Below are 127,422 nucleotides of genomic sequence, written 5' to 3' on the forward strand. Positions count from 1 at the left end.
TCCTCTTTCACTTTCATCAAGAAGCTCTTTAGTTCTTTGCTTTCTGCAATAAGGGTGGTCATCTGTGTATCTGAGGTTATTGATATTTCTCCTGGCAATCTTGATTCCAGCTTGTGCTTCATCCAGCCCGGCATTTCGCATGCTGTACTCTGCATATAAGTTAAATAAGCATGGTGACAGTACACAGCCTTGACGTACTCCTTTCCCGATTTGGAACCAATCTGTTTGTTGTTCCATGTCCAGTTCAAACTGTTGCTTCCTGACCTGCATACAGATTTCTCAGGAGGCAGGTCAGGTGGTCTGGTATTCCCATCTCTTTAATGATTTTTCACAGTCTGTTGTGATCCACACAGTCAAAGGTTTTGGCATAGTCAATAAAGAAAAAATAGATTTTTCTGGAACTCTCTTGCTTTTTTGATGATCCAGCAGATGTTGGCAATTTGATCTCTGGTTCCTCTGCCTTTTCTTTCTGGAAGTTCACAGTTCACATACTGTTGAAGCCTGACTTGGAGAATTTTGAGTATTACTTTGCTAGCATGTAAGATAAGTGCAATTGTGCAGTAGTTTGAACATTCTTTGGCATTGCCTTTCTTTGGGATTGGAATGAAAACTGACCTTTTCCAGTCCTATGGCCACTGCTGAGTTTTCCAAATTTGCTGACATATTGAGTGCAGCACTTTCACAGCATCATCTTTCAGGATTTGAAATAGGTCAACTGGAATTCCATCACCTCCACTAGCTTTGTTCATAGTGATGCTTCCTAAGGCCCACTTGACTTCGCATCCCAGGATGTCTGGCTCTAGGTGAGTGATCACACCATCATGATTATCTGGGTCATGGAGATCTTTTTTGTACAGTTCTTCTTGCCACCTCTTCTTAATATCTTCTGCTTCTGTTAGGTTCATACCATTTCTGTCCTTTATTGTCTTTGCATGAAATGTGCCCTTGGTATCTCTTGGTATCTCTAATTTGGTCGCTTAGGGGTAAAGAATCCTCCTGCCAATGCAGGAGATCCAGGTGCAATTCCTGGGCTGGGAAGATGCCTTGGAGAAGGAAATGGCAACCTGCTCCAGTATTCTAGCCTGGGAAATCCCATGGACAGAGGAGTCTGAAAGGCTAAAGTCCGGGGGGTCTCAAAGAGTCAGACATGACTTAGTGACTGAAAACCAACAAGGATCTTCTGAGTAGGGAACCTAGCTGATGGCTTGGGTTGCATGTCTGTGAAGCTGATGGTGAAGGGAGAAAGCTGGTGCTGGGCAGTGATCTGAGGTCACTGCAGGGGATACTGACTCAGGGACTAGAGAAGGGGAACAAGGGTGAGTGGCCCATTAGATGTGTAGATATGCTTTCTAGTGTGACCTTTGATGTGAACACATTTTGATGAGAACCCTACATTTTCTTATTCTATTTCAGTAGACGTGCCATCAAATATTGCAAAAATCATCATCGGTCCCCTCATCTTTGTCTTTCTCTTCAGTGTTGTGATTGGAAGCATTTGTCTATTCCTGAGAAAGAGGTGAGTGCGATGATGTGCTGGTAAGTGGTTAACAACCAGCTGTCTTGGGGAAAAGCATGCCTACATGTGTGTTAGTCACTCCGTCGTGTCCAACTCTTTGCAACCCCATGGACTGTAGCCTGGCAGACAGCATTGTCCATGGAATCCTCCAGGCAAGAATACTAGAGTGGGTAGCTATTCCCTTCTCCAGGGGAACCTTCCTGACCCAGGGATCAAACCCAGGTCTCTTGCATTGTAGGCAGATTTTTTACCATCTGAGCCAACAGGGAAAGCCATATGCATTATGATAGGATTTAATAGGATTTAACTTATCCATTGTTTTTAAAACATGGAGTTGATTTCTTAGTTTTCAGTTCGCAGCAAAACCGAGGCAAAAGTATAAGAATTTCCCATACACCCCTTGACCCATGCATGAGCCCCTATTATCAACATCCCCCATCAGTGTTATAACTGATAAACCTACATCCATACATTGTTATCACCCAAAGTCCATAGTTTATATTATGCTCCACTCTCGGTGTTGTGCATTGTATGGATTTGGACAAATAATACAATGACTTGTTTCTACTGGGGCTCCCCCAGTGGCTCAGTGGTAAGGAATCCACCTGCCAATGCCGGAGATGCAGGTTCGATCCCTGGATCGGGAAGATCCTCTGCACAAGGAAATGGCAGCCCACTCCAGTATTCTTGCCTGGGAAGTCCCATGAACAGTGGAGCCTGGCGGGCTGTAGACTATGGGGTCGCAAAAGAGTCAGGCATACAGCTTAGCGACTAAATAACTACCACAATGCAGTGACTCGTGAACATAAAGTCTTTCTGCCATATGTGTGCAACCATCTAAATAAATAAGGTAACAGAGATGGACTGAAGAGTGTCCAGTATAGTAAGATACAGTGTGATAATTAGGAAGTGGTCAGTTTTGAGTATGTGTTACGTTTGCTTTGAAGAGAATATATTTAACTGTAGGCTTATGTAATTTAATTTTAAGCGGTGGTTGTATTTAACAACTGGCTTGCAAATTTCCTGAAAATTCAACAGTTGTTTCTCATAAGCTGGAATGAGATGGTTTCAGAACAGCAGCGGGTGAATAGTTTTTAGATGTTATAATGACAACCATAAATTATAGTTTATGGGTAAGCTGTTCCACGCTGATGCACTTACGTAGCCATCTGATGGGCTTCTGCTAAAAAAAATTAGGATTCCCCCACCCTCACCACAGACTGTATCCAGGATTATGTGGCTGCCACTAATAAGGGTAGCTGTTTGCTCTGGGGAGGTTATATCCTCCTGCTAGAAATCCACAGAGTCCTGTGAGTTTATCAAGATGGAATGTCTCCATTCTTCTCATCCAGGCAGCCAGATGGGCCACTGGGACCACTGTATGCTTCTTCAAACCCAGAGTACCTCAGTGCCAGCGATGGTGAGTTCTATCCCTTTGCCCGTGGGTGACCAGAACCCCTCTGTTTGGTTTCCTTTGCCATCTCCATCAATTGACAGTCAAGGGTTGATACCCTGGGGGGCTGAGAACAGTCTTCTTGTTCCCTTGAGTTGGCACACCTGCCCCTTGTGCAGAAACCCTGTTACCAGGAGCAATTAGACACCTGTCATCTGGCACTTGTTTGGATGGGCTAGATGTGCTTGGGCTGGGCGGAGACACCCTGAACTTGGTGCTGCAGCTGTAGAGATACAGAGCATGGGTCCTATGCTAGAGAGCATGCCAAGGGTCAGAGCCAGAAAGTGGTGACAAAACAGGCCATCCACGCTGGGAGGTGGGGTCAGAAGCCAAGACGGGAGAGTGGAGATGAGGGATGGGGCAAACAGGAAGCAAGGAACAGATGGGGCACATGGGAGCTGGGTGGGTACCACCAGCACCTCTGCCGTTGGTGGCCACTGAATATGGGTGAGATGCTGATGCCGGTGACAGGAGCATAGGACCGATGACCGTAGACCCTCGATTGTACCAAAGGGCAGTAAGTGACCCTTGTAGATAAAGCTTTGGCTGTCCCTTTAGACACGAAGGCAGCTATTGCATTACAACCTTCTAAAATGCTTCATGCAGCGAAAAAAAAAAAAAAAATCAAAGAGCGACTTTCAAGGCATGAACACTATTGTGTGGCAGGATGCTGCTTTGGGAGACAGGGGTGGTGTTTTTAAGGATGCCTGGGATTCATTTCCAAGAAGTCTGCTAAGACATGCAGGCATGGAAGTGACTGTCGTGAGGACGAAGGGCGGACTCGCGGAGCCTGGAAAAAGAGGAGGCAGGGCCACACGGGGAAGCACCAGGGTTGGTCAGGAGGCAGAGGGAGTGAGAGAAACATGAGCAAGAGGCTTTATTCTCTTCTCCATGGGGAAGGTGAGGCAAGACACAGGAAGGGCTAATTCAAGCTAAACGATTTCAGCAGCCTCTGGGGCATATGAGCTGTCCCTGGTTGTCTCCTAACTGGGCCTGGGATGATCAGGGCAGGGGGTTGGTGACCCAGAGTGGGAGAGCCTGATGATGGAGGGGGTTAGGATGTGGGCTCTGGATTGGCTGTTTTGCATATGAAAGGTGGACTCCCGGGCACTTCATTTACTATCTGTGTGAACTGGCCACCCCTGGGAAGGGCAGTCCTTCCAGCACCAGCAACACCTCAAAGCATCAGAATAGAGAACCTAGATAAAGGAGTTATTCCAGGTGGGAGTAGGCACATAGTCCAGCAGCAAGAAGGGGTGAGTGTTGATCCAGAGCCTTTCTCTCTCTGCTTGGCGAATGGCATTGTTAACCATGTCAGAGATGGGAAAGCTGAACCCCAGGGCTGCCATCAACCCCCACAGTGATCTGCTTCCACTCTATTATCCTGCTTCCTTCTGGGGTTGCAGCAATGGCTGAGGGCACAGGGGTGCTCAGTGAAAGCTGGAAGTTGCAGCTCGTGGGTCTTTAAGGCCAGGAAGTTCTGGGCCAAGAGATACAGAGGGAAAGGTCCAAGCTCTGGGATCTTGGGGGCTGGGAGAGGGACTCCCCAGTGAGTATGTGTAAGTTCATTTGGGTTCAGAGCTTTTGTATGATCCAATGTCCTTGCAAGAACCATTGGTGATGGTATTGTGTTGCTTGGACTGCTGTACTCGGACTGGGTGGCTTAGAGAACAGTTTGATTTCCTCACAGTCCCAGAGGCTGGAACTCTGAGACCACGGTGTCAGCAGGGTTGGTTTCTCCTGAGTCCTCTCTCCTTGGTTTGTAGATGGCCATCTTCTCCCTGTATCCTCACATGGCCTTCCCTCTGGGAGTGTCTGTGTCCTAATCTCTTCACAGACTCCAGTCAGATTGGATTAGGGCCACTCTAATGACCTTATTTTACTTTGATCATCTCTGTAAAGACTCCACCTCTAAATACAGTCACATTCGGAAAAACCTGGGTTCGGACATCAACATATAAATGTGTGAGGGATACAATTTTAGCGTGCAACAGGTGCAGAGGAGGGGAGGAAGCATCATGGTTTTTCTTAAGACTGTGTATTTGTCTGCAAACTATTTGCCACTGTGTAACAAACCACTCCAAACTTAGGGGCTTAAAACAACCACTACCTATTGGCTCAAAATGTGGTGGGTTTGCCACCTGGGCAGTGCGCAGCTGAGTAGTTTTTCTGGTCTCACTCACATGGCTGTAGCCCTTTTGCAAATCCACGGGCACTGAGTTGTCTGAAATGGGCTCACTCACCTATCTGGTGGCAGGCAGGCTGGGTGTTCCCCCTTCCTTTTGGTATTCTGCAGAAACAACAGGCTTAGATGGGAAGTAGCATCCTTTGGTAAGGGGACTCTGAAATCAGACAGGATGCAGGCTCAGCTTGGCACGCTACTGGCCAGGACCCTGGACTGATTATGGCTCCTTCCTGAGCCTCTGTCCATCCTGTTATTGGCCCTGTGCCCACTGCCCAGCACAAGGTCTGGACCACAGGGGCCACTTAGTGAACATTTACGAGGAGGAGCTTGGGTGGGAGGCGGCCAGGACCCCCGAGGGATCTGCTGAGGGTGCTGTGTAGATAAGTGAGGAGTAGTGTTCCCATGCTCTGTGTATGTGCCGGACGAGTGGGAGGTGCCTCGAGAGAAGATCACACTCCTGCGAGAATTGGGGCAAGGCTCCTTCGGCATGGTGTACGAGGGCAACGCCAGGGACATTGTCAAGGGTGAGGCGGAGACCCGCGTGGCAGTGAAGACGGTCAACGAGTCGGCCAGCCTGCGAGAGCGGATCGAGTTTCTCAACGAGGCTTCGGTCATGAAGGGCTTCACCTGCCACCATGTGGTAAGTCCCCCTGCTGGCTCTGGGAGCAGATAAAGGCTTTATTTTTTCATTTTTATTTTAGTTTTTTAAATTTTTAGTTGGAGGATAATACAATACCATGTGCAAAATAGATAGCTACTGGGAAGCTGCTATATAACACAGGGAGCCCAGCCCAGCGCTTTGTGATGACCTAGAGCCTATATATACTTATGACTGGTTTGCTTGTTGTGTGGCAGAAACCAACACAAACAGTGCAAGGCTTCCTTAACGTGCATTCTCTCATCCCATCTCCTCCATCCTTCCTCTTAATGCATAGAGCTTGAGGATGCTGGGTGTGGACCTTCTACCCAGCCCCCACTCTGCTGAGCATCCCAAAGGTGGCCCTTCCCTTCTCTTTTCTCCAATCCCACCCTTTCCCACCTCATTTAGAGTGAGACTCTTTCGCTGTCCCATCACTTTCTAGACTCTTCTTTCTCTTCCCTCTTCCTGGCTCCTATGTAACCTTTAAATACTGTGGTCCACCCAATCCTTGCCCCCCACTCCCCAGTCAGCACAGACTCTCCCTGCCTTTTTACTCCTTTAGTTTCCCCTTGAGCCTGTGTCCTTTCATCCTTGCCCCAAGCATATTCTTGGAGCACCTGCTGTATATGAGCTCCATTCTCCTCTCTGAGATGCAGCAGATGGATGTCTGTCCTCCTGGAGCTCCCAGTCCAGAGGTGGAGACAGAATCTAAACCCAGCAAGTTAATGATGTCATCCCATGAGGAGATGATGCTATGGCAACAGGGGAGAGGAGGGCGGAGCTGAGGGTTTGGGAAGGCAGCAGTGGCAAAGGTATATTTGAGCAAAGACTCCAGGATGTAGGGACTGGGTTGAGGGATAGGTGAGGGGACAGAGCATCAGGCAGGGGGAACAGTTAATGCAAAGGTCTGGAGGTGGGCTCAGAGATACAAGGGTTTGCCTTGGCATGTTGCTGTTTGGGAGCAGCCATTTATTCACTTCTTTAAGTAGTATTTGTGCAGGGCACTGCAGGACATGTTGCAGGGACAAGGTGGAATGAACCACTGTGATTCTTTTGATCCTTTGTGCAGCATGCTTTTTTTCTGGCCTTGCCCATGGCTTATGGGATCTTGATTCCCAGCTCAGAGTCCTAACCACTGGACTGCCAGGGAATTCCCTGTAGCTTGCAATTTTCATCTGTACCATCCAGGACATTGGAGCGTCCCTTAATGCAGGAGACCCCAATTCAATTCCTGGGTCGGGAAGATCTGTTGGAGAAGAGATAGGCTATCTACTCCAGTATTCTTGGGCTTCCCTTGTAGCTCAGCTGGTAAAGAATCCACCTGCAATGCGGGAAGCCAGGATTCGGTCCCTGGGTTGGGAAGATCCCCTGGAGAAGGGAAAGGCTACCCACTCTAGTATTCTGGCCTTGAGAATTCCATGGACTGTGTAGTCCATGGGGTCGCAAAGAGTCGGATAGGACTGAGGAACTTTCACTTTCATCCAGGACAGTAGCTACTTGCTCCCCGACCCCAAATCCAACAAGATGTTGACTTTGGTGTTTCTTCTGGACAGACCAGGGCTTCCTACAGGCCACTCAGGACCAGGGTGCTGGGTGTGATGTAGGTACCAGACAGAAAGACCCAGGTGGGTGGACATCTTCTCACAGACCCTCATTCAAGAATCTCCCCCACCCCTGCTTATTCCACAGGTCCGCCTCCTGGGAGTGGTGTCCAAAGGCCAGCCAACACTGGTGGTGATGGAGTTGATGGCTCACGGAGACCTGAAGAGTTACCTCCGTTCCCTGCGGCCTGAGGCTGAGGTGAGCTGTCTCCAGGTACCTGGCAGAGCACCCAGCACTCCCAGGCCTCAGGCACCTGTGTGGCTGAACATGCCCTCCCTGTTTCAACTTTAGAATAACCCCGGCCGCCCTCCCCCTACCCTGCAAGAAATGATTCAGATGGCGGCAGAGATCGCCGATGGGATGGCATACCTGAACGCTAAGAAGTTCGTGCACCGGGATCTTGCAGCCCGGAACTGCATGGTTGCCCACGACTTTACCGTCAAAATCGGAGGTGCGTCTGGCTTTCTGTCTTGAAATGTTTGACCCAGGCTTTTTGGCTTCAGTTGTCTATAGTGAGCACTTCAATCTTTTCTAGTAGTGGGAAGGTCCCACTACTAGAAAACCCTGGAAGGTCCCAGGGTTTGGGATGGGGGCTCACCCTCAAGCTGTAGTTTAATTGCATTTGTTCTTTACTTAATTCATTCACTTATTTAAGTAGTATTTGTGCTGGTGGCTGCAGGAGGTGTTACAGGGGCAAGGTTGAGTACGTCACCATAATTTTTCTGCCCTTGAGAAACTTGCAATTTTTGGCCTGGCCACATGGCTTCTGGGATTTTGGCTCCCAGCTCAGAGTCCTAACCACTGGACCCCCAGGGAATTCCCTGCAGCTTGCAGTTTTTATCTGCACCAAGCAGCACAGTAAAGTAAAATAAATTCAGTAAAAGTAAATAAAAATAATTTAAATTCAGTAAAACAAAATTTTAAAATTCAGGAAAATAAAATTAATTCAATAAAATAAAATAATTAAAATTCAGTGAACTAATTTAAATTAATCTAAATTCAGTACAATAGAATGTGGTTAATTCAGTAAAATAAAATAATTAAAATTCAGTGAACTAATTTAGAACTTCCCAGGTAGCACTCAGGATAAAGAAAGACCCCACCTGCCAAGGCAGGAGTCAAAAGAGATGAGGGTTTGATCCCTGGGTTGGGAAGATCTCGAGGAGGAAATGGCAACCCAAGCCAGTATTTATGCCTGGAGAATCCCATGGACAGAGAAGCCTAGCAGGCTACAGTCTGTGGGGTCACAAAGTCAGACACGACTAAAGCGACTTAGCACTCGCACATGAGGAGGCTGAGACTCTGTCTTGTCTGTGGGGCGTGAGGACAAGGGGTTGTGAAGGGAGGACTCAGCCTTCGGTTTCTGGCTGCGCAGCTAGGTGGGTAGTGGGGCCAGATCCAATGGGGAGCAGTAGGTTGGCTGCAGAGGATGAAAAGTTCAGCATGGGTTGCCTATGAGGTCATAGGTAGGAAGGAAGTTTTGCTAAGGTTGAGATCCCCATGTTGCAGGTCAGAACATCGCTTCTTTGCTGCTTGGTGGTTCCTTTCTTTCCTTTTAAATGGTGACCCGCCCTCCCCCTCCATATCCCCCTGAGTACCCTCAGAATCCATTCTCACTGTATTTGGCTGTGATCCAGGTGAGCTCACACCTGGGGCAGGTGAACTCAAGAGCTCTGCCAAGGGTGGGGGAGTAAAGATGGCAGACAGCTGGGTCGCAGCTGAAGGCTAAGAGCATGTGAACTGTTTGTTGTCAGACTTCGGAATGACAAGAGACATCTATGAAACGGATTACTACCGGAAAGGGGGCAAAGGTCTGCTCCCCGTGCGGTGGATGGCACCTGAATCCCTCAAGGACGGAGTCTTCACCACCTCTTCGGACATGTGGTGAGTTATGTGTGGGCTGGCGGAAAGAACACTGCACTTGAATTCCAGGTTGCTCTGCTAGTATGACCAGCAAGAGAGGAGTCACTTAAAAACTGACTTCTTCATGGCTTCTCCATCAAGGAAAGGAAGGGACAGCATGTCTGGGGGACCCTTGCACAACTACTGTGACATTCCAACGACGATTAGTCTTATAGGAATTTCTGAACTGCAGCATGAACTGTTTAGAGAACTGGCCACCCAGGTTCTAGTAAGCCAAGAAAGGGTGTGTGTGTGTTTATTTTAATGGCTTCATTGTTACTACTCCCAACTGTCATTGGCAGGTCTTTTGGTGTGGTCCTTTGGGAAATTACCAGCTTGGCAGAACAGCCTTACCAAGGTCTGTCAAATGAGCAGGTGCTGAAATTTGTCATGGATGGAGGGTACCTGGATCAACCTGACAATTGTCCAGAGAGAGTGTAAGTGTAGAAAGGCGGTGTAGTGTGTGGGGTGCTTATTCAAAAGTCTGTGCCTTTTGCATGGATACTCGTGTTTGTATATTGTATGTCTATGTGTGTTTGTGTTTGCAAGTTTTATCTTTGAATGCACACTTGTGTTTTACATGGTGTCTGTAGGTGTGTTTTTGCTTGCCTTCTGCATGCACACTTGGATTTGCATATTGTGTCTACATATTACTACATGGTTGTGTATTATATCATTACATGTGTGCCTTATTGCCTTTCATATCTTCAGAAGGTTGTAGAGGAAACTGCACAGCAGTGGTTATTTGGGGAATAAAACTGGAGAGCTGGGGTGGAGACTTACTAACTACATATTCTTATTATATCTCATTGAAAGTAGAGAAAAGAATTCACGAATTGTAAACACTAAAACTTCAGGGGTACGTACAACATATCCCCTTCCAATATTTGTCTTAAATTTTTGTTGCAGGAGCAGATGTACAACACAAACATCAAATGCACATCAATAAACACTTGCAAAATTGTCCAGCATCGTAATAGTCCAATACATGTAAAGTAAAATAAAGGAAAGTACTATCTTCCTAATTAGCAATAAAAAGAAGGGAGGGAAAGAAGGAAGAGTTATGATATTCACGGCTATCAATGGTATGGCTAGATAGTCATTCATATCACTCCACTGTAAGAATTTTTTGTTTGTTATCATTTAGTTGCTAAGTTGTGTCCAACTGTTTCATGACCCATGAACCTCCAGGCCCCTCTGTCCATGGGATTTCCCAGACAATAATATTGGAGTGGGTAGCCATTTCCTTCTCCAAGGGATCTTCCTGACCCAGGGATCAAACCCAAGTCTTCAGCATTGGCAGACAGATTCTTTACCACTGAGCCACCAAGGAAGCCCATTATAATAAGAGCTACTCACAGAAATTTTACTTAAAGTCTCCAAAAAAGAAAGAAAGAAATGATCTAAACATCCAACAATATGAGAACTGGCAAGTAAATTGAAAAAATAATCAATAAAGTAATTTGATAAAATAATACACTTATAGTAATTGACATTTCAAATGATGCTTATGAAATGTTTTGTAACTCAGTGGTCTACCTTATGTTAAAATGTTAAGTGTAGTAAATGTGTATAAATTGCATTTCCAAATGTATCCAGACAGAAAAGATGAGATTATATCTGAAGGAGAGTTGTATGCAAGCTGTATTTTCACTATATTGTTGGATGTTTAATGGCAACCCACTCCAGCACTCTTGCCTGGAAAATCCCCTGGACTGAGAAGCCTGGTAGGCTACAGTCCATGGGGTCGCAAAGAGTCGGACACAGCTGAGCGACTTTCCCTTTCCCACAATAAGCATTTACTACGCATTGTTTATTGCATGTAATATTTCTTTACCAGTGTTTCTGCAAAAAAATAAGTTTGCCTTCCTGGAAAAAATGCATGGAAGAAGGCCATTTTGATGCTCCATCCTCACAAGAATAAGATATCAGTTTAGAAAACCTAATTTGAAGAAATCTCACATGTAAAAAAGTATGAAGCAGAGTTCCTTGGAAACTCTGAGCAAAATATTTCTAAACATTGCTCCATGAAGTTTCTTTCCTGGCTATGTCAGGAGGAAATCAGTGCCCCTAGGGTGAGGACCTGCCAGCTTTTCCTCTAAAGTGCCATATTGTATTTTCAGCTTTGTGGGCCTGGCAGTTCTCTGCCTTGTAGTTCAAATCAGCCGGGGACAATGCATAATTGAATGGGTGTAGCTACGTGCCAATAAAACTTTATTTACAAAAACACTCGGAGGACCAGATTTGGTCCAAGGGGTGAAGATTGTCAACTCCTGCCCTGGAAGAAGTTACAGTAGTGAAAGGAAGAGGTACACGGGAAATCCTGAGCCCCTGGGTCCTTGCCCCCTCCTCTCCTCCCGTTCTCCAGAGAGTGTGGGCTGGGCTTGCAGAGGACCTGCTCAGAGCTGGCCCTCTATGGTAGGTCCACCCAGCTGCCCTCATTCTGAGCAACAATGTGTATATAAAATGATGAACCCACAGAAATAGACCTACAGACACAGAAAACAGACTTACAGTTACCAAAGGGGAAAGGAGGGGGTAGGGATAAAATAGGAGCTTGGGATTAATAGATTAACAGTATTGAATATAAAATAGAAAAACAAGAACCTACTGTATAACACAGGGAACTATATTCAATATTTTGTAATAACCTATAAGGGAAAAGAATCTGAAAAACAATTATATATACATGGGCTTGACCAAAGTGTTTGTTTCCATAACATCTTACAGAAAAATCTGAATGAACTTTTTGACCAACCCAATATATCTGAGGGTTTCCCTGGTGCTCAGTGGTAGAGAACCTGCCTGCCGAGGCAGGAGATGCAGGTTCGACCTCGGGGTCTGGAAGATTCCCTGAAGGAGGCAATGGAAGCCCACTCCAGTATTCTGGCCTGGAGAAGTAGATGGACACCGGCGCCTGGGGGGCTGTAGTTGTGCGGTCCTAAAGAGTTGGACATGACTTAGCGATTGAACAACAACAGCAACAAAAATGTATATCTGAATCCCTTTGCTGTACATCTGAAACTAACACAACATCATAAATCAACTCTAATTTAAAAAAAAAAAAGATGGACCTAGTTGGTCTTCACCAAGTGGCAATATCAGGAGAGGCCCTTGTGGATCTGGTTTGGGAAACCCTTGGCTCTCTTTTTAAAACCATCTTTCACGCCCTTAGAATGGCTGTTTCTGCTTGACCCTCCTGAGGTCAGCACTTGTCCACGTGGGTGTGTGTGCACCGCAGGAGCGGGGTGGGGGAAGGAGGGCCGCTTGGCGGGGACCCTTGGGGCCTCACCCTCCACGTGCCCTTCTTTGTTCCGCAGTACCGACCTGATGCGGATGTGCTGGCAGTTCAACCCCAAGATGCGTCCAACCTTCCTGGAGATCGTGGACCTGCTCAAGGACGACCTGCACCCCAGCTTTCCCGAAGTGTCCTTCTTCCACAGCGAGGAGAACAAGGCGCCCGAGAGCGAGGAGCTGGAAATGGAGTTTGAGGACATGGAGAGCGTGCCGCTGGACCGGTCCTCGCACGCGCAGAGAGAGGAGGCTGGGGGCCGGGACGGAGGGTCGGCGCTGGGGCTAAAGCGAAACTATGACGAGCACATCCCCTACACCCACATGAACGGGGGCAAGAAAAACGGACGGATTCTGACTTTGCCCCGGTCAAATCCTTCCTAACAACCCCTGCTAGTGGGCGAGGGTTCCTGTCTACACTTCCCTCTGGTTCGAAGGCCTCCAGAAAACTCAGGATTTCCACCTAACTCTGCCACAGTGTCAAACGGAGCTCAGAGATCACGACTATCCATTTCTGTTCCTCTTTGTCTTCAAACGCAGTGGTTCCATTGCCTATTTGACTTGTCATCTGAGCACGTAACTGTGAGCCTGGATGGGGAGGGGGTTTCCACGGCTGCTGTCCTTTTGGGCCACCGAGGTTTCAAGCCCAGATGTTATTATTATTATTATTATTTTCCCTAGTAGTTTGAAAGAAAGCACCTATTTTTACAAAGTTTTTTTTTTTTTTTGCTGGTGTCTGAGCTACAGTATAAAAGATAAATCTTGTTTATGAAACAAAAGTTAGAAAGAAACAAACCCAGTTCTAGTAGAATTCCAAGCTTTACGGAGTGGGCTTCAGGAAAGTATTTTTTCATCCAGGCTGAAGGATTGTTTTTTGTTTTTTTCCTTCACAAAACCAGTTCCTCAAATTGACCAATAGCTGCTGCTTTTGTACTTTGGATATGGGTCTGCAGTCCTGATGTGTGGTTCATGTACGCACTTATGTGTGTGTGTGTGTGTGTGTGTGCGCGTGCGCACGCGTGCATGCGTGCACAAATCATGTGTGCTGAGTGGACACTTTGGGGATCAGCCCATGAAGGTTCAGCTCTTCTGGAGTATGTGAGCCCCTGCTTCCCCCACCCCCGACCCCTTCTTTCTTATTTACTGGGAGACTGTGCCCTCAACAAATTTTTCTGTCCCAAATGGAGCCTCAGGATTCTTCTCTCCCTTAACTTTGGTGAAAAATATTTTCTGCGAGCCATGGGAGTCATTTGGAGTGATGATGGATCTTTTCAAGACCAAACAAAGCCAGGACATAGAGAAGATTTACAGAAGAAGAAGAAAAGAAAAACAAGAACTGAGATGATGAAGAGTTTTGAGAATATATTTGTAACATATTTAATTTTTAAAAAGAATCTTCAGTATCAGCCTCATAAATTATTGACCGTTTCCTGGGGTGGGAGGTAGCGCATGTGGGTTTGTCTGCCTGTGTGGGCCAGGAGGAGCCAGGCACCGGTGGCTTCTTTGCTTGGTCTTCAAGGCATCCATTTTTTCTGGGACTAAAGCCACGTTAGCTGCTAATCCTCTGGACATCGTGGTGAGGCCACACTGAGCGTGTGGGCGATGGGGTTTGATGGATGGTTTGGTTTCTGCTCTGAAAATCTGAGCCCTGCCTTCAAACACACTTGTGGCTCCTGGATCTTCTGGTTCCCTGTGTGTACCTCTCAAGCTTCCTCAGCGGGGTGTCCATGTCCCACAGGGATTGTGCAAATTTGGCACCATCAGATCTCAAAGTGGGACAGCATGGATGGACTTTGAAAACACTAGCAATATGAAGACGTGCCTGTCGGTCCCTTCCGCCCTCAGGGCGTCCGACCGTCCTCAGAACTGAGCTCCCAGAAGCTGCTCTGCGCCCAGTGACCTCAACTGGACCAGGTGTGGAGCCTGAGCTGAATTCTCAGGTACTTAACGATCGTGCAGTTCCTAAGAGAGTCAAGTCCAGAGGAAAAACCGCTAAGGACCTTCACACTACGGAGAACATGAGGATGGGCGTGATGCCACAGTTGCTTCCCTTCTGGGGTAAGAATGACCGCTGCTCAAATACAGAACATGATGGATTCATTGCCATGGTTCATCCAAATCATCACCCACAGGTTATCTCTCGAGTGCATTTTCTCACGAGTCTAAGACTGCTTTCCTTCTCTTCTCAAGAACTGTGGGCTTCAGAACACCTGGGATGCCATGGTGACCTCCGAACCTTCTCAGTTCTTGATGGAGAACACAGGTAGACACGCATCCCAGTTGCTTCTGGCTATCTTATTTATACGATTTCAGAAATGACAGCATGTCAGAATATTTCCAGGGAGCCTCAGTGATTGGGTACAAGGAGCACAGAAATTATTTTCGCCAAATTTATTTTGTACATAGACGAGGATCTGTATGTAAGTTAAAAAGGAACGAAACACGTAGATCTAGGTATTTTGTTCTTTTCGTAGTAAATTTGTAGTGCCCATATACTACGGTAGCAGCAATTTTCACATTTTTCTAATTCAGAAAGGTTTTCTTATATTAGGGGAAAATTATTTATTTTAATATATTAAAATCACTGTTAAAAAATCACTTTCATAAGAAATGGAGAGCATGTAAAAAAAATTTTTTTTTCAAAGAAAAATAAACAGGTGAATGTGGGGTAATGATTTTTTTTCCCAGCACAGTCTACCTCAGTGTATTGTTAGGATGTGGTTCAATAATGGACATCTTTGAGACTTCAGAATTCTGTCTGGATCCGATCTGAATCAGGGAAGATTCATATCAGCTGATTCCGAATGCCAGGGACCAGTAAGAATTTTGAGGGAGGGAGTGGGGCTGAAGTATGGCTTTCATGTGAGCATAGATCCTTTTCCTGGCTGATAATATTCACCTCTGAATTTAATCTTCCTTTTTTTGTTGTTGTTCGATCCTCCATCTATTGACACCGTGGCCCTCAAGAATGAAGCAAGTTTCAGGCCATCGCGATGGATCTGATGTTTCCAGTTCTGAGCTACCCTTAGCTGATGAGGGAAGCTGCAGTGTTGAGACAGAGACAGTCTTTGATCCAGCCAGCATGCTCCTTTCCCCTCAGAACCTCTGTGGTGTGTGAGCGTCTAGGTGCCCACTCTTTTTAGGCTGAGATGCTTTGAGTGAGGAACATATCATTGTCTTGGGAACTTGACACACAAGCACTCAATGCAGTGTCTGTTGTTATTCTCTGAGTGGGAAGGGAGATGCTGAGAAATCTCAACCCTAAACCCACCGAGAGGCTGAACACATTTTTTTAGCAACAAAACCTTGGACCCTCTCATTTTGGTTTGGTTGACTTCAAGCTGATGCTGTTTGACCTTAGGGACTTTGACAACCCATGTGTAAGCCTGGATGGGGCAAGCAGAAATGCTGTCGTACACACCAGACCTCACTGCCCTTCCCAAACCTGTAGGCACCACCCCAGCAGAGTCACCTTTCTCCACTTGCCCTGGAGAGGTACTGTCAAGTGCTGGGCCTGCCCTTTGTGAATGGAATTTCCCTGACTTCATTTAGCTGTCTCTGCTGCTGCAGTGTAAGAACAAGCAGGCTTGGATCACAGCCTCCTTTTGCATCAGATAATGTGGACTCTGTCACAACAGAATTCAGTCCTCGAAATGGATGTCCTGGAGGATTGTAGTGATGATTATTTAAAAAAAAAAAAAAAAAGCAACAAAGCCAGCTTTGGTTGAATTTTTTGTTGTTTGTTTTTAAAGGTGTCTCATTATTTTAGAAACCCCTTTTTATTTGTGTGACAAAATCAACATATAGTAGTTCCTCCCTGGATCAGTGATGTCAAACGCACGTCTGGAAATGTTTGTATTCTGGGAGCTGTCCTGGGTGCTTTTCTGTCCTTTTAAGCTAGTAAGAAGTGAGAAGTGTTGCTGGTTCTCTGGATAGATGTTGAGCACAACTGAAAAAGTGGGAATTGATGCGAAGGTCTGCACAAACAACCCTGAGACCACTGGAGACTGCCTCTGATTGCTAGGCAGATCTCCGTCTCTCCAACCAGAGCAGATGGTCTGCCGTGGAATGTGCTTGTTGGGTTGGAAGGTGTTTATCTGAAACAGCCATAAGATTGATCAGTGGGCAGGGTTTGGCCCATGCTCTCCATCTGGGTACATGAGTGGATGTGCTGTAGTCCCCCAAATGACAATCTTTTTCTTCTTTGTGGTGGGTAGAGATTGGGGTTCGAATGCCACTTGACAAACACGTGACTCAGAAATGATTTTGTTCGGAGTTGGGGGATGGGGTTGCGCTGATCATATATGAATGATGCCCATAGAATGATATCCCTTCAGAAACCTTCTGGAATGTTCTTGAGAACATTGATCTACACCAGAATTGAGGTTGGGAGTAGAAAGTACAGATGGGCATTTGTTCTTTAAAAGATGTAAAGGAATGCAATGGACATTCCGAGGCTGTACCTGGAGGTGAATGTTTCCTTAGGGGTCCCCCAGAGACAGAGGGAACCAATGGCTTCTTGAGCTCACTGTCATCTTCTCATACCAGTCAAGGTCCAGAACCAGGCTCTGGCCACATTTTTATTTGGGTTTGGGCCCCAAAAATCCTTGTTAAAACTCAGATCAGGAACCCAGGGCTCTTGGTCCCATTTGAGAAGAAAGGAAACAGTATTCCCTCCCCTGCCCCCAAAGCACGTGTGTCCACACACATTCAGGAATGGCTTATCTACTCTCTACCTTGTGTGCCTGGCGGGGTGGGGGCAGGGGTCCGAGCCCTGCCTGTCAGCAGCAGACACCTCCTGTGCCTCGGCTTATGCGGAAATCAACTCAGAGACACAAGACCCACCGAGAGCTCAATTCTTATATTTTTCAATGTTTTCCTACAAGAGCCAAGTAGCACCATATACAGAATATGCCTTTTTTTTTGAATATCAAAATTGCTCTGCATGTAAAATATGGGATAATTACCTGTTTATATGAAAATTCGGAATAAATTATCTGAGAATACTCTTGTTACTGTGTGGTGTCCAAGCCAGGACTTATGAACTGTGTTAACGTGAATTCCTGGGGTGTTGTGGGTATTTGTTATTAGAGGAGACAAACAGCTAGGTTCTTCGTAACAGTGAATCAGGAGGTTAAATATTGTTGCCTTGAGGCAACACTGATCCATACCTGTACAGTTGAATCAACCCTTTACATACTGAACTATTTCTATACTAGTTGGTAAGTACCTGCCACCTTAGGGACCCCAAACCTCCCCAGGTTCCAAACACTAACCCTAAGAATACCAGGGAACCCTATGATCTTGCTCCATTCCACCATGCTGGAGGCCTAGATGCGGAGTAGCTGGCCGGAGCAGTGTCTGCTACTGTCCACTTGCCCAAAAGAAGTCACATAGATGAGCCCAGAGTCAGCCTCAGGGGAGGAAGGTCTGTCTGAGGGTTTTGGTTGAGGGTGTATGTGAGTGAGAGTCAGTCCTGCAACAATCACCCACACTTCTCACATTACCCTTCTGTGACTGAGGATGATAGACCTTCCTTCATCTGACCATGTGTGTGACTGTGTGTGTGTCTGTGTGTGCATGCTCAATCGTGTCCAATTCTTTGCAATCCCATTAAAACTGTAGCCTGCTAGGCTCCTCTGTCCATAGGATTTTCCAGGTAAGAATACTGGTGTGGGTTGCCATTTCCTTCTCCATGGGATCTTCCCAACCCAGTGTCTCCTGCATTGGCAGGTGGATTCTTTACAACTGAGCCACTGGGGAAGCCATATGATCATAGTGAGGATGAAATAAGGTAATATTTATCCCCCATACCCCTCCAGGTTCCTCACCACTAAGAAACTGATGCCACTGCTAGGTAGTAGCCTGAATTGTGCCTCCCTGGGTTTGTGAAATTAATAGAAGCCTCTTGGGAAAAGGAAAATGCTTTTCTCCCCAGGAAAGGATCTCAAAGATGCTTCAGTCTTGAGTGAGAAGCTGGGTGGGTGGTATCTTCTCAGAGGGGCCACTCAGACTCCTCAAACCCATGGCTAAGAGATGACTGCAGCTTTGGGTCCCTGGGACCCCAGCTCCAACTCAAATGTGAGCAGCATGACAGATGAGATAGTTGTCACAAGCAAGAGGAAGCATATGGAAGCTTTGGTATCTCCAAAGTTCTTGCAGGAGGGAAGTGATAGGGCTTCCCTGGTGACTCAGTGGTAAAGAATCCACTTGCCAGTGGAAGAGAGGCAGATTTAATCCCTGATCCAGGAAGAGCTCACAGGGTGCAGAGCAGCTAAGGCCATGCACTGCAACTATTGAGCCTGTACTCTAGAGCCCAGGAGCTGCAACTGCTGATTCCACTCTCCCTAGAGCTGGGGCTCAGCAACAAAGGAAGCCACCACAATGAGAAGCACGCACAGTGCAACTAGACAGTAGCCCGCACTCACTGCAACTAGAAGAAAGCCTGCAATAACAGCCCCAAATAAATAAATTTTTGAAAAGACTGTCCAGGAGACTTCCTAGAGGAGGCGGCATCCCAATGGGGTGCTGAACTACACATTAAAAAAAAGAGGAATGTGATACTGTTAGCATGGATGACAGTGTTGGTTGTGGCCTACACTCTGTGTGATGAGATCCAGATTTTCTAGCTGTGTATCTCCAACCTCCTGGTGCTGCTGACTCATCCCCTGGGGTATGGTCCTACCCTCCCACCCCATGGAGCTAACTGTTCTGCCTGGGATTGGGTCCTCAAGGTGACTCACCCACAATCTTCAATCTCACGTACCTCTAGAAGCCCTTGTTATAATCAGAGACTCACAGGAGGCCACTTTGGCTGACACCAGGCTGCACCACCCAGACCACCTCTTCAGAAGCTACCAGGGAGGTTGTCTGCTGGGGGCTCGCAGTGAAGTCATTCAGTTGTGTCTGACTTTTTGCAACCGCATGGACTATAGCCTGCCAGGCTCCTCTGTCCATGGGATTTTCTAGGCAAGAGTACTGGGGCTCACAACTGAGTCCTTTTTGCCAGAACTTTCCAAGGCTTAAGGGAGCTGCTTGGTCCAATGTTATGTCCCCTCCCTAGGAGCAGCCACATTTGATGAATGGCCAGGGATACAAACGCTTGACCCTTGTGCCTAAATACAAGTTGAGGGTTCAGTTGTGTCCCCCACTACCTAAAAGAGATTATGTCCAAGTCCTAATCTCTAGCACATTAGAACATGAGCTTATTTGAAAATTACATTGTAGATGTAATTTGTTCAGGTTTAAGGTGAGGTCATCTTGGAGTAGGCTGGGTCCCTGATCTGATATGATGGTGGCCCTTATAAAAGGGGGAAAATTGGACACACACACACACACACACACACACACACACGGAGAGCGCCTTATGAAGATGAAGACAAGAACTGGGGAGAAGAGTCTGCAAGCCAAGGAATGCCAAAAACCACCAGCAAACTGCCTTCAGGAGGAACCAGCTTGGCAGACACCTTGATCTTCAACTTGCAGCCTCAAAACATAAAACAGAAACAATATTGTAACAAACTCAATAAAGACTTTAAAAATGGTCCACATCAAAAAAAAATCTTTTAAAAAGGTAAGATAAAATACAAATGGATAAAAGTTCTTTGTGGCTACAACCCTGGAGTCCTTTTAGTCTCATTCCCACAGACTTGCTGGGGCTCCTCCAAGGTCTCCTCACCTCCACTGCATCTGAACTCATTGTCAAGACAAAAAACGATTCTAGTTACTGTCCTCTGGAATATGCAGCTGGTCAGCATTCCTTGGTGTCTAGTTATGTTGTTGTTAAGTCTCTAAGTTGTATCCGACTCTTTTTGACCCCATGAACTGCAGCACACCAGTCTTCTCTGTCCTTCTCTAGCTCCTGGAGTTTGTTCAGATTCATGTTCATTGAGTGGGTGCTGCCATCCCACCATCTCACCTTCTGCTGTCCCCTTCTCCTTTTGCCTTCAATCTTTCCCAGCATCAGGGTGTTTTCCAATGAGCCGGTTCTTCACATCAAGTGGCCGAAGTATTGGAACTTCAGCATCAGTCCTTCCAGTGAATATTCATGGGTGATTTCCTTTAGGATTGACTGATTTGATTTCCTTGCAGTCCAAGGGACTTTCAAGAGTCTTCTCCAGCACCATAAATCAAAGCCATCAATTCTTCTGTGCCCAGTCTTCGTTATGGTCCAACTCTCACATCCATACATGATGTTTAGAGCATAAACCAAAATTTTTTTCTGCTTGGCTTCAGTCTCACTGTCTCACTGTTTTCTCTGTGAGGCTGAGACGTATTTTTGAGCTTTCTTTTTAGATGCAAAATGGAATGTGACATTTGGACAAAATGTTGGACCAAGACTGCTACCCATTGAAGCTACCCATCAGCTCATTTGAAGTCTCCTCTCCTCCCTTCCTTGGAGAAATGTATCTCTAATTGTAAACTGTATCACAATCATTTAGAGGGTTTTGAAAATTCAGATGGCTGGACCTCAACCCAAGTGGTCTGGGATGGGGATGGAGAATTTTCATTTCTAAAAAGTTCCCAGGTGATGTTGATGACACTATTACAGGCACCACACATTGAGAACAGGATTCTGGAACATCACCACGCTGATGTGAGACAAAGAAAGAAAGCTGAAGGTCATTAACCAGTGTCAAATCCACACCAATTCATATAACAAACTATTCAAACACTAAAGCTTTACTTTCTGAAACATTTGAAACGGATCCACTAAACTATACTTATGCAAATATATCACTTTTTAAGTGATAAACTGCAATAAAAGAGCAATTTATTGGGATCCCAAACTGTCTCTCCATAACCCAATCTCAAGATGTTAGCTACTATCAATGGTTTAAAATACAAACCTGATCAGTCACCTTACATTTATTTATTAAGATTTTTTTTAATGTGGACCATTTTTTAAAGTCTTTATTGAATTTGTTACAATGTTGCTTCTGAACTGTGGTGTTGGAGGAGAATCTTGAGAGTCCCTTGGACTGCAAGGAGAGCCAACCAGTCAATCCTAAAGGAAGTCAACCCTGAATATTCACCAGAAGCACTGATGCTAAAGCTGAAGCTCCAATACTTTGGCCACCTGTTGCAAAGAGTTGACTCATTGGAAAAGACCCTGGTGCTGGGAAAGATTGAAGGTGAGAGGAAAAGGGGACGACAGAGGATGAGATGGTTGGATGGCATCACCAACTCAATGGACATGAGTTTGAATAGGCTTTGGGAGTTGGTGGTGGATAGGGAAGCCTGGCGTGCTGCAGTCCATGGGATCACAAAGAGTCAGACACAACTGAGGGCTGAACTGAACTGATCGATGTTGCTTCTGTTTTACCTTTCGGTTTTGGGGCCATGAGGCATGTGGGATCTTAGCTCCCTGAAAGAAAGTGAAGTGAAAGTGTCAGTCACTCAGTTGTGTCCAACTCTTTGTGACCCTATGGACTATAGCCCTCCAGGCTCCTCTGTCCATGTGATTCTCCATGGAAGGATACTGGAGTGGGTTGCCATTCTCTTCCCTAGGGGATCTTCCCAAACCAGGTATTGAATCTGGGTTTCCCACATGGCAGGCAGATTCTTTATCACTGAGCCATCCAGGAATCAAACCCTCACCCCCTGCACTGGAAGCATGGTTTTAACAAAAACCACCAGGGAAGTCCTTATCACCTTATTTTTAATTCTTCAGTTCTGTCTTCAGCAGATATTTATCCTGTTGCCCTATCATAATTAATACTGTACTTCTCTTTTTATTCCCCAATATGTCCCAGTTGAGAGGGAAAATTATTTGATCTCCCTTTTTATAGAACATACATTATGTGCAAATTCTGAAGTAAAATCTGTGATCCAGAAATAAACAGACTTATTGCCCCTGTTGTCATTACTTTGTTGACAAAGGTTCAACTAGACAAAGCCATGGTTTTTCCAGTAGTCATGTACAGATGTGAGAGTTGGACTATAAAGAAAGCTGAGTGCTGAAGAATTGATGCTTTTGTTGGGGAAGACTCTTGAGAGTCCCTTGGACTGCAAGGAAATCAAACCAGTCAATTCTAAAAGAAATCAGTCCTGAATATTCATTGGAAGGACTGATGCTGAGCTGAAACTCCAATACTTTGGCTGCCTGATGCGAAGAATCAACTCATTGGAAAAGACTCTGATGCTGGGGAAAATTGAAGGCAGAAGGAGAAGGGGATGACAGAGGATGAGATGGCATCACCAACTCAATGGACATGAGTTTGAGCAAGCTCCGGGAGTTGGTGATGGACCGGGAGGCCTGGTGTGCTGCAGTCCATGGGGTCACAAACAGTCAGACACGACTTAGCAACTGAACTGAACCAGTTGCCCCTAATCTAACTGAGGGGAAAGAGTTATGGAAAGCACACATTACAAAAAGAATTTATAACATGTTATATAGAAAGGGCAGAAGGAGAAGAGGGTGTCAGAGGATGAGATGGCTGGATGGCATCACTGATGCAATGGACATAACTTGGGCAAACAGGGAGGCCTGGTGTGCTGCAGTCCATGGGGTCGCAAAGAGTCAGACATGACTGGGCAACTGAAAAGCAACAACAATTTAGAAATAACTTCCATGAGAATACACAAGGTTTTCTCCAGCCAACACCAATAGAAATAGAACAACATGTCCTATGTAATTTTAAATTTGGTAGAACACACAGTGAGGAAAGCCAACACAAATAGAGGAAACTTTTTTTTAACTCTCTTATTTAACCAAGGAAATTTAATGTTATCATTCTGAAATATAGCCCCATAAGAATCAAGCACATATTGTTTTCTTCTTTCTGAAGCCTGGTAGATCAGAGGTAAAGAATCTGCCTGAAATGAAGGAGCCACAGGAGATGTGGGTTGGATCCCTGGGTTGGGAAGATCCCCTGGAGGAGGGCATGGCAACCCACTCCAATATTCTTGCCTGGAGAATCCCATGGACAGAGATGCCTGGCAGGATACAGTCCATAGGGTCAAAAAGAGTCGGAAACAACACTTAGCACACACTTAGCAAGCGTGCATGCTCAGTCACTCCGTTGTGTCCAACTCTTGGCAACCCTATGGATTGTAGCCTATCAGGCTCCTCTGTTCATGGGATTTTCCAGGCAAGAATACTGAAGTGGGTTGCCATTTCTTTCTCCAGATTTTAACATTACAGCCCATCTAGTTCAAAAGTTAAATTTGATCTGCATAAAGATTTTATCAGGTTTCCTATTGTGAGAAAGATTCACACAAGGTATTTTTAAGCTTCTTTAATGGATTTTCTGTCCTAGAGTTTGACTCATCTTTCTAGTTTAGTTTTAGATTTTGTTTCATGACAGAATTTCTATGTTTACATAATGTTTTGATATACTCCATCAGCAACCCACTCCAGTAGTCTTGCCTGGAAAATTCCATGGACAGAAGAGCCTGGAGGGGTACAGTCCATGGAGTAATAAAGAGTCAGACATGATTCAGTGACTGGGCATGATTCAGTGGGCACACACACACATCAGATATATGAAACTCAAAATTTCTTCCTGCTCATACTTTCCACCCCCTTCAACTTACTGGTGAATTTTGGTGTGCTTTGACTTCTAATATAGATTCATATGATGGAAGTTGTGATTTTTTATTATCTGAATTTAATTGTAGTAAAAGGAATAATTTTACCCCCTCATTGTAAAACTGCTCTATCTTTACTTAAAAATAAAGCTATGGGGACTTCCCAAGTGCTCCAGTGGTTAAGAATTTGTCTTCTAATACATGGGATGGTATTGGTTTGGTATTGATGATCAGGTTTGGTCCCTGATCAGGGAACAAGGATCCCTCAGGCCACAATGAAGGGGGCAAGAGTGCAACTAAGACCTGATGCAGCCAAATAATTAAATGAATAAATAAATGTAAAGAACAAATAAAAATAAAGCTATGTATTTTATTTTTATTAGAAATGAAATTAAGCATTTAAGTGATTATGAAGGTGTTGCTTCAAGCAAAAGACTGGGTTAAAACTGCAAGACAGCTCAAGAGTATATATTCCAACAAGGCACAGTGTAAACAGTACTGGAAAACTCCAAGACAGAGTTAAAAGAGAAGTGGGATGTGATTGAAGCAGGGAGCAGAGGGAACCTGATGAGGAGCTGATATCACAGTGAAAATATACACAAAGCATATTACAAACAGGTGAAAGACATCAACCCACACAATTAATTCAAAGGTCTTTAAGAAAGAAAATACATGGGAAACAATAATGAGTTACACTGTGGTCTAAAAATCAGAGTGAATATTAAAGATTTTAGAGAATACAAAGATTAAATAAGCAAGAAAATGCTAACTGGGAATGTCTGAACATAAATAAGGTAGAGGTCAACAAAACACCATTTTTAAATGATCAAAAATCATATCAAGTCAGAATTCTATACCCAGCATCAGTATTGCCCCCAATAAAGATAATTTTAAAAACTTAGAGTGAAACATTTCATTGTTAGCAGTCTTGAATTAGACAGACTAGTAGAGTGAGTTATGAAGTCCAAAGGAAAATAATCTCAGATTGAAAACCAGGAATGCAGGAAGAAGTGAAGGAAAAAGGAAAGAATAATTTAGAAATAAATAAAAATGAATTTTGTCTTATAAAGCAATTCTAGAAGTATCTCATGGAGATTAAAACACATGTAGAATTAAGATGCATGACAAAAGCAATAGCAAAATCAGGAATGTTGAAAAGGAACTGAAAGTGTTCTTAGGTATTAGCATTTGGGAGATGTGATAAAAGCAATTAACTGTATTATTTTATATTAAATAAACAATTCAGAATTTGACCACTAAGTAACTGCATATGTTTTGTATAAGGTTGCAAGTAATAAGTTTATAGAGGGAAAATTGAATAATCATCATCAGTGAAATAAAGAGAGTAAAGACTGTTTCTGTTTCGGTCAAAGGGTAAGGATATCTCAGATTTACCAGTGATTAGGTGAAATGTAAATGTACAGAACATTGAGTTCTTATTAATGACTCTGTAATATAGACTTCAAAGACTTGTCAGCAGATTTTTTCAACATTCTTTTATTGATAAACATTTAAAAAGTCTGTAGTTTTCTCTATGAAAACATAAGTTGTATGGAAATTTTAGCTTATGGAAATGTCCATAACTATTTTTATAGAAGGTACATTAAAAAAGCATTAAAATGTTGAAAGTGAAAATAGCTCCCCATTCACAAATTTGTTTAATTTTTCAGATAGGATTTCATATTATTCAATAGAATCTAGTATTACCAATGGCCCCAAATTCTTGTATTTGGGGATAAAGACTTAAGACTCTCTCAAGTCCTTTTGATTTGAAATATAAGGTGTGTCTTCTGGATTGGATTGTCCCCTGATTGGGTTGCCCACTCTCTTACCCTATAAAAAGGAGAATCAGAGGCAGAAGTTACTGCACTTCCTAGCCAGCTACAGGCTGTCTGCATCTGTCTGCATCTGTCTGCATCTCAGCAGTGGTCAGAGGAAGCTCTGGAAGATCTTGGAAGATGGGGAAAGCTGAACTGGACAGATTTCCAAGCCATCCTCTTCTGGTAAGTGTGGAATCCATATTGACGGCAAGAGGATCTATTAAGATGCTTTTTTTTTTTTCTTGTGTAAAATCTAAGTTAGAGGAATTTAGTTCTTAAAACAAGATACATTCCTTATTGAAAGTTATTTCCCAAGTGTTAATGTTTCTTAAGAAATATTCAAGATTTTATATAGTTTTGTATATGAAGCTTCCTTGGGATAATGAAAAGTGTGGGTTTTTTTAACCAAAATCCTTGGGTAGTGAACGTAGTATTTGGCCCTAGAATAGCTAAATCTTTCTCCTCTGTGGACAATTTGCCCACAACATGTTTGGTCTTTTTTTCCTGTTTCTTTTTTCTTTAAATTTCTGTTCTCTGCTTCAAATAGACCTTCCCCAATCTTTGTCATCCATCATTGTAGTTAGTTAATTTATTTTTCCTATTCTCCCTCCTTACTTCTCATCCTCCTTCCTCTTTCTCTCTGTCTCTCTGTTGGCCTTATTGCCTACCATAGCACTTAATTACCCTTAACACTATCATTAGACATGCCTTAGTCTATAGCCTTCTTCTCTTAACAAGATTGACATAATCTGGGGTAATAACTTGGTTAAGTCAAATTCCAAGTTGTGGGTGTTAGTGCACAACTCAGCATATAATGGCTGCTGCATAAATAGGCAGTTCAAGTCATTTTTCTATCAAACATTCTTTTATATCTTGACTAATGCAAGGAGTAGCATTAATAATAACAATGGGAATAAAATGAGCTTTATGGTTTCTTTTTTAAAAGTCTTCAGAAGACAGAAATGTGAGAATTAAAAGGAAAGGTGGGCTAATGAGGTTTACAGTTTAAACAGATTAGTGTGAAGAGTCTTAATCTCAGTGACAATTTTACTCTAGCACAAAAGAGATTAATTTATTTTACAACTGTAGTCATGTGAATTTGTTAGAAAAATTTGTAAAGTGTTTTTTGGAATTGGCATAACATCTCTAAAACTAAGACATCTGAGCACCTTGAAAACCCAAAACAATAAGTGACTATATCCATGGAACTATGAAATTTCTCATTCTTTTCTTCGTTGAGTACCCAACTTAGTAAGAAAAGCAATCAAAAAGAAGTAGATAATACTACACATAAATAAATTAAAAATTTTTTAAATTAACAGAGACAATGTGAGATAAACTTTTATATGGCATCAGGAAAGGTCATTCTGTGGAAATGGCATTTTGTAGATTAAGTGAAAGGTAACCAAGAATTCAAAAGTTGCGAATCTTCAAGTGGATTCAGGAAGGCAAATGGATGGCTAATTGGTGTAAGAGTATGGGGTGGTAGGGCATCCAGAATGCCATTCAAGGGTAGATGAGATATTAGTACCAATTAGTGAGTTTAGGGGACATTGAGATAAGGATGAATTATTTGGGAGAAATGATTGGTTCAGCGTGGGACCTGGTCACTGTGAGCTGAGTCATGAATGTTATCACTGATGTGGGCGGGCAGATGGATATTTGAGTTTCAGGGTTGAAGCCAGATCAGTGAATCTGTGAACATTTCTAGTTCATGAAAAATATTAGAAGCCCGGGAAATGGATGAGATTGGCAGGAAGAAGGTGTAGATGTAGAACAGATGTGACAGCAGGACCAACTTCTAAGAGCATTGATCATTAAGTGAAATAGAGAAAAGAGGAGGGGAGGAAGGGGGTAAAAACGACTGTCTATGGTGGGGATGTCCCAGGATTCAGTATGGTGTCTGTACTAGCAGCATTAGCAGCAGTTGGGAATGCTTAGAAATGCAATTTCTTGTCCCCACCCAAGACTTTCTTGCATTGACATCCAGAAATCTGAGTTCTATCAACCTTCTAAATAAATGTGATGCACAGAGGAATTTGAGACCCCATTTCTTCAGGGAGTTATCCATATGTGTTAAGAACATTCTCCATGACTTGCAGTTGTTTCATCCTCCATTTTATTCAAAATTTACATCTCATTTTGTTTTCATAGAGGCTCAGAAGAAATATGATGCCTGAAGAGCCGGAGAAGAAAAGACAGGAGATTTTAGTCAAAGCCAAACAGAGGCGTCGTGACAGATGTTTACTTCCTCTGAGGCTGACCAGCTGCATTTTCCAGAAGCCAGTCACAAGGATAACCTCTCATCCTGACAATGTGGTCAGAAGACGTCGGTGCGAGGAGACCCTGGAAAAGCCCCAGCAAGCCTTTGCATTCCGGAGACTGCAGGGACTCCAAGCCTACAGCCCTGAAGGAGAACCTTTCAGGACCCTGGACAGTGCAAACGTTTCCGGGATCATTGTCCAGCGTGATGCCGGTGAATCCCTGGGCCGTGCTGGTGCCTGGTCTCTGCACACTAGCCCTGATCCCATCCTTGCCCAGTCTTCCGATGGGGCAGAGCTCAACCCAAAGTTGGGGCTCTTTCTCCCACACGCCCTCTGCAGACGACCAGTAAAAGATGCAGATATTCGCCGACAGTCCCGGAAAGTGAAGAGAGCAAGAGAGAGATTGACTATGGCCTTGACGGCAGACAGGCTTGCTAGGGAGGGAAAGAGAACCAGGAGCCAGAAAAAATGTTCCTGAGAACTGAAGGAAAAATAGACGATTATCCTGGGAAAATTGAGTGGTGTGGTCCCTGGGAAGTGGTTCATGGTGGGGTGTAGGGGGCAACAGCCCTCCATTCTACTTGCCGCTTTTACTGTCAACCCTGTTTCTGGACTATGATGCTTTGTTACATTAACTTTGTACTCTATTAAAGTCTTGGTGGACAAAAACGAAAAGTGTAAATTTTTTTTAATGGGAGAGATTGGGTTTCACGTGACAAGAGAAAAGATTTTTGCATATCTTTGTACACCTCAATTTCTGTATGTCAGAATTTCTTTACTGAATTCTACAGAGGTAATCTAGCCTGGGGAATTATTTAGTGTTTTTAGTTATAATATTTTCTTGTGTTAATTACACTTAAACAAGAAATAATCTATTCTAAAGAGGTTATTTTCTAATATTAAAAATTAATGCTATAAAATCTTATTAAGCTGGCTTTTACTTCTTGTTTTAACATGAGTTGCCTCCTCTTTTTGTCATTCTTGTGCCAAATGTTAAATCAGACAGAAGACATTTTAATGTAAATCAATTAGTACTTATGCTACATATTGCATCCTTGTCTGTTACCTAAATCTTAAGTGGGTATTTTTTTAAAGAACGTGATTTTTTTTAATGTTATTTGTTTATTTTCTTTTTAGCTGTTCTGGGGCACTGGGTTTTCCACTGCTGCCAGTCGGCTTTCTCTAGTTGTGGAGAGCAGGGGCCACTCTCTGCTTGCCGTGCATGGGTTTCTCATTCCAGTGACTTCTCTTGTTGCAGAGCATGGGCTCTAGATGCATGATTTCTATGGTTCTGGTCCTGGGGCTTAGTTGCTCCATAGCATATGAAATCTTTCCAGACCAGGGATCAAACTCCTGTCCTCTGAATTGGCAGGTGGATTTTAACCAATGGAAATCCTAAGTGGGTATTTTGAAAAATTATTTTTGACCTTTGATTCTTAAAAAGGAATACGTTCTTTGGAAACATTTTCTTCTGAAAATGACTTGCCAGCAAGCTTGTTGCCCTGACCCAGAAATCAGTCCAGAGTCCCTGAAATTTGTCCACCCCACAGGGTTATGCACATCATTTGTAAGCAGTCAAGAATGACATCATTGCTTATTCAATAAACAATTCATTTTTACTTATAAACACTTCATTCAATAAACATCGTAATTATTTCCACGGAACCCATAGAAGGTGGAATAAAGGTGTCATGCTACAGAAGTCCCAGGGGGACAGTATCAGGAAGGAAGAGAATGACCTTTTCTGAACTTCCTTGTACAATTTTGATAAAGTTGTTTTACCAGTGGTGGAGAAGGAAGGCTGATGTGGCTCAGATCATAAATAATCCACCTGCACTACAAGAGACCCCGGTTGAATCCCTGGATCCAGAAGATCCCCTGGAGGGAGGAATGGCAACCAACTCTAGTATTCTTGCCTGGAGAATTCCACGGACAGAGGAGCCTGGCAAACTACTGTTGATGGGGTCATAAAGAGTCAGACACAACTGAAGGGACAAAACCACACAAAGAGTAACTGGGAAACAGGAAAACAGTGAATAGAGGTGAGCGATTATGCCTCCTGACAACAGGCTCTGGATTTAACTTAGTAATAAGTCCCTCCTAGAGCCCAGAGATTTGATGTGGGTCTGAAGCCTCCCCAGACGCACTAAGGCAGATTCCATCTCTTCAGAGTGAACTAATCTGCATATTCCAACCCCTTTTTGTCCTGGGACTGGGGTGTCACATGGCCCTTTCTGATCCAATAGGAACGAGACACCTGACCCTTTAGGGAACAGGAGGTGGAGCCACGTTTATGCCTGGTTCTTATCTGCCAGTCCTGGGGTCTGGGAAATGGAGCTGTGTGAGGTCACCTTGTAGGGAGGGCTGTCTGGGTTGGGGGCCACCTGGGAGTATTAGATTTAAGGGTGAGCATGGAGAATGGTCAGGATGAGACCTTCCCCCCTCACACCTATATCTATACCTGGACATAATTTACTCCCCCACAAGAAGTGTGTGTGTGTGTTAGTTACTCAGTCCTGTCCGACTCTGTGATCCCATGAACTGTAGCCCGCCAGCCTCCTCCATCTACGGGATTCTCCATGCAAGAATACTAGAGTGGCTGTTTTTCCCTTCTCCAGGGAATCTTCTCAAAGCCACTAGGAAGCCCTCCCACAAGAAAGGATACATGTGTATGTATGGCTGATTTCCTCTGCTGTGCCCCTTAAACTATCACAACATTGTTTAAAAAATGAAAAAGCTAAAAGAATTAAAGGATGGTTTTGAATTATTATATAAGCATATTCAGTTTTTAAAACTTAATTTTATTTATTATATTTTATCTATTATTAAATATGAAGGGGATGGGGAGACTTACCCTCTACTCAGTATTCCAAGATAATAATAATTTCACTCCCCACATCCAGTTAACAGGAACTAAGTTCATTTCTCTTCTTATGTTATTTTATCTTAGGATAATACGCATGCATGCATGCTCAGTCACTTCAGTCGTGTCCAACTCCTTGTGACCCTACGGACTGTAGCCCACCAGGCTCCTCTGTCCGTGGGATTTTCCAGGCAAGGATACTGGAGTGAGTTGCCATGCCCTCCTCCAGAGGATGTCTCCTGTATTGTAGGTGAATTCTTTAATGCTGAGCCACCGGGGAAGCTTTAGGTTAATATAGGTTCTGTTAAATTATTTTATCCTAAGGTCTGGAGAGGGGACGGAGAATTTTCATTTCTAAGAAGTTTCCAGGGACATACAGCACCACACGCTGAGAAGGGGATTCTGGGACATCCTGAAGCCTACATGAGACAGATACAGAAAGATGAAGGTCATTATTCAGTGCCAAATCCAGACCAGTTTATATAATAAACTATTCAAACACTGAACTTTAAATACTGAAATACTGAAAATCCATTCACTTAACTACATTTATGCAAAGATGTCATCGTTTGAATGACAAACTGCAATAAATAAGCAGTGACAGCTTCGATTCTAACTCCTTTCTCCTTATAATCCAATCATTAGATTCTAATCACTATCATCTGTTTTGTGTATGTGTTACTTTCTGTAGTACAACAAAATGAATCAGTTATTTTATTTTTTTTCTGAACTCTCCCCCACCATAAGCTCTTCCCGTATCCCCAATAACTACATCACAAGGTTTATTATGCCTATGTGTTTGTGTTCACTTCTCTTTATTTTTTTATGTTTCAAACTTTATTTTGTATTGTCGATTAACAATGTTGTGATAGTTAAGGTGCATAGCAAAGGGACTAAGGCATACATATACATGTCTCTATTCTCCCCCAAGCTCCCTCCCATCCAGGCTCCCACAGAACACGGAGCAGGGTTCCCTGTGCTGTACATACAGTTAAGTCTTTGTTCTCCTCACTATGATCTGTTTTGTGTGTGAATGTTTCTTTCTGCTGACAAACAAAATGAATCCGTTTTTTAAAAATTTATTGGAGTATAGTTGGTATACAATTTTGTCTTACTTTCTGTTGTACACCAAACCAAATCAGTTACACATGTACACATATCCACTCTTTTTTAGGTTCTTCTCCCATATAGGTCATCATTGTAACCTGATGATCTGTTTTAAATGCAAATCTAATCACGTACTCCAACAGGGTAGGCCTTCATTTTTGTCTTCAGCAGATATTTATGTTGTTGCCCTGTCCTATTGATTAACACTACCCTCTTTATTCCCCAGTGTGCTCCAGCTTGGAGAGAAAAATTCTCTGGTCACCCTATTTGCAAAGAATCTACTATGTGCAAAGCGATGGTATAAAAACCTGTGATCCAGAAATAAACTAAACAGATTCACTGCCTCTGTTTGATTTAATCCTCATGAGGGGAAAGAGTTAATAAGTAGAGCAAAGAGTTTATAACTTGTCATATAGAAGTAGAGAGAGTATGTATGTATTAGAGTTAGTTTCAGCATGTGTGTATTCATTTTTAAATGTTTTAGTGTGTGTTCATGTACTTGGGCTGCCTGGAGGAGGCGGGGATTGTCTGTGAGGGAGGCTCTTAGGCATTGGAAAAGTTCCTCCAGGTGCACCTTCTTGGAACTTTATTAATGTGTATCAGTCAAGGTTCTCTAGAGAAATGGAACCAATTGGACATAAAGTCTACAGAAGAGGAGAGGTATTTAGGGATTCACCCACATGGTTATAACAGTATAAATCCCATAATCTGCTATTTGCAACCTGGAGAAGCAGAAGAGTCAGGGTTGAGACTTCCCTCGTGGTCCAGTGGTTAATAATCTGCCTCAAAATGCAGGGGGTGTAGATTGAACCCCTAGTCGGGGAACTAAGATCCCACATGTTGTGAAGCAAATAAGCCCCTGAACCACAACTAGAGAGTCTGTGTGCCACAACAAAAGATCCCACGTCCCGCAACTAAGACTAAAACTTGACACAGACCATTAACTAAATAAGTAAATATCTTTTAAAAGTCAATTTCAATCCAAGTCCAAAGGCCTGAGAACCAGGAGCTCTGAGTCCAAGGGAAGGAAAAGATGGACTGTCCCACTCAGGAAGAGAGAGTGGATTCACCTTCCTTCACCTTCTTTTCCATGTGGCCCTCAGCAGATTGAATAACACCCACCTACACTGAGGAGTGTGGGTCACTTCACTTAGTCTATAGGATCAAATGCTGATCTGTTCCAGAAGGATCCTCAAGAACACACCCAGAAATAATAATGAGCCAGCTATCTGGGCTGATCAGCCTTTGGATAGGTGTCCGTCCTGCCCCTGTCCCCTGAACCCAGGTGCTGGAATCCAAAATAAAGCAAACTTTCCCTTCCACCAACTGTGCCTCTTTATTGACTTTTGAGCAGTGAGCAGTTACAATTTAATGTATAAAATAAGCTACAAGAATATATTGTACCCACAGGGACTATGACCAATAGTTTTATAGAGTGTAACTTTAAAAATTGTGAATCACTCTACTGTGTTATCTGCAACTTATACAAATTATTCATCAACTATACTTCAAAATGGCTTCCCCGGTGGCTCAGATGGTAAAGAATCTGGCAGCAATGTGGGAGACTTGGGTTTGATCCCTGGGCTGGGAAGATCCCCTGGAGAAAGAAATGGCAACCCACTCCAGTGTTCTTGCCTGGAGAATTCCCCATGAATACAAGAGTTTGGCAGGCTATAGTCCATGGGGTCCCAAAGAGTCAGACACGACTGAGAGACTAAGAAAAAGCACATACTTCAATTTTAAAAATCTAAAAAAAAAAAAAGAACCCAAATACTCAAAATGAACCCATAGAAAAAGAAATCACATCTGGTTTACCGAAGCAGAGAATGCATGGGAGGAGAAATAGGAGAAAGGTACAAATTCTCAGCTTTAAAAAGATGCAAAAGGGGTAATGAGTAACATGACGACTGTAGTTAATGTTGCTGTTCACTACAGTGCTGAAGAAATATGTTCAGAGAGTAAGTACTAAGACTCTCATCACACCAAAAAAAAAAACCACTTAAAAAAAAAAAAAACATTTTGAGATGATGAATGTTAAATAGCGAGCTTCCCTGGTGGTTCAGATGGTAAAGAATCTGTCTGCAATGTGGGAGACAGGGGTTTGAGCCCTGGGTCAGGAAGATTCCCCTGGAGGAGGGCATGGCTACCCCCTCCGGTATTATGTTAACTAAAATCACTGTGGTAATCATTTCATGATATGTTTGAACTTTAAAAATTACCTGGAATAATAGAATTCTGTAACTCTTCCATCAAAAGTAAACTGTATATAGTACTGTATGTCAATGATATCTCATGAAATTAGAAAAAAATTGTTAAAAAAGATAAAAATTAAAAGTGCAAAAGAGTATAAGTGAAAGAGGACAAACCACAAGTGCTTTTTTCCTTTAGAATTATTTTATTAAGTCATAAATGTACAATTGCTTCATATAATAATTCTACATGCTAAGATTTAAGGAATAATATTATTAATATGTTTCATTACAGCATACTTCTAATAGCTTTTCAAAAACTGAGAAAAATCTTGCAAAAGGCTCTTAAAAATTTAACATTTTACAAAGAAATGTTAACAATTTACAAACATTTAACAAAATGTTTAATATTAAACAAATTTAACATTATCAAAGAAGTGACGTTTCTACACTCTGACAAAGACCACTAGAAAAAAACAATTAAGCTAAGAAATTGCCTCAAAGGCATTTTCCATACAGTTTTTCCTCTGCAGGAAGGCAATGTTCTTAAATAATTCAATTCATTCACAAATGGCTCTCTGCCCCTGCTCTGGTGTCTCCTGCCATATCACTGCATGTTTACTCATAACCTGAAGCTGCCCAGTTACCTCTGGGCTCTCATCCTCCACTATTTAGACAGTGAAGCCCATGGCAAACAGGGAAAAGCTCAGTTTTGGCTTCGCCCTCCCAACCCCCACATCCCCCTCCTGGACCAGAGTTTCCTTGACCATATTGAGCCCTCAAGTTGCTACCAAAGTTTCCATTCCTCATCGACTGTAATTAGATTGCTGCTGATAATTTCCAAAGTCACTGTTAATTCCACTTCGACAATTTCCTCCTCCATTGTTGTCGTGACCACCTCTGCAGCCTCAGTCATGGTTGCCAGATGTGGGACTTTCGCCACCAGACAGACTCTCTGTCTCTCCCTTTCCCAGCCCCATGATAAGCACCCCTAAATCTAGGACCATTTCCATATGCATCAGATCCTCCCCAGAAGTTACTTTCTCATCCTGATGCTAGTCCCAAATCACTACCACCACCAGGATAAACCCCCAAACCAAAGCGGCCTCCTCCTCCACTTCTAGAACCCTGGACTTGCTGCATTTCCCATGCCAACAAAGCCTTTGCGACTTTTGCATGATGACCATTGATGGTATGGTTTTTTGGCAACACAGTCTTGTCCACAGAATCAAGGTCATCAAAAGTCACAAATCTAAAGCCTCTTTTCTTGCCAGACTGCCTATCAGTAATTATTTCCGTGGTACCATTTTTCCATATTTCTCAAAGTAATCTCTAAGATGATGTTTCTTAGTATCTTATTGAATACCAACAAACAGTTTCTTCAGTGTCCAAAGAACACCCCGCTGTCCAGATGCTGCTTTTGGGACACATGTTTGGGTTCAAGCACTATGCCGTCAATGGAATGGGGTCTGTTGGGCATTGCATCCACCTCGGTCATGGAAGAAAAGGTGACAAAACCACACTGTCTTGATCTTTGGCTGGAAGGATCCCTCAGGACCATACAGTCTCTAAGCTCTCCCTGCTGCTGGTAACAGTTCCTCAGACTTTCTTCTGCGGTTTCAAAGTTCAAAACACCAATAAAGAGTTTATTAGTTTGTTCAGCTTCTCTCTTTTGCCTCTTCAAAGCAATTGATTTCTTGGTTTTCTCCATCAGACTGGGTTGCTTCAGTTAGATTTCCTATAGCTGAGGGAGATGAGAGAGATCTCAGAGATGAATGCAGACTGGACATGTCCCAGCCCTGTGGTAAGAACCTGTGTTGCCCCAGGAAAATACCTCTAGGAGCACTTCCACTGTGATCTGGCAATGCTGCCATGGCCTGTCAGCTCCCGCCGCCCTTGAATCAATCCTGAGTACTTTTCCATCTTCCTGCAAAACATTATTTGAACAGAGTGAGCTTTCCAGACCCAGTCATCAAATATTGCATTTTCTCTTTTAGTTTTCCAATTGTGAACCGTATGTGTATTATCATCTCTTCATTTTATGTTAATTCTCTCACTAAGTTGGATACCCAACGAAGGGAAGAGTAATGTGGACTTTACCCTGGCATATATACTTACTCCTTTGCCCTTAGAAGGGGATCAAGATATATTTTGTTGAGAAAAGTATTCGAACTCCAAATATACTTTCTAAAGTTTTCTCAGAAAGCCACTCAACTTCAGTTATACAATCTTATCACCTCTTTGGTGGGTGACTGCAGTCAACTGTCACCATGGTTTCACATCCTTTCTCTTAATCCATTTAAGACTTTAATCACAAAAATCTACTTAAAATGTAAACCTAATCAGTGCACACTTTCTTTTAAAATCCATCATTTCCTTTTCAGAGGGTGTTTTTAGAGGGAGAAAATAAAAAATCTTAATCCTGTTGCCCTGCCGTAATTACTAACACCACCCCTTTCAAGACCCAATATTCCTCAGTTTGGAACAAAAATCACTTGATCCTCATGTTTACAGAGCACCTATTACATGCCAAGTTGTGGACTAAGATCCATAATTCAGAATTTCACTGAACAAAGTCATCGCCCCAATTCATTTGAATCCTGATAAAAGTTTTTTTTAACTCTAATCCTTGGTTTATCCAAAGCAATTACTTTACACAACAAAGAACTACAACATTATCTAAAAAGCTACAAAGTTACAAAACCCCAAACAGAAAATGAATAGTCCTGACTATACAATAAAAGCCAAAAAAGCAATGTGCACATTGCTAAGGTAACCTGCAGGGCAAGGAATAGCACATAACTGCCCTGGGTAGGGGTGGTTCTGTGATGACCCAGCAGAGCTGGCTTGAAACTTACCAATTTCAGAGAAAGGGAGGGTGTGTGTGTATATGTGTGTGTGTGGTACATAGCACGGGGTACTTGACCCTAGAGGTCAGAAGAGGACCCAAACAGGGGTGCAGGGCCAGGCTAACAGGGATGGCATAACTGCTGGACTCTGCCGGCCGACAGGTTAGGGCAGGACCAGGCCACCAAATCGGCCCAGGTCGTCTGGGACTTGGAAAAACGTGCTCCCAGGCCGGGGCTGTCCGTCCGTCTGAAGCCCCCTGCTCATCCCTGTTGGCTTTGCCAGCTACATGATTCCCAGGAACTATAGAAACTTCGAAGTTTTCCAGCCAGAACACTGGAGGGCACCTTTACAAGCACAACCCCAAACCAGCAACACCCCCGCAGCCGGAGCTCTGCTGCTCGGGGACACGTGTCAACTGCTGCCCTCACCTTCGGAAGGAGCTGGAGCCGGAGCCGCTCCAGTGGCGGGGGCGGCGGGGGGAGCGGGGTCGCCGGCGCGCGGGGGATCTGCCCCAAGGGGAAGGCGACCTGCTCCTCCTCAGCCTGCGCCACGTGGGGGGTGGTGGCAGCATTCTCCGGGGAGGGCTCAGTCGCCTAGGCGGTGGCTGGGGCCAGGGGGCCAGCACGGCTGTGGCCGTGATCTGCCGGCCGTCAATTTGCCCTCCGTCCATGTGCCTGAGCGCCTTCGCAGCCTCTTCCGGATTCTCGAACTCCACGTAGGCGTGGCCTTGAGACGGATGCGCGCGCATCCTTTCTCTGCGCAGATCGATCTCTCTAACTCTCCCGAAGGTAGAGAATATCTCCCGGATGTGCTCCTTGGTCACCTTCCGGGTGAGCCGCGCGACGTGCACTTTGGTGGGCTTAGGGGCGAGGTTGCGCCGTCTCCTTTCCTTCTCGTCTCGTCGCGGTGGTTTGGTTTTGGAACCGGACCGCCGCCTGTGGTCTCGGGGGCGCCAAGGCCTCGGAGAGCCGTGGGAGCTGCTCGAGCTGGAGTTGCGGGACCCACTGGAGCGTCCCGAGCGGCCGGATGCTGAGGGCGAGCTGGAGCCGCGGCTGGAGCCCGCGCGGGACCGAGCCCCCGAGCTGCTGCTACCGCCCGAGGCCCTGCGCCGCTTCCGAGCTTTATCCCTGCCGCGGTCCTTCTCGCTGGACTGCTGGGTAGCGCCTGTATCTTTACAGCGATCCGCAGACTGCTCGTCAGAGCGCTCTTTGCGTGGGATGGCAGACGGAGTCATCTTGCCTCCGCGCTTCTCAGCCTCAGGAGAGAAAAGGGTTAATAGATTAAAGGCTGTTTCCTACAGTGTGAAGTACAATAGAATGTTGTGATCATCAATAAGGCCATCACAGCGACAAAGAAAGAGGAGATATGGAGGAAGAGAAGTAAGAAGAAAGAAAAAATGACAGTTATTGATGAAGATATTGGGGAAGGGCAACCCTGTAGCTCAGACGGTAAAGAATCTGTCTGCAATGCAGGAGACCCGGGTTCGATCCCTTGGTCGGGAAGATCCTCTGGAGAAGGGAATGGCAATCCACTCCAGTATTCTTGCCTGGAGAATCCCATGGACAGAGGAGCCTGGCGGGCCACAGTCCATGGGGTCACAAAGAGTCGGACACGACTGAGCGACCAGCCATAGCCGTTTAACTTGATGATACATACGGATCAGAGAGCTGAATTTTTTAAGAAACATTTTATTGTTTACTAAATATTCCCGGAAATACAAGAGCCAGTGATGTACTAGCTTATTTTATCCCATGATCAAAGCAGGTTCCAGGTTTTTTTAGGCAGTGTTAGATGTACAAATTGAGCTTCCCTGGGGGCTCAAATGGTAAAGAATCTGCCTGCAGTGCAGTAGACATTGCCTGCGTGCTGAGTCGCTTCAGTGGTGTCCAACTCTGCAACCCTATGGACTGTAGCCCGCCAGGCTCCTCTGTCGGTGAAATTTTCCAGGCAAGACTACTGGAGTGGATTGCCACGCCCCGCTCCAGGGGATCTTCCAGACCCAGGGATTGAACTGGTGTCTTACGCCTCCTGCATTGGCAGGCGGGTTCTCTACAACTAGCAACACCTGGGAAGCAGTAGACATTAAACAAAGAATTATAGGAACATCAATATATACAAAGGTAATGGATTAATTTGGAAGAGAAATGAGATAAAGTTAGACATAGTTTCAGAGGATATCAAGTAGAGAAATCAAACAAAAAAGTAAAGTAGGGCTCTGTAAAATAACTTTTAAAAGTCACCTTGACCTTGCTGTGAGTGATATAGGCAAGTCACAGTCATAATCCTTACCCCAAGTCCTTGCACCTCCCCTCCTTGTCACCAGAGCCCATGGATGTCCAATTTTTACTGACTTCCTTGCAGCTCAGGGCCACCACAGGGGAAAATAAACCACAAACAGCAGACTGTGCTGATGTATCAGATAGATAGCCTGGAACATTCTTCTTCCAGCTTACAAATGGGACAGTCTAGTCTTTGTAGCTCAGCTAGTTAAGAAAGCAATCTTATTTCCTTTCATGAGAGCACTGCCTCCTCAGCCCACATTATAAGCACTATTAATAGGAAGAGAAAGAAATCTGAAACTCAATATGGCAGAATCTGGGGCAGTATGAACCCATTCTTGCTATGGGGTCATCCTAGGCCTCTGCCTATAGTAAGGACCCTCCCGTCAAGTCTCAGAAAGCTTCTCCACCCCACCAGGGACAAGCTAGACCAGTGGTTCTCAGAGTACATCCTTAGACTGTGAGCAGGAGGACCAGTGGCTCTCAGAGTGTGTCCTTAGAGCAGCAGCAGTACCTGGGGACTTACTAGAAATGGAGAGTCTCAGACCTTGCTCCCAGATGTGATGAATCAGAAACTCTTGGATGGAGCAGCAATCAGAGAGCTGAATTTAAAAAGAAAGAAAGAAAAATAAAAACCAAGAAAAATAAACTTGTGGGTAAAACATTTTCCAGAGAGAACTATTTAAACAGAGCCCAGGCAAATACCACCTCTACTTTGTAGTGATTTTTTTAAAAATCTGGCTAATTATCCCAAGAAAGCTTCATACACAAACCTATACAAAACCTTGAATATTTCTTAATACTAACACCAAAGAAATAACTTTCAGTAATGTAATATTTTAAGAAGCTACTATTTGCTTAATTAAAAAGATTGTACAAAAGGCAAAAGTATATAGATGGACATCAATATGGATTCCAAACTCACCAGGAGAGACTGACTTGGAGATCTGGTCAATGCAGGTTCCCCCAGTTCTAAGAGCTGTCCACTGACCACTCCTGAGATGCAGACAGCCGGTGCCTCACTGGAAAGTCTGACTTCTGCCTCTGCCTCTCCTTTTATAGGGGAAGAAGGTGGACAACCCAATCAGTGGACAACCCAATCTAGAGGGCACGCCCTCTCAGATCCAAGGAATTGGAGACATTCCTAAATCTGTGCCCACAAACACAAGAGTTTAAGGCTATTGACACAGATACTATGAAAAAACTCAAGAGTTTAGACAAATACTTCTACTTCATAGTGATCTTGTGGTTTTTGTTAAATCTGGCTAATGATCCCAAGAAAGCTTCATACACAAACCTATACAAAACATTGAATATTTCTTAATACTAACACCAAAGAAATAACTTGCAGTAAGGTAACTTCATTTTAAAAGCTACTGTTGGTTAAAACAAAGAGATTTTAGAAAAGGTTAATGTAGATGTATACTGTTTTGCCATCAGTATCAATTCCATGCTCACCAGATAAGGCCAGCTTGGAAATCTGGTCTATGGAGGTTTCCCCAATTTCAAGAGCTGCCCTCTGACCACTCCTGAGATGCAGTCAGCCTGTGGCTCACTGGAAAGTCCACTAACTTCTGTCTCTGATTTTCCTTTAATAGGGGAAGAGAGTGGATAATCCAATCAGGGGATAACCCAATCTCCAGAGAACATACTCTCTTTCAAATCCAAGGCATTGAAGAGATTCCTAAATCTAAGCACACAAACACAAGAATTTGAGGTGACTAACACCATCAGATACTATTGTAGATGAAAAAAACACATTTGTGCCTGGTTAGGTATTTGCAGTCCCTACCAACATTGTGATGTTTTCTTTCCCTCAGCTGGGATACGTTCTACAAAAATAGGAGTGGACATTGCTCTCTGCACTTCATAGTAGCTTTAGAAGGACCAGGATTCCAGGTCTACTTCACAACTCACAAGCTGCCTCAGCAATAGTGTAGGTCTTCCTTTCCCTAAGAGAACACTGTGCCTGGAATTTCTTTACTATACCTTGTAACAAACACCAATCTACATAACGCACCAGAGTAGATGCAGAGAAGTCATTTTGTGAATCCATCAGAGTATTTTAGAACATTACCTTACTGTGGGGACTTCCCAAGTGGTGCAGTAGTAAAGAATCCACCTGTCAGTGCAGGAGACACAAAACTTGAGGGTTCCATCCCCGGGTTGGGAAGATCCCCTGGAGAAAGAAATGGCAACCCAATCCAGTATTCTTGCTAGAAAATTCCATGGACAGAGGAGCCTGGCAGACTACAGTCCATAGGATCTGAAAGAGTTGGACATGACTGTGTGGTGTGCACAGGTGTGCACACACACACATATATAGTCTGAACTTACTGACTGGATATGCAGGGAGAGGGAAAGGACAGAACCAGAGATAACTCTGTGGTTTCCAGCTCAAGTGGCTGAGCAGATGAAGTGCCTTTTAAAGGAAAGAGGAAGTCAGGAGAGGTGGCAAGTACAATCTTAAGCAATGGGGGTGGGGTGGGAGTTAGGGCCCAGTCTGCCCACAGAGTTGAGAATTTGGGGATAACTCCACAGTCGGCATCCATGGTTCCAAAACTGCACATTCAAACAACTGTTACTGAGTCCAAACTCAATCTGCTGGCCACGAAACAGGCCAGTTAATGGAGAATCTAGGTGCTGCGGCAAGGAGCACAACTTTATTTGGAAAACTGGTGACTGAAAAGACAGAGGACTAATGTCTCAAAATAACCATCTTATCTGGGTCTGAATGCCAAGTTCTTTTATAGAACAGAGACAAGGGGAGGTGAGGAAGCAAAGTAAAATGGCCTTTAATCTTGCAAATATCTTCTGGTATAGTCTTGGGGGGAGATGTGTTAACTTCTTCCATCCTGCCATCCACAGGTGGACAGGGTCCTGAACTAAGGTCTTTGGATCAATACTCAGGCAGGATAAACAGTATCGTTTTAGTGAACGAAAAGGATACAGTTACAGAACATTTGCTTCCCATTGGTTTTGTATAAATAGTGTCCTTTTAGTAAACAAAAGCAACCAGAAGCAAAGTTAAGGGTTTAAGTAAAAGAAATAGATCCAACATGGAGTCAGTTCTTCCCTGTAACACAAACACAGGTTGTGTAGTACTGTAGTATGCATTTATTTAAAAAAAAAAATAGGCTTATAAGAGGACCCATATAGTTCAAACTTGCACTGTTCAAGGGTCAACTGTAGAAACTATGTAAGATTATCAGTTCTATTTTGGGTAGAGTGTTAGTGAAAATTGCAGAAAACTGGTAGTAGGTATCTTGACTATTAGCACAGAATATGAAATGAAAAATGCCCACCTCGCCTTCCTTTGCTACTTTACTCAATGTAATTTGTTGAAACGTCTGTCTCTTCCCCACTAAATGAGCCTGTCAGCCTTATTGAAGTTCACCTGACCAGATATTGGAGGGAGTTTGTTGTTTCTTTATTGTAGTTGTTCTTTCACCAGGGCTCTAGGCTTTATTTCCATTTTATTTACTCCAGTACCACACTGTTTACTTTGGTGTAACCCTTTAGGGTATTTTGGGATCAGGAGGTTTCACACCTTCAACTTCTGATTTGCTCTTTCAGGATTCTTTTGGTTATGCAGGGTGCCTGAGCTTCCAAAACAAATGGCGGGATACATTTTTCTATTTCCACAAAAAAGTTCAATAAAGATTGCATTAAGTCTTTAGATCACTTGTGTAGTATTGACATTCTAATGTATTAAGTCTTCCAATCAATAAAATGGTATGTCTTCCTATTTATTTCTATCTCCTTTAACTTATTTCAGCAATACTTTATAGTTTGGGGAATAAAATCTTTTGCCTCACTGCTTATGTTTATTCCTAATAATGTATTCCTTTTTGAATTGTTTGTGCTTACTGTATATAAAGATAGTAATTTTGTGTCTATTTTTTAGGTATTTAAAAAAAAATTATGTTTTTGTTTTTGTTTGCTTTGCCGTGCATGTGGGATCTTAGTTCCCAGACCAGGGGCCAGAGTTTGAACCCAGGCCATCTGCTTTGGGAGCTCAGAGTCTTGGCCACTTGACCAGCAAGGATGTCCCTTGTGTGTTGATTTTTTATCCTGCAACTTTACTGAGTTTATTTTGGGGGTCTAACTGTGTGCATGTTTGTACCCATGTGTTTGTGCTGTGTCTGAGTGTAATCTAAGCGTTTCTACATATGACACCATTTCACTATCAACAGGGATCATTTTCCTTCCTCCTTTGTAATGTAACTGTCTTCTCATAACTTTTTCTTGCTTCTTTGTTTAGCAGGGACTTCCTATGCTAGGTCGACTAGAAGTGGCAAAAGCAGGCATCCCTCTCTGGTTCTTAATCTTATAGAAAATATTTTATAGAAAATATTTCCAGGCTTTCTTTATCAACTAAGATGACCGATGCAGGTTTTTTATGTATGGCCTCTATTCTATTGAAATTTCCTTTTATTCTTCTTCTGCTGGCTGAGTGTCTTTGTTATGAAGGAGTGTCATAATATTATTAGCTATTACACTGATTGGTTTTCATACACTGGACCATCCTTTTAGGTCCCAGAATCCATTTCATGTGTTGCTACGTTAAGTTTGCTACTATGTATTAAAGATATTTCTACTAGTATTCACGAGTATATGCATCTAAGAGCGTTCTCTTTTTATATTGTCTGTTTCTGGCTTTGGTAAAAGGGTAATACTGACCTCATGGAATGAGTTAGAGTTCTCTCCTCTTCAGTTTTTTGGGGAAGCATTTTAGAATCAGTATTGTTAAGTAATTTTTTATGTTTGGTAGAAATCAACAGTGAAACTATGTGGTACAGGCTGTGCTTTATAGGACTTTTTGGATTATTGATTCCATAGTCTTACTGGTTATAGGTCTATTCAGATTTTCTACTTCTTGATTCCGTTTTGGGAGCAGCTTTTCCAGAAATTTGTCCATTTTGTCTGGATTATCTAATCAGTTGATGTACAGCTGTACATAGTATTTTCTTCAAATCCTTTTTTTTCCTATAAATTCAGCAGTAATGCCCACAAATCCATTTTTTATTTTGAGTAACTGAATCTTCTCTCCTTTTTCACAGTCAGTGTATTTGAAGTTTGTTATTTTTGTGGATCTTTGCAAAGAACAAATTGTTGATTTTCCTTCATATTTTTCTTTCCTCTCTTTTATTCTGCTGTCCATATAATCTGTATCATTTCATGCTCTGTGATAGATGTGAATTTAGGTTTTATTATATTTCCTAACACTTCATGGTATAAAATTAGCTTGTTAATAAGATAGATTTCAAATTGTATTTGAGATAAAGAAAGTGGCTTTCTTAATTATATATGCCAAGATCAGTAATTGATGAATAAATTTACTTTCTTGCTAAAGCATCAGTTGAAATTATTATGAAGAGTCCTAAGATGATTTCAGACCAGCTTGTTTCTAACCCTGCCAAGTCCCAGCTTGTCTAACCCTGGTGACACAACCACCATGAGCTCCGGGCAGGGACGTCAGTCATGGACACAGGAGGGCAGAGCCCTCAGTGGCAGGATGGGCTTGTCTCCCCAACACCTCCCTCTCTGTTTCCAAGCTCTGAAGTTTGAGAGTCACAGACTATGATGCAATCACAGAGGGAAGGGGAAAAGCATGTTTATGGTCATTGCTTCTCACCAGGACTGAGGGAGGCAGGTGCAGAGCCCCAGGACAGGAGCCCCCCAGAGTTCCTCCATGGGACTGACATGAAGCAGTGAAAAGAAGAGGAAGGCAGGCTGCCTGTGTCACGGGGACACCGAGGGTGAGGTCTCAGCACTGTGACCCCCTTAGACACACCTGCTCTCTGATTCTACCTGTGCCCTGGTCTGGAACACCAGCCTGGCACACGCCCTGCAGTTCTCACGTGTGCTGCGCTGGCGTGAGGGGGAGGTTTCCTTTCTGAGAACAGAGTGCACCGACTTGCTCCTGAGCCAGCTTCTTAGCTCAGCTTGGACACAGGGTTTTGTCTTCCTGTTGTGCAGACCCTGCCATGTCCTTTCTGATTTGTCTTTTCCTCCTCCTAAATTGCTTACACACTGTACGTGAGCTGTAGTATGGACATTGTTTGCAATTCCAGAAGCCAAGAGTCTGTAGAGATGGGGACCTAGTGATGGGTGGATTTTTTCCTCTTCATGAGTTGTACCAGGAATCAGACACATTTCAGCTCTCTTTTGTGGGCAGCCAAAAACAAGAGGCGAACAATAGGCAAGTGAGTTCTTGTTTACATGTGCACATGGGTGTGTGTGTGTGTCCATTTAATCCCACAGAGAAGATGCTGAAGTGTGCACAGAAATTGCAGAATTGTAGGCTGACACACCCTCACTGGTGCTTTCCACGTGGTGCTAGTGGCAAAGAATCCACCTGCCAAAGCAGGCGATCCAAGAGATGAGTGTTTGATCCCTGGGTTGGGAAGATCCTTTGGAGTGGGAAATGGCAATCCACTCCACTATTCTTGTCTGGAGAATTTCATGGACAGAGGAGCCTGGTGGCTACAGTCTATGGAGACGCAGAGTCAGATATGACTGAGCAACTAGGATCAGATTCTCATTGTTTTGATCTTCTTTATCTCTTTTTTACCTTAAATATTTTCTCCCCACTCACTTCAAGACAGAGGAGAGAGTTAAGATGGCTTTTGTGTCTGCTCCATGAGCCTATTCTCAATGATCATTTCCCCAGAGGTCTCAAAACTAGTGAACCTGCTGGGACTCCAGCTGCTGCTGTTGTCAGACCCTCCGAGTGAGGCACACCATCCCCTGAGTCACTGATCCCCTGGTCTGAGGTCACACTTAGGAGAAAGCGGTGCAGTCTGGCTGCTCACTTCCGACAGGGACATTGCTGAAGTGTGCACCCCTGGAGATACCCCTAAGCTCCTTAAATCCACAACCCTTAAACATTATGACCCACTGGACATCAGTCATCATTTAACCCTAAAATGAATGAGATATTCAGCCCATTATTCTGAAGGCCAAACAAGAAAAGGGGATAACATGTCAGACCAGGTTAATGCCCTTAATTTTTTATCCATTGCACTAATTTCTCCAGGAAAAAAAAAATGAGAACACTGCCTTAAAATCTGGACTTTATCCAACTGGGAAGCAGGCATGTTTCCGGTTTCGTTTCAGTAATGATGCCTAATAAGGGACCACCTGTGTGCTGTTCATGCTTTGTTGGTTGAAAGAATTGCTAGTGCCTCTGAAACATTTAACAACGTGTCTAGGCTTCCCTCATAGCTCAGTCGGTAAAGAATCTGCATGCAATGCAGGAGACCCCAGTTCGATTGCTGGGTAGGGAAGATCCCCTGGAGAAGGGATTGGCTACCCACACCAGTATTCTTGGGCTTTCCTTGTGGCTCAGCTGGCAAAGAATCCACCCGCAATGTGGGAGACCTGGGTTTGATACCTACGTTGGGAAGATTCCCCTGGACAAGGGGAAGGCTACCCACTCCGGTATTCTGGCCTGGAGAATTCCAGGGTCTCAAAGAGTCTGAGTGAGTTTCATTTCCACTTTGCATGTCCTCGGAAGAGTAAAGGGGTGCGTAGGAACCCCACACTTTGTTTCCACGAGCTGTTTCCATCTATACTAATTCCTTCTGGCATTTTAAATCTATAGCCATTTTCACGGGTGCTCTTGCACTGGAGGGCTACTGACCTCTGGGGTTAGAATTTCAGTCTTTCCAGAGTTTTATCTGTGTGAGGACCTTTGTGTGTCCAATCTTTGTCCATTCCAGCTGTCTCATTTCATGTTTTGTTTCCTCTTGGTTTCCTTCCATAACTTTAAAAGTAAGACATGGAATATTTTATGGAAATTATTTCAGGCACATACATCGTCTAGTTTGGCAAAAGCTACTTGCCTTCTACCAGAGTTAGGGCATCAGAAAGTGACTATCAGGGGATGATCTCAGACACCATGAGGGGAAAGAGGGAACCTGTTTTCTCCTTGAGGCCAGTGTTGAGGGTAGGGTGGCGGGAGTCTTGTTAATGTCAAAGGCTGCGGGTCCAACTTTGTTCCCTTCCTCCTGTACTGGACGCCAGAGAAATTTCTGGCCATCTCCATTTTGGACAAAAGAGCTGAAGGCATTATGTGATTGTCAAAGTTATTTCTAAAAGTCTCTGGGTTAGTCCATGATTGCATATGGTCAACTTCATTCTGTAAACATATTTTCATACCTAACAGTGTATCATGAATGTAATTTAAGTAAATGTATATCTACATGATTATTATTGAATGTCTGCAGAACTCATGTCATATAGATACGGCAACACTTTAGCCATTGTGATTAATGTTATATGACAATAGACATGTGGTAACTAACCCTTCTTAACAAGCTTGGGCATTTCTCTTATTGAGGTAATTGTAAAACTGCTGGGTCAAAGTGAAATCGTGTCCGACTCCTTGTGACCCCATGGACTGCAGCCTACCAGGCTCCTCCGTCCATGGGATTTTCCAGGTAAGAGTACTGGAGTGGGGTGCCATTTCCTTCTCCAGGGGATCTTCCCGACCCAGGGATCGAACCCGGGTCTCCTGCATTGTAGGCAGACGCAAAACACAGAGACATTCATATAGCTCTTGGTGTGTGTGGTGTGTGGTCAAGGACCTGCTGGGGAACTAGCACTTCACAAGCCAGCCAGCAGAGGGCAGTGTTACCCTTTTCCTGTGTTGTGCGGTGCTTAGCGCAGTCCTGTCCCAGTCTTTTGTGACCCCTTGGACTGTAGCCCGCCAGGCTCCTCTGTACAAAGGGATTCTCCAGGCAAGAATACTGAAGTGAGTTGCAATGCCCTCCTTCAGGAGGTCTTCCCAACCCAGGGATGGAACCCTTTTCCCACATCTTTACAAACTGAATATTCTATTTTGAACTTGGCTTCCTCGGTGACTCAGTGGTAAAGAGTCGCCTGTAATGCAGGAAACTTGGAGACGTGGGTTCGTTCCTGAGTCAAGAAGACCCCTTGGAGAAGGAAATGGCATCCTACTCCAGTATTCTCACCTGGAAATTTCCATGGCCAGAGGAACCTGTCTGGGGTCCAGTCCATGGGGTTGCAAAGAGTCAGACACAACTGAGCGTGTGTTCTGCATCACGTGAGAAACACAAATATAAAGCTATTTTAAGAATTATTTTAAGGCCATCATTTTAATGTGCACGTCTTTACTAATTAGAGTCACAGTATTGTTACCTATTGTTTTAGAACATTCTACCTGTTTGTAAAGGCATTTGTATGATCATAGCCTTTATCTTTAATGATATTTCTACAGAGTATTATTCTGTTGCTAATTTATTTTTTATTTTTTTACGAAAACTGTTTTTGTGCTATGCTGGGTCTTCATCGCAGTATGTGGGCTTTCTTAGCTCCCAGACCAGGGATTGAACCCATGTTCCCTGAACTAGAAAGTAAATAATTCCATGATTTGCATAAGAATTACCTGAGTCCACTGTGGGATGTTTGACCATCATTTATCCTCAGTCTGTTTTGCCGTTTAATCCTGTGTTGGTGTGGAGAATTCAAAAAGTATGAATTCCTCAGACCTTGCAGTTAAATTTTTTTTTTTTTTTTTTGGTTTTCCACTTTTGCTTTACTTTTCATCTAACTCCAGAATTTATCGGTATCCATCTATACTGAATATTTAAAAATAAATGCAATGCTTCACGGATATATAATTCACACAAAAAATTCAGCCTTATATACTGTACAGTTCAGTGACTTTTGCACACTCACAGAGGTGTGCAGCCTTCACTCCTATCTAATTTTAGAATATTTGTGTCACCTGAAAATGCAATTTCATGCTCATCATTAATTTCTTTCCATTTTCATCTGCTCTCAACACACATTGATAATCTACTGTCTCTTTAGATTTTCTAACTCTGGAAGTTTCATATAAAAAGGATTATGTAAAGTGTGACCTTTTGTGAGTGGCTTCTTTTGCTTAGTTTCTTTATTGATTATCTGTCTGGATGATCTATTCACTGTTGAAAGTGGGATATTAATGTCCCCTATTGTTATTGAATTGTTGTCTATTTCATTCCCTTATGATCTGTTAGTATTTGCTTAATACTTAATGCTTCCATGAAGTAGGATGTTAAGTAGTGACTTTTTCATACATGTGCTTTATCAAGTTGAGGAATCCCCTCTATTCCCAGTTTGCTGAGGTTTTGTTAGGAATGGATGTTAGGTTATTTGCCCTACATTGTTTGCAGTTATATGACTTTCTAAAATTGAAGTACAGTGATTTACAATATTGTGTTAATTTCAGGTGTTGCACTGTGGATAGTGTGGGCATTTCAACAATATTAACTCTTCCAGTCAAGAGGATGGGAAATCTTTCCATTTCTTTACATCATCTTTGGTTTCCACAATCAGTGTTTTATAGTTTTCAGCATTCAGCTCTTTCATCTCTTTTCTTAAGTTTATTCCAACTATTTTTTGTGTGTGTGTGATTTTATTTAAATTTTTTTAATTTTTAAAAATTTATTTCTAATCGAAGAATAATTCAAGGCTGTGGTTTTTTCAGTAGTCATGTATGGATGTGAGAGTTGGACTGTGAAGAAGGCAGAGTGCTGAAGAATTGATGCTTTTGAACTGTGGTGTTGGAGAAGACTCTTGAGAGTCCCTTGGACTGCAAGGAAATCCAACTAGTCCATTCTGAAGGAGATCAACCCTGGGATTTCTTTGGAAGGAATGATGCTAAAGCTGAAACTCCAGTACTTTGGCCACCTTATGCGAAGAGTTGACTCATTGGAAAAGACTTTGATGCTGGGAGGGATTTGAGGGCAGGAGGAAAAGGGGACGACAGAGGGTGAGATGGATGGATGGCATCACTGATTCGATGGACACGAGTCTGGGTGAACTCCGGGAGTTGGTGATGGACAAGGAGGCCTGGCGTGCTGCGATTCATGGGGTCGCAAAGAGTCGGACACGACTGAGCGACTGAACTGGACTGAACTGAAGAATAATGGCTTTACAATATTGTGTTGGTTTCTGCCAACATCAACATGAATCAGCCATAGGTACACATGTCCGCTCCCTTTTGAACCTCCCTCCCACCTCCCATCCCATCTTAACACCCCTCTAGGTTGTCACAGAGTACTGGTTTGAGCTCCCTGAGTGACAGAGCAAATTCCCACTGGCTATCTATGTATATGTTTCCCTGCTACTCTCTCTGTTCGTTCCACTCACTCCTTCCCCTGCTGTGTCCGCAAGTCTCTCCTCCATGTCTGCATCTCCATTCAGTTCAGTTCAGTTCAGTTCAGTTCAGTCGCTCAGTCGTGTCTGACTCTTTGAGACCCCATGAATCACAGCACAGCAGGCCTCCCTGTCTGTCAACAACTCCCGGAGTTCACTCAAACTCACGTCCATCAAGTCGGTGATGCCATCCAGCCATCTCATCCTCTGTCGTCCCCTTCTCCTCCTGCCCCCAATCTCTCCCAGCATCAGAGTCTTTTCCAATGAGTCAACTCTTCGCATGACGTGGCCAAAGTACTGGAGTTTCAACTTCAGCATCATTCCCTCCAGAGAAATCCCAGGACTGATCTCCTTTAGAATGGACTGGTTGGATCTCCTTGCAGTCCAAGGGACTCTCAAGAGTCTTCTCCAACACCACAGTTCAAAAGCATCAATTCTTCAGCGCTCAGCTTTCTTCACAGTCCAACTCTCACATCCATACATGACCACTGGAAAAACCATAGCCTTGGCTAGACGGACCTTTGTTGGCAAAGTAATGTCTCTGCTTTTCAATATGCTATCTATGTTGGTCGTAACTTCCCTTCCAAGGAGTAAGCGTCTTTTAATTTCATGGTTGCAGTCACCATCTGCAGTGATTTTGGAGCCCCAATAAATAAAGTCTGACACATGTTTCCACTGTTTCCCCATCTATTTCCCATGAACTGATGGGACCAGATGCCATGATCTTCGTTTTCTGAATGTTGAGCTTTAAGCCAACTTTTTCACTCTCCTCTTTCGGTTTCATCAAGAGGCTTTTAAGCTCCTCTTCACTTTCTGCCGTAAGGGTGGTGTCATCTGCATATCTGAGGTTATTGATATTTCTCCCGGCAATCCATTGCTGTCCTGCAAATGAATTCATCAGCACCATCTTTCTAGATTCCATGTAAATGGGATGTATTTTTTTTTACTTTGTCTTTCTGATACTTCATATTAGCATAAACAAATGCATCAGATTTCTGCATGTTAATAGTGTATCTTGCACTCTTGATGAATTCATCTATTAGTTTTAAGGATTTCTGCGTGGAGGATTTATGGCTCTGCGTAGTGTGTCATGTCATCTTCAAATAGACAGTTTTACCTCTTCCTTTACAGTTTGGATACATTTTAGCTCTCCAAAGGATAAATGGATAAGCAATGAAGCAAGATTCAGTCATTAAAAGAAAATAATTATTGGTATACATACAAGCTTTAAAAACATTATGCTAAGTGAAAGAAACCAGACACAAAAGGGGAAATATTATACAATTTCTTCCATAAAAAATGTCAGGAACAGGCAGATCTATAGACAGAATGTAGAGTAATGACTGGCAGGGATTGTGTTTAGGGAGAAATGGGGAGTGACTGTTTAACTTCCAACGGTTTTTTGCGATGATGAAAATATTCTGGCATTAGACAGTGCTGATGATTGCACAACATTCCATATGTCCTGAAACCCACTAACTTGTCTCCTTTGAAATGGTGAGTCATATGTTATGTGAATTGTACCTCAAAAATAAAGGCATTCACTATTTCCCACAACAAAGTGACAGAAGCTCCTGTGGTTCAAGGATTAAAAGCCTAAATCAACAATTCCATTAATGCTCTATGAGTTGTAGATTTTAATTTTCTCCCATAGTGAGCATGTTTCACCTATTGTCATCAGACAGTCATCACTTCAGTCAGTTCAGTCACTCAGTCGTGTCTGATTCTGCACACTAGGCTTCCCTGTCCTTCACTATTTCCTGGAGCTTGTTGAAACACATGTCCATCAGGTTGGCGATGCCATGCAACCATCTCATCCTCTGTCATCCCCTTCTCTTCCTGCCTTCAATCTTTCCCAGCATCAGGGTCTTTTCCAATGAGTCAGTTCTTCACACCAGGTGGCCAAAGTATTTCATTTTCAGCATCAATCCTTCCAATGAATATTCAGGACTGATCTCCTTTAGGATTGAGTGGTTTGATCTCCTTGCAGTCCAAGGGACTCTCAAAGTCTTCTCCAGGACCACAGTTCAAAAGCATCAAAGATGACAACACTACTTTCAGAACTGGACTGCATTTTGAATGGCAACTTGACCAATTAGCTTAGAATTCAGCCTCTTGTCTAGCCAGGTCCCATGTGTTGTGTGTGTTAGTCGCTCAGTCATGTCCCACTCTTTGCAACCCCATGGACTGTAGCCCACCAGGCTCCTCTGTCCAGGGGATTCTCCAGGCAAGAATACTGAAGTGGGTTGACATTCCCTTCTCCAGGGGATCTTCCCTACCCAGGGATCGAACCCTGGTCTCCTACATTGTATACAGATTCTTTACTGTCTGAGCCACCATGGAATCCAGTCAGACAGTCATATTCTTGATCAAAAGCACCCAACTGCAGGATGAGAAAAAAAAATTCCATGTTGTACCTTTTTGAGAATACAGGCATTTCCTTCCAGAAGCCACAAGCAAACTTTATGGGTCAGGTTTACCAAAACTTATAGCAAAGGCAAGGCTTTGAACAGTGTCTGGACTGTATTCAATTCCTTCTCTCCTTGTTTTCAGGATGAGAAAAAGTTCACGTCACTAGAATCCAAGAGATGAGAAACACCCAAACAAAACTCAGCTTCTACCAACAAGAAAGCTTGAGTTTGGGGAGGTGGGGAAGTGCTTGCTTTGTAAGTATAGCCCTTCCATCTCTAATTTGAATACAGTTTCCATTTCCCAATCTTTCTTCTCCTCTAACTTCACCCATTCCTGTATAAAATTCAATTTAGAAACAGTCCTGGGGAGCGCATGTCCTTGGAAAAGAAAAGAAGTCATGTGGTACAGTATGATATCCTGAATCCTGTGAGTTTTCCAGGTGGTCTTGGGCTCCTGATTAAACTGGGAGAGTTTGGCTCCAATAGTCTACATGATCAACGCTGGGTGACCAAGGAAGAGATGATAGAATGGCCTTTTGGATTTAAAGAGGTATGATATCTTTTCAAAATGAGATGTACACATTGTAAAACTATCAGAGAGTCCTCATATGAGATTATGTGTGCACTCATTAAGTCAGCACTAAATTCACCCTTTGATTGCAAAATCTTGATTTTATACTGTGTAGCCTACAGGTGTTCTGAGCCAAAGTCTAGCAGGAGCAGATTTGTATAGGTGATTATTATTTCTTCTTCCAGTTTTATTGAGATAGAAATGGCATGTAGCACTGTATTTTAAGGGGTACAGCATAATGATTTGGGTTATATACATCATGAAATAGTTACCTCCATAAGGTTAGTGAACATCCATCATCTCATGTAGATACGTAATCAGAGAAAAGAATTTTTTTCCTTGTGATGAGAACATTTAGGATTTACTCTTTTAACAACTTTCATGTATAACAGTGTTAATTATTTTGTTGTTGTACAGTACATCCCTAGGACTTAATTTTCTTATAACTGAAAGTTTGTATCTTTTAACAGTCTTCATCCAATTGCACCCCTCAACCTGCTGCTGGTAACCACAAATCTGAACTCTCTTAAGAGTTTGTTTTTGAATATGTGGCTTGTCATACTATGTTACTTTCCCTTTTTTAGTTCTTGTTACATAATATCATGATTCTTTCTATAGCTTTAAAAATGGTCACCACTATAGTTTGGATATATCACCATACAAAGATATTACAGAGCTGGTGACTATATTCCTCAGACTGTACATCTCATACCCATGACATTTATTTTGCAACTGGAAGTTTGTCTCTTCTAATCTTCCCCACCTGTTTCTGTTTTCCCCCCAGCTTCTTCCCCTCTGGCAACCACCTTTTTGTTTCCTGTATCTCTGAGTCTGGTTTTTTTGTTTTGATGGTCATTTATTCGTTTGTTAAACATACATGTGAAATCATGCAGTTGTCTTTTTCTGTCTGAGTTATTACATTTAGCATAATACCTCCTAGGTCCCCATGTTGCCACAACTGGTAAGATTTCATTCTTTATTATGACAGAATAATATTCCAGTGTGTGTGTGTATATATATATATATATATATACACTTACCATACTTTCTTCATCGATTCATGCATTGATGGGCACTTGGGTTACTTCCATATATTGGCTATGGAAACTAACGATACAATGAATACAAGGGCACTATATATCTTTTCTAATTAGTGGTGTTGTTTTCTTCGCAGAAAAGATATATGTGATTATTTTAAATTTGAGTGTATTTATTTATGCAGAAGTTGCGTGAGTGAAATGAATAAAGGTAGTGGATGTATCAGATATCCTGAACCTTATTAATATATGGTACAGGTCCTACTTCTGTTTAGATAAATTCAAGTAAGTTTTGGATATGAAATATCTCTTTTTAGATACCATTTACATTATTCTTTTTTTTTTTTTTTCGCATACCCCTTGATCATCAACCTAGACAGCATACTCAAAAGCAGAGACATCACTTTGCCAACAATGGTCCATCTAGTCAAAGCTATGGTTGTTCCAGTAGTCATGTATGGATGTGAGAGTTGAACTATAAAGAAGGCTGAGCACCGAAGAACTGATGCTTTGAACTGTGGTACTGGAGAAGACTCTTGAGAGTCCCTTGGACTGTAAGGAGATCCAATCAGTCCATCCTAAAGGAAATCAGTCCTGAATATTCATTGGAAGGACCGATGCTGAAGCTGAAACTCCAATGCTTTGGCCACCTGATACGAAGAACTGACTCATTGGAAAAGACCCTGATGCTGGGAAAGACCGAAGGTGGGAGAAGGGGATGACAGAGGATGAGATGGTTGGATGGCATCACAGACTCGATGGACATGAGTCTGAGTAAACTCTGGGAGTTGGTGATGGACAGGGAAGCTTGGCATGCTGCAGTCCATGGGGTCACAAATAGTCGGACACGACTGAGCAACTGAACTGAACTGATCATCAATCTTCATTCTACTTAGTTACCTAAAATATTAGCCACAGTTTCCTTTAATTTTTTGCACAGATAAAAAACCCCTGGTACTTTTTTGTTTGATTTACAAATAATAATGCTTTGTACCTTTAGTATGTTGCTAATTTTCTGACAAACCAGTGCCAAAGCTGAGTCTGGACCGCAGAAGTGGGTTAGAAAAAATCTGTGCTTTGTAACATGCATTTATAGTCAACTCTTCCTGGCCAACACTTTATATATACATATAAATTTTTTTCTTTAAAAAATTTTTTTTAATTGAAGGACAATTATTTTACAGTATAGGTTGGTTTCTGCCAAACATCAACATGAGTCAGGCATTGGTATATATATTTCCCCTCCCTCTTCAACCTTCTTCCCCTCCTACCCCTTTAGGTTTTTAAAGAGCCCCAGTTTGAGTTCCTTGAGTCATACAGCAAATTCCCATTGGCTATCTGTTTTACATTACACTTACTTTTTAAAGATACTTTTCATAGTGTGTCTACTTCTCACATGAATAGGTTCTCTTACCTGCAATCTTCTACCCAGCTAAGTGTGAAAGCATAGTAAAATATTTCTCTATATATAAAATCTCAGTATCATGACCACATAGATATTTGCATGGATAGAATTTGGAATGAAGTGGTTATATAGGAGAAAAACAAGATATGGTGCCAGGAATGTATGAAATAAAAGAAATAATTTTGTAAAAATTTGGTTGTCTCTGTTAATAGTTAAGAAGAAAGAAAGAAGTGAATAACCCTAGGGTCCCACACGTAGATGTCTAGTTAATATCACAGGGTAGGGGCTGGTAGGAGACAGAGAGATGTAACTAGATGAAATAGCCTTTCTTCTCCTGGGAGAACTGCAGATTTCCTGTGTTAGCAGCTAAGAACATGCAAAACTGTGACCAATGAGTCCCAATTTTTTCTTTCATATACCAAAATCTGTGTGTAGCCAGAGCTACAACTCAGGATTCAGAAAAATTCTACAAGGAAGGCCAATGTGCTGCTTTACTTGTGTTTTTTTGTCCAGAGAGACACATTTCCAACCACACGGGTATAAAACTTTAATCACCCAATGATAACTTCATCACTTTCCCCTTCTTCTTTTTTTTTTTTAAATTTTTATTTTTACTTTATTTTACTTTACAATACTGTATTGGTTTTGGCATACATTGACATGAATCCGCCACGGGTGTACATGAGCTCCCAAACATGAACCCCCCTCCCACCTCCCACCCCACATCATCCCTCCGGATCATCCCTGTGCACCAGCCCCAAGCATCCTGAATCCTGCATCGAACATAGACTGTCGATTCGTTTCTTACATGATAGTATACATGTTTCAATGCCATTCTCCCAAATCATCCCACCCTCTCCCTCTCCCTCAGAGTCCAAAAGTCCGCTCTACACATCTGTGTCTCTTTTGCTGTCTTGCATACAGGGTCATCATCTTTCTAAATTCCATACATATGTGTTAGTATACTGTATTGGTGTTTTTCTTTCTGGCTTACTTCACTCTGTATAATTGGCTCCAGTTTCATCCATCTCATTAGAACTGATTCAAATGTATTCTTTTTAATAGCTGAGTAATACTCCATTGTGTATATGTACCACAGCTTTCTTATCCATTCATCTGCTGATGGACATCTAGGTTGTTTCCATGTCCTGGCTATTATAAACAGTGCTGCGATGAACATTGGGGTACATGTGTCTCTTTCTATTCTGGTTTCCTCAGTGTGTATGCCCAGCAGTGGGATTGCTCGGTCATAAGGCAATTCTATTTGCAATATTTTAAGGAATCTCCACACTGTTCATAGTGGCTGTACTAGTTTGCATTCCAACCAACAGTGTAAGAGTGTTCCCTTTTCTCCACACCCTCTCCAGCATTTATTGCTTGCAGACTTTTGGATCGCAGCCATTCTGAGTGGTGTGAAGTGGTACCTCATTGTGGTCTTGATTTGCATTTCTCTAATAATGAGTGATGTTGAGCATCTTTTCATGTGTTTGTTAGCCATCTGTATGTCTTCTTTGGAGAAATGTCTATTTAGTTCTTTGGCCCATTTTTTGATTGGGTCATTTATTTTTCTGGAATTGAGCTGCTTAAGTTGCTTGTATATTTTTGAGATTAGTTGTTTGTCAGTTGCTTCATTTGCTATTATTTTCTCCCATTCAGAAGACTGTCTTTTCACCTTGCTTATATTTTCCTTTGTTGTGCAGAAGCTTTTAATTTTAATTAGATCCCATTTGTTTATTTTTGCTTTTGTTTCCAGTATTCTGGGAGGTGGATGATAGAGGATACTGCTGTGATTTATGTCGGAGAGTGTTTTGCCTCTGTTCTCCTCTAGGAGTTTTATAGTTTCTGGTCTTACATTTAGATCTTTAATCCATTTTGAGTTTATTTTTGTGTGTGGTGTTAGAAAGTGATCTAGTTTCATTCTTTTACAAGTGGTTGACCAGTTTTCCCAGCACCACTTGTTAAAGAGATTGTCTTTACTCCATTGTATATTCTTGCCTCCTTTGTCAAAGATAAGGTGTCCATATGTGTGTGGATTTATCTCTGGGCTTTCTATTTTGTTCCATTGATCTATATTTCTGTCTTTGTGCCAGTACCATACTGTCTTGATGACTGTGGCTTTGTAGTAGAGCCTGAAGTCAGGCAAGCTGATTCCTCCAGTTCCATTCTTCTTTCTCAAGATTGCTTTGGCTATTCGAGGTTTTTTGTATTTCCATATAAATCTTGAAATTATTTGTTCTAGTTATGTGAAAAATACCGCTGGTAGCTTGATAGGGATTGCATTGAATCTGTAGATTGCTTTGGGTAGTATACTCATTTTCACTATATTGATTCTTCCAATCCATGAACATGGTATATTTCTCCATCCATTAGTATCCTCTTTGATTTCTTTCATCAGTGTTTTATAGTTTTCTATATATAGGTCTTTAGTTACTTTAGGTAGATATATTCCTAAGTATTTTATTCTTTTCATTGCAATGGTGAATGGAATTGTTTCCTTAATTTCTTTTTCTACTTTCTCATTATTAGTGTATAGGAATGCAAGGGATTTATGTGTGTTGATTTTATATCCTGCAACTTTACTATATTCATTGATTAGCTCTAGTAATTTTCTGGTGGAGTCTTTAGGGTTTTCTATGTAGAGGATCATGTCATCTGCAAACAGTGAGAGTTTTACTTCTTCTTTCCCAATTTGGATTCCTTTTATTTCTTTTTCTGCTCTGATTGCTGTGGCCAAAACTTCCAGAACTATGTTGAATAGGAGCGGTGAAAGTGGGCCCCCTTGTCTTGTTCCTGACTTTAGGGGAAATGTTTCCATTTTTCACCATTGAGGATAATGTTTGCTGTGGGTTTGTCATATATAGCTTTTATTATGTTGAAGTATGTTCCTTCTATTCCTGCTTTCTGGAGAGTTTTTATCATAAATGGATGTTGAATTTTGTCAAAGGCCTTCTCTGCATCTACTGAGATAATCATATGGCTTTTATTTTTCAATTTGTTAATGTGGTGAATTACATTGATTGATTTGTGGATATTGAAGAATCTTTGCATCCCTGGGATAAAGGCCACTTGGTCATGGTGTATGATCTTTTTAATGTGTTGTTGGATTCTGATTGCTAGAATTTCGTTGAGGATTTTTGCATCTATGTTCATCAGTGATATTGGCCTGTAGTTTTCTTTTTTTGTGGCATCTTTGTCAGATTTTGGTATTAGGGTGATGGTGGCCTCATAGAATGAGTTTGGAAGTTTACCTTCCTCTGCAATTTTCTGGAAGACTTTGAGTAGGATAGGTGTTAGCTCTTCTCTAAATTTTTGGTAGAATTCAGCTGTGAAGCCATCTGGATCTGGACTTTTGTTTGCTGGAAGATTTCTGATTACAGTTTCAATTTCTGTGCTTGTGATGTGTCTGTTAAGATTTTCTATTTCTTCCTGGCTCAGTTTTGGAAAGTTGTACTTTTCTAAGAATTTGTCCATTTCTTCCACGTTGTCCATTTTATTGGCATATAATTGCTGATAGTAGTCTCTTATGATCCTTTGTATTTCTATGTTGTCTGTTGTGATCTCTCCATATTCATTTCTAATTTTACTGATTTGATTTTTCTCCCTTTGTTTCTTGATGAGTCTGGCTAATGGTTTTTCAATTTTATTTATCCTTTCAAAGAACCAGCTTTTGGCTTTGTTGATTTTTGCTATGGTCTCTTTTGTTTCTTTTGCATTTATTTCTGCCCTAATTTTTAAGATTTCTTTCCTTCTACTAACTCTGGGGTTCTCCATTTCTTCCTTTTCTAGTTGCTTTATGTGTAGAGTTAGGTTATTTATTTGACTTTTTTCTTGTTTCTTGAGGTATGCCTGTATTGCTATGAACTTTCCTCTTAGCACTGCTTTTACAGTGTCCCACAGGTTTTGGGTTGTTTTCATTTTCATTTGTTTCTATGCATATTTTGATTTCTTTTTTTATTTCTTCTGTGATTTGTTGGTTATTCAGAAGCGTGTTGTTCAGCCTCCATATGTTGGAATTTTTAATAGTTTTTCTCCTGTAATTGAGATCTAATCTTAATGCATTATGGTCAGAAAAGATGCTTGGAATGATTTTGATTTTTTTTTGAATTTATCAAGGTTAGATTTATGGCCCAGGATGTGATCTATCCTGGAGAAGGTTCTGTGAACACTTGAGAAAAAGGTGAAATTCATTGTTTTGGGGTGAAATGTCCTATAGATATTAATTAGGTCTAACTGGTCTATTGTATCATTTAAAGTTTGTGTTTCTTTGTTAATTTTCTGTTTAGTTGATCTGTCCATAGGTGTGAGTGGGGTATTAAAATCTCCCACTATTATTGTGTTACTGTTAATTTCCCCTTTCATACTTGTTAGCATTTGTCTTACATATTGCAGTGCTCCTATGTTGGGTGTATATATATTTATAATTGTTATATCTTCTTCTTGGATTGATCCTTTGATCATCATGTAGTGGCCTTCTTTGTCTCTTTTCACAGCCTTTGTTTTAAAGTCTATTTTATCGGATAAGAGTATTGCCACTCCTGCTTTCTTTTGGTCTCTATTTGCGTGATATATCTTTTTCCAGTCCTTCACTTTCAGTCTGTATGTGTCCCTTGTTTTGAGGTGGGTTTCTTTTAGGCAGCATATATAGGGGTCTTGTTTTTGTATCCATTCAGCCAGTCTTTGCCTTTTGGTTGGGGCTTTCAACCCATTTACGTTTAAGGTAATTATTGATAAATATGATCCCGTTGCCATTTACTTTATTGTTTTGGGTTCGGGTTTATACACCCTTTTTGTGTTTCCAGTCTAGAGAATATCCTTTAGCATTTGTTGGAGAGCTGGTTTTGTGGTGCTGAATTCTCTCAGCTTTTGCTTGTCTGTAAAGCTTTTGATTTCTCCTTCGTATTTGAATGAGATCCTTGCTGGATACAGTAATCTGGGCTGTAGGTTATTTTCTTTCATCACTTTAAGTATGTCTTGCTATTCCCTCCTGGCCTGAAGAGTTTCTGTTGAAAGATCAGCTGTTATCCTTATGGGAATCCCCTTGTGTGTTATTTGTTGTTTTTCCCTTGCTGCTTTTAATATTCGTTCTTTGTGTTTGATCTTTGTTAATTTGATTAATATGTGTCTTGGGGTGTTTTGCCTTGGGTTTATCCTATTTGGAACTCTCTGGGTTTCTTGGACTTGGGTGGTTATTTCCTTCCCCATTTTAGGGAAGTTTTCAACTATTATCTCCTCAAGGATTTTCTCATGGTCTTTCTTTTTGTCTTCTTCTGGGACTCCGAAATTCGAATGTTGGAGCGTTTCATATTGTCCTGTAGGTCTCTGAGGTTGTCCTCATTTCTTTTAATTCGTTTTTCTTTTTTCCTCTCCGATTCATTTATTTCTACCATTCTATCTTCTATTTCACTAATCCTATCTTCTGCCTCCGTTATTCTATTTGTTGCCTCCAGAGTGTTTCTGATCTCATTTATTGCATTATTCATTATATATTGACTTTTTTATTTCTTCTAGGTCCTTGTTAAACCTTTCTTGCATCTTCTCAATCCTTGTCTCCAGGCTATTTATCTGTGATTCCATTTTTATTTCAAGATTTTGGATCATTTTCACTATCAATATTTGGAATTCTTTCTCAGGTAGATTCCCTATCTCTTCCTCTTTGGTTTGGTTTGGTGGGCATTTCTCCTGTTCCTTTACCTGCTGAGTATTCCTCTGTCTCTTCATCTTGGTTATATTGCTGCGCTTGGGGTGGCCTTTCTATATTCTGGGAATTTGTGGAGTTCTCTTTATTATGGAGTTTCCTCACTATGGGTGCCCTTTCTTCTTAAAAAGGAGACTGAGGGCATAGGCAGAGTCATTGTGTACCAGCTTCTCAATTCATGCATTTATTCATTATTAGATCTACACATTTTATTGTCATAAATATATATAAATTTTACCATTTTAATCAGTCTTATGTGTAGAAGTCAGTGCTATTAAGTACATTTCAATGGTTGTGCAATCATTTCCATTATCCATGTGCAAAAATTTATCATTATTAAACTCTTTAGACATTAAAAAATAACACCCCTATACTCCCTGGAAGTCCCTTGTGAGCATTCTCCCACCTCTTTTGTCTAAGAACTTGTTTATTCCTTGGCACCTCGTGAGTAGAACCATACAGTACTTGTCCTCTGGGGGTCTGGCTTATTTCAATTCCCATAACATTTTCAAGATTCATCCATTTTGCAGCATGTGTTAAGACAATTTCATTATTTTAAAAAGGTTGAATAGTGCTTCGTTGCATATAGATACCACCTTTTATCATTTCATTTGTCCTTCAGTGGACATTTGGGCTGCTTCCTTCCTTTAGGTTATTGTAATAGTGTACAAATATCTACTTAAGGCACTGCCTTCGTATCTTTTGGGTATATATCGATATTTAGAAGGGGATATCATATTCTTATGGTAATGTTATGTGTAATTTTTTGAGAAACTGACACTGCTTTTCACTTAAGTTATACCATTTATACTCCTTCCAGTAATGTATGAAATTCCAATTATTTAACATCCTTAGTGACATTTGTTATTTTAACTATTATTTTGTAGAATAGCCATCCTAGGGGTTCAGTTCAGTTCAGTTCAGTCACTAAGTTGTGTCCAGCTCTTTGCGACCCCATGAATCGCAGCACGCCAGGCCTCCCTGTCCATCACCAACTCCCGGAGTTCACTCAAACTTATGTGCATCAAGTCGGTGATGCCATCCAGCCATCTCATCCCCTGTCGTCCCCTTCTCCTCCTGCACCCAATCCCTCCCAGTATCAGGGTCTTTTCCAATGAGTCAACTCTTCGCATGAGGTGGCCAAAGTATTGGAGTTTCAGCTTCAGCATCAGTCCTTCCAATGAGCACCCAGGGCTGATCTCCTTGCAGTCCAAGGGACTCTCAAGAGTCTTCTCCAACACCAGTTCAAAAGCATCAATTCTTCGGCGCTCAGCCTTCTTCACAGTCCAACTCACATCCATACATGACTACTGGAAAAACCATAGCCTTGACTAGACAGACCTTTGTTGGCAAAGTAATATCTCTGCTTTTGAATATGCTATCAATGTTGGTTGTAACTTTCCTTCCAAGGAGTAAGCATCTTTTAATTTCATGGCTGCAATCACCATCTGCAGTGATTTTGGAGCCCAAAAAAATAAAGTCTGACACGTTTCCACTGTTTCCCCATCTATTTCCCCTGAAGTGATGGGACCAGATGCCATGATCTTATAAAGGGGTTATCTCATGATTTAGTTTGCATTTTGTAAAACATATTGGTTTTGAGCATAATTTCATGTATTTAATACCTGTTTGTATATCTTCTTTGGAGACATGTCCACACACATCCTTTGTTCAAAGTTTAATTGGGTTATATTTTTTTTGTGTGGGTTTGTAGTACTGGATTGATTCCAGATATTAATCCCCTATCAAATGAAGATGTACAAATATTTTCTCCCTTTTGTTCCACTGTGCCTTCACTTTCTTGATACTTACCTTGATACAGGAAAGACTTTAATTTGGATAAAACCAAACTTACCATTTTTAAATTTTGCCTTTACTCATGTACTAAGGAGAGTAAAGAGTTGGGAAGAATCAGTGCCTTTGTTAACTGAACCACAAATAAGCACACCCATTTCCACCACTTTAGAAGATTCTTTTTTTTTTATTTTCCCGAAAGCATTGTCCCTTGTTATAGTCTTAACTTAGTTTGTTTGAAGGTAATATCAGAGGGGATGAATATACACATCACAGAAATGGTGACAATATTCAAATGTGATAAAAATAAATCGTGAAAATGAAATGCTGAGTCTTTCTCCCCAGGTGCCCAGCATTGTGTCCAGTGCCCAGACCAAGAGTACCCAAACAGGAAGAGAGATCGCTGCCTCCCCAAAGTCCTGACCTTTGTGGCCTTAGAGGGTTCTCTGGGGATGTCCCTGGCCTGCACAGCTCTTTACTTCTCTGTCCTCATGGCTGTGGTTTTGTGGGTCTTTGTGAAGCACCAAGACACCTCCACAGTCAAGGCCAATAACCGGGCTCTCAGCCATGTCCTGCTCATCTCCCTCCTCCTGTGCTTCCTCTGCTCCTTATTCCATCAATCACCCCCAAACAGCCACCTGCATCCTCCAACAGATCACGTTTGGAGCTGTGTTCACTGTGGCTGTGGCCACTGTTTTAGCCAAAACCCTGGCTGTGACCCAGGCATTCAAGGCCAGGAAACCAGGAAGAACCATGAGACGATCGCTGGTAACAGGAGCTACTATGTCTTTCCAATGTGCTCCTTGACCCAGTGATTATCTGTGGAGGCTGGCTGGGAATGTCTCCCCCTTTCCTTGAGATGGACACTCACTCTGAACCCAAGGAGCTCCTCATGGTGTGCAACAGGGCTTAGTCACTGCCTTCTACCATGTCCTGGGCTACCTGGGCTCCTTAGCCCTGGGGACCTTGTCCTCAGCTTTCCTGGCCAGGAACCTGCCTGACACCTTGAGTAAAGCCAATTTCCTGACCTTCAGTATGCTGGTGCTCCTCAGTATCTGGGTCACCTTCCTCCCCGTGTCTGCCACAGCACCAAGGGCAAGGTCATGGTGGCTGTGGAGATCATCTCCATCTTGGCCTCCAGTGCTGGGCTCCTAGGCTGTTATCTTTGCCCCAAAGTGCTACATTACCCTCCGAAGACTTGAGAAGAACTCTCTGAAAGGTTTAAAGTATCAAACAGATTCTAAGAGAAATCTGCATTCAGGTTTTAACTCATAGTAAATTGCTATTACACTTGGCTTTTGAACAGTATACCAGATACATACTTTTTATTCATTCCAGTAACAGAAAGCAGGAAGTTGCTATTACACCTGGTTTTTGAGCTGTATAGATATTCCAGATAGATATTCCTTACTCATTCCAACAATAGCATCAGAATTGCCTTACATCTATTTCACAGAGGATCTGTTTTCTCTTTTTAAAAGTCTCACTTAGAGTTATGGATAGATGTTCTATCTCAGTTTAATGGCTCCTCAAAGCACCTGCTACTGAATCTAGCTGGGTCCTCCATCATTAAGTATACAGGAGTGAAGTGATCAGAGAAGGCAATGGCACCCCACTCCAGTACTCTTGCCTGGAAAATCCCATGGACGGAGGAGCCTGGTAGGCTGCAGTCCATGGGGTTGCTAAGAGTCGGACACGACTGAGCAAATTCGCTTTCACTTTTCACTTTCATGTATTGGAGAAGGAAATGGCAACCCACTCCAGTGTTCTTGCCTGGAGAATCCCAGGGACGGGGGAGCCTGGTGGACTGCCATCTATGGGGTCAGAGTCAGACACGACTGAAGCGACTTAGCAGCAGCAGCAGCAAAGTGATAGTGAAGTCGCTCAGTCGTGTCCGACTCTGTGCGACCCCATGGACTGTAACCTACCAGTCTCCTCCATCCATGGGATTATCCAGGCAAGAATACTGGAGTGGGTTGCCATGTCCTTCTCCAGGGGATCTTCCCGACCCAGAGATTGAACCTGGGTCTAGTATACAGTAAGTACATCCTTATTGTTTCCTCCATTCCTGTATCCAGAAAGTTCATTTTATCTGTAAAAACATTTCAGGCCACCCTTTACTGTATTATGTCTGACAAGAGGAAAGATTCCTATTAGGCGAAAATGCTGAAGGTATACATGCTTTTCACACATTAGTCCAATTCTTTCAGAGATTTTTATTGAAAATAAAATTTTAACTGAAAAATAATTTTTTTCTGAATGCAGAAAGTAGCCAATGAAATACTGGTAGCTTATGGCAGATTCATGTTGATGTTTGACAGAAAACAACAGAATTCTGTAAAGCAATTATCCTTCAATTAAATAATTAAATTTTTAAAACTACTGGTAGTATATTTTCTTCATTCAAATCATAATTTTGTGATTTACTTAAAATAGAAACTTAATCTTAACTTCTGAGTTTCCAAATAAACATGGGCTTTTTCTGGAGTCTCTACATTAATATTCAGTTTGTTCAGTTTTTTTCCTCCAATAATGAACTTCTGAGAAATATTTTGGTATGTTACTTTTTCCCACATCCTCTCTCCTTTTATCCCCCTTGTGAATTTGAGAGTCAGCATCTCTAATTTCTAAAAATACTATGTTTCTATCTATGTCATACTGAGTTATTTGTCTTAAGCTCATTAAAATGTTTTAATCATGGATAAAGATGGTATTCTCTATTTAATCAGGAATTTTATTTCCTCTCAATGCTTTAGTTTTTCTTTTTCTCTGTTGTTCAGTTGCTATGTCTGATTTTTGGGGGCCCCATGGATTGCAGCACACTAGGCTTCCATGTCCTTCACCATTTTCTGGAGTTTGTTCAAATTCATGGGTCCATTGAGTCCACGATGCCATCCAACCATTTCCTCCTCTGCACTTTCCTTCTCTTTTTGCCTTCAACTTTTCCTAGCATCAGGGTCTTCTCCAGTGAGTCTGCTCTTTGCATCAGGTGACCAAGTATCAGAGCTTCGGCATCAATCCTTCCAATGAGTATTCAGGATCGATTTCCTTTAGGATTGACTGGTTGGATCTCCTTGCTGTCCAAGGGACTCTCAAGAGTCTTCTCCAGCACCACAATTCAAAAGCATCAATTCTTTGGCACTCAGTCTTCTTTCTGGTCCAACCTTACATGACTACTGGAAAAACGATAGCTTTGACTATATGAACCTTTTATTTTCAGAGCCATGTCTCTTTTTAATATGCTGTCTATGTTTATCATAGCTTTTCTTCCAAGAGACAAGCATCTTTTTAATTTCATGGCTGCAGTCACCATCCACAGTGGTTTTGGAGCCCAGTAAGATCTGCCACTGCTTCCACTTTTTTCCCTCTATTTGCCATGAAGTCATGAGACTGGAGGTCATGATCTTAGTTTTTTTAATGCTGAGTTTTAAACAGGGTTTTTCACTCATCTCTTTCACCCTCATCCAAAGGCTCTTCAGTTCCTCTTCAGTTTCTGATCAACCACCTCAGAAATGCATGTACTTTATTTACATTACATTAAAATACAAAAAGAAAGAAACGACAGAATTACCAAAAAGAATTTGTTAATCCACAACCATGGTAGAGAACTTTAATTCATATCTATTGGTAATTATGTTTAAGAGGGGGAAAACCTACAGATACATACTATTAATATATCTGAAAACATGTTTAGCTTAAGTTAATGAGATTGCACACTATGTCTGAAACTTAGAGAATACACAGGTGGCTCACTGGTGAAGAATCCACTTGGCAAGGCAAGAGACACAGAAGACTCCACTTTGATCCCTGGGTCGGGAAGACCCCTTGGAGAAGGGAAGAGCAACCCACTCCAGTATTCTTACCTGGGAAATCCCATAGACAAAGGAGCCTGGAGGGCTACAGTCCATGGGGTCGCAAAAAGAGTCAGTCACAACTGAGCACGTGCGTGCGCGCGTGCACACACACACACACACAGAGTTTTCAAATAATCTTGGAGCATTTATAAAATGACCAACTAAACACACACACACACAGTTTTCAAATAATCTTGGAGCATTTATAAAATGACCAACTAATAATATTATTCAGCAGGACATTAACAAAATACCACCTCAAAAACAAAAAAGAATCACTTGAGTCTCAACCACATAGGTTACTTCTAAATCATGTAAGTCTAGGAATAAGCAGCCTGTAGATGATAGAGCCAATCAGAGCCTCTTAGGGAGCCCACTCATTGTGATTTTTGCCATACTGTGGTCACTGTCATCATGATCAAAATGTAGTTCTTCCAACTCTACAGCTTGACTCCACCTTCACAAGGATGAACGGGTAAGATGAACAGGATATGGGTGAGGCAGACAAGCCAGACAATGATGTGTCCCCCTTGCTTCCCTCCGTGACTTCCACCTACTTCTCAGCCAGTAGAGCATGGGTTTCGGGGATGCCCTGTGGATTGACTGTTTTCAATACTATTCATCAACAAGTTGAAAAAAAGTTTAAAGAAAAAAATCTGCTTCTTTTAAGAAAATATAGGGGGAAATGGACATTGAGAAAGAGGCTAAAAATAACTTCCATACTAGGATAGAAAGATAAAAAAGAATCAGCATCATAAAATCCACTTAATAAAAATGCCATTAAATTAGGAAAAAGTATATAGCAATTTAGCTATTTAGCAATTGCTAAAAGGTGTTTAGCAATTATCCTAGCTTTTACTAGGATAAACTAAATCACTCAGGCAATAGTCAGAAATACCTTTATGAATATGCAGTGTATTAATAGTTTTAGAGTCAATGATGATAAATGTATTATATACAAAACTACAGAACATAACTTAAGGTATATTTTAGGGCACAGCTGCAGACACAAATGTTGCAACTTAATTAAAAAGACTGAAAATTAAAGAACTAGTTGCCCCACCCTAAGGATGAGACACTGAAAGGTAATCCCACACTTATAACATTTACACTTTTCATAACCATTTTAAAGTATTACACAGCCACTCAGAGAGAAGAGCTAAGGCAATCTCATGCTGAGTACCTTCTTGGGCTCCCCTCCTGCCCCTCCCAGGTGACTTCTCACAATTCAACAAAGACAGAAGTCATCAAAAGACTTTCCAAAATTAATCCACTCACAGGTTTCTGCATCCGGGAATTTCATACTTTTCCTAGTGTAAGAACTATCATTAAAGGCATTCCCTCCTTTATACTCACAAGTTTAAGGAATGTGGGAAACTGGAAGGTTTTCCAATACTGATGCCATTCAGTGGTTTGTTCTCTCCAGAATCAATCCTCATGTCTCTTAAAAACTGAGAGAACACTGAAGGCTTTCCCATAGTACTTGGTACTTGAAATTTCATCTTCTGTTAACAAAACACTGTGCTACAGGGTTTTCCACATTCCTTACATGAGTGTTCCTCTGTACTGATTTCTCACACATGTTCTAAGGGACATTTTAAGGGACAATTGTCCCTAAAGGCTTTTACATTCTGATGATGTTCACTGGATTTTCCCTTTAGTGTGAACTGCCACATGACTCCCTGGATATCACGACTGTTCCTCAGATTTATCCCCAATACATAACCTTTTGTGTACATTAGGGTGAGTTTGAGCTGAAAGTTTATCATGAAGCTTGGACTTATGAGGTTTTTTTCATGAGTCAATTTACACAGGAGTTACTGAGTATTACTTCATATTGAACAGACTGAAAGAAAGAGGGTCTCCTGAAGGCCCTCTTTCAGTGAATTCTCAGATGGTTCCCAACAATCTCTCTTTCCTGGTATTCACATTGAGCATGGTCTCTTCCCACAATGTATCAGGAGTGATCTGTGTGACCCTTAAAGTACTGAAGAAGTGAGGATATGTCCTTCTGGGACGAGGTCATAAAAGACACTGTAGCTTCTGCATTAGCTCTTCTTTAAATCCAATGCTTTGGGATGACCCTGATTCTACACCATAAAGATATTTAACCCTGTGGAGAATCCAATACGGTGAGTAAATGAAGGTTCCCTGCCAACAACCAGCTACTAACTTGCCAGGTGTGCCAGTGAGCCATTTTGGAAGTGGACTCTTTGGCAATAAAGTGGAGGATGGTAGCTCCTGCTGACATCTTGATTTCAACCTCATGAGATCCTAACCAGAACTACACAGATAAGCTGGTTCTGAATTCCTGATCTATAGATAATATATGTTTGCTGTTTAAAGCCACTATGTTTCAAGGGGAAATCTGTTATGCAGCAGCAGCTGACTCATACACCTAGTGTGAGTTGTCACAAGTTGTCTGAAAGATAAGAAATCAGTTACTGCATTCATATCCACCTGTTATGTATTCTCTTGTGCACAGAAAGGTAAGAATTAGTGGTGAAAGATTTTCCACAATGATTACATTCATAGGGTTTTTCTCCAGTGTGAGTTCTCACATGTTTCTTAACAGCTGAGAGATTATTAAACGCTTTCCCACAGTTACTGCATTCATAGGGTTTCTCACCAGTATGAATTCTCTTGTGAACAGTAAGAGAAAAGCTACTGCTGAAGGACTTTCCACACTGATTACACTCATAGGGTTTTTCTCCAGTATGAGTTCTCATATGCTGTGTCAGATATGAGCTCTTCCTAAAGGTTTTCCCACAGTCATTGCATTCATAAGGCTTCTCTCCTGTATGAATACTATTGTGCCCAGTAAGGGAGGACCTCGTGCTGAAGGCCTTGCCACACTGATTACATTCATGGTGATTCTCTCTCGTATGAATTCTCTTGTGGCTTTTGAGGTTACAACTAGTGCGGAAAACATGAAAACACTGGTTACATTCATAGGGTTTTTCTCCAGTGTGAATTCTCACATGCAGTCTAAGAGAGGAAGGATCATTGAAGGCTTTTCCACAGTCATTGCATTCATAGGGTTTCTCCCCATTATGTATTCTCTTATGAATAGTAAGATAAGATCTACTGCTGAAGGATTTTCCACACTGATTACAGTCATAGGGTTTTTCTCCAGTATGAATTCTTTTGTGCTGAGTAAGGTTAGATTTTGTGCTGAAGACTTTAAAACACTGATTACATTCATTGAGTTTCACTCCCAGATGACTTCTCTCCTGTTAAGAGATGAATGAAAACTATAATATTTTTTTAATATTCAATGCTGTTATACAAATTTTCTCTGCCAGGAATTCTGTAACATTATCATCATTGATGTTGTGGCTATCTATTTTAAATGCTTGTTAAATGGCTTCTGTCCAGTCTTCAGCCCAGTCTGAGTTTTTACAAGTTAAGAAAAGATAGACAGATGCATTGCCACAAGTCTTTATCATATTCACAGATAATTTTCTGATAAGTTTAAGACTATTTTATATTTTGACAGTCATATTTAAGGAGGTATTTACTTGTGGGAACTCTCAGCAAAGAAACAAGTCTGGAGCTAATTTATAATTTTCTCCAAATTCACAAGTGATTTATAGTATCTCTCCTGAGACACCATTATCTCATATGTTAATGACATTTCCCTATAATGACTCCCCTGATTATTTTGTTGCTTTTCTAACTTATGAAATTTTCCTACTGAGAAAAACCAGAAATTACCACATTGGTCTTACCGCTCTAACACCATTAGAATGTTCTTTTCTAAAAATATGCTTCTTTGGAGTTAACCATTTTGCTTTAAGTACCGTCTCCAAATCTAAAACAAATTGAAAAGAAATTTAAGTTAATGGTGAAAAAAAATATGAGTAAAGACAAACTGAGGGATTAGGGTTTTTGAGGAGGTTTTCAAGCAAAAGCATATGAGTATACAAATTATAGGTACTAAAAAAGGACTCTAAAAGCATTAGGATTGATCAGAGATTTACACTAGGAGGAATTATCAGGAAGGTAAAGTTCCAGGAAGGAATCAGAAAAAGAGCTCATATGAGACTTATTTAAAAAGGAAAAGGGACATTTTTTTCCCCTCTCTGAGTCCAAAGTAAATTCGGGAACACTGAACAGAGGGTTAAAGAGGAAAGAAAGAAGGTGCATGAGGAAGCTCACACCAAATCTCTGTGGCCATCTCTGTCAGAAAAGAGCACATTTTAGGTATGTCCTAATGCAACACTCCCATGCCCTGAATCACTGACTAGAGCTACACCTCAAAGACTATTCCTCATGTCCTCCTAGAGCTCACCTGGACAGGTGCCTGGGAGAATCCCACCTTCCTCTGCCATCACCTTGTCTTCTTGCTCCAACTGGGAGATCAGACTGCGTTTATCAACATGATACCCTATTCATGGAGAAAAGACATGTGCTATTGGGGGCTGTGCAAGTGACAAGCAACTCTATGAAACTGAAGCCAAGAATTCTAAAGATAGGGAACTGTGGCTTTTGGAGCAACGGAATAATTATATCTAAATTCTAATGACTATAGTAACTCTCAGGAAACAAAAGTACAAGCGATCTCGTTCAATATCCAGGATGACAGGGTACACACAGTGCCAAAGTCCATACCCGAGTTTAAATACACAATACAAAAGCTATAAAGCTTTTAACTACAGAAAATATTAAGTCAGGGGAAGGAATATTCAGCTCATAGGGAAGGCGCTAAATAGCTCTACGAGCATGGGGACCATATCTGTCTCCTTCATCACCATACTCCTACACCCCAGAAACAGAGACAAGCTTGAAGTCTTGTGAGAAAAAAACGACAATGAAAATCATGGAATATGGAAATTCAAAAGTCCCTCCCTCTACAGAAACAGTGAATAAACTGGAAAAACTATCAGAACAACTTTATCAGAACCCTGAAAACTTACCAAAAGACTATGGCAACCAGGAAAATGCTTAATCAAGGACAAAAAATAGCTGACATTTTTAAGTGACCCTTGACTCATCCTCTGTTCCGTGCTTTGGCTATGACATTGAAGACAATTCCTTGTACTAGAGAGAGCAGGATAGACCCTATTCTCAATACATTGTGGTGGTTTGTTTTGACCTTTCTGGTGGCTCCCTGAAGGACTGGCTCAAAGGGCTTGCCTTTACTTATCTAACCCCAAACTCTCCAAAGGTTGAGCTGGTTACACAGTAGGCTTGTGCTGAAGGCGTTAAAAAGGCAATATATATTAGCCACTACTGCCTGAGGCAAATGGAAACAGCAGAGAAAAGCAAAAGGCAAACCAAGAAGCCTAGAATAAAAGTATAACCTAAAATGTTTTGGGGAATTTTTATAAAGCTTTTTGAAAAGCTCCCTCATATTCCTTTGAATCTGGAAAGCCACATGCATACCAGGCTTGGACACATATTCAGAAAAGACATGAGAGGGCATTAAGTCCTCACCTATGACAGACCTTCAGGCTCAGCACAAGGAGGAAGTGAAAACTAAGACAAAGTTGTAAACTGCCTGAGTTTGAAGGTATGCCCCTGTATAGAGATTCTGACTAGGAGCTTATTTCTTTTTTGTTCCAACTGTCTAAGGAAATCTCTGATAAACCATTAGTTAACCATTAAGCTGGGGGTTCACTGGTGGCCAAAGAAAGGCAATGCCAAAGAATGCTCAAACTACCGCACAACTGCACTCATCTCACACGCTAGTAAACTAATGCTCAAAATTCTCCAAGCCAGGCTTCAGCAATACGTGAACCGCGAACTTCCAGATGTTCAAGCTGGTTTTAGAAAAGGCAGAGGAACCAGAGATCAAATTGCCAACATCCGCTGGGTTATCAAAAAAGCAAGAGAGTTCCAGAAAAATATCTATTTCTGCTTTATTGACTATGCCAAAGCCTTTGACTGTGTGGATCACAATAAACTGTGGAACATTCTGAAAGAGATGGGAATACCAGACCACCTGACCTGCCTCTTGAGAAACCTATATGCAGGTCAGGAAGCAACAGTCAGAACTGGACATGGAACAGCAGACTGGTTCCAAATAGAAAAAGGAGTACATCAAGGCTGTATATTGTCACCCTGCTTATTTAACTTATATGCAGAGTACATCAAGAGAAATGCTGGGCTGGAAGAAGCATAAGCTGGAATCAAGATTGCCGGAGAAATATCAATAACCTCAGATATGCAGATTATATCACCCTTATGGCAGAAAGTGAAGAGAAACTAAAAAGCCTCTTGATGAAAGTAAAAGCAGAGAGTGAAAAAGTTGGCTTAAGGCTCAACATTCAGAAAACGAAGATCATGGCATCTGGTCCCATCACTTCATGGGAAACAGATAGGGAAACAGTGGAAACAGTGTCAGACTTTATTTTTGGGGGCTCCAAAATTACTGCAGATGGTGACTGCAGCCATGAAATTAAAAGACGCTTACTCCTTGGAAGAAAAGTTATGACCAACCTAGATAGCATATTCAAAAGCAGAGACATTACTTTGCCAACAAAGGTCCATCTAGTCAAGGCTATGGTTTTTCCAGTGGTCATGTATGGATGTGAGAGTTGGACTGTGAAGAAAGCTGAGCGCCAAAGAATTGATGCTTTTGAACTGTGGTGTTGGAGAAGACTCTTGAGAGTCCCTTGGACTGCAAGGAGATCCAACCAGTCCATCCTAAAGGAGTCCAGTCCTGGGTGTTCATTGGAAGGACTGATGCTGAGGCTGAAACTCCAATACTCTGGCCACCTCATGTGAAGAGCTGACTCATTGGAAAAGACCCTGTTGCTGGGAGGGATTGGGTGCAAGAGGAGAAGGGGACGACAGAGGATGAGATGGCTGGATGGCATCACCGACTCGATGCACATGAGTCTGGGTGAACTCCGGGAGTTGGTGATGGACAGGGAAGCCTGGCGTGCTGTGATTCATGGGGTTGCAAAGAGTCAGACACGACTGAGCGACTGAACTGGACTGAACTCACTCTTGGCTCAGGGTAAAGAATCCACCTGTGAAGAGAGGAGCCAGAGGTTCGATCCCTAAGTCAGAAAGATCCCTTGGAGAAGGGAATAGCAACCCACCCTACTCTTCTTGCCTGGGAAATCCCATGGCCAGAGGAGCCTGCAATACTATAGTCTATGGGGTTGCAAAGAGTTGGACGTAGAAACTAAAACAACAACAACAACCATTAAGCTAACAGAACAGTTTTCAGTGGCCATGTACAACGAATACTGACATTACAAAAATGAGTTCAAAAAGATCACTAAACATGCATATCACACCAACTATAACAAACAATACCAACAAACTCTAGGGATGGAGAAAAGAAGTGATTCCAGAATTATGTTACAACATTCTAAATGTATAGTTTTCAACAACCAAAAAAAAACTATAAGGCAGGCAAATAAACAAAAGTATTTAGATAGCATATTAAAAAGCAGAGACGTTACTTTGTCAAGAAAGGTCCATCTCGTCAAGGCTATGGTTTTTCCAGTAGTCATGTATGGATGTGAGAGTTGAACTATAAAGAAAGCTGCTGCTGCTGCTGCTAAGTCACTTCAGCCGTGTCTGACTCTGTGTGACCTCATAGACGGCAGCCCACCAGGCTCCCCCGTCCCTGGGATTCTCCAGGCAAGAACACTGGAGTGAGCGCCGAAGAATTGATGCTTTTGAACTGTGGTGTTGGAGAAGACTCTTGAGAGTCCCTTGGACTGCAAGGAGATCCAACCAGTCCATCCTAAAGGAAATCAGACCTGAATATTCATTGGAAGGACTGATGCTAAAGCTGAAACTCCAATACTTTGGCCACCTGATGTGAGGAACTGACTCACTGGAAAAGACCCTGATGCTGGGAAAGACTGAGGGCAGGAGGAGAAGGGGACGACAGAGGATGAGATAGTTGGATGGCATCACCAACTCAATGGAGATGAGTTTGAGTAGACTCCGGGAGTTGGTGATGGACAGGGAGGCCTGGTGTGCTGTGATCCATGGGGTCATGAAGAGCTGGACACGACTGAGCGACTGAACTGAACTGATGGCCCATTACAGGAAAAAAAAAAAATTAGTAGAAACTATCCTTGAGGAAGCCCAAATTTGGGGCTTGGTGACTACACCAAGAATTTAAATTAACTATTTTAAATATGATCAAGGATCTAAAGGAAACCATAAAACCAAATTCTGATCAAAGAGAAAATATCTTAAAGAGAGAAATTATGAAACAAAACCACACATAAATTATAGAGTCGAAAAGCACAATAACTAAAATGAAAAATTCAGAAGAGGGGTTCAACAACAGACTTGAGCAAGGAGAAAGAATCAGTAACTAAGAAGATAGGACAATTTATACTACTCAGTCTGAAAAACAGAAGGACCGAAAAGAAACTAAATACGACCAGCACCTAAAAGACCCACAGGATACCAACATACACATAATAGGACTCTCTCAAATGAAGAAGAAAATGGACAGAACGGATATTTAAAGAAATAATGGCTAAGAATTTCCCCAAATTTGATGAGACATAATGTACACAACCAAGAAGCTTAACAAACTCAAGACAGGATAAACTCAAAGAATCAGAATCCATCCTAAGACACAATATAATTAAACTCTGAGAAGTCAAAGAGTATCCCTGACCGTAGCAAGAGAGAGGTGATTCAACACATACACAGAATCATTGGTAAGAGTAATAGCCAATTTTGGATGAGAAAGCATAGGCAACAGACATTGGAAGATATACCCAAGCTACTTTAAAAAAAAGTTAACCAAAGATTCTCTATGTAGCTAAACTGCCCTTCAAAAATAAATCAAGAAATTCCTATAAACAAAATCTGAATATTTGCCATTAACATATCTATCCTACAAGAAATGCTAACAGGAAATTTTTAAGCTTGAAATGAATGGGCAATGAGTACTGACTCAAATCCACACAAACATATGAAGAACACCAATAAAGGAAAATACACAGGTAAATATAAAAATAAAAAACAACTGTTTATTTTTGGATTGTTAATGCCTTGTTATTTTCGGCTGTGACTCCCTTTTTTTTCCAATATGATTTAAAAGAGAAATGCCTGTGTTAATGGGACACAAAGTATAAAGATATAATTTGTTATATATAAAAAAAAAGTATAAGGAGGGGTGCAGCTATACAGGAGCTAATCTTTTATATACTGAAATAAGTCAATATTAAGTCAGAACAGACTGTCTAAAATTAAAACTGGAATCCCTCCTACAACCACTAAGAAAATAACTAAAAAATAGAAACAAATGAAAAGGGAATCAAAATGGTCCACTAGAAAATAACTAACACAAAAGTAAACAATAATAGAGGAACAAAAATGATATACAGCATACAGAAGACAACAGAATGACACAACTAAGTCCTTCTTACAAGGAATTCCATTAAAGGTAAATGGATTAATCTGGCACAATTAAAAGGCAGATTTTAGCAGAACAGATAGGAAATAATCAATGATACATGATACATCTATAAGAGACTCACATTATATCTAAAGACACTAACAGGTTGAAAATCAACAAATGGAAAAACAAATTCCATACAAACAAGAGAGAAAAAAGGGAGAATGTTTTGCCTCACACTACTATGAGGCAAAATGGACTTTGAAACAAAAACTGTTACAAGACACAAAAAAAGATACTACAACATGATTAAGAGAACAATTAATAAGAAGATATGATAATTACAGACATATACTACCTAACAACTAAGGTCTAAAATGTATAAATTCAAAACTCACAGAATCGAAGGGAGAAACAGATCTACAATAATAGTTGCAGACTTCAATGCCCCACTTTTAATAATGGATAATGGGTAGAACAACCTGTTAAAAGATCAATAAGGAAACACAGGACTTAAACAATCCTATAAGCTTACTAGACCTCACGGACATAAAATGCTTTATTCAGCAACAGTATATTCAACAGAAGTGCATGTGAAAGATTCTCTGTAACAAAGCATACGTTAGTTCACAAAACCAGTCTACATAAATTTAAAAACAATAAAATCATATAAAGTATCTACTGGATCATGACAGAAGCAAATTAAAAGTAAGTAATAGAGAATATATATTGGAAATTTTAATATTAAGAGGACAATGCTAGGGCTTCCCAGGTGGCACTAGTGGCCAAGAACCCATCTGCCACTGCAAAAGTAAGAGAAGCGGGCTCGATCCCTGGGCCAGGAGGATCCCCTAGAGCAGGAGATGGAAACCTGCTCCAGCATGTTGGCCTGGAAAATTCCACGGACAGAGGAGCCTGGCAGGCTATACAGTCCATAGGGTCGCAAGGAGTTGGACACAACTGAGTGAGCACACACCCAAGATGAGAATACTAACCAAAATCATCTACAGACTCAATGAAATCAGCATCAAATTTCTAATGGCCTTTTTAAATAATAAATACGTAAATGGACAAGCTGATCCTAAAAGTCATACGGAATTGCCAAGGGATCCTGAATAGACAAAAAGCAATCTTGAAAAAGAACTAAATAGGAAGAATCCCATTTACTGACATTACCTCAAACTAACAGTAATGAAGACACTGTGGTACTGGCACAATGAGAGACCCATCAGGTTATGTCAGGTTTCCACAGGTTGACGGAAAATAACAGAGTACACAAGCTCACATGCTTATGGTCAAATAACTTTTGGCAACTGGGCCAAAACAGTTCAAAGGGGGAGGGAACAGTCTCTGCTACAAAGGTGATGGGACAACTGAATTAATATATGCAAAAGAATTAAGCTGACAATTCTCCAAGCCATATAAAAATTAACTCAAGATAGGTAGAAGATTTCATTGAAAAAGTAAAACTAGAACATTTTGGAGAAAAACACAGAGGCAAAATTTCAGGACCGTGGACCTGTCAATAACTAGGTATGATATCAAGAGCACAAGGAAAAAAGAAAAAAGTATATAAACGGGACTTCATCAAAATTAAAACTTGTGTATCAAAGGACACTATCAAGAAAATGAAAAGATATCACACAACGGGAGAAACCATTTACAAATAGGGTCTAGCATTCAGAATATAATAAACTTCCGAAACCCAAAACCAAAAAAATCAACGATTAAAAAATTGGCTTGAAAAGGCATCTCTCCAAAAATGATATACAGTCAACAATTACATGAAAAAATGTTCTGTTTCATTAGTAATTAGAGAAATGCAAATCAAAACATGTAACAGGAAATGGCAACCGACTCCAGGATTCTTGCCAAAAGTCCATGGGCAGAGGAGTCTGGCAGGCTACAGTTCATGGGAACAAAAAGAATCACACAACAGAACATGCACTCAAACCGACACAGGTGAGATACCACACTATACCCAAGATGATGGCTATCTTCAAAAAAGCAAATACTGGGGGAAGATACAGAGAAATTGGAACTTTCACACAGTGGTGCAGCTGCTGTAAAAAACAGGTTGGTGGTTCCTCAGAAAACTAAACATAGTAATATAAAACCCAAAATTCCACTCCTAGATATACACCAAAGAGGAACTGAAAATAGGTGTTTAGACAAATGCGTGTACACAAATATTCAAAGCAGCATTATTTAAACTAGCCAGTAAGTGGAAACTACCCAAATGTCTATTAACCAATGAATCAAAAAAACAAAATGTGGTATATCCATAAAGTGGATTATTCAGTCATAAAAAGGAATAAAGAACTTCTAAATGCTACAACACAGCTAAACCTTTAAATATTAAGTTGCCTGAAAGAAATGAGAAAGATGACATATTTCATAATTCCACTGATATGAAAATATTCCGAATAGGCAAATCCACAGAAACAGGAAGCAAATTAGTAGTGGCAGGCAGTGGGGGGGTGGGGTGGGGAAGATAACAGGTACTGATCAATTAATGGGTACAGGTTTCTTTTAAGGGTGATGAGAATGCTCTGAAATTAGTGTTGATGGCTGCACAACTCTGACTATATCAAAAGCCAAGCAATTACCTTCAATTAAAAAATTTTTTAATAAATTAAAAAAAACTTTTAATGATTAAATGGTAAATTTTATGTTATATGAATGATAGATACCTCAGTTTTTAAAAAGTCTTGTTACCTGAGTCATTAAATAAATGCAGGAATAATGTAGGGCTTACCAAGCCATGCCAGGTTCCTGCAGTTCTCCAGCATCACATCTCTGTACAGTTTTCGCTGAGAAGAGTCTAGCAGTGCCCACTCCTCCTGGGTGAACTCCACGGTCACGTCCTCGAAAGTCACCAAGTCCTAAACCACCATAAACACTGTGGCTTAACTAAGGACCATACCCACCAATGCTGAGAGAAGAAGAGCCAAGGACAACAAGAGTAGGAAGAAAGAGTCCAAGGCAGGAGCTGTACGGGCAGGGTTCTGAGCTCTGCTCTCGACTGCTCCTGGGTTTGGCCCTGGACACTCATCTCGTGTCTACTCATGCCCACCCCCAGGGCCACATGTGCCCCTAACACACAGGCAATTTTATTTTCCAGTGAGACTGTGACATCCTGCAATCGAATTCCCCTCAACCTCACAGGCTGGGCACAGGTCTAAGACACTGCCGAAATCAGAGAAGTACTTGGCAAGTGGATGAAAGGTGCCCCAGGGGCCACCAGCAACAGTCATGTGTTTCCTTAGCTTCCCCTTAAAACTCTCACTGAAGGGGGCTGGTGGGGAGGAGGGAAGGAGGGAAGGAATGGGAGTGTGGGATTAGCAGAGGCAAACTATTATATATAGGATGGATAAACCACAAGTCCTACTGTATAGCACAGGTAACTATATTCAATGTCCTGTGATAAACCATAATGGAAAGAATATGAAAAAAAAATCTATGTATGTATGTATAACTGAGTCACTTTGCTGTACAGCAGAAATTAACATTGTAAACCACTAACACCTCAGTAAAATTAAAAAACAAAATTCTCAGCAAAACATGGTGTAGACAGTGACCTTAGAGGAAGCTCGACATGGCAGTAAATGCTGACATGTGCTGACATTGTTTGGGTTGCCCCGAACCCTCCACCAGACACCTGAAAACCTGATCCAGCTCCAGGTCATTGAAGGGACAAGTCCAACTTTTGGTCAAAGGAATACGATCTGGAAACAGGAATGTCTGACTCACCTGTAACCAGTCTGTCAGGAAGCCATGGGCCAACCCTTCCTCCTCTGTGTATCCTTTCTGGTGAGGGGCTGTGTACAGGGATGACTGAGCTGGAGAAGAAGAAATATCCCAAGAACCCAGGCTTGCCCGCTGTTCTCATTCACAAATCTGGAGGCTTAGGCTTCCTCACATACTTGTAATTGACTGTATCCCCAACACACAGAGAGGACATACCGACACCCAAACACCCACACCCAGCTTCCCCCGGAGGTAGAACGGAGCTGTCTCATTCGGGGTCAGAAAATAGGGCCACAGGTCTTACACCACACTGGAGCACGAAAGGACTATTCCTGTTTTGCAGATGAAGAAACTGAACTGCCAAAGGATACCACTGTTACTAGCTCAAGTGTATACAAAGAATCAGAAGTATAATTCAAAAGCTCCCACACATTTGCAACACAGGTGACGTCTCCCCAGATTCACAAACCAGCTAAGTCCCAATCCCAAGCAGCAGAGAGTCAGGCCTCCGTGACCTTGGGGCTCCAAGGGTAACACTCACGCCGCATCTGCTCAGTCCCCTCCCTCCACCTGCTCTGTGGTGCATGAGACTCTAGCACCTGCTCAGTTCTAAGGGCTGACCCTCAAACTCACCACAAATGGAGGACAAGACCATGGTCGCCATCCTGCAATTCAGACAGTGATGTCTTCCTCAGCAACAGGGAGCTGGAGAACCAGGACGCCCCTCCTCTCGTCCCCACAGTGCACTCAGGACTGGGCTCTGGAATGAATGGGAAAATATGAAGTTGTCACAGTATCTCTCTCCAGGCTACTGAGGATGAGCCTTTCGTAGACTGTCCACCATATCCTCCATCAAAATGCAGTATGTGTTTGTACACACTGCTACCTTTAAAATGCACTGGCATGCACGTTCTTAACCACTGAGCCAGCAAGGAAGCCCAGCAAAGGATTACTGTTTCAGTTACTAAGGTTGGGGATGATTTGCCACACAGCGAGAGGTAACAAATACATCCTCACTTTCAGCAGATGGTCCTGCATCCTACTTCCTAGTCATCTTCGTGAGAAGGAATCTACCTTCCCATCTTGTCACCAAAACTGTGTCGGGCACCATGGTTTTCTCCCTCTCTGGTTATAAACGAGGACCTGGCTTCTCTACAATGCCGGGTGGGGCCGCTCTGTTCTGTGCTCCATCCCTTTTAGGAGTTGGACACCAGCAATTATCTCTACTTTGCCCTTCCTTTCAAGCTCTCTCACTCTACTGGACTCCCTCGCACCATTTAAACTCAATGCAGTGTTTTCAGTAGTGAGACACTACTATTCTAACCACAGAGTTTTCTTTCTAGTTACCACCCAGTCTCTCTCCCTCATCACAGCCAAAGTTTTTTTTTTTGTTTTCACTCTCTATTTCATTTCCTCATGTCCCACCCACTCTGAGACAGTTTTGTTCGGTTTCCACCACTACCTATTCAATTGGTAGAACTGCCACTGGTCTTATTTACAGAAAAAAAACAGAGATTGCAACTACAATGATACCATTTCTTATCTGTCAGACCAGCAAAGACACAGGGGACCACATCTTTCACTGCCAAGGTTGTACAGAAGAGCACTCTTATACACTGTTGGGGTACAAAGACAGCCCCTATGGCATGAAATCTGTCAACCGCAAGTGAAATGCAAAACATTTATCATATTCCTGTCAATCATACTACAAGGAATCTCCTCGAAAGACTGTTGTTGTTTAGTTGTTAACTCATGTCCGACTCTTTGCAACCCCATGGATTGTAGTCTGCTAGGCTCCTCCATGCAAGGGATTTCCCAGGCAAGAATACTGCAGTGGGTTGCCATTTCCTTCTCCAGGGGACCTTCCCGACCCAGGGATCGAACCCGTATCTCCTGCATTGGCTGGCAGATTTTATACCACTGAGCCACCAGGGAAGCCCCTGTCAACATCAGCAGTTTACATTTTCTATTTCTCTGATGACATACAAAATCTGAACAGACTGATCACTAGCAAGGAGACTGAATCAGTAATAAAAAAACCTCTCAGTAAATGAAAGCCCAGGACCAAGCAGCTGCACAGGTTAACTTTACCAAACATTCCAAGAAGAACTAACACCAACCCTTCTCAAACTCTTTCCAAAAATAGAAGAGGGGGGAATTCTTTCACAGTTCACAGGGAAAGTATTTCCCTGATACTGAAAACCAGACAAGGAAGCCACACAAAAAAGAAAATTACCGGTCAACAGCCCTGATGAACAGATGCAAAAATCTTCAACAAAATATTAACAAACCAAATTCAACAATAAATCATACACCATACATCACACACCATGATCAAGCAGGATTTATTCCTGGGATAAAGGGGTGGTTCAAATCAATCAATGTGGTATACCACATAAACAAAATAAGGGAAAAAAATCATAATTATCTCAACAGATGCAGAAAAAGTATTCAACAAAATTTAACACCCATTTATGATAAAAACTCTCCACAAAGCAGGTACAGAGGAAACATACCTCGAGATAATGAAGGCCATATACAATAAGCCCACAGCTAACATACTCAATGTGAAAAGCTGAAAGCTTTTCCTCTAAGATCAGGAACAGGCAAGGATGCCCACACTCTCACCACTTCTATTCAACACAGTACTGGAAGTCTCAGCTGGAGCAATCAGCCAAGAAAAAGAAATAAAAGGCATCTAAATTGGAAAGAAAAAAGTAAAACCTTTTCACTGTTTGCAGATGGCATGATTTTACATATAGAAAACCATAAAGATTTCATTAAAAAACTTATAACAATTGAATTCAGTAAAGTTGCAGGGTACAAAATCAATACACACAAAATCTGTTGTTTTCTTACACTAATAATGATCTATAAGAAAAATAAATTAAGAAAACAACCCCATTACACAATTGCATCAAAAAGAATAAAATACCTAGGAATTTAACCAAGGGTATGAAAGACCTATATACTGAAAACTATAAGCCACTGCTCTTGCACTTTTGTACAAATTTTAGGTGTTCTATTTCTGTAAGAAATACCACTGGATTTTTGATAGGGATTACTTTCAACCTGTATATTGTCTTGGGTACTATGGACATTTTAACAATATTAATTCTCTCAATCCATGCCTAGAGTCCTAATCCTAGTTTGAATCCAAAATATTCTGTGTCCTGGCAAAACCCTCATGCATGAGGGTTCAGTCACTCAGTCGTATCCAACTCTTTGCAACCCCATGGACTGTAGCCTGTGAGGTTCCTCTGTCCGTGGGATTTTCCAGGTAACCATACTGGAGTGGGTGAGTTGCCATTTCCTTCTCTAGGAAATCTTCCCGACCCAGGGACCAAACTTGGGTCTCTTGCATTGGCAGGGGGATTCTTTACCACTGAGCCACCTGGCAAGCCCGGCAAACCCTTCAGTCGAATAAAAGAGGATAGTTGGTTACCATAAATTGCGCACTCAAAGCATATCTACTGCATGACAAGCAAGCATTCCTCTTAAGAATGTTACAGAAAAGACAGAATGAAAAAGGCACACACACAAACACAAACAATTAGTGAAAACCAACAATATAAGATTACTCTGCAAAATGATTGTCTGCAATATAAATCACCAGACCGTATTTCAGAAACAGTTAAAAAATTAAAGTTAATTCTTATTAGAAAGCAAGGTGTAGAGTATAATCTGCAGAAACTACTGCCCTACCCTTCTATCTACAAGCTGTTGCTCAGTATTCCTCGAACTGATTTTTAAATCTCATGAAGATAAAACAAACAAAACACAAAATAAAACCAAACACTTGCTCAAAAGACATTTGGTTGCTGGTTAATTCAATTTTGAATTTCTGTTGCCAATATAAAAAAGTACAAATTACTTTTTCCCCCATGCACCCTGTTTTGAATCTTTGTGAAAGATTTATAGGGTTTAGAAGTCAAACTGAACCAGGCCTGAGGAATGTTGCTGAGCAGTCCTGTTAGTCTTTAGTGGGATGACTTTTGGTACTACAGATACACATATATATTTATACTTAAATATATAAAATATACTTAAAATATATAAAATCCTAAAATTTTCAGTATTATGGAATGCAAGTAAATCTATATTTGTTACTTATGTATAGTTATTTACATGTTTGTTTAATGTGCATTTGCACATAACTGTATTTACACCACACTTCTTACTATCTTTCCCTTGAATATGCTAAGTCTCTTCAGTCGTGTTGGACTCTGTGCGACCCCATAGACGGCAGCCCACCAGGCTCCCCCATCCCTGGGATCCTCCAGGCAAGTACACTGGAGTGGATTGCCATTTCCTTCTCCAATGCATGAAAGTGAAAAGTGAAAGTGAAGTCGCTCAGTCGTGTCCGACTCTACCGACCCCATGGACTACAGCCTACTAGGCTCCTCTGTCCATGGGATTTTCCAGGCAAGAGTACTGGAGCGGGGTGCCATCACCTTCTCCCTCCCTTGGATATAATCCCCATCAAACAATTTTTTTTTTTTAAGATACTCGCACTTTCAGTGACTCCTTGTGTTTACAACCTGAGCACAGGAAAGGCCTATTAGCAGTTCTGCATAGCTGAGGCTGCTGGAAATTGTTTTTACAAGATCCACATGGTACTCACCCGGTCACGCAGAAATCCACGTGTCAATGAGGACAGGTGAACCTTGAGACTGGTTTCAACTCAGACTTGAACTCGAGATAATTTACTTGTCTGTTGGGGGGTGGGGGGAGAAAAAGGATACAAAGATTGCTTTTGAGATTTTTGGGGGGACATAATACAACTGCTGGATGGAAGGGCCACACCATTCACTCTTCTTTGTATTAATATTTACTGTACCGATTTAACATGTAATTGCAGGTTACGACTAGATTTTCTTGATTCTTGTCCAGCCATCCGCCCTCTGAGTAGGAGGAAGCGGCTTCACGCGGTGTGCATTCATTCAACCTGCTCAACTCTTTTAACTGGATAGTGACTGTCTTTTTGTGATTCCAGACACTTTGAACAAGACTCGTCATTCAAGGGCACTAAAAGTGTCTCCGCTAACCTTTTAAGTTCATTCAGGGCTTTGAAGATTTTAAGACCCTAGAACAGGGTTTGCAAACCTCAGCACTATTGATAATGCTTTGTCACGGGGGCTATTTAGTGCACTGTAGGATGTCCAATAGCATCCCTGGCTTCCACCCACTTGAAGCCAGTAACAGCCCCTCCCATTTGTAACAACCAAAACAATGCCTCCAGACGACTAATGTCCCCTAGGAGGCAAAAAACACACCGGGGTAAGGTGGGGGGGAGATGGGGAATTCTGAGAAGGGGACAGCGGTGCCCAGAGCTAGGAGGAAACCGAGGCTATGCGCCGACCTGCCGGAACAGCCTGAGGCCCCAGGGCTGGAAACGCGGCTCACGGGAAAGGGGGAGGAACGCTGTCCGTGACCGGGGTGCCCCAAACTCATGCCCCTTCCTAGACTCCTACGGGAGCCCAGGAGTGCCGGCAGCCCACAGAGTCCTGCCTCTTGCAATGATGCCGAACATACCACGTGAATCCAATCCCCCAGCGGAGAAGACCGTACCCACAGTTCAGCGAGCCGCCCCGCTATTTCTTCCTCTGTACCATCGACGCTGACGCTTCCGCTTCCGGTCTTAGACTGGAGCAGGGGCTTCGGTTTCCGGCATCTAGCCGCCGCGGACAGTGGGGCCCTGCAGGGTTGAGCCGGCGGGCGCCTGCGGCCTTGCACCCAAGCCTCGGACGAGGCATTCTCGCTTGCGTAGTGAGTCCATGGGTGGGCCGTACTGTGGGTCAGAGCCAGGGACTGAAACCGGCTCTAGGGGCGGGGCTGTGGGCGGGTACCAGCTTGTGGGCGGAACCAAGCCTGGAGGGCTCGGTTGTGGGCGGACACCCGTCCTGTGAGGGGACTAAGGACGGGGCTTTGACTGGGTACGGATCTGAGGGGCGGTGCTAGAGTCTCACAGCCTAACGCTGGGCAGAGACTAGTGCCAGGGCCGGGGATAAAGACGGGCCGGAGAGCGGGAGAAGGCGGCTCCAGGGACCGGATTGAAGGCGGCGGGTTGGCGGGGGTGTGTGGGAGAGTGGTGGGACAGTCCATGCATTCCCCAGGCTGTACAGGTTGCGGGGTGCGGGTGGCGGATGGAGTTCCTGGTTGCTGAGTGATAAAGAATCCACCTGTCAATAAAGGAGAGGCTGGTTCGATCCCTGGGCAGGGAAGATGCCCTGGAGTAGGAAATGGCAACCCCTTCCAGTATTCTTGCCTGGGAAATCCCATGGACAGAGGAGACTAACGGGCAAAAGAGAGAAATATGACAACCACTAAACAACAACAAGTAGATGAAAGCTAAACAAACAGCTTTTCTTCAGTCCTTTCCTCATGTTCGGGAACCTCACACAGCCCAACAAAACCACATGCCATATTTAGGTTTGTTTTTTTTTTAACGGCCGTCCTTAAGTTTTTTCATAAAATTTGATCGTATATTCACTTTTCTCTTTAACTTGCTATCACAAACCAGTAGATAGGGATCTAACGCTATTTTATTTTAATTTTTTGTGGGAGAGGGGGCTAGGTCATAGATACACATATAGAAATCTTCAAACAGTGGTACAGTCAGGAAAAGGTTCTGTCTCATACCATCTCGCAGTCCTTTTACCCAGATAAAACCATAATTTTCTTCTCTAACCATCCAGATACAGTGTACCTAAGTATGTCTGTGTATGTGTTTGTACAGTTCCAAGAGGGAAGTCCCTAAGCAGGAACTGAGGCTGATAAATTGCATCTGGATTTACTGAAAAGAGGTTTAAATTTATACTGGAGAAAGATAAACCAGTGATGAATTCTTAGAAATTAAACAAACAAGAGAAATTTACCGTTTAGATAATCCAAAGAAAAAAATGAGAAAGAAAATGTAATCATAATATCTAGATCAGATTCAAGTCCTAGAATGGTAAACATCTATGTAATAAAACAATAGTTTGGTTCAGTCGCTCAGTCATGTCCGACTCTTTGCGACCCCATGAACTGCAGCACGCCAGGCCTCCCTGTCCATCACCAACTCCTGGAGTTCACTCAAACTCACATCCGTCGAGTCAGGGATGCCATCCAGCCATCTCATCCTCTGTCGTCTCCTTCTCCTGCCCCCAATCCCTCCCAGCATCAGAGTCTTTTCCAATGAGTCAGCTGTTCGCATGATGTGGCCAGAGTACTGGAGCTTCAGCTTTAGCATCATTCTTTCCAAAGAAATCCCAGGGCTGATCTCCTTCAGAATGGACTGGTTGGATCTCCTTGCAGTCCAAGGGACTCTCAAGAGTCTTCTCCAACACCACAGTTCAAAAGCATCAATTCTTCGGCGCTCAGCTTTCTTCACAGTCCAACTCTCACATCCATACATGACCACAGGAAAAACCATAGCCTTGACTAGACGGACCTTAGTAGGCAAAGTAATGTCTGTGTTTTTGAATATGCTATCTAGGTTGGTCATAACTTTTCTTCCAAGGAGTAAGCGTCTTTTAATTTCATGGCTGCAGTCACCATCTGCAGTGATTTTGGAGCCCCCCAAAATAAAGTCTGACACTGTTTCCACTGTTTCCCCATCTATTTCCCATGAACTGATGGGACCAGATGCCATGATCTTCATTTTCTGAATGTTTCTTTAAGCCAACTTTTTCACTCTCCTCTTGCACTTTCATCAAGAGGCTTTTTAGTTCCTCTTCACTTTCTGCCATAAGGGTGGTGTCATCTGCATATCTGAGGTTATTGATATTTCTCCCGGCAATCTTGATTCCGGCTTGTGCTTCTTCCAGCCCAGCGTTTCTCATGATGTACTCTGCATAGAAGTTAAATAAGCAGGGTGACAATATACAGCCTTGATGTACTCCTTTTCCTATTTGGAACCAGTCTGTTGTTCCACGTCCAGTTCTAACTGTTGCTTCCTGACCTGCATATAGGTTTCTCAAGAGGCAGGTCAGGTGGTCTGGTATTCCCATCTCTTTCAGAATTTTCCACAGTTTATTGTGATCCACACAAAGGCTTTGGCATAGTCAATAAAGCAGAAATAGATGTTTTTCTGGAACTCTCTTCCTTTTTCCATGATCCAGTGGATGTTGGCAATTTGATCTCTGGTTCCTCTGCCTTTTCTAAAACCAGCTTGAACGTTAGCTGGTTCATCATAAATTGACTTTCAATTTATCCTAACTTATTATATAATTATAAGGGGAATTACATTTTAACATAGCAAGAAAAGTACATGCTAATTTTCTCAGAGAAGATTATTAGAAAAAAATCAAAAGCTGAAAAATGAAAAAGCCATATAAGTAGCTAATTTAGAAATACAGAATTACAACCAGAAAAACAAGAAGTTCTTTGTGGAAGTCAGAATAAAGACTGGGTAAGTAGCTTATCATAAAGCTTAAAGTTTTGTTTGAGCTATAGGTGTATGCTGCTGCTCCTGCTGCTAAGTCTCTTCAGTCGTGTCCGACTCTGTGCGACCCCGTAGACGGCAGCCCACCAGGCTTCCCCGTCCCTGGGATTCTTCAGGCAAGAACACTGGAGTGGGTTGCCATTTCCTTCTCCAATGCATGAAAGTGAAAAGTTAAAGTAAAGTCGCTCAGTCGTGTCCGACTCTTAGCGACCCCATGGACTGCAGCCTACCAGGCTCCTCTGTCCATGGATTTATATATACATACAAACACACACACAGAAACCTGAATTTTTATTCCAAAGAGATCATCAAACTTGGTAGAATTTATTTTAAAAAAGATCTCTTTGCAAAAATAGAATTTAAGAATTACAGACTTCAAGCATTAAAAAAAAAAAAATGGTAATCACCCTGGTGGGAAAATGAATAGCACATTACATTGCACAATACATTACAAGCATTTTCTGTACATTGTTGTTTAAGTCACTAAGTTGTGTCTGACACTTTGTGTCCCCATGGACTGTAGCCCTCCAGGCTCCTCGGTCCGTGGGATTTCCCAGGCAAGAATACTGGAGTGGGTTACCATTTCCTTCTTCAGGAGAATCTTCCTGATGGAAGGATTAAACCTGTGTCTCCTGCATTGGCAGGCGAGTTCTTTACCACTGAAGCCACTTAATGTACTTTACTTCGGAGTATTTTTACAGCAACCCATAAGGAAGATACTATTATCTATCTACATTTTACAGATGAAGAAATCAACTGGAGCATATTGCTAAAATGTAAATATTTCATTAGCATTTTCAATAGTTATTTTATTTCAAAATCATTATTGAACTTTATTTTCATTACTAAAATAATATCTCATTATAGCAAGTAAAAAAATATGTAGAAAACAGTTTAATAAAACTGCAGTTTTCTTCTGATATAGTTAAATATATCAATCACTTTATTTATTGGATATCTGTCTCAAATCTAGGAAGGTACTTCCTATCCTAGAGGTTTATACAAAACTTTACTAAATACTCAAGTATCAGGAATCCCATATTATGCAAGCTTCCTGAACATAAACACACACAAAAAAATCCATTATTGTAAAGTTTGGGCCAAGGCAGAAAGAGGAAACAACCTCAACAGAAGCAGGTTACCTTTATTCAGGCAAGGAGGGGCAACAGTCGGCCTACGACCAGGAGAGGGATCAGGGAGGCTCCATATTTATAGGGAGGTTTGTGTAAACGATAAGGGAAATGCTAATCAGGCGGGATGTTTTGGGTATACTTCAGTTGAGATGGCATTTGTAGTTGGGCAGGGAGTGATAAGTCTTCTGGGCAGGTGTAGGGGGTGGAAGGTTTCCGGACAGGGGGTGATAAGTCTTCTGGGCAGGTGTAGGGGGTGGAAGGTTTCTGGACAGGGGGTGATAAGTCCCAGATAGATGCAACCAGCCTGGAGCATCAGGGCAGGACCTAAAGTTCTGTTTTGTTTTCTCTGAAGTTAGATGATTCAGCAAGGGCCTTTGAGAGTGTTGTTTTCTTTTGTAGGCCCAAAAGACTTCAAGTATAATAAAGCCTTTGATGCAAAAGTCTTAAATTATTAATGAATTGATATTAATACAAATCATAATCAGGCAAGATTTACTGTTAAGTAACAAATAAGTAACAGCTTATTAAAAAGCAGAGACATTACTTTGCTAACAAAGGTCTGTCTAGTCAAAGCAATGGTTTTTCCAGTAGTCATGTATGGATGTGAGAGTTGCACTATAAAGAAAGCTGAGCACCAAAGAATTGATGCTTTTGAACTGTGGTGTTGGAGAAGACTCTTGAGAGTCCCTTGGACTGCAAAGATATCCAACCAGTCTATCCTAAAGGAAATCAGACCTAAATATTCGTCGGAAGGACTGATGCTAAAGCTGAAACTCCAATACTTTGGCAACCTGATGTGAAGAACTGACTCATTGGAAAAGACCCTGATGCTGGGAAAGACTGAAGGTGGGAGGTGAAGGGGACAACAGAGGATGTGATGGTTGTATGGCATCACCGACTTGATGGACATGAGTTTGAGTAAACTCCAGGAGTTGGTGATAGGCAGGGAGGCCTGGTGTGCTGCAGTCCATGGGGTCACAAAGAGTCAGACATGACTGAGCGACTGAACCGAACTGAATAAATATTTATACTTTAGAAATTTAGAAATGTAATTAATGACATTTATGACATTAATTTATGACATTGTGTCATAATTGACATAAATTAATGTAATTTATAATGTTAATGCATGTAAGAGTTTTTTCCAGTCTCACTAACTGCCAGGAAATCATTTTTCTCAAGTGCTCATGGAACCTTCTCGAGGATAGATCACATCCTGGGCCATAAATATAACCTTGATAAATTCAAAAAAATCGAAATCATTCCAAGCATCTTTTCTGACCATAATACACTAAGATTAGATCTCAATTACAGGAGGAAACCTATTAAAAATTTCAACATATGGAGGCTGAACAACACGCTTCTGAATAACCAACAAATCACAGAAGAAATCAAAAAAGAAATCAAAATATGCATAGAAACTAATGAAAATGAAAACACAACAACCCAAAACCTGTGGGACACTATAAAAGCAGTGCTAAGAGGAAAGTTCATAGCAATACAGGCATACCTCAAGAAACAAGAAAAAAGTCAAATAAATAACCTAACTCTACACCTAAAGCAACTAGAAAAGGAAGAATTAGAGAACCCCAGAGTTAGCAGAAGGAAAGAAATCTTAAAAATTAGGGCAGAAATAAATGCAAAAGAAACAAAAGAGACCATAGCAAAAATCAACAAAGCCAAAAGCTGGTTCTTTGAAAGGATAAATAAAATTGACAGACCATTAGCCAGACTCATCAAGAAGCAAAGAGAGAAAAATCAAATCAATAAAATTAGAAATGAAAATGGAGAGATCACAACAGACAACACAGAAATACAAAGTATCATAAGAGACTACTATCAGCAATTATATGCCAATAAAATGGACAACCTGGAAGAAATGGACAAATTCTTAGAAAAATACAATTTTCCAAAACTAAACCAGGAAGAAATAGACAATCTTAACAGACCCATCACAAGCACGGAAATTGAAACTGTAATCAGAAATCTTCCAGCAAACAAAAGCCCAGGTCCAGACGGCTTCACAGCTGAATTCTACCAAAAATTTCGAGAAGAGTTAACACCTATCCTACTCAAACTCTTCCAGAAAATTGCAGAGGAAGGGAAACTTCCAAACTCATTCTATGAGGCCACCATCACCCTAATACCAAAACCTGACAAAGATACTACAAAAAAGGAAAACTACAGGCCAATATCACTGATGAACATAGATGCAAAAATCCTCAACAAAATTCTAGCAATCAGAATCCAACAACACATTAAAAAGATCATACACCATGACCGAGTGGGCTTTATCCCAGGGATGCAAGGATTCTTCAACATCCGCAAATCAATCAATGTAATTCACCACATTAACAAATTGAAAAATAAAAACCATATGATTATCTCAATAGATGCAGAGAAGGCCTTTGACAAAATTCAACATCCATTTATGATAAAAACTCTCCAGAAAGCAGGAATAGAAGGAACATACCTCAATATAATAAAAGCTATATATGACAAACCCACAGCAAACATCCTCAATGGTGAAAAATTGAAAGCATTTCCCCTTAAGTCAGGAACAAGACAAGGGTGCCCACTTTCACCACTACTATTCAACATAGTTCTGGAAGTTTTAGCCACAGCAATCAGAGCAGAAAAAGAAATAAAAGGAATCCAAATTGGAAAAGAAGAAGTAAAACTCTCACTGTTTGCAGATGACATGATCCTCTACATAGAAAACACTAAAGACTCTACCAGAAAATTACTAGAGCTAATTAATGAATATAGTAAAGTTGCAGGATATAAAATCAACACACAGAAATCCCTTGCATTCGTATACACTAATAATGAGAAAGTAGAAGAAGAAATTAAGGAAACAATTCCATTCACCATTGCAACAAAAAGAATAAAATACTTAGGAATATACCTACCTAAAGAAACTAAAGACCTATATACAGAAAACTTTAAAACACTGATGAAAGAAATCAAAGAGGACACTAATAGATGGAGAAATATACCATGCTCATGGATCGGAAGAATCAATATAGTGAAAATGAGTATATTACCCAAAGCAATTTACAAATTCAATGCAATCCCTATCAAGATACCGGCGATATTTTTCACAGAACTAGAACAAATAATTTCAAGATTTGTATGGAAATACAAAAAACCACGAATAGCCAAAGCAATCTTGAGAAAGAAGGATGGAACTGGAGGAATCAATTCGCCTGACTTCAGGCTCTACTACAAAGCCACAGTCATCAAGACAGTATGGTATTGGCACAAAGACAGACATATAGATCAATGGAACAAAATAGAAAGCCCAGAGATAAATCCACATACATATGGACACCTTATCTTTGACAAAGGAGGCAAGAATATACAATGGAGTAAAGACAATCTCTTTAACAAGTGGTGCTGGGAAAACTGGTCAACCACTTGTAAAAGAATGAAGCTAGATCACTTTCTAACACCGCACACAAAGATAAACTCAAAATGGATTAAAGATCTAAATGTAAGACCAGAAACTATAAAACTGTTAGAGGAGAACATAGGCAAAACACTCTCTGACATAAACCACAGCAGGATCTTCTACGATCCACCTCCCAGAATTCTGGAAATAAAAGCAAAAATAAACAAATGGGACCTAATTAAAATTAAAAGCTTCTGCACAACAAAGGAAAACATAAGCAAACTGAAAAGACAGCCTTCCGAATGGGAGAAAATAATAGCAAATGAAGCAACTGACAAACAACTAATCTCAAAAATATACAAGCAACTCCTGCAGCTCAATTCCAGAAAAATAAACGACCCAATAAAAAAATGGGCCAAAGAACTAAATAGACATTTCTCCAAAGAAGACATACGGATGGCTAACAAACACATGAAAAGATGCTCAACATCACTCATTATTAGAGAAATGCAAATCAAAACCACAATGAGGTACCACTTCACACCAGTCAGAATGTCTGCGATCCAAAAATCTGCAAGCAATAAATGCTGGAGAGGGTGTGGAGAGAAGGGAACCCTCCTACACTGTTGGTGGGAATGCAAACTAGTACAGCCACTATGGAGAACAGTGTGGAGATTCCTTAAAAAATTGCAAATAGAAATGCCTTATGACCCAGCAATCCCACTGTTGGGCATACACACAGAGGAAACCAGAATTGAAAGAAACACATGTACCCCAATGTTCATCGCAGCACTGTTTATAATAGCCAGGACATGGAAACAACCTAGATGTCCATCAGTAGATGAATGGATAAGAAAGCTGTGGTACATATACACAATGGAGTATTACTCAGCCATTAAAAAGAATACATTTGAATCAGTTCTGATGAGATGGATGAAACTGGAGCCAATTATACAGAGTGAAGTGAGCCAGAAAGAAAAATACCAATACAGTATACTAACACATATATATGGAATTTAGGAAGATGGCAATGATGACCCTGTATGCAGGACAGCAAAAAAGACACAGATGTGTATAGCGGACTTTTGGACTCAGAGGGAGAGGGAGAGGGTGTGATGATTTGAGAAAATGGCATTGAAACATGTATAATAACATGTAAGAATCGAAATGCCAGTCTATGTCTGATGCAGCATATGACACGCTTGGGGCTGACGCGCGGGGATGATCCAGAGAGATGTTGTGGGGAGGGGGGTGGGAGGGGGGTTCATGTTTGGGAACACATGTACACCTGTGGTGGATTCATGTCAATCTATGCCAAAACCAATACAGAATTGTAAAGTAAAAATTAAAAATAAATAAATAAATTAAAAAAAAATGCATTGCAGGGGGGAAAAAATGCATTGCAGCATTATTAAAAACAGCAAAGAGATGTTAACAACCTAAATGCACTTTAATGGATGAAAGAATAAGGAAAATGGGTCATATACATACAATGGAATATTATTTAACCTTAAAAAGGAGGGAAATCCTGTCGTATGCTATAACATTCATGAGCCTTAAGGGCATAATGGTAAGCAACATAGATCAGTACAAAAGAACAGAGGTTGCGTGATTCCACTTACATGAGGTATCTAAAGTACCCAGACATCCTGGAATGTGAAGTCAAGTGGGCCTTAGAAAGCATCACTACGAACAAAGCTAGTGGAGGTGATGGAATTCCAGTTGACCTATTTCAAATCCTGAAAGATGATGCTGTGAAAGTGCTGCACTCAATATGCCAGCAAATTTGGAAAACTCAGCAGTGGCCACAGGACTGGAAAAGGTCAGTTTTCATTCCAATCCCAAAGAAAGGCAATGCCAAAGAATGCTCAAACTACTGCACAATTGCACTCTTCTCACATGCTAGTAAAGTAATGCTCAAAATTCTCCAAGCCAGGCTTCAGCAATATGTGAACCGTGAACTTCCTGATGTTCAAGCTGGTTTTAGAAAAGGCAGAGGAACCAGAGATCAAATTGCCAACATCCGCTGGATCATGGAAAAAGCAAGAGAGTTCCAGAAAAAACATCTATTTCTGCTTTATTGACTATGCCAAAGCCTTTGACTGTGTGGATCATAATAAACTGTGGAAAATTCTGAAAGAGATGGGAATACCAGACCACCTGACCTGCCTCTTGAGAAACCTATATGCAGGCCAGGAAGCAACAGTTCGAACTGGACATGGAACAATATACTGGTTCCAAGTCGGAAAAGGAGTACGTCAAGGCTGTATATTGTCACCCTGCTTATTTAACTTCTATGCAGAGTCCATCATGAGAAACGCTGGGCTGGAAGAAGCACAAGCTGGAATCAAGATTGCCGGGAGAAATATCAATAACCTCAGATATGCAGATGACACCACCCTTATGGCAGAAAGTGAAGAGGAACTAAAAAGCCTCTTGATGAAAGTGAAAGAGGAGAGTGAAAAAGTTGGCTTAAAGAAACATTCAGAAAATGAAGATCATGGCATCTGGTCCCATCACTTCATGGGAAATAGATGGGGAAACAGTGGAAACAGTGTCAGACTTTATTTTGGGGGGCTCCAAAATCACTGCAGATGGTGATTGCAGCCATGAAATTAAAAGACGCTTACTCCTTGGAAGAAAAGTTATGACCAACCTAGATAGCATATTGAAAAACAGAGACATTACTTTGCCAACAAAAGTCCATCTAGTCAAGGCTATGGTTTTTCCAGTGGTCATGTATGGATGTGAGAGTTGGACTGTGAAGAAGGCTGAGCGCCGAAGAATTGATGCTTTTGAACTGTGGTGTTGGAGAAGACTCTTGAGAGTCCCTTGGACTGCAAGGAGATCCAACCAGTCCATTCTAAAGGAGATCAGCCCTGGGATTTCTTTAGAGGGAATGATGCTGAAGCTGAAGCTCCAGTACTTTGGCCCATTGGAAAAGACTCTGATGCTGGGAGGGATTGGGGACAGGAGGAGAAGGGGACGACAGTGGATGAGATGGCTGGATGGCATCACTGACTGATGGACTTCAGTCTGAGTGAACTCTGGGAGCTGGTGATGGACAGGGATGCCTGGCGTGCTGCGATTCATGGGGTAGCAAAGAGTCGGACACAACTGAGCGACTGAACTGAACTGAACTGAAAGTAGTCAAACATAAATACAAATTAGAAAGGTGGTTTCCAAGATAGGGGTAAGGGGATCTGGGAGTTGTTTGGTGAGTATAGTTCCACTCATGCATAATGTTGGGGGAGCAGTTCTGAGAATCCATTGCACCACAGTGTGCATGTGGTTGAAAATAATGTAATGTGTGCTTATAAATTGTTTGCAGGGTAAATTTTATGTTGTGTGTTTTTTGTCACAATAAAATAAATTTAAGATGTAATACCTATCCTAATATGTAATTCAAAGAATAGAAATAGATATTAAAATAGAAAATATTAAAATAGTATTAAACCCTTAAAAAAAAAAAGATGTGCTTTCTGGTTCTGGATAAGACAGTGTAGACTCATTTTTTTGACTCTCTATGCTAAATACAATTAAAAACCATGGAAATAATTAAACAGACTATGTGTGGAAATTGAAAGAAGAAAAGAGGAAGACAGACTGGGAAAGAACCTCCGCATTTGAGGAGAAACACAGCTGTGAGGTCCTAGGTTTTATTTGAATCACCTATTTATTTCTTTTTTTTTTTTTTTTTTTTTTTTACCTATTTATTTCATACTGATCACCAGAGAAACTTGCAACCTGGAATTACCAACAGACACAAACAAACAAAAAGAACCTGTTTTGCTGAAAGTTTTACTTTCATTTTAGTTTTGAAGGATTTTTTAACAGAGAAACCACTCATTATACATATAAACCATTTCAACTTCATATAGAAGATTATTTGACTTAATTTCAATCTACAGTCATTAAAAGAGAAGAAATAGAAACAACAGAGAAGTAACTTGGTATAAATCACCACATTGGGCCAACCTACATCCAAACTTAAACAGCACTAGGAAGTCCTTAGTCTACAGCAGTCTGGAGTCCCAATTTTAAAAGGGCCCCAGGGAGCCAGGGGGGTGGGGGTGCATCCACCCCACAGATGAGACTTCACAGATTTGGGAGCTCCCACCACCAACTGATAACATGATCAGTTTGCCCACAAAAGTGCAGCTCTGGTTTTACTTTAACCTCTTTACAATTTTTTACTGTTTTGTTTCACCTTACAAGTCATAGGATTTCATTAGACGCCGGAGGGGTTGGCCAGACCTCCAGGGGCTGAAAAATTCCAAGATTCACTTCCTTTCTTATCTAAAGTTCTCCCTGACCAGCTGTGCTTGCAGGCATCCAGGAAGTGTCCAGGCAGGTCAGAAGCAGGTTAGAGTCCTGCTCCCCTGCTTTTGAAGCCTGAACGAGACTTCCTCCATTTTAATCCCCCTAACAGAACCCTAAGGAGGACCTGTTCTCTTTGGCCAAAAGATTAGAACATGGGACTCACAGAACAGAAACATTTTTGATAAAACTTGCCCTACACCACCCAAAACCACGGATAACCCCTTGACGTCAGTGGGAACTAAGCAGGAAGTATAGATGCCTGTTACCCATCTAAGGTCATCAGCGTAAGTTTTGTTCCTTGCTGCTGACCCAGGCTTCACTGACTGTCTAGTCCCATGACAGCAAGTGACCAAGAAGTCACGCTATAGGCCCACTGGGCAACATCAACGAGAGTAAGTCAGAAATCTGCTCTCCTACTCACCCCACCTCCAGCAGAAAACAGCCAGCAATCCAGGTGGATGCTTTCATATACAGAATATATCAGTGGAGACAAAGCTGGGAGTTTGTCCTATTGTCTCCCACAGGTATAGGATATAGCCTGCTGGATCGGTATCAGGGAGACTAAGATGGAGGTCTGGACATTTGCCTCCATGTAATGGCAGCAGGCTTCCCTGGTGGCTCAGAGGTTAAAGTGTCTGCCTGGAATGCAGGAGACCCACGTTTGATCCCTGGGTTGGGAAGATCCCCTGGAGAAGGAAATGGCAACCCGCTCCAGTACTCTTGCCTGGAGAATCCCATGGACGGAGGAGCCGTCCACGGAGTCACAAAGAGTTGGACACGACTGAGTGACTTCACTTCACTTCAGTGGCAGCAGGAGGACTCCCCAGGTGGCGCTGGTGGTAAAGAACCTGCCTGCCATTTCAGGAGCCATAAGAGATGCAGGTTCAACCCCTGAGTCAGGAAGACCCCCAGAGGAGGGCATGACAACCCACTTTAGTATTCTTGCCTGGAGAATCCTATAGATAGAGGAGCTTGGTGGGCTACAGTCCATAGCATTGCACAGAGCCTGACATGACAAGTTTCTTAGCATGCACGCAATGGCAGCAGGAAACCCAGGTGACATGCCCTTTTTCTTTTCTCACTAGAAATGGAGTCCAAACTTCTACTCCCACCCAGGGCATGGGGCATCCTTCATTCTCTCAGAGAGGAAGGGAGGAGGACCTTGGAGAGGAAGGAGCTCAAGAAAGGGACTCTTCAATGCTGCACAAGAAGTGCTTGGCAGTCACCTCACGAAGCAAATGTGAACTGATATAATATGCCCAAACTATAAAATCTGAACTGCAGCGTGAGAGGCTATGCTGTCTTCCAAGGCAGGACAGAACGGCACTCCAAGAGCTCTGAAAACTGCATTGTCATGGGAATCATGGCACACAAAATGATATCAGGACCAATGCAATAAACCTAACTGAGATGAATGTCTGCAAAAATGGAAGATTAAATAGGATCTGGAGTATCTCAATATGTAAAAAGTCCAGGAAAGAATAAAAAGTATAGAAAAATCATAGATTATGTCAGGGACCAAGAAAATTACTAGTAGGACACAGACAGTCATAGGATGACTATCCTTGAATGACTATCATAAGATGCTATCCTTGGAACGTCTCATATTTTGGAATTAAATTATGAGAATGTTAAGACAACCATCACAAATTTTTTAAATTAAAAATTAGGAAAAAATCTTGAAACAAAAATATGGAAAATGCCAGCAAAGAAATAGAAGGCACAAAACCAAATGGAAACTGTAGAGTTGAAAAATATAATAATTGAAAGAAAAAAACTCTGGGTGAACTCAATAGTATATTGGAGTTGGCAGATGATAGAAGTGGTGAATCTGAGTTTGGATCAATAGAATTTATCTAAAGATAGAGAAAATAGATTGGGAAAAAATGAACAAAGCCTCAGAGACCTGTGAAAATATAGCAAATTATGTAATATTTATGTCCTTGAAGTCCTCTTAACAGAAGATGAAGTATGTGAGGCTGAGAAATAATTTAAGAACTATTAGCTGAAAATATCTCAAACATGGAGAAAGGCATAAAACTACAGATTTTAAGCTAAGCAGAACTCAAACAGTTTGTCTGCCCTTTCCCCACAGAAAGACTATGCCAAGACACTATAATTGACCTTCTGAATGCTCAAGACAAAAAAAATTTTGCAAGCAAATAAAGAGAAAAGAACTAAAAATGGAACTAAAGAGCCATTGATGAAAGTGAAAGAGAAGAGTGAGAAAACTGGCTTAAAACTCAATATTCAAAAAACTAAGATCATGGCATCCCATGCCATCACTTCATGGCAAACAGAAAGGGACAAAGTAGAAGCAGTGGCAGATTTTGTTTCCTTGGGCTCCAAAATCACTGCTGATGGTGACTGCAGACATGAAATTAAAAGATGCTTGCTCCTTGGAAGAAAAGTTATGACAAACCTAGACAGCATATTAAAAAGCAGAGGCATCATTTTGCTTACAAAGGCCTGTATACTCAAAGCTATTGTTTTTCCAGTAATCATATATGGATGAATATGAGAGTTGGACCGTAAAGAAGGATAAGCACCAAAGAATTGACACTTCAGAACTGTGGAGCTAGAGAAGACTCTTGAGAGTCCCTTGGACTGCAAGGAGATTCAACCAGTCAGTCCTAAAGGAAATCAACCCTGAATATTCACTGGAAGGACCAATGCTGAAGCTGGTGCTCCAATACTTTGGCCACTTAATGGGAAGAGCCAACTCACTGGAAAAGACCCTGATGCTGGGAAAGATTGAGGGCAAAAGAGAAGAGGGCAGCAGATGATGAGATGGTTGAATGGCATCACTGACTCAATGGACATGAATTTAAGCAAACTGTGGGAGATGGTGAAGGACAAGGAAGCCTGGCATGCTGCAGTCCATGTGGTTGTAAAGAGTCAGACATAGCTTAGGTCTGAACAACACAAAAAAAAAAAAAAAAGAAAAGAAAAAAATAGAAAATGGAAATTTTAAAATGGATAAAAAGTAATGAATATGAAAATGCATCATGTCAAAATTTCTGGAATGCACATAAAAAGTTGCAAGAGGGAAATTTATTGCAATATATGCTTACAAAAACCTTCCCTGGTGGCTCAGTGGTAAAGAATCTACCTGCCAATGTAGAAGACTCAGGTTCAATCCCTGAGTCAGGAAGACTGACTGGAGAAGAAAGCAGCAACCCACTCCAGTATTCTTGCCTGGGAAATCCCATGGACAGAGGAGCCTGGTGGGCTACAGTCCATGGAGTTGAAAAGAGCTGGACACAACTTAGTGACTAAAAAACTACAACAAGGTACAAGAAATGTCTGAAAACAATAATCTGAGCTTCTTTCTCAAGAAATACAAAAGAGACAATCTAAATAAACTCTGTGATTGGAATGAAGGTAATAATGAAAAATGACAAATCAATGACTTTTAAAACAAATATAATAGAGAAAAAGAAAAACTAAAGCATTGAGAGGAAGTAAAATCCCTGATTAAATAGAGAATACCATCTTTACCAATGATCAAAACACTTTAAATCAGCTGTACCCCAATACAAAATAAAAAGGTTTTTTAAATGATTTAAAATAAATGCAATAATTTGTCTTTTAAAAATTTCAATGAGCTTATTTTCATCCAAAGGAAGTGATTCGGGGTAATAAAGTTGGAAACAGTATAATTTCTAGAAGTAGCAATATTCTAGATATTCTAGAAGTTAGAATATCTCAAATTCACAAGAAAAGGAATTTTGTCAAAGTAAAACAAATTTTTATTGAGGGATAAAACATTAGAGACGGTATGGGGAAAAAGTAATATACCAAAATATTTCTCAAAAATTCATTATTGGAGGAAAAACTGAACAAACAGAATATTGAGGCAGAGGTTCCAGAAAAAGCCCATTTTATTTGGAAACTTGGGAGTTGATTAAGTTTCCATTTTTAAGTAAGTGGCAAAATTATGATTTGAAAGAATGAAGAAACTATGTTACAATTATTTTTAACTTTAATTTCTGTATTCAGAAAAATTATCTTTAAAATACATTTTTAGATTAAAATTTAAATTAAATTAAAATTAAAATCTCTAAAAGAATCCTATTTACACATATGAAAAGCATGTATACTTTCAATATTTTCTAATATGTATATTTCCACCATCAGCTGATGAAACCAAACAGACAAAATACAATAAAGGGTAGTCTGAAATGCTTTTACATATAAAATGAACCTTTTGGATACAAGAATGGCCAAAACAAAAAGGATGTGCTTACTTTATACTGGAGGTTCAAATGGTAAAGCATCCACCTGCCATGCGGGAGACCTGGGTTTGATCCCTGGTTTGGGAAGATCCCCTGGAGGAGGGCATGGCAACCCACTCCAGCATTCTTGCCGGGAGAATCCCCATGGACAGAGGAGCTTGGTGGGCTTGGTGGGTTGCAAAGAGTCAGACATGACTGAGTGACAAAGCACAAACAAAAAAGATGCTATATACTAAATGATGGAGGCCCCAGCTGACTTAGTAGCAGAAGCTTTGAGGAGCCATTAATCTGAAATGGAACAATTATTTGTAACTCTTTATGACTGAGTGTAGTTGTACACAGAGACTTAAAAAAGAAAAGAGAATCCCCGGCTGAATAGAGGTGAAGTAGTTTTGATTGTTTTTAATATCTGAATGAATAATGTTATCTCTCTGAGTGGTATATTATTCAAAGCAAATGTAACAGAGACTTATTAAGAGATAAAATCTGCATGCCAGTTTCTCTTGGAATCTATTTGATTCTTTAAACCTTTCAGATAATTCATCACAGGTTTTAGGAGAATAATGTAGCGCTTTGGGACAAAGATACAGCCTAGGAGCCCAGCACTGGAGGCCAAGATGGAGAAGGTCTCCACAGCCACCATGACCTTGCCCTTGGTGCTGTGGTAGACGAGGAGGAGGGTGACCGAGACACTGAGAAACACCACCATGCGGAAGGTCGGGAACTTGGCTTCACTGAAGGTGTCAGGCAGGTTTCTGTCCAGGAAAGCCAAGGACAAGGTCCCCAGGGCTAAGGAGCCCAGGTAGCCCAGGACATGGTAGAAGGCAGTGACCAAGCCCTTGTTGCACACCATGAGGAGCTCCTTGGGCTCAGAGTGAGTGTCCGTCTCAAGGAAAGGGGGAGAGGTTCCCAGCCAGACTCCACAGATATTCACCTGGATCAAGGAGCACATGGGAAAGACATAGTAGCTCCTGTTACCAGCGATCGTCTCATGGCTCTTCCTGGTTTCCTGGCCTTGAATGCCTGGATCACAGCCAGGGTTTTGGCTAAAACAGTGGCCACAGCCACAGTGAACACAGCTCCAAACGTGATCTGTTGGAGGATGCAGGTGGCTGTGTGGGGTTGATTGATGGAGTAAGGAGCAGAGGAAGCACAGGAGGAGGGAGATGAGCAGGACATGGCTGAGAGCCCGGTTATTGGCCTTGACTGTGGAGGTGTCTCGGTGCTTCACAAAGACCCACAAAACTACAGCCGTGATAACACACAAGCACAGAGCTGTGCAGGCCAGTGACATCCCCAGAGAACCCTCGAATGCCAGGAAGGTCACAACCCTGGGGAGGCAGTGATTTCTCTCCCTGTTTGGATACTCTCAGTCTGGGCATGGGACACACTGCTCTGCATCTAGAGAGAGAGCAGACTCACCATTTCATTATCCCAAGTTTTATTTGTAAAACATTTAAATATGTAAGAAATAGAAATATACCATCTCGTGCAGTGTGCATATTGATCCCCTCTGATGAAATATTCAGACATATCAAATTAGAAAATGTTGCTGGGAAAGTTAAAATGGAACCTTTGTACCTTCTTGATGGGAATGTAAAATGGTGCAGCTGCTGTGAGAAACAGTCTGGCAGTTCTTAAAACTTTAACACAGAATTACTGTTAGAGTGAGCAATTCCCATCTAGGTGTATATTCCCTAAAGTTGAAGGCAGTGAATTGGATAATATCTTACCAGCATTACTTACAATAGCCAAAAAACGGAAACAACCCTGATGCCCATTGAGAGATAAATGATTAAACAAAATAAGATGCATACACAAAATGCAAGAATGTCCTGCCTTAAAAAGAAATGAATTTATCTGCCACATGCTACAACATACATGAACCTTGAAAGTCTTATCCTTTAGAAAGAAGCCACATGCCAAGGGAAGAATATGCTTTTATTTATGAATGTACTTAGAATAGTCAAATTCATAGACACAGAAAGTAGAATGATGTTTACCATGGAATTGAGAGTAACTGTTTCATGTAACTGATGAAGTTAGGGGTTATAAGTTCTGCGGAAGAACAGTGGAAAAGGTGGTACAGCAGTAGAAATTTATTAATGTCCTTGAATTGTACTCAAGAATAATTAAAATTATAAATTTTAATGTAATATGTATTTCAGCACAATAAAAATGAAGACATAAAAAATGCATAAATACATGAATTAATGCCTAATGACTAATGACATTAGAAACTAATGCCTAGTGACTCCTTTCCCAAAGTGCTCAGTATTCTTTCCTCCTGAAATAGGTAGAGGTGGAGTTACCGTAGACCATTATGAAATATTTTATCTATGTGGTTGGAAACGTATCTCTCTGGACACAATGCACAAGTAGAAGTAGCAAACAGGTTGTCCTTCCTGTGGGGTTTTTCTGAATCCTGAAATGTAACTCTGGCTACACACAGATATCGGTGTCTGGAAGGAAAGAGAGAGTCTTTGGTCAAATTTGGCACATGGTTAGCTGCTGTCAGAGGATGTCTCTATTTCTCTCAGAAGGAAGGATGTTTCCTCTTCTGTGACATCACTAGCTCCCCTCCCCAATCCCAGCCTTGTCACCGTCTCCAGAAATCTAAGTATGAGATACTAAATGATGTTTCCACATTCTTTCTTCTGAAATATTTATGGAGACAACCCAAATATTACCAACGTATTTCAAGGTTTTTGTTTCATATATTCCTGGCAACATAGCTTGACTTTCTCTTGTTAAACCACCTAGTCCAAACATCTTCTCAGTGCAACAACTATCCCTGTGATCATAGGACTAAAGTTTTAGGTGCAGAAAACTATTTTCTTTGCTCTCCTATTGGCCGCATAGAGGATGTAGGTTTTAGGTCAAAGAACCTAACAATGTGGAAAGCAGACACACTATGAAAAGTGGCTTCATAAACAATAAATGTAGACTGTGAAGACACCAACTGTGAGAGAGTGTTATGAACTGCAGATTGTGATTAACACAATTCATGGTTCCTGACAGGAATGGCACAGATTTGTAAAACAATTCAAAATACTTTTATGTGCAAAATGTTAAAGCGTCACATAGAGAATCACATTAAAATTAGCCTGAAGTTTTCAATGTGGGAAATTTTGTGAAAATAGTAGTCAATGCTTTGAAATATGAATTAGAATGAAGTTTGGCGATCCAGTAATGTGCATATAACCATAAGAAAGTGTAAATGGAATATACAGAGAAATAGTTGGCATTCATAATCTACTTGTGTTTATCTAAACATAAGAAGGGAGTGAAGGGGGGTGGTCCTAAGATGGTGGAGGAATAGGACGGGGAGACCACATTCTCCCCCACAAATTCATCGAAAGATCATTTGAACACTGAGCAAATTCCACAAAACAACTTCTGAACGCTGGCAGAGGACACCAGGCACCCGGAAAGGCAGCCCATTCCCTTTGAAAGGAGGTAGGACAAAATATAAAAGATAAAAAGAGAGAGAGACAAAAGAGTTAGGGACAGAGACCCATTCCAGGGAGGGAGTCGTGAAGGAGGAGAAGTTTCCAAACACCAGGAAACCCTGTCACCGGCAGGTCTGTGGGGAGTTTTGGAACCTCAGAGGGGAACATAACCAGGAGAGAAAAAAAAAAAAAAAAAAAAAAACCCACAGATTACACGCCTAACTGCAACTCCCAGTGGAGAAGTGCCCAGATGCTTGCGTCAGCCAGCAGCGAGTGGGGGCTGAACAGGGAGTTGTGGGCTGCATGCTTAGGGTAAGGACCAGGCCTGAATGCCCTGAGGACAAACTGAGGAAGCTAACGTGAGATAGCAACCCAAAGTGTGGGATAGGCAGAGAGAGAGAAAAAAAATAACTTTCCCGCGAAAAGCTCTAACCAAAGGCACTGCTGGGTCTACTCAAGGAACAAAGAACTGAGCAAATACCAGAGGAGAGCTAGTGGGTTGTAGACCGGCCCATCCCCACGCCGGAGACAGAGGCGGGCAGGCAACAGCCAGAGCCGGAAGGTAAGGGGCAATCTCGGCCCCAGTGAAGGCATCCTCCACCAAACTGTGAGCAGGCTCCCAGTTGCTAACCAAGTCTTCCTGGGATCCTGGACAGTTGACATCTGCCAGAAGGGTCGCAGTCAGAGATCAGCTCCCCAGAGGAGACACATCTGAGATGGGTGCACCCAGGAAACTGAGGGGCTGGGACCCGGGAGGTGATAAGATGCACCACCCAGTTGGGAGAATGTGCTCGCCAAGCACCTGGTCACCTGAGCTGCTCGGACCTGGGAAGGGCACAAAACGCAGGCCCAACTGAGTCTGTGCCTTTGTGGAGTACCCAAGCACCTGAACCTGAGTAGCTTAGACCTGGGAAGTGCACACAACCCAGGTCCTACTTTAGAGAGTTCCCCTGCAGAGCAACCTGGAGCCTGAGCAGTGTGGACTAGGAAAGTGGCAGCAAACCCAGCGTGACCCAGACACTGCGAGCACTTCCCACAAATGCCAGTGATATTTGTTTGTGGTGTTCATCCCTCCCCACAACAAAACTGAACAAGTGAGCCTAAATAAGTGACCACCTTCACCCTGTTGTGTCAGGGTGGAAATTAGACACTGAAGAGACTTGCAAACAGAGGAAGCCAAAATAAACAAAGAAGAGGGAGGTGCTCTGGAAGTGACAGGTGCAACAGATGAAAACCCTGTAGTTAGCACTGACTACATTGGAAGGGGTCTATAGACCTTGAGAAGAAGTATAAGCTGGAAAAAGGTACTATCTGGAACTGAACTGACCCCACACTGCCCTTAACAGCTCCAGAGAAATTCCTAGATATACTTTACAAGTATCATTTTTAAATTTAAATTTTTTTATTTTTAAGTTCTTTATTACTCCTTTAATTTTCATTTTTATAACCTACTATTACCTTGCAAAAAAAGACCCTATTTTTAAAGCAAATTTCATACATATATATTTTATAATTTTTGTGATTTTGTTTTGTCTCTTTCATATTGTATTTTTGAGAGTCAACCTCTACTCTAGATTTTTAATCTTTGTTTTTTGCTTTTTGTTATCAAGTTTGTACCTTTAAGAATCTAATCTTCAGCTTTGCGCAGTGGCAGTATCGTAGCCAGTGAGGTTTATCCAAGGCGTGATTATTGCTAATTGAAAAGAATCTAATCTTCAGTACCCATTTTTACTTAGGGGTGTGATTACTACCTTGATTGCTCTCTCCCCCTTTTGACTCTCCTTTTTCTCCCGCAGGTCACCTCTATCTCCTCCCTCCCGCTTCTCTTCTCTACCCAACTCTGTGAATCTCTTTCAGTGTTTTGGGCTGTGGAGAACACTTAGGGAACTGATTACTGGCTAGATCTGTCTCTCTCCTTTTGACTCCCCCTCTTCTCCTCCTGGTCACCTCTATCTCCTTCCTCCCTCTTCTCTTCTCTGTGTAACTCTGTGAACCTCTCTGACTGTTCCAGACTGTGGAAAGCACATAAGGAACTGATTACTGGCTAGAATGCTCTCCCCCCTTTTGATTTGTCCTATTCTCCTCCTGGTCACCTCTATCTCCCTCCTTCCTCTTGTCTTCTCCATGTAACTCAGTGAACCTCTCTGGGTGTCCCTCACTGTGGAGAATCTTTTCACCATTAACCTAGATGTTTTGTCATCAGTGCTGTATGGATGGAGAAGTCTTGAGGATACTGTAAGAATAAGACTGAAAGCCAGAGGCAGGAGGCTTAAATTCAAAACTTGAGAACACCAGAAAACTCCCAACCCCAGGGAACATTAATCAATAAGAGCTCATCCAAGAGCCTCCATACCTATACTGAAACCAAACTCCACCCAAGAGCCAACAAGTTTCAGAGCAAGACATATCAAGCTAATTCTCCAGCAATGCAGGAACATAGCCCTGAGCATTAAAATACAGGCTGCCCAAAGTCACACCAAACCCAATGATACCTCAAAACTCACTACTGGACACTTCATTGCACTCCAGAGAGAAGAGATCCAGCTCTACTGACCAGTACACTGATGCAAGCTTCCCTGACCAGGAAACCTTGACAAGCCACTAGTCCAACCCCACACACAGGGAGCAACCTCCACAATAAAGAAGAACCACAGACTTCCAGCATACAGAAAGGCTACCCCAAACAGAGCAATCTAAACAAGATGAAAAGGCAGAGAAATATTCAGCAGGTAAAGGAATGTGATAAATGCCCACCATACCAAACAAAAGAGGAGGAGATAGGGAGTCTACCTGAAAAAGAATTCAAAATAATGATAGTAAAGATGATCCAAAATCTTGGAAACAAAATGCAGTTACGGATAAATGATCTGGAGACAAGGACTGAGAAGATGCAAGGAATTTTTAACAAGGACCTAGAAGAAATAAAAAAGTGTTAATCAATAATGAATAATGCAATAACTGAGATCAAAAGCACTCTGGAGGGAACCAACAGTAGAATAACTAAGGCAGAAGATAGGATAAGTGTGGTGGAAGATAGAATGGTGGAAATAAATGAAGCAAAGAGGAAAAAAGAAAAAAGAATTAAAAGAAATGAGGACAACCTTAGAGATCTCTGGGATAATGTCAAACGCCCCAACATTCAAATCACAGGAGTCTCAGAAGAAGAAGACAAAAAGAAAGGCCATGAGAAAATACTTGAGGAGATAATAGTTGAAAACTTCCCTAAAATGGGGAAGGAAATAGCAATCCAAGTCCAAGAAACGCAGAGGGTCCCAAACAGGATCAACCCAAGGTGAAACACCCCAAGATATATTAATCAAATTAATGAAGATCAAACACAAAGGGCAAATATTAAAAGCAGCAAGGGAAAGGCAACAAATAACACGCAAGGGGATTCCCATAAGGATAACAGCTGATCTTTCAATAGAAACTCTTCACGCCAGAAGGGAATGGCAGGACATACTTAAAGTGATGAAAGAGAAAAACCTACAACCCAGATTACTGTACCCAGCACGGATCTCATTCAAATATTAAAGAGAAATCAAAAGCTTTACAGACAAGAAAAAGCTGAGAGAATTCAGCACCACCAAACCAGCTTTTCAACAAATGCTATAGGATCTTCTCTAAATAGGAAACACAAAAAGGGTTTATAAACTCGAACCCAAAACAACAAAGTAAATGGCAATGGGATCATACTTATCAACAATTACCTTAAATGTAAATAGACTGAATGCCTCCAACCAAAAGACAAAGACTGGCTGAATGGATACAAAAACAAGACCCCTATATATGCTGTCTACAAAAGACCCACCACAAACCAAGGGACACATACAGAGTGAAAGTGAAGGGCTGGAAAAAGATATTTCACCCAAATGGAGACCGAAAGAAAGCAGGAGTAGCAATACTCACATCAGATAAAATAGACTTTGAAATAAAGGCCATGAAAAGAGGCAAAGAAAGACACTACATAATGATCAAAGGATCAATCCAAGAATAAGATATAACAATTATATATGCATTTGCCAAATCCAGACTTAAATTGAAGAAAGTAGGGAAAACCAATAGACCATTCAGGTCTAAATCAAATGACCTAAATCATATCCCTTATGATTATACAGTGGAAGTGAGAAATAGATTTAAGGGACTAGATCTGATAGACAAAGTGCTTGATGAACTATGGATGGAGGTTTGTGACACTGTACAGGAGACAGGGAACAAGACCATCCCCAAGAAAAATAAATGCAAAGAAAGCAAAATGGCTGTCTGAGGAGGCCTTACAAATAGCTGTGAAAAGAAGAGAAGTGAAAAGCAAAGAAGAAAAGAAAAGATATACCCATTTGAATGCAGAGTTCCAAAGAATAGCAAAGACAGATAAGAAAGCCTTCCTCAGTAATCAATGCAAAGAAGTAGAGGAAATGGGAATGGGAGAGAATGGGAAAGACTAGAGATCTCTTCAAGAAAATTAGAGATACCAAGGGAACATTTCAAGCAAAGATGGGCTCGATAAAGGACAGAAATGGTATGGACCTAACAGAAGCAGGAGATATTAAGAAGAGGTGGCAAGAATACATAGAAAAACTGTACAAAAAAGATCATGACCCAGATAATCATGATGGTATGATCACTCACCTAGAGCCAGACATCCTGGAATGTGAAGTCAAGTGGGCCTTAGGAAGCATCACTATGAACAAAGCTGATGGAGGTGATGGAATTCCAGTTGAGCTATTTCAAATCCTAAAGATGATGCTGTGAAAGTGCTGCACTCAATATACCAGCAAATTTGGAAAACTCAGCAATGGCCACAGGACTGGAAAAGGTCAGTTTTCATTCCAATCCCAAAGAAAGGCAATGCCAAAGAATGCTCAAACTACCACACAATTGCACTCATCTCACCCACTAGCAAAGTAATGCTCAAAATTCTCCAAGCCAGGCTTCAGCAATATGTGAACCGTGAACTTCCTGATGTTCAAGCTGGTTTTAGAAAAGGCAGAGGAACCAGAGATCAAATTGCCAACATCCTCTGGATCATGGAAAGAGCAAGAGAGTTCCAGAAAAACATCTATTTCTGCTTTATTGACTATGCCAAAGCCTTTGACTGTGTGGATCATAATAAACTGTGGAAAATTCTGAAAGAGATGGGAATACCAGACCACCTGACCTGCCTCTTGAGAAATCTGTATGCAGGTCAGGAAGCAACAGTTCGAACTGGACATGGAACAACAGACTGGTTCCAAGTCAGAAAAGGAGTACATCAAGGCTGTATATTGTCACCCTGCTTATTTAACTTATATGCAGAGTCCATCATGAGAAACACTGGACTGGAAGAAACACAAGCTGGAATCAAGATTGCCAGGAGAAATATCAATAACCTCAGATATGCAGATGACACCACCATTATGGCAGAAAGTGAAGAGGAACTAAAAAGCCTCTTGATGAAAGTGCAAGAGGAGAGTGAAAAAGTTGGCTTAAAGCTCACCATTCAGAAAACGAAGATCATGGCATCTGGTCCCATCACTTCCTGGGAAATAGATGGGGAAACAGTGAAAACAGTGTCAGACTTTATTTTTTGGGGCTCCAAAATCACTGCAGATGGTGACTGCAGCCATGAAATTAAAAGACACTTACTCAAAGACGCTTACTCCTTGGAAGAAAAGTTATGACCAACCAGATAGCATATAAAAAAGCAGAGACATTACTTTGTCGACTAAGGTCCATCTATTCAAGGCTATGGTTTTTCCAGTAGTCATGTATGGATGTGAGAGTTGGACTGTGAAGAAAGCTGAGCGCCGAAGAATTGATGCTTTTGAACTGTGGTGTTGGAGAAGACTCTTGAGAGTCCCTTGGACTGCAAGGAGATGCAACCAGTCCATTCTGAAGGAGATCAGCCCTGGGATTTCTTTGGAAGGAATGACGCTAAAGCTGAAGCTCCAGTACTTTGGCCACGTCATGCGAAGAGTTGACTCATTGGAAAAGACTTTGATGCTGGGAGGGATTGGGGGCAGGAGGAGAAGGGGACGACAGAGGATGAGATGGATGGATGGCATGACTGACTCGATGGACATGAATCTGAGTGAACCCCGGGAGGTGGTGATGGACAGGGAGGCCTGACATGCTGCAATTCAAAGAGTCAGGCACGACTGAGCGACTGAAATGAACTGAACTGAACTGAAAATCACTACAGATGGTGACTGCAGCCATGAAATTAAAAGACGCTTACTCCTTGGAAGGAAAGTTATGACCAACCTAGATAGCATATTCAAAAGCAGAGACATTACTTTGCCAACAAAGGTCTGTCTAATCAAGGCTATGGTTTTTCCAGTACTCATGTATGCATGTGAGAGTTGGACTGTAAAGAAAGCTGAGTGCCAAAGAATTGATGCTTTTGAACTGTGGTGTTGGAGAAGACTCTTGAGAGTCCATTGGACTGCAAGGAGATCCAAACAGTCCATCCTAAAGGAGATCAGTCCTGTGTGTTCAGTGGAAAGAGTGATGTTGAAGCTGAAACTCCAATACTTTGGCCACCTGATGCAAAGAACTGACTTACTGGAAAAGACCCTGATGCTGGGAAAGACTGAAGGTGGGAGGAGAAGGGGACAACAGAGGATGAGATGGTTGGATGGCATCACCGACTCGATGGACATGAGTTTGGGTAAACTCCAGGAGTTGGTGATGGACCAGGAAGCCTGGCGTGCTGCAGTCCATGGGGTCGAAAAGAGTTGGACACGACTGAGTGACTGAACTGAATTAAACATAGGAGCACAACATGTAAGGCAAATGCTAACAAGTATGAAAGGGGAAATTAACAATAACACAATAATAGTGGGAGACTTTAATACCCCACTCACATGTATGTATAGATCAACTAAACAGAAAATTAGCTAAGAAACACAAACTTTAAATGATACAATGGACCAGTTAGACCTAATTGATATTTATAGGACATTTCACCCCCAAACAATGAATTTCACCTTTTTCTCAAGTGCACATGGAACCTTCTCCAGGATAGCTCACATCCTGGGCCATAAATCTAGCCTTGGTAAATTCAAAAAAATGAAGTCATTCCAAGCATCTTTGCTGATCACAATGTAGTAAGATTAGATGTCAACTACAGGAAAAAACTATTAAAAATGCAAACATATGGAGGCTAAACCACATGCTTCTGAATAACCAACAAATCACAGGAGAAATCAAACAAGAAATCAAAATATGCAAAGAAATGAATTAAAATGAAAACACATCAACCCAAAACCTATGGGATTCAGTAAAAGCAGTGCTAAGGGGGAGGTTCATAGCAATACAAGCTTACCTCAAGAAACAAGAGAAAAATCAAATAAATAACCTAACTTTACACCTAAAGAGACCATAGCATAAATCAACAAAGCTAAAAGCTGGTTCTTTGAGATGATAAATAAAATAGACAAACCATTAGGCAGACTCATCAAGAAAAAAAGAGAGAAGAATCAAATCAACAAAATTAGAAATGAAAATGGAGAAATCACAACAGACAACACATAAATACAAAGGATCATAAGAGACTACTATCAGCAACTATATGCCAATAAAATGGACAACTTGGAAGAAATGGACGAATTCTTAGAAAAGTATAACCTTCCAAAACTGAACCAGGAAGAAATAGAAAACCTTAACAGACTCATTGCAAGTGCAGAAATCGAAACTGTAATCAGAAATATTCCAACAAACAAAAGCCCAGGACCAGATGGCTTCACAGCTGAATTCTACCAAAAATTTCGAGAACAGCTAACACCTATCCTACTCAAAGTCTTCCAGAAAATTGCAGAGGAAGGTAAACTTCCAAACTCATTCCTTGAAGCCACCATCACCCTAATACCAAAACCAGACAAAGATGCCACAAAAAAAGAAAACTACAGGCCAATATCACTGATGAATATAGATGCAAAAATCGTTAACAAATTCTAGCAAACAGAATCCAACAACATGTTAAAAAGATCATATATCATGACCAAGTGGACTTTATCCCAGGGATGCAAGTATTCTTCAATATTCGCAAGTCAATCAATGTGATACACCACATGAACAAATTGAAAGATAAAAACTATATGATTATCTCAATAGATGCAAAGAAAGCCTTTGACAAAATTCAACATCCATTTATGATTAAAAAAACCCTCCAGAAAGCAGGCATAGAAGGAACATACCTCAACATAATATAAGCCATATATGATAAACCCACAGCAAACATTATCCTCAATGGTGAAAAATTGAAAGCATTTCCCTTAAAGTCAGGAAGAAGACAAGGGTGCCCACTGTTACCACTACTATTCAACATAATTCTAGAAGTTTTGGCCACAGCAATCAGAGCAGAAAAAGAAATGAATTCAAATTGGAAAAGAAGAAGTAAAACTCTCACTGTTTGCAGATGACGTGATCCTCTACATAGAAAACCCTAAAGACTCCACCAGAAAATTACTAGAGCTAATCAATGAATATAGTAACATTGCAGGATATAAAATTAACACAGAGAAATCCCTTGTATTCCTATACACTAACAATGAGAAAACAGAGAAATTAAGGAAACAATTCCATTCACCATTGTGATGAAAAGAATAAAATACTTAGGAATAAATCTACCTAAAGAAACAAAAGACCTATATATAGAAAACTATAAAACACTGACGAAAGAAATAAAAGATGACACAAATAGATGGAGAAATATACCATGTTCATGGATTGGAAGAATCAATATAGTGAAAATGAATATACTACCAAAGCAATCTATAGATTCAATGCAACCCCTATCAAGCTACCAATGGTATTTTTCAGAGAACTAAAACAAATAATTTCACAATTTGTATGGAAATACAAAAAACCTCAAATAGCCAAAGCAATCTTGAGAAAGAAGAATGGAACTGGAGGAATCAACCTGCCTGGCGTCAGACTATACTACAAAGTACAGTCATCAAGACAGTATGGTACTGGCACAAAGACAGAAATATAGATCAATGGAACAAAATAGAAATCCTGGAGATAAACCCACGCACCTATGGACACCTTATCTTTCACAAAGCAGGCAAGAATATACAATGGAGTAAAGACAATCTCTTTAACAAGTGGTGCTGGGAAAATTGGTCAACCACTTGTAAAAGAATGAAACTAGAACACTTTCTAACACCATACAAAAATAAACTCAAAATGGATTAAAGATCTAAATGTAAGACCAGAAACTATAAAACTCCTAGAGGAAAATATAGGCAAAACACACTCCAACATAAATCACAGCAGGATCCTCTATGACCCACCTCCGAGAGTAATGGAAATAAAAGCAAAAATAAACAAACGGGACCTAATTAAACTGAAAAGCTTTTGCACAACGAAGGAAACTATAAGCAAGGTGAAAAGACAGCCTTCCAAATAGGAGAAAATAATAGCAAATGAAGCAAATGACAAAGAATTAATCTCAAAAATACACAAACAGCTCATGCAGCTCAATTCCAGAAAAATAAGTGACCCAATCAAAAAATGGACCAAAAAACTAAACAGACATTTCTCCAAAGAAGACATAAGGTGGCTAACAAACACACAAAAAGATGCTCAACATCAGTCATTATCAGAGAAATGCAAATTAAAACCACAACGAGGTACCATCTCATGCTGGTCAGAATGGCTGCTATCAAAAAGTCTACAAACAGTAAATGCTGGAGAGGGTGCGAAGAAAAGGGAACCCTCTTACACTGTTGGTGGGAATGCAAACCAGTACAGCCACTATGGAGAACAGTGTGGAGACTCCTTGAAAAACTGGAAATAGAACCACCATATGACACAGAAATCCCACTGCTGGGCATATACACCGAGGAAACCAGAATTGAAAGAGACCTGTGTACCCCAGTGTTCATCACAGCACTGTTTACAATAGCCAAGACATGGAAGCAATCTAGATGTCCATCGGCAGACAAGTGGATAGGAAACTTGTGGTACATATACACAATGGAATATTACTCAGCCATTAAGAAGAATGCACTTGAGTCAATTTTAATGAATGGATGAAACTGGAGCCTATTATGTAGAGTGGAGTAAGTCAGCCCTAGGAAATTTCAAAGACATGGGAAATAAAGGAAGTCTTAGATTAGCCCATTAGAGAGCCACTAGGTAGATTAAAAAAAAAACAGTTATGATTTTTTTAGCATAAGGTTCATATAGCTCCTTCTGGTACTAGTAACCTGTCTGAAGAAAGTGGGGTGTTGTTTAATAGGTCTCTTTGGGGAAGGAAAGTAACAAATGGTACCCACTTAAATTAAAACATCATGAAGCTTTATAACAAAATTCAGCTCTTTTTACTCTTCATTAAGAATTCTACATGTTGGAAACTAGAGTCTGGATACCAAGATCCTGGCGTGTTTCTTTTAAATTTATGTTAAAAGCTATTTTAAAATAGGTACTTTATTTGATCTGATTATTTGATTTAATCTACAACTTGACAATATGTATTTGCCTCTTGTGTTTGAGGACAGAAATTTCTAAATATATTCTGAAACAGATTTGTAGATTCACAAAAGCCTACATTAATTCACTTCTAAACCATGTAACTTATTTTGAGTTTGTAATTATCATCAGTGTTCTCACATTTTAAAATGTTTGCGGATTTCATAGGAATAATTATATCTAAAAATAGTTCATTTTCCAGGGTCTGTAGGATATCAGAGAGACCTCATTTCTCTTTGTCACAACAATCATTTCAATGAATATTTGGACAACAGCATATACACAACTATAGGTGACAGTGTTGGATTCTGTTATGGTAATTATGTCAATAATTCATGACATTAAGTACACTCCAAGGAAATGTTTAGATTTTTCCAGTTTTATGGTTTTTATATGTTTTGCTAAGTCTCCTCTGGCTATTTTACTATATTATACTCTAATCTAGGACTATTTCTCCAGCCTGCCTTCTAATACAAATAATTAGAAAGTAGAGACACTCCCTCATGCTGCAAGCCCCTCAGTTGTGTCTGACTCTTTGTGACCCCATGGGCTATACAGTCCATGGAATTCTCCAGGCCAGAATGTTGAAGTGAGTAGCCATTCCCTTCTCCAGGGAATCTTCCCAGTCCAGGGACCAAACCCAGGTGTCCCACATTGCAGGCAGATTCTTTACCAGCTGAGCCACAAGGGAAGCCCTAAAACATGGACTTTATCTAATTGTGTGGCACGCATATCTCTGGTTGAGTTAGTGTAATTGAGCCTGATAGAGGTCAAATAATTAGTAGCTTCCACCAAACTAGAAAATGTCCACACCTGAAATATTTCCATCAAACACTCCATTTCATATTTTGGTAAAAGAAGCAGAAGCAAACCATGAGGAAAAGAAACATGAAATGAGACAGCTGGAAGGGACAAAGATTTGGCAGAGGCCCTCACACAGAAGAGTAGAAACAGGATTGACGTTCTCCCCTCAAATCAGCAACTCTCCGGTATCAGGGCAGCTGCCAACAGAATTCATGTTGAAAAAATTCCAGACATAACTAATAAGGAAACAAGGTGCACATGTTCTAAACACATCTTCCACTTCTGAGGACATAGGCGTGTTGATAAACATTGCAGAACCATTAGAAACTCTATGAGCCAGCAAAACATGTGCAGAAAACAGACTGCTTGATGCAAACCCATTGTTAAGCCCTGCTATACTAACTCAAGTAGAGACATTCATGCCACACAGTTAAAGTCCATGTTTTAGGGCAGAATTTATCATTTTCCCCAGAGAAACTAATGATATAGATAAAAATGAAGGCCTTTACTGTCTTCTGACATAGTATCTACTTTTTTTCTTTTGCTTCCAGAATATTGGGCTGAATACCTCACTCTTGGTGGGAGTGAATTAATAATATTAATATTTGATGGGACTCATTTTTTTAGGGTGGAAAATCCAGGTCACTTCATGTCTCTCCATGGAGGCACATTTCAGCAATATCTCTGTCAGCAGCCAACATTCAGGCTGAGCCATGTTCTCTAAGAATGGCCTCAGGCCAGGGGACCAGTGTTTCAAAGGGATTGTGTGCCTCAGTCTGAGGGTTCTAGCAGCAGGAGGGGCTGGGATTCAGCAGTCCCACTAATTTTAAGACCTCCAGGAACAGAGCTTGGAAATCCTGCTGGTGAATAGAGAAAGATGCATAATTCTCTCCTCTCTTGAAAGGAGTGAAGAGGAAAAAATTTCAGATAATAGAAGGACAGAATATTCAGAATTCTTTGGTCTACATCTCTGCCACTTCTGTGCACACCTCAGATCGTTTTCAAGGAGATGAAACACACATATATGCAAATGCAAACAAGAACTTACAAATAAGGTATTATCAGTTGCTTTGGCCTTCTCAGGAAGGAGATCTGGAATACACCTGCTTGTAATTTTAATGTATGGATGGGGGAAAACCCACCACCACATCCCCATCTTTATACACTCTGTGCTTCAGGCAATCCACCTAATTCAAACTCTATCCCACATGCAGTGTGTAAAGACTGCAGGAGCAAGAAAAGGTAAATCGGAGAGAACAACATAGCAGGAGATGCCCAACCTAGAGACCAAGCGTCGTATCTAGGCTCAGCTCATGAGAAGAGGGGTTGGCATCTGATCCCTGCTCTGCTCTCAAAAAGGAAAATGCCCCTCATGTCGGCCCAGCCTATGCCCACAACCCCTCTGTCTCTCAGCCTGTGGAAAACTTGCAGGGCGTGTGCCAGACAAGGGTACACTTAGAATCAGAGAGCAGGTGTCTATAAGGGAGTCACAGTGCTGAGACCTCACCCTCAGTGTCCCCATGATGCGAGCAGCCTGCCTTCCCCTTCTTTTTACTGCTTCATGTCAGTCCCATGGAGGAGCTCTGGGGAGCCTCCTGTGCTGGGGCTCTGCACCTGCCTCCCTCAGTCCTGGTGAGAAGCAATGACCATAAACATGCTTTTCCCCTTCCCTCTGTGATTGCATCATAGTCTGTGACTCTCAAACTTCAGAGCTTGGGAGCAGAGAGGGAGATGTGGGGGAGACAAGCCCATCCTGACACTGAGGGCTCTGCCCTGCTATTGATGTCCCTGCATGGAGCTCATGGTGGTTGTGTCAGACACACCAAAGGGAAACTTTTCTGCACTCTTGGTGAGAACGTCAATTGGTGCAGCCATTAAGGAAAAAAAAAAAAAGTATGGAGGTTCATGAAAAAATTAAAATTAGAGCCACTGTAGGAACCAGCAATTCCACTTCTGGGTATGTATCAGGAAAAAAATGAAGCCAGTATCCTAAATAATCATCTACCCTCACATGATCATTGCAGGATCATTTCCAATAGTCAAGACATGGGAAAATGTCCTAAATATCAAAAGATGAGTAAATTTAAAAAGAGTGATTTTATATTTTACACATAGGTAGGTACAAACTACTACCATTTCACCTTTTAAATTATTTTATTAAATCTTCAATGTACAATAGCTTCTTTACACATGAACTAAATTTTTTTAGAAGAATGATGTTAGGTCTTATTACACGGTGATTCTAGCTAGTAGTTTTTCCAAATGTTGGGGAAAAACTTGAAAAAGGATTTTCACATCTCACCCAAAACACTGAAATTTAACATTATCAAAGAGATGCTTCTACACTCTTGAAGAGTGGCCACTGGAAAGACATTTCAAAAAGAAAGAATTGTATCTCAAAAGCATTTTTTATATGATTTTTTCCTCCAAAGATGGTAATGTTTTTACATAATTAAGTCCATTCACAAAATGGCTTTCTGCAAGTGCTGTCATGCCTTGGGCCACATCACCAAATATTTATGCATGACTGAAATGAGAGTTTCCTTGACATTGTTATTTCCATAGCCTGAAGCTGTTCTGTTACCTCTAGGCTCTCATTCTCCCTGATTTATTCAATCAAGCCCCTGTCAAATAACAAGCTCAATATCTCCATCTCTCCATAACCCCCACTTTCTCCATGGCCTCCTGGACAATAGTTTCCTCCACCATATGATCCTTCCATATTCCTACCATTCAGTTTCCCACTCTTCAGTAACTCGTACTTTGAAGGTTTCTGCTTATAATTTCCCAAATTATTGCAATTCTGACGTCCATCGTTCCTTCCTCTGTAGTTGGTATAACCAGCTCTGCAGCCCCTAGCCTGGTGGCCATGTCCAGGTCCTCCTCCATATCCAGGACTAACCCTCAAACTACCACCTCCTGGTCCTCCTCCATACCCATGGTCACCATCCCCAGATTTACCACCGCTTCCACCTCCATCAGACCCTCCTTTAAAGTCCCTTCCTTGTCCAGCTCCAAAATTTCCACCACCACCATGCAAGTATAGGAAATCAACCTTACCTCCTCCCTTTCCTATTCTAGAATGCTGGAGTTCCTGCATTTCTTGTCTAGACAAGGCCTTTCTTACTTCTGCATGATAACCATTGATGGTATGGTATTTCTGCAATACAAGCTTATCCACGGGATCGTGGTCATCAAAAGTCACAAACCCAAAGCCTCTTTTCCTTCCAGACTTCCTATCACTAATGATCTCAATGGCATTGATTTTTCCATATTTCCCAAAGTAATCTCTAAGATGATGCTTCTCCGTGTCTTCTCCAATTCTACAAACAAACAGCTTCTTTACAGTGACAAGAGCCCCTGGTTTTCCATAGTCCTCTCTTGGGACAGCACGTTTGGGGGCGACCCTTTTCCCATCGATGGAATGAGGTCTGGCCGCCATGGCAGCATCCACCTCAGCCATGGAGGAAAACGTGACAAAACCAAATCTTCTTGATGTCTGGCTGGCAGGATCTCTTATGACCACACAGTCTGTAAGATATCCCCAGTGCTGGTAGTAGTTCCATAGAGTTTCTTCTGTGGTTTCAGAGCTCAAGCCACCAACAAAGAGTTTGCGGAATTCTTCATTCTCTCTCTTATTCCTCTCCAACAGATCAGATGTTGACATTTTCTTCATCACGCGCTTGGGCGCTTGAGCCATTTTTCTGAAGCTGAGGAGGATGAAGGCCAGAGACTAACAGGAACCTGACCAGTCCTGGCTCCTGGCTTCTACTGCTCCGGAAACAGAGCCTCCAGGAGAGCCTCCAGGAGAACCTCCACGTCCTGGCTTCGGGGATGCTATTACTGCCTCTGGGGCCTCTGCCGCCCTTGAATCACTCTTGAGCCGCTTTCAATTTTTCTGCAAAACATTATTTAACAGAGTGACCTTTCCTGATGCATATTACCTTCTCTATGTTGATTTCTTCCCATTTTAAATTCTATCTGCATTATCTATTAATTTTACACTGTTTTCCTCACAAATGGTATATTCAGTGAATAGATGACTAATGTGGACTTTAAGGCTTTACGCTGAGTTATTTACCTTTTGCTTTGCCCTTACAGGGGCTTGCCTGGTGGCTTCAATGGTAAAGAATATGTCTGCATTGAGGGAGACCCATGTTCCATCCCTGGGTGGGAATATACCCTTGAGAAGGGAATGGTTACCCACTCCAGTATTCAGAGGAGCATGGCAGACTATAGTCCATGGGGTCACAAAGAGTTAAACACAACTGAGTGACTAACATACACACACATGGGGAAAGTGAAGCCAGAAAGGATAAAGGGAGGAAGAAATTTAAATTATTGATGATGAAAAGATTGGTGGTGTGGTGGTTTAGTCACTAAGTTGTGTTCAACTCTTTTCAACCCTTGGGCCATAGCCCGCCAGGATCCTCTGTCCATGGAATTCTCCAAGCAAGAATACTGGATTGGGTTGCCATTTCCTTCTCCAGGGGAAAGTTTAACTGAGGACATATTTGAGCAGAAAACTTAATTGCAAAAAAAAGAGAACAAAAGAAAGAAAAAGACTCAACCACAGCATGGGTAAAGAATTTTCCACAGAGGACAACAATTTGAACAAAGTAGAGCCAAGTATTGCTTCCATTTCTTGGTGATGTCGATTTTTTTTTTTAATCTGTCCTGTTATTCCAAGAAAGTTTCAAATGCAAAACTATACAAAACCTTGAATATTTTGTAACATTAACACTTAGGATATACCTTTTGATAACATAACTTTTTCTTGTAAGAGCTAACTCTAGGAAATTTCCCCTAGAAAAGAATGCAATTAGACACTGTTCCCATCAATATGGATGCCCCACTTACCAGAACAGGCTGATCTGTGAAAGAGGCTGATGCTGGTTACCCCTGACTTGAGAGCTGTCCTGTGACCCAATCCTGAGATGTAGACCAGCTGTAGCTTGCCAGAGAAAGCAGTGACTTCTGCCTCGGATTCCCCTTTTATGGAGGGAGTAGGTAACCCAATCAGTGGATTTTTCAAAGACACACCCTATCTCAGATCAAAGGGATTTAAGAGATTCTTCAGTCTTTATACACAAATGCAAAAATAGGAGGCTGTTAACACTGTCAGAAACTATCCTAGATGAAAAAAAATGGGACTTCGTTGTTGGCACCATGGATGAGAATCTGCCTGCTAAAGCAAGGGACACAGGTTCGATCCCCAGTCCAGGATTCCGCATGCTGTGAAGCAAATAAGCCAGTGTGCCAGCTCAACTACTGAGCCCGCACTCTAGAGCCTGTGGTCTGCAACAATAGAAGCCCCAATTCATTGCAATTAGAGAAAGCCCACACAGAGCAGGGAATACCCAGCACAGCCAAAAAGAAAAAAATGTTTAAAAAATGTAATACATCTATGTATGAAGTGGTATTTGCAGTTCTTATCAAGTTAATCTTTCATTTTTCTCCCACTATGGATACAGTTAACAAAAATAGGAGTTTCTATCTATATACAAAGATTTCTAGAAAATGATGTTATAATAGCAAAAAGGAAAAATAGAGACCTTTTGAATGTTTATCAATAATTGTTGAGGTTGTTTATTTGGTAAGTCCTGTCTGTGACTCTGTGAGCCCTTTAAACTATATAGCCCGCCAAACTCCTCTGTTCATGGGCTTTTCCAGACAAGAATACTAGAGTGAACTGCCTTGTCCTTCTCCAGGGGATCTTCCCAACCCAGGGATCAAACCAAAGTATTCTGCTCCAAAATGCTTGTTGACAAGCCTGTAATGTCTATATCACACAGCCATTCTTTAGTATTTTGTAGTTTACCCTTCAACTAATTCCTGGTTAATGTTTGATGATTTCAATCATCTTACTCTTTTCTGATCCTTTAATGTAATTAGTCTCTCCCTTTACCTCCCTAGACTAGGGTTTAACACTTCTATTAATCCACTTTTTGTCTGGAAACTTGTCAGTCACAATCATACACACATCAGTGTGTAGTTACACTAGTGATTACACTATAAATACTTCGCTTAATAGTCTAATACAGATAATTATTTTTAGCACCTTTTCCAAATGCTAATAATACTTTAGAACATTTTCAATTCCATTTTAACTTCCTTGACTCAAGTTCCAGAAAAACATCTATTTCTACTTTATTGCCTATGCCAAAGCCTTTGACTGTGTGGATCACAATAAACTGTGGAACATTCTGAAAGAGATGGGAATACCAGACCACCTGACCTGCCTCTTGAGAAACCTATATGCAGGCCAGAAAGCAACAGTTAGAACTGGACATGGAACAACAGACTGGTTCCAAATAGGAAAAGGAGTACGTCAAGGCTGTATATTGTCACCCTGCTTATTTAACTTATATGCAGAGTCCATCATGAGAAACGCTGGACTGGAAGAAACACAAACTGAAATCAAGATTGCCGGGAGAAATATCAATAACCTCAGATATGGCAGAAAGTGAAGAGGAACTAAAAAGCCTCTTGATGAAAGTGAAAGAGGAGAGTGAAAAAGTTGGCTTAAAGCTCAACATTCAGAAAACGAAGATCATGGCATTTGGTCCCATCACTCCATGGGAAATAGATGGGGAAACAGTGGAAACAGTGTCAGACTTTATTTTTGGGGGCTCCAAAATCACTGCAGATGGTGACTGCAGCCATGAAATTAAAAGACGCTTACTCCTTGGAAGAAAAGTTATGACCAACCTAGATAGCATATTCAAAAGCAGAGACATTACTTTGCCAACAAAGGTCCATCTAGTCAAGGCTATGGTTTTTCCAGTGGTCATGTATGGATGTGAGAGTTGGACTGTGAAGAAGGCTGAGTGCTGAAGAATGGATGCTTTTGAACTGTGGTGTTGGAGAAGACTCTTGAGAGTCCCTTGGACTGCAAGGAGATCCAACCAGTCCATTCTAAAGGAGATCAGCCCTGGGATTTCTTTGGAAGGAAGGATGCTAAAGCTGAAACTCCAGTACTTTGGCCATGTCATGCGAAGAGTTGACTCACTGGAAAAGACTCTGATGCTGGGAGGGATTGGGGGCAGGAGGAGAAGGGGACGACAGAGGATGAGATGGCTGGATGGCATCACTGACTGGATGGACGTGAGTCTGAGTGAACTCCAGAAGTTGGTGATGGACAGGGAGGCCTGGCGTGCTGCAATTCATGGGGTCGCAAAGAGTCAGACACGACTGAGGGACTGAACTGAACTGAACTGAACTGACTCTTCCATTACTGTTGTCATTGTTTTAATGCTACAGATATTTTAATGTCCCTGAGATAAACCTAGAAGTGCTTTTATGAAGAAAATTTATTCATAATTATTTTGAAATTATCCTTTCTTTTCCTATTCATGCTTTTTGCATTCCTGGTTTTTAATATGGAATTATTTTATTTTGGACTTAACAACTCACTCTAGTATTTTGTCTAATTCAATGTGGTTCACAATGAAGTGTTTCACTTAAGTTTTGGCAGACATCTCTACTTGGGGCAATGTTGATTCTGGGTATAAAACTCTAGCTGGATTTGATTCTTCTTACCTTATTAAAAATGGTGTTCAAGGGACTTCCCTGGTGATCCATTGGTTAAGACTCTGAACTCCCAGTTCAGGGGGCACGCGTTCGAGCCCTGGTTTGGAAACCAAGATCGTGCATGCCTCTTGGCCCTATCCACACACGCCCCCCACCAAAAAAAGTATAAAAATAGTACTCTCTTGTTATCCATCTTATTTTATTTTTCCTTAGACATCACCAATTAGCGTTTTTTTTACTGGTATTCTCTAAAAGTGCATTACATCAACTTTGGCTTTTAGACCATATTTTAACTCATTATTGTATCTTGTGTATATACAATATTTGACTCAGGATGTTGAGTTATTGCAAACATTAGGTGATATCTTTTTAAACCATGCTTGTGTATTTTCACTTCTGATATAAATTTCTCCCCACTTTCTCTCTACTCTCCTTTTCATCACATCTCACTTCTGTTCTAACTGTTCTGAATTTTCCAAGATTATTCCCCTTGGATCCTTTTGAGATATTTGCTTTTGAACTGTCTTGCTGTTTAGTAATCTGGTCTATGCTGGGATCAATATATTCTTAGCTAATTAAGTTCTTCATTTCAGAAAGTTATAAACAATATGCAACTTTAAGGTTTGAAAGAAAACAGTTGCTCAATGAGGAGAAAATGAATTCCATTTAGTACAATAAATCTCAAGTAGATAAGGGAAATTTGTAACTTAGATCATATTAAAATATTTTAGGCATCTGTAGTCATCAAAATTCATCTGAAAACTTGAGCAGAGGAAGAGATTTGCATTACATATCTTAGTAAAGTACATCAAACTGAATACTGTAAATATAATAATTCTGTCTGATGAAACAAATACTGAAAAAACACTGGGAAATGGGTCAAACTATAAAATAGAAATGCTGTAAGAAAGGATAAGTTAATACTTGGTGTGAGTCTTCTCTTAGAACTGTCAGTCTTGTGAAATCTCAATGTAGGTCAAGAATAATGGATCAAATTTCAAATTTAACTGTTGACTTAACAAGGGCTGTAATCATAAGACACCAGTTTTCAAGGCTCAGAATGAAGAAAAGGATATAATGTTTTCTGATGTGGATGACATTTTGAAATATTTCTTTTTTTTTCTTTAAGGACAAATATTATCTAAAGCAGTGTTCTCTTTCAATTTACTTTCTTTAGTATGCTTTCTACAAAATTTAAAATTACATAGGTCATATTGTCATGTTCTGTTTGTGTTGGCTGGATAGAGCTATGTTTGGTGGTCACTTTTTGTGTGTCCACTTGATTGGGCTTACAGATACCAAGACAGCTGGTTAAGCTTTGTTCCTAGGTGTGTTCTTGAGAGTATTTCTGGAAGAGATTAGCATTTGATTCATAGACTGAGCAAAAGACACCCAACCTCATCAGTGTGGGTGTTATTTAATCTCCTGAGGACCAAAAGAAATGGAACAAAAAGATGAAGGAAGGGTGATTCCACCCCCTCTTCTTGAGCTGCAATGCCCATCTTTTCCTCCCCTTGGACATCAGAGCTCCTGGTTCCCAGGCTTTCACACTTGGACTTAATTATACCATTAGCTTTTCTGCTTCTTCAGCTTGGAGATGATCATTTAGGGGACTTCTCCATCTCAAACCTATAAGGCAATTCCTATAATAAATTTCCAGATACATATGAAAAGTTAAGGTTGACTCAGGTTTTTTAAATATTTATTTTATTTATTTGGCTGCTCCAGGTCTTAGTTGTATCATGTGGGATCTTCCGTTGTGACACATGTGATCTGGTTCCCTGACTAGGGATCCCACCCAGGCCCCCTGCATTGTGAACATAGAGTCTTAGTCACTGGGAAGTAAGTCCCTAACCCAGGTTTGTATTTCAGCTAGATAATTGCCTCTAGATCTCATGACTAGATAACAAGGAGAAAGGATTTGGAATCTTAAGCTATAGTGGCTAATTTATTGTGTGAATTATTGATTGAAGGAATCAGGTTATCTTTCAAACTTCACTATAATTGGGGTTTTGACCATTGACCCTGTAAAGGGTCATTTACCTTTACCCTCTGCATCTAACATTCCAGAAGAGTCATAGTTGGGCTTAGAGGTACCTGTTTTCTTTGGGGTTTAGGGCAAGAAACACTCACATGTGGTGTTATAGCCATTCACCAGAGGACAATACAATGTCTTCACTGCAGTTTTAAATTTTAACTATTATCTGACAATTGCACAAACCTACTCATTTCTTGGAGAAGGAAATGGCAACCTACTTGAGCATTCTTGCCTGGAGAATCCCATGGACAGAGGAGCCTGGTAGGCTACAGTCCATGGGGTTGCAAAGAGTTAGACACAACTGAGTAACTTCACTTTCACTTTCACTCATTTCTTACTGTCTATGCATGCTGCTGCTAAGTTGCTTCAGTCGTGTCCAACTCTGTGCGACCCCATAGACAGCAACCCATCAGGCTCCCCCGTCCCTGGGATTTTCCAGGCAAGAGTACTGGAGTGGGGTGCCATTGCCTTCTTCTATCAAAGGTCAGATAGCTATATTTCTCCAGATCTATAAGAAAACAGTTGACTTCTGACTTCTGTATCCTCAGTCTTTCCATACTCTCTTATTAATTGTTGGAGTGATTTCTGGTGTTATGGATCCTTTCAGATATTTTACATAGAAAATCCTGTCATACACAGCAGAGCCAGTTTCATTTCTTCCTTCCAAATCTGTATATATTTTATTTCCTTTTCTTGTCTTATTGCATGAGCTGGGCCTTCCAGTATAGTGTGGAACAAGAGTGGTGAGAGGACACCTTACCTAGTGTCTTAGTATCTTAACAACAACAAAAAAAAACCTTCTTGTTTCTCACCAGTAAGTGTGATGTTGTCTACGGGTTTCATGCAAATGTTCTATCTTAAGAGGCAGAACTCCCCTCTATTCCTAGTGCATTATCATAAGTGGATATTCAGTTCAGTTCAGTTCAGTTCAATTCAGTTCAGTTCAGTCGCTCAGTTGTGTCCGACTCTTTGCGACCCCATGAATCGCAGCACGCCAGGCCTCCCTGTCCATTACCAACTCCCGGAGTTCACTCAGACCCATGTCCATCGAGTCAGTGATGCCATCCAGCCATCTCATCCTCTGTCGTCCCCTTCTCCTCCTGCCCCC

General features: G+C 41.5%; 5 protein-coding genes and 3 pseudogenes across 9 annotated transcripts in view; 4 read left to right on the forward strand and 4 right to left on the reverse strand.

Annotated features, from left to right (window-relative positions):
• Window positions 1-17,595, forward strand: part of INSR (insulin receptor) — a 144,068-nt gene extending 126,473 nt beyond the window's left edge. For 2 of the 4 annotated variants that reach the window (XM_040240604.1, XM_040240606.1), the window contains 8 exons: window positions 1,414-1,516; window positions 2,869-2,936; window positions 5,550-5,794; window positions 7,484-7,594; window positions 7,688-7,847; window positions 9,151-9,280; window positions 9,601-9,735; window positions 12,619-17,595. In XM_040240604.1, the coding sequence (XP_040096538.1) occupies window positions 1,414-1,516; window positions 2,869-2,936; window positions 5,550-5,794; window positions 7,484-7,594; window positions 7,688-7,847; window positions 9,151-9,280; window positions 9,601-9,735; window positions 12,619-12,973 (1,307 nt within the window). In that variant the 3' untranslated portion in view covers window positions 12,974-17,595. The remainder of the gene's footprint in view (window positions 1-1,413; window positions 1,517-2,868; window positions 2,937-5,549; window positions 5,795-7,483; window positions 7,595-7,687; window positions 7,848-9,150; window positions 9,281-9,600; window positions 9,736-12,618) is intronic. The other 2 variants (XM_040240605.1, XM_040240607.1) reach the window with 1 other exon arrangement.
• Window positions 17,596-27,680: 10,085 nt separating this feature from the next.
• LOC120864569 (putative methyl-CpG-binding domain protein 3-like 3) lies at window positions 27,681-28,868 on the forward strand. The gene is made up of 2 exons (XM_040241625.1): window positions 27,681-27,704; window positions 28,096-28,868. The coding sequence occupies exons 1-2, from the start codon at window positions 27,681-27,683 to the stop codon at window positions 28,681-28,683; spliced, it is 612 nt and encodes a 203-aa protein (XP_040097559.1). The 3' UTR covers window positions 28,684-28,868.
• Window positions 28,869-34,554: 5,686 nt separating this feature from the next.
• Window positions 34,555-36,174, reverse strand: LOC120863921 (annotated as a pseudogene).
• On the reverse strand, window positions 36,175-38,448 carry LOC120863922 (RNA-binding protein with serine-rich domain 1-like). The gene is made up of 2 exons (XM_040240609.1): window positions 37,643-38,448; window positions 36,175-36,291 (listed from the first exon to the last, which is right to left on the reverse strand). The coding sequence occupies exons 1-2, from the start codon at window positions 38,446-38,448 to the stop codon at window positions 36,201-36,203; spliced, it is 897 nt and encodes a 298-aa protein (XP_040096543.1). The 3' UTR covers window positions 36,175-36,200.
• Window positions 38,449-56,480: 18,032 nt separating this feature from the next.
• Window positions 56,481-64,853, forward strand: LOC120864570 (annotated as a pseudogene).
• Window positions 64,854-68,317: 3,464 nt separating this feature from the next.
• On the reverse strand, window positions 68,318-86,301 carry ZNF557 (zinc finger protein 557). Of its 2 annotated transcripts, none has more exons than XM_040240611.1 (8): window positions 86,085-86,301; window positions 85,138-85,227; window positions 81,147-81,273; window positions 80,517-80,605; window positions 79,522-79,648; window positions 71,727-71,822; window positions 71,164-71,246; window positions 68,318-70,665 (listed from the first exon to the last, which is right to left on the reverse strand). In XM_040240611.1, the coding sequence occupies exons 3-8, from the start codon at window positions 81,175-81,177 to the stop codon at window positions 69,883-69,885; spliced, it is 1,209 nt and encodes a 402-aa protein (XP_040096545.1). In that variant the 5' UTR covers window positions 81,178-81,273; window positions 85,138-85,227; window positions 86,085-86,301; the 3' UTR covers window positions 68,318-69,882. The 2 variants fall into 2 exon arrangements, with proteins under 2 accessions (XP_040096545.1, XP_040096544.1); XM_040240610.1 differs by having other exon boundaries at window positions 86,049-86,301.
• A 16,200-nt stretch (window positions 86,302-102,501) lies between these two features.
• LOC120864571 lies at window positions 102,502-120,443 on the reverse strand. Its single transcript, XM_040241626.1, is given in 3 exon segments — window positions 102,502-103,052; window positions 119,506-119,741; window positions 119,836-120,443. Coding segments are annotated over 3 exon segments (1,395 nt in total).
• Window positions 107,118-107,235, forward strand: LOC120864966 (annotated as a pseudogene).
• Window positions 120,444-127,422: the final 6,979 nt, after the last annotated feature.

Source organism: Oryx dammah, unplaced genomic scaffold (assembly GCF_014754425.2).
Source record: "Oryx dammah isolate SB20612 unplaced genomic scaffold, SCBI_Odam_1.1 HiC_scaffold_5, whole genome shotgun sequence".
In the NCBI taxonomy this organism is placed as follows: Eukaryota; Metazoa; Chordata; class Mammalia; order Artiodactyla; family Bovidae; genus Oryx; species Oryx dammah.

Coding starts and splice junctions, on each gene's coding strand:
- LOC120863922 (XM_040240609.1), bottom strand. CDS start 38,448: ATGACTCCGTCTGCCATCCCACGCAAAGAGCGCTCTGACGAGCAGTCT. Junction 36,292..37,642: donor GGCTCCAGCTCCTTCCGAAG/GTGAGGGCAGCA, acceptor AATGTTTTGCAG/GAAGATGGAAAAGTACTCAG.
- LOC120864569 (XM_040241625.1), top strand. CDS start 27,681: ATGGATGAGATTGGCAGGAAGAAG. Junction 27,705..28,095: donor ATGAGATTGGCAGGAAGAAG/GTGTAGATGTAG, acceptor TTGTTTTCATAG/AGGCTCAGAAGAAATATGAT.
- ZNF557 (XM_040240611.1), bottom strand. CDS start 81,177: ATGGCGACCATGGTCTTGTCCTCCATTTGTG. Junction 80,606..81,146: donor GGTCTTGTCCTCCATTTGTG/GTGAGTTTGAGG, acceptor CTTCTTCTCCAG/CTCAGTCATCCCTGTACACA. Junction 79,649..80,516: donor TCCTGACAGACTGGTTACAG/GTGAGTCAGACA, acceptor ATGGTGGTTTAG/GACTTGGTGACTTTCGAGGA.